Raw genomic sequence first — 144179 nt, forward strand, 5'->3', positions numbered from 1 at the left:
CCAATCTGAAGGAGGCTAAAGAAGCACTAGTGCAGGGCGATTCAGCAGATTCTGACAGCGAAACAGAAGATGGAAAGGCTATCAATTTCACAGCAGCGATGCTCCTTGAGGATGGTTAGTTCATAAGCTTGATTTGTTACGTGGAATAGTGTTTTTTTTTAATATATTTCTCTTTCAGATGAAGATGATGACGACGATCAGCAGATGATGCAAGAGCTTATGCAAAATCCAATCTTCCAGTGTGACATGGAGGAGTATTTGGTCGAATTTGTGAAGAGTTTCAGTCGAGATGAACATTTCCGTGTGTTTCTGGAGCAGCTGGAAGATTCGGAAAAACTTATCCTCAATGGTTTCGGAATCAACGTAGCTTGAATGCATGTTTTGAATGCAATGAGAAATTATCAAAATGGATTAATATTGCCCGACACATAGTGTGGGCTCATGTTATTATTATCCTGTATACTCCCTTACGTTATGTTTTTAAATCCAAATAAAATGAATCATCTTTAAACTAAAAAAATCAACATTTGGTATGACATTCCCTAACTTATAGTACGTTCAGACTACAGAGTTATAACATGTTATAGTGCTATCTTAATGGTGGTTTCTGTGTTGCAATTAGTTGACAACCGTTATAACCTGTTATAACTCTCCAGTCTGTACAGCGTTTAAAGCCCCTGCACCCAGAGACGATGTTATAACTGGGGGGACGTGCTGTCAAATTAGCCTACTGATCATTCGTGTATGAAACTGGTTCCAAACGTAAATAAACTTTTTTACTTCTAGTTTGACAGATAACATCAGGGGTGTGTGGATTCATGCAGAACATGCAGGGGTGAGTGAAATAACTTGGGACTGCTTGGGACCGTTGTTCTGGTACTGAGTGAGCCAAAAATAATAATGATTTTCTTCGGGACCCAGTGGTCTTAGAGTTACCTCATAGATATTACACTGAAGTCTTTTTTTACACGGTTTTTTTTCACGGTTTTTTGCGATTTACACGGTACGTTTTTAACGATTTCTCGATAACGATACGTCCTATCGACTTGATTCCAATCACATTTTCCGTTTCAAGCTATAGGTTATCGAATGGCATACTTTAAAAAAAAATCACAATTTGGTATAAATACAGAATTTTTTTAAATATGTCTATATGGACCATAGCATGCTATAATTACAAATGACATCAAAATCCGATTTTTTAAACATGTGACAAATCAAAATCTTGTAGGTTTTTTTTTTACACGGTACCTACGTATCCCCCGTGTAAAAAACGACCTGAGTGTATTTAAACTTATGGCAGCAAATTTTCTGTCCTCTTGTCGGAAATAATCTTTGTTACTGGAAGTAATTATTATTATGTCGTTTTCGTTTTTGCGGTGTAGCTACACCGGTGCTACACTGCCGTACACCGAAATATTTTAGGGTGTAGATATAGGATGCACCTTTGTTTACAAACAAATGATGTTGAGCTGTTAAAGACTCGCGCTTATTCGTGCTTACACTACACCAGTGCTACACCGCAAAAACAAAAACGACATTAGTTTGATCAAAAAACTTCTATTTGAAATGATGGTCTTGATCGTAACGAAAAAAATGATAGTCAAAAAAAATCAAAGTTTATTTTCATGAGCAGCTAAATATCGCAGTGGTACATGCTTGCTTGGATCAGATGTAATTATCTGATTTCTAATTTCAATTAATCACTTTTTAAAAGCATTACAGATTTTGAAATGTTTTTGATTTCCCAAGGAATTCCCCTTCTTGCGTAATTTTGAAAATGTTTACCAATCGAATCGCTTATACACTCCCGATCATAAATTTGGGGACACCCTTGAACAAACTTGTAAATGTTTTTTGCTCATATCTCTATCATTTTACAACTGATTTTCGATCTTTTTAGGTCAGTTGAAAAGTATTGACTGAAATTTAGTTCGTATGCAACTCGTTTAATATATTTTATAATATTTGTATGCTAAAAGTTTTCCTAAAGCTACATTTTCCAAAATTTACACTGACTGTTCATGACTGATTTTCTTAAAACTGGGTCGGTCAAATTTTTAAATGAAAGTGGTAGTAGAAACCTTGTTCTATACCCATCGAAATACGTTTGTGAAAGTTTGGTTGAAAAATTTAGAATATGCCCATAGTATGGTTTGTCGCTATTGTAAGTGTACTTGGAAATTAAGCATACATATGTGGAAAAATATAATGAGCAACATAGCAACAAAATAAGATCCATTCATTGCCTTTCAAATACTGCAAAGAGAACTTAAATTGGACAAAAAAAGGCAGAGATATATAGAAAACAACATTTCAGGATCTATTTTGAATGTGTCCCAAATTTTTACGATTACACCATCCTAAGGTTGACATTGATTGGTCGTTTTGTTCACATCTCTGCATTTTTTGTCCAATTTTTTTTTCTTTGCAGTATTTGAAAAGCTATGAATGTATTTTACCACGTTGGTATGTGGCTTATTTGTTCTAATTTTTGCATCCTAAAAATTCAATTAAACTTTCAATAGCGACAAACCACACTGTGGGAACCCAAACTTTTGAACAATGACTTTAATCACTATTGTATTGATTTAAAGCATATTCTAAAATTTTCAATCATACTTTCACAAACATATCTCGATGGGTATAGAACAAGGATTCTTTTAACACGTTCATTCCAAAATTCGACCGATTCAATTTTGAGAAAATCAGCGTAAATTTTGGAAAATTTTGTAACTTTAGGAGAATTTTTAGCATACAAATATAGAAAATATATATTGAAGCAGTTAAATACAAACTAAATTACATTCAATACCTTTCAAATGACCTTAAATGAACGAAATTGGTAGAGATATGAGCATTATACATTTGCATGTTTTTTCAAGGGTGACCCAAACTTATGATCGGGAGTGTATGTCCAAGCAAACGCCCCTTCCCTACAAAAACTACTCATGCTCCATATCCCCTACTGGCTCAGTCCTGATCCATTTCTTCTTTTCCACAACAAAGAACGAATGAGAACACCTACCTACAGAACTGCCGGTGGAAGCATAACTGTCCCATGTGACATTTCGACTTTTTTGGGATTATGATGCTTAACGGGACAAATCAATACAATGAAAATAATGTTATATTCCCCTCCCCTTGGCTAGTTTTTGCACCTTGCTGTTGGTGGGCGGGCTTAATTTCATGCTAGTGGAGTGTTGGAGACGGTGGGTTTGTGGCCGACGTTGCTGGCTCATGCCGCGATAGAATGGCGCCATGGGCGGGCAATGAGGATTACTGAGCTTCCCCTCTCTGATAAACCACTGCATGAGAGAACAAAAGATCTAGTCCAGCAGTGATAGTATCACACTTGTTACTCCTTTTATTGAGAGCCGCGTCGTGGTACGCTTACGTATAGGCACTGACGTTGGGTGTGATACTGGCGGGTTTTGCCGCAAATCACTCTTATTTTATTTATTTTTACGCAGATAGATTTATTTGGGTTTGCAAGGGAATTATACTATTGAAATATTTCAGAAAGTGCCCAACGGTACTCCTTCTACTTGCGTGACAAGCTTTCATTGTTGTTTTCATTGAAGTATTACTCAGGGAACAACTTTAAACATCATTTTTGTACATGGTATTGTAACTAATCTTATATGTGCTTCATTTTGATTTGGGATAAATGTTTGAACTATGGCTCGGGATTTCCACTGTTGCGTGCTTCTATTGTGATATATCCATACGTAATTTTGTGGGACGACATAGTGGAAACGTGTGAGCGTAGTTGGAGCATATACCCTATATAATTTAAAATCAGCTAGGAAACTAACTTCAAAATGAAGCATTTTAGTCACTTGAGGGTGTCACCTGGGTCGAACTAAGATATAATAAATAGGTATAGGTCAAAATCAAAAGTACTTGAAACACGTTTAATTTTAGATTACAAGCACAAGTGCAGGTACTTAATAAAGCATGGGTTATGATTGATTAGGTGACTTAGAGCTTTTAATAATTTATTAATTTAGACTAATGAGATATCATAACCATCAAATGAATTTAAATAATAAACTTCAGAAAGTTTAATGACATTAAGTAGATTAACAAAAGAATTAGGATGCGGGTGGTCCGCTTAGGGAGGCAACTAACCTTTATAGTTGTAGAATAAATCTTCTTATTTAGTATTGAATTTAAAAAAAAAGAAAACGCAGGCAGACCAATAGCATTTAGCAGATTAACAAGGAAAGGAATAGTTTAGGAAAAAAGTAAAAGTAGAGTTATGTGACAGTTATTAGCTTTTAAACTTTTGGAGGTATTGTATTCCCCTGAGTTTGTTGTACTCGATTACTATATAATTCTCTCAATACGCGAAATCTCTTATATATGCGATTAAAGCATTTGAGTTAACTTATTTCTTAGTGTTCAAGTACTTACATTTGTAAACAGCAATCAATGTTAATCTATGAACTAAACCATACGTAAAATCGATCTTTCCTTATGTGGTATTGATGCATGTTTAACTTTTCGCGGCTTTCGGAATCAACGCGCCTACGTCTACGGAGCTTACGCAGAAGTGATTTGCAATGCGGTAGAGCTCACCAAAAGTTTTTTTTTTTTTTTTTTTTTTTTTGAGCTTCTGTAGTATAGAATTTGTTCGGTACGGTCGCGAAATCTTGAAATGATTGATACGTGCGGTAAAATAACTAAATTGAAACAAAGCTCAACAGTAAAATAAGTAGAATATTTAGGGAGGAAACCAAAATTTATCAACTTGCCAACATAGGCTATCACATTTATTTTGGTGGCACTCTTTAAGTGATAATAAGTTGTTTTTTTTCTCTACGGTTGTTTCGCGTGGCGTTCACAATTTGCGCGATTTTCGTATCTTACGTAATTTAGATGTTTAACTATAAACGGTTTCACTGACTCGAGGTCGTTCCTTAAGCGGTGTTGGTACAGGTTAAACCTTTGCCGACTGTCGGATTCAACGCGCCTACGTCTACGGAGCTTACGCAGAAGTGATACGCAATTCGGTAGAGCTTGTCAAACGCTTTTGAGCTTATAGAATTTGTTCGGTGCGGTCGCGAAATCTTGAAATGATTGATACGTTCTTTAAATTAACTAATTTGATACAAAGCTCAGTAGTAAATAAGTAGAATATCTAAGGAGGAAACCAAAATTAATCAACTTGCCAACATAGGCTATCACATTTATTTTGGTGGCACTCTTTAAATGATAATAAGCCTTTTTTTTTTTCTCGCTTCGGTTGTCTCGCACGGCTTTCGGAATTCGCGCGGTTTTCGTAACTTACATAATTTAGATATTTCGTTCGAAACGGATTTACTTATTCAATCGGTTTACTACGCGGATGTATCTACGCGCACACGTCACAGCATTTTTTCTATAACTATCTTGAAACAATACATACGGAATCCAGTGTTCAAGCGGCCAACATAGGCTAGTCCTTCTGCTGTATTGTCAAAGATAGAAGCAAAATTTATTCAAATGGGTCAAGTCTTGAAAATTAAGCTGTCACGCAGCTCCAGCTTGATACCAATAAAAAAAAAAAAAAAAAAAAAAAAAAAAAAAAAAAAAAAAAATGAAAATAATGTTATATTCAAACATGCTGTTTATTCTAGAAATATTAAAAAAAAAAATGTGAGGTCGTTTTGTCCCATTGCAAAAATGGACGCATATCTGTCCCACTGCTCCAATTTTTAATACGTATAAGAAATTATTCAAAAATTATAGTCTGTTTTCCAAATAATACATCGTAAACATATTACAAGCTCCAAACTATTGCCCAAATGGTAAAATTAATCTTTTAATTAATTGGATGATACCTCGATAACGTCTTAAGCACATTAACACTTTTTTAAGAAAAATTTGAGCTATCATTCTCAGTTCTGTTACTATTTACAAACAAATAATTTAAAAAATGTACTAATCAACTTGCAACACCTTACCCTAATTGTACCTTTTCGTGACACATATGATTATTTGGTATTGAAAAACTATGGAGTAAAATGATGAGATTTATTTTAAAAATAAAGGAAATGCATACAACGGTCAACCTTAAATAACTATCATTCCGATGCATGTAAGCAACATGCATCGGAATGATAGTTATTTAAGGTTAACCGTTGTATGTATTTCTTTTATTTTCGTTGTTGGTCGGAAGACCAACTAAAAATGATGTTTTGTCTTCTCCAATAACAGGTACGACAACTGCCAACAGAGAGGCTTTCCTATCTACTTCAATTCCACAAGGAGACCTTTGCCAGAGTACGTTAGCTTTAGTAGAGAACGTATCCTTTTCGATCAGCTGGAGTTGTTTCTTGGAAAACAGTTTGTAGTATTTAAGGTCCTCACTGTTGATGTTGCTTGCGTATCCTAGCTCATAACTTCCTTTTTGAAAAACCAATTTTCTCATGATTCCCACGATGGCTTGAATAAGTTCAACGTGTACAACTGTGAGACATTAAACTTGGCTTGGAACGGCACGTTCGAGACGCATTTTTTTGCCCCTAAGAATGTCATTGGCAGTAAGACCACTGATCGACTCGGGCCTAATACATGCAGACACTGGAAATGATCGTGCGTATGCGCCAACAGGAGCAAATGTCTCGTCATCACTCTAATAGGCAGTCTTGCAATGAGCACTCATACGTCAAATTTTCACTGGAAATCATCTGAATGAATGTTGATACCAAGATATCCTATATTACATGATATCGTCTATAGTCTAAGCCGTTCGACACCCTATTTGCTTCTATTTCTGCTGGAAATTGTATTAAATTTTATACACGGTTACTTACCTTAAAGTTGTTGTTCACTTGTCATCTTTAAACCAGCATTGATAATTATGTGAGATGATGTTTATAATGTTCATAATTTTATTGTAAAAAAATCATTGTACGAAATGCAATAGGTATATAAAGTCATAAGAAGTAAACGTACCAATTTGACATAAAACGATGAAAAGGTTTTTTATGCTCATTTTACCAAACATGATTCAACTTACCATCTAAGGAACATAGGCAAACAAAAGGAATGGAATTAGCATAAATTTTAGGGGGAATGTAAAGGTTTGCTTAACAAATAGTTTCCTGTTTCGCATGGGAATTATTCAGGGCTTTAAGCTTAGGTACTTCAATAGAGATAAATATGATTGTACCACCACACACCGGATATGCAGAATAAATGATGCTTGTGAGCATCACCATTTACATTTTGAGAATATCATTGACGCCAGCGACGATACAGCGGGCTGAAATTCCAAACATATCGATGAGAACAGTCGGAGGTCCTGAGCGTGGCACTTTCTCGACGCCCAAATGTTTCACGACCACGTTGCGCTGGTCTGCGACGGCAGAAAGTACAGCTTCACCAATACCGCCTTGCCTGTAGGAAAAGTGAAAGAATTTGTTGATATTGTTTCATACAACTATAAGATGACTTAAATCGTACTTGTAGTGATCCTCGACGACAACGATGCGGCCACCACATTGAGTGGCATTCTGAACGATGGCTGCCTTGTCAATAGGCTTGACGGTGAACAGATCCAAAACTCTGGCATGTACGCCGGATTTCTCAAGCTCAGTCGCCGCATTCAGAGCTTCGTACAAGGTTATTCCAGCACCGATCAGTAAAACGGTATCATTAGCAGATTGCTTTACAACCTTAGCCTTGCCAACCTGTAACAATAGTTGTATTTTATTGACAGAGAACATCTCGAGTTATGTGAGTAGAAGCATGTACCTGGAATGGTTCGTTGTTATCGTAAATAACAGCGGTATTCGGTCTGGAGGTACGGATAAAGCAGACTCCCTTAGTATTGGCAGCTAGTTCAACGGCGCGTTCCGTACTGACGGCATCCGATGGGTAGAATACCGTACTACCGGGGATGGCTCTGAACATAGCAATATCCTCCAAACCCATCTGGCTAGGTCCGTCCTCACCGATGCTAACACCGCAGTGCGAGCCAACAAAATTGACATTCGTTTGAGAGATGGCTCCCATACGGATTTGATCGAAGGCACGAGAGAAGAAAGTTGCAAAAGTAGACACAAATGCAATTGTGCGGTCACGGCATGCGGCTCCAATGGCCACACCAACCAAGTTTTGTTCGGCAATGAAGCACTCGATGAATCTTTCGGGGAAAGCCTTGCGCAACTTGTCCGAATATGTTGAATTCTTGGTATCACCATCCAACGCAATGACACGATCGTTGTTCATAGCTATCTTCGCTAGGGCAGTACCATAAGCCAGACGAGTTGCCACAGATTCTCCGAGTTTATAAGCCGGAGGAGTAGCAAGCTGAACATTGCTAATATTCACCTTTTTGGCACTTTCTTTCTGTGGTGATGGAGGAGTGATTTGTAATGGTCCAGCATTGCGAATCATTGACTGCAAATGTTCAATCACACTGTTGGCATTTTCACCAAGAGGCTTTCCATGCCAATTGTCCAGATCTTCAATGTTGGGGAAGTGTTTTCCCTTGAACGTCTTGGCCACAATAGCCGTAGGGCGATCCTTGGTGACCGAAGCCTCAAATAGTGCCTTGCACAGTTCTTCGACATCGTGACCGTCAACGACGATCGCGTTGAAACCGAATGCATCCAAACGCTTGCGGTACACTTCCACCTGATGTTGAAGGGATGTCGGTTCCGACTGCCCAAGTCGGTTAACATCGAAAATCACACAAAGGTTGTCCAGCTTGTAATGACCTGCAAAGTGCAGCGATTCCCAAATTGAACCTTCGGCTGATTCACCATCTCCAACCAACACGTAGGTCCTGTAGTCGGCCTTATCGATGTTCTTGCCAATATAGGACATTCCACAAGCAACTGCCACACCTTGGCCGAGAGAACCGGTTCCAACATCAATGAAGTTCAATCTGGGTGTTGGGTGACCCTCAAGATCGGAGTCAATCTTTCGCAGGTTCATCAAGTCGCTGATTGGGAAAAGACCCGCCTCAGCCCATGCGGCATACAGAATCGGCGCGGCATGACCCTTGGACAGGATGAAACGATCCGACGAAGCGTCTCGCGGAGCGGAGATCTTGTAGCGCATCGTGTTGAAAAACAACACTGACATGATTTCGGCAATCGACGCACATGACGTAGGATGGCTGAAAAGAAAATTGGTAAAATATTTATAGACTGATAAGTTTTTTGACCATTAGCTGATGAATTGCGAGGATGTCTAGACCTATAAATAAATGATAAGCATTGATTGCGTATTGCAGACAAATTGATGAACGCTACGCTACGTGAGCAGATTTTTGGAGAAACCTGATAGCTGCCTAGTGTTTCTAAGTGAGTTTATAACATTGTATAATATCATTATATCTACAATACCGTACAAAAGTATTATAATAATATAACCTCGTATTTTTTTTTCTTCAAATAAATTCAATGAGCTTGAACTTTTCCGGGTGTTTATGAAATTTACTAAAATCTTGGCTGTTGGTTGGTCAAGCATTCACGACCAATCGGTATAATTTTATGGTTGATTGACAATTGAATGAATTTAGTTCAATTTTTGAACTGCAATTTGTTGAAGTTTAGTGAACCAACTGAGCTTGAATTATGCTCAATTGTAGTCAAAACATGGATCTTTTATGCGTTTGGTTTAATAAAGTTCACTAAAAAAGTTACATACGTTTTATGTTTTCGCCAACTGGAAGAAATGACAAGGGGATACACTTCTGGCAACATACAAAAGATTCCTATGTTGACTACAGTTGAGCAAAAATTTAGCTCATTTGTTTATTATGCTTCAAGAAATTGCAGTTTTGAAAAAGTTATACCAAAAAGTGGTGTTTTACACTCAACTCAACCGGCAGCAAGGATTTTAGGAAATTTCAAGTAAATCCGAAAAGTTACAGCTCTGAACTTTAATGGAGAAAAAAAAAATTGCGTTGTTATATACTTTTGTCCGGCACTGTATCATGGTTTTCCTTGGGATTGTGGCTACAAGCTACCTTTGCCGTTCACTGTATAGTTATTATCATTAGAATTTTGCCCGCTGTGTTATTTACTACACACTTTTGTCACTAATTTAGCAACAGTTGCACATTGAAGCAAATTTGAAAAATACATTTTTTTGTTTTGTTACATTGACATCGTAAAGCTAGCGGGGCAAAATCGACACCCTACGGGAAATTATGGAGACCTTCAGTCTACCCCAACGGGAGAAGATATTTTATCGTTAGTTTTTGATATGTGGGAACAACAAAAACAATTTAATATTCCATAACATAATTGTAACGGGTGTTCAATAAAAAATGAATTTTTTTTCAGTCATATAGCTAGTAAAAAAAATTTTTTTCAACGAATTCAGTATTTTTTATTAAAAACATAATGTTTATTCTTCAAAAAAAACGTCCATGAATATTGGAGAAGGGGCCCTGGTCAGCCGTACGACGCAATTAAGTCGCGATGCTCTCACAAGAGCGCTGGACGGCACTGAAATCATTCTCATTTTTTATTGAACACCCGTTAGTCTAATTACCGTCATCTGCTCGCTACACCTTATTTGATGATACGTGAGATTTATAATTTTTCAGCACACAACAAGCCTGTGCGTTTTTTCGAGAATTTACGGTGATTAGGAGCATATTGAAATTAGTTTACTCGTTAAATTACTTATTCAGAAGAGGAATGAAATATCAGTTGCATCTAAATTGAAAAAAATGTTGATATTTTGAAAAATATATATTGTGATATTCTATCTCCACTGAAACAATATTGTTGTAGTAATAATTTGTGTGTTTTTCCTCCCCTTGGCTAGTTTTTTCACCTTGACGTTGGTGGAAGGGCTTAATCTCATGTCATAATGGAGCGTTGGAGACGGTGGGTTTATACAGAGACGTTAAGTAGAGACACGCATAGACTGAAGCAAGAAGAACCAAACGAACCGTCAAACGCTGAACCAAACGAGCAAAGTAAATAAACATTACTGTTCGCTCAATTCACCAGAAAGGAGTATTGTTCTCAATGATGATAAAGATGTTCAATAATTTTCACGAAATATTTGATATCTGTTATTTCAAGCGTAACTATTCAAAGACGTGTCTGCTTTTGTAAATAATCACTTCAATAAACGATGTGTCTTAACTGCTAACTCACCCACGCAAACAAACACCATCTTTTCCCTACTAGCTGATGTTGTTAGTTTCTGTGAGTGAGCTAGCAGTTGCCTCAAATCGTCGATTGAAGTGATTGTTTACAAAATCAGATACGACGATTTGAATAGTTACGCTTGATTTATTTATTTATTGTTAGTTCAATCAAATACAACATTAAATAGTGATAAAAAAAATCGAATCGGAACGTTTTATTTAGTTTTGTGGTAATAAAAATGATTGCGCTGCAAGCAAAACAGATATGACAACAATTATACTGTCAATGAGCGACTGTCATCTCTCGCCTTCGCTTTATTTGTGCAAAATGTTGCCGCGCACTTCATTTTTATTCAGTTCCGGTCGAACGTTGAAATTTTCTCAACAGCATTGCGGCACTGTATGAAAGTCATTTGAAGCCACTCGAAGAAACATGGTTGCCAGTGACATTGTCAAAAGATCCCTCAAAAATCGTGCTGCGGTTTCGACAGAAATTTTCATTGCGCGTCTCTATCAACGTCTCTGGGTTTATAGCCAGCATGTCTAGCTCATGTTGTGGCAGTGTGCCGACATCAGCGGGCGTTGTGGATTAGTGAGCCTTCCGTCTCTGATGAATCATGGCTTGAGAGAACCATAGTTCTAGCCGCTAGTGACAGTATATATTTTATTCGATAGCCGTGTATATATAGCCGCTGTATATATTTTATTCGATAGCCATTCGATGTCGAAGCACGTTTATTTAAAGGCACTGACTTTGGGTTTGGGTGTGGGATTGGCCGCAAGTCACTCTTATTTTATTTTGACACATTTAGTTTTGAAAGGGAAATATACTCTTCGAAACTAATCAAGAGAAGGCTTTTTTATCTTAAATGAATAATTTGGAGAGGAAAGTTAATCTTGCTGAAATTCTATATTAACATATCGGTTCAATTTAAATTTTTATGTGGCTCCTTTAGTAGGTTTGAGTTTTTTTTTATTCTATTTTTTCAAGTACATTTTGAACTTTTCGCGGATGTCGGGACTCAACGTGACCTACGGTCCTTTAGTAATGTGTAATTCGATAGAGCTTACCGAACGCATTCTGGACTTAAAGGGTGATACGATCAAAATTTGGTCAAGGGAAAACGCGTGTAAATCGGTGAAATCGTTTATTTAAAAAATCAAATTAAATTTCTTTTTCAAGTTCAATTAGTATAAAATTCAGGAAAAATATTCAGTTAGGCTTCCGCTTTTCCAAATCCGAATTGCCGGGCCTTACGCTTGACCCCTGCCATCAGATTTTGTACAGCCACCTTGTCCACCTTCTTCGCCGCAGAAAGCCAGTTTGCCTTGAACTGCTGCTCGCCCTTAGCAGTTTTTTTGGTCTTCTTTAGGTTCCGCTTGACAATAGCCCAGTATTTCTCAATTGGGCGGAGCTCTGGCGTGTTGGGAGGGTTCTTGTCCTTGGGAACCACCTGCACGTTGTTGGCGGCGTACCACTCCATGGCCTTTTTACCGTAATGGCAAGATGCCAAATCCGGCCAAAACAGTACGGAACAACCGTGTTTCTTCAGGAAAGGCAGCAGACGTTTATTCAAACACTCTTTCACGTAAATTTCTTGGTTGACAGTCCCGGAAGCTATGAAAATGCTGCTTTTCAAGCCACAGGTACAGATGGCTTGCCAAACCAGATATTTCTTTGCGAACTTTGACAGTTTCATGTGCTTGAAAACATCTGCTACCTTTCCCCTTCCTTTTGCCGTATAAAACTCCTGTCCCGGAAGCTGCTTGTAGTCGGCTTTGACGTAGGTTTCGTCGTCCATTACCACGCAGTCAAACTTCGTCAGCATCGTCGTGTACAGCCTCCGGGATCGCGCTTTGGCCGTCGTATTTTGTTTATCATCGCGATTTGGAGTCACTACCTTCTTGTAAGTCGATAGTCCGGCTCGTTTTTTGGCTCGATGCACGGTTGTAGACGATACACCCAGCTTATTTGCGGCATCTCGGAGAGAGAGGTTAGGGTTTCGCTTGAAACTACCGGCAACTCTCTTTGTCGTCTCAGCGGCTTCCGGTTTTCGATTTCCCCCCGATCCAGACTTCCTGGCTGTCGACAAACGTTCCCCAAACACTTTAATTACATTTGTAACGGTTGATTTGGCAACTTTTAGCGATTTTGCCAACTTTGCGTGCGAGTAGCTCGGATTTTCGCGATGCGCGAGCAAAATTTTGATACGCTGCTCTTCTTGCTTGGACGGCATTTTGACAACTGAAGAGTGAATTCCAAAATCAAAATAGGAGCAACATTCTACACACACACACCTTCAAAATGAGGGGTGTTCAGGTTTTTTAAATGCAAAATTGAAAGAAATACGTCAAGTTGATATTGACCAAATTTTGACCGTATCACCCTTTATGTAGTTTTTGGAATTTAGTCGGTACGGACGCGAAATCTTAGAATCTCTATAGTAGTCAACTTGCCCACATTAATCAACTTGCCCACATAAGCTATCACTTTTGTTTTGGTGGCACTCTGCTAGTAAGCTGTTTCTCGTGGCGTTCGAAACTCGCTCGGTTTACGGAACTCACTTAGTTTTGATATTTTATACTTAGACAGATTTACTGATTCAATTGGAGTATTCTTTGACTCGTTAATACGTTTATTCTATTTTGTCAAGTATATTTTCAACTCTTCGCGGTTGTCGGATTTAATGTGGTCTACGGAGCTAACGGAATTCACAATTCAATACTGATTCAATCGGATCACTACGCAGATGTATTTTTTGCCTCGTTAATACGCACTCACGTCACAGCATTTTTTTCAAAAAACTATCTTGAAACATTATACAAGAAGCAGTGTTCAAACTGCCAACATAGGCTAGTCTTTCTGTAGTATTGTCGAAAGATAGAAGCAAAATTTACTCACATGGTCAAGTTTTGCTAAGCTGTAACGCAGCTCCAGCTTGATATCATAAACAATAATAATAATAATAATTTGTGTGTTTTGATCAGTGTTGGAAAAGTTCGCAAAAAATCACTATGACTCGCGAACTTTTCCCTTGGAGAACTTCTGATTGAGCGGTGAATTTGGAATGGGGTTAGAATTTTTCTCGACTTCCCTGGCCATAGGATATCATTAGACATAAATTGCCCTCCACTAATAACTGTGGAAATGCTTCAATGTTGAGAACAGGCGTAAGAGCGTGAAATCCTCTTTGAGAAAAATCTATGTTTTAGAACATCCAAGGTGATAAGAGGTCTAAAAATTTCTTACAGTTGCGTAGAATTTGACTTGGAGTTTACATAAGAAAACAATTTGATATTTACCGCTTTTGTACCAAAACAAAACTAAACATCCATCAGCATGAGCATTTAAAAAAAATGTACATAAATGTGCTCCCAACTAAATATTCAACGTTTTTAACGTCTAATAATTACTCAACAATTGTAATATAATTTGAGGACATACCTCACCTGTCTTAATAGTGCAACTATTGAATAACATCCAAACTTGTATCTAAAAACAAGTAAAGGAACAAATTGTGTACAATGACTTTTTTCAAACCGCATTTTTGCATTAAAACAGCTAAAACCCTTCTGAGAAGAAAAAATTAAGCGAATTAATCACCATTTTGATAAATCAATTAATACATTCGATATTAAACAGTAAAGCCTATACCGACAGCATAATCGATCGCACACCGTAAACCTCACCAACGCAACAGGTTTTCCTCGGTCACCTCCACCATTTATTTAGTTGCTCGTGTTTGATGGATTCGACTTGACCTTTACATGATTTCGATCGCGTTACGTACTTTGTTATTGTGTCTAATTTTGCCTTTCTATTTCATTGGTCTGTCGTGGATTCTATAAGATCAGGAACACGTGATAAAATGGATCAAGTCGTTGCATAGTGCCTCTATACAAAGTTGGACAGAACCTCAAACATTGCCGTAAATTGTAGAAATTCATAGGTTAAGGTAATTTTGAACTTATTTTTGATAATATAATTTACTTAAATTTCGTATTATCACTTCTAGGGTGGTTCTATAATAAAATATTGATGAAATTATTTGGTTTAGGTGCTATGTTTTGAATCCCTTATTGATAATAAAATTCACCTAAATTGTGTATTTTCACCTGCAGCTTAGTTCTAAAAGTATAAAATCTACAAATAAAAAAAGCAATCCAAATTAAATTTATTTAATTTTTTATCATTGCAAGTACAATTAAATGTTTTCATAACAGCGAATGGAAATTTTTTGAATGAAACTAATTTAGTAATCATTTATCACTCTGGATTATTCATTTTTTATTTGTTCCTACATGCACCTTTTTTCGGAACGCACAGCCTAGAATGTAGAAGTGTTATTGTTTCTTTGGCCAATCATTGTTGCGTGTCCTAACGAGTTTTAATAGCCTTCAAAATAATTTTTTTAATTGTGCAATTTTTTTTTTCAAAGTTTTAAACTGTGCTCAGTGACTTTTGAAAATGTGTTCTTATCATTTTTTATTTTACTTTATGTATATTTTTTTCCAAACTATAAGTTTTCTTGAAAAGAGACACATTCTACCAGAATGTATACCCGTTTCGTCTGATTTTTTACAGTTGTTGTACTGTAACTGAAAAAAATAAATAAATAAATAAAAGTAACATTCAAATATTATTACAGATTTCGATATGCTAAATTTGCAAGAATTCAATTCAATAAAAATTGATCAAGAGTTTATGGTTTGACTAGCTCAAAATAATTTGGTGAGCGACTATGTAGTATAACGGTACTAATCAACAACTACTCACCAAAAGGTTTTAAGCTACTCAAATCAGAAACTCTTGATAAATTCTTATAGGAAATTTAACGCACTATCCAGCTCTGGAATAATATTTAGGGGTTACTTTTCATTTTATTCAGTTACAGTACAAAACATTAATAAAAAACAGATAAACATCGCTGTAACGTCCCGTATAATGTGTCAAGAAACGATAAATTTCATTCAAAGCACCAATGTCGTCGCTAACACGGAGCAAAATCATTGAAAATATGTTCACTCATGTCTCTTCTGAAATTCTCAGTTAGAATACTTTCAAGAATAATGCTGCGGAGTAAACATTGGTTCCAATCTAAACAAGAGTAACAGAAGCATGACTGTCGCTATTCCCCGCCCCGCCCATCTTTACCATAACTAGTTGACGTAGTACTTAGTGACACCCTCATAAGTGTTACGGAGTTGGAGGGTTGAGTAATGTATTCGTTTAGGATTCACCTCAAGTTGGCGATGCAACCAAAAGTACGTATTGGTTATTTGTTGTTTATTTAATCTCTCGATAGCCGGCTATCGAAAGAACATATTCATTTTGTTTAGTGATCATGAATTTTATGAGTCATGACGGAGAGCTTTGGATTAAACGCATGATTTTCTGCTCAGTAAGCAAAAACGATCCCTCCAGGGTCGTCGAGCATCACAGAACCATAACGCTTCGCGACAATACAGGACTACGTTTTTGCTTGATATGCAAATAAGTTCCGAAGTTAATGTTCAATATCAAATATACAAATAATGGTGGCGTTTTTTTGTGCTGTGGAAGAGCTTGGGGTTAAATCAATGATTTTCTGTTTAGTAAGCAAAATCGATCCCTCCAGTGTCATCGAGCATCTCCTAATCCACAGCGCTTCGCGTCAAAGTACGAATATATGGATGAACTATCTATTATTGAATAACTATTATTTACGATAATTACATGAAAGAAATAAAATATAAACTACAAACTAAACGTGACTACTAAAATCTCAAAAAGATATTCTCACAAATCTCACTGGTTGCGAATCTCAATACCATTAGATGCTATAATGATACTCTGCACATGTTAGACACAAGAAGAGGCCAAAAAGTAAGCGTCCGACACACAAAACCCGCCAATTCCATTGGAGTCACAATCAATGATTCTACGAATCGCGAGCGCTCACGAATCGTAAAACCGCTGACTGCGACACTCTGAAAGCGAAATTGACAGGCTCTATGCGTCAAACACCCGCCCTCCAATCTCCTCCCGCATCCAACAACACCAATCTCCATTACAACATCTAACGAATTCAAAACTCCGAAAATCACTCATCTATAGCAAGGGAGTGGAAGCAACCCTGCATGCAACCATTCTTCATGATATACTTTATCTGCCTATCTCAGCTGGGTGCCCGGATAAAAATAACCATAAAATAACAATAAAATATTAATTCAATACAATAGATTCTATGGTTGACAATTAATCTTATTGTAATTCTATTGTATTGGTCAAATAATCAAATAGTCACCACGATAGGTTTACATCAAATTCTATGAAATCAAAAATTTTCATAATAAAAAAAAACAATGAAATTTATTGTAATGAGATCAAATTTGTTCGAGAAAAAATTGATCTTTTTATGGTTACGGTAACTAACAACCCCTCTTTTCTATTGTAAATGTCTTATTAACAATAGAATATATTGTACATAACAAAAAGTTCTATTGTATTTTTATTGTTTTTGACAATAACATGTATTGTTGCTACAATAGGTTTTGTTGTATTGTAACAATAGGTTCTATTGTTTTCCTATGGTAAATTTTTATTCGGGTGATATCCCGCCATGTTATTGAAACCAACATCTGAAACGTCACAATTCAAGTGTGAACTGCAAAAATGGCATGACTGAATTGTCTTATTTTTATCAAATGAAATTATTTTCCCTTTTATGCCATATAAATGGTTGACTTCGATGTAGAAAATCAGAAAATAATATTTTATGAGTTCTAAGTTTATTTTTCACAAAAATAAGCAAAAATATTAAGAATATCTAAAATATCAGTCACGCCTTTTTTGAAATTCTGGCTTGAATCTTCTATGTGTTTACAAATTATGAGCTGTCAGTGGGGCCCACGATTTGCGGGCCCGCAGCGATGTTAGCTCTTTTCAAGGCAAGGCAAACAAGATAGGGCTGCCACCTAGCTGGCCTATCTTTCTATTAGGCCTGTGGACATGCGTTAGCTTCGAAACTTCTAACCAAATTGATAAAATTTTCAGATAACAAAAAAAAAATTGTAAAAACTTGTGTCGATTCATAGATAGCTGTAACTTAAGGTGGTTAATTCGAATATAGGTAAAATTAGTAAGATATTACCTGATTGTTTATGATGCCTGACTTTACCGTGATGTTGGTGTTGGCGCTCTTGATGACGCCGCCCTCTATAGGTCTGACGAAGAGTCCGATGAAAATCCCAGCATGGCGTTTATTTTCTCATCAGGGAATCTCTCGAATTTCGTTGGATAAAGCTCATTGCTGCTGCTATCGTATGATATTGTTCTAGCGCTCGTTTCGTACACAGATTAAACCATTGTAGTGGTGTTGTAAGTGGCATTTTGAAAATGTTTTCTGATATTTGCCAGCTCTTTCCAGAAATTGAAGGAATGGCCCGATCTCTTGATTTCCTGTTTCACACTGGTTTTCCAGGTGTTGTTGGTAATACGGCGACCAAGTTTTTTCTTCCCTGTGATTTATCTTCTTCAAAACTTCATCGTCTTGATCTAAAGAAAAAAAAAATCTTACTCTATCAAGCCAAATTCAAAGGTAGTAATTGTGTGATGTCGCATTCCAAAAGTGTTGTATGTATTAAATTAATAATAAATAAAAATATTTTTATTTTTGCAACCATCAGACTCAATTATTTAGAAAAAAAACAATTTATTGTTAAAATCATAATTCTAAACTACACAATTATTTAATTTTAGTTTGTAGTTAAATTCCAACAAACTTTTGGTCCGCTACATCACAACTGGCATCACTAGTGTGCATCTTTCAAAATGTAAAGATACAGATAAGCCATGGGACCTGGTTGCAGTTAAGCAATCCTTAAGGTTATGTCAATGCCCAGGGGGAAATTATTGTATGTTACTATGGGAGAATTTGGTTCTTGGTTTTTTCTTGGTTTCGTTCCCGATATTTTTTGTAACCGACTCCTGTGGCAAGAATTCAATCTACAATAACAATTAAAATTATAATAATAAATTTCCATTGCTCGTTTGGCTTCAGAAACTATTCTTTTTTCAGGAAAAACTCCGTATCGCTCTCATTCCAAAGGTTAACCGTGCAAGGAGATTGTTCTAAAATTTGAGAGGTGTCTTCCCATATCACTGGGATCGATCTTAACTTCATCATCCGATCTTGGATGTTATGTCATCTGAAGAATCCGTTGATGGGATGTTATACTTGAGGAGATGAGCACGAACTTAACCCCAATGTGTCTTAGGGCCTTTCTTTTGATTTCGTTGATCTGTCTAGTGCACCGGAGTTCGATCACCGACGAAGTTCGATCTCGAGGCCAGCTGCACCCGTGCGAACAAGAACTCTTTCTTCTCTTCTAGACGAGAATTGACAGCGACGTGGCGCCGTAATAAAAATGTTATCTATTGAAAAGAGATTATCATTATCTATTACGAGAGTTCCGTGAAAGAGTCTCTGCACCCCTCCGTTTTTATTCCACCATACAGCTGTGAATTGTTGAAATCTATATTGATCTACTATGAGGAACCGCGCGTCACTCCGGGTCTTGCACTGATGGTTGCTTTTTATCACCACATCAAAACACAACTAATATTTTTTTTGACTAGGCCTATTAAATACTTTGTGATTTTGCAAGAAATGCTCACTTAACGTAGAAATTTGCTGTTGTGTCATTGTCGTCATCGTTGGCAGTACCATTCGCATATATAAAATTGACAATTATCACGTATCTCTGTCGTTCGTTACATACCAAGCGAAGACTTCATCGTATTTTGTCGTGAAGCGTTGTGGTTTTGAGATGCTCGAGAGAACCGGAGGAATTGTTTTTGCTTACGGAGTAGAAAATCATGGGTTTATTTTCAAGAATAAATCGCCATCGCCGGGTTTCGAGAGCATACACACTAATCGAGTCAGTACGGTTTTACTGAGTTTTTGAATTGCGGAACTGTTCGGTAAAAGTTTGAAAATCTATGAATAATTTATTAATGAGAAAATTTGTTCTGAACTTGTACATACTTAGTTCTGTTAACCCCATTTAATGATAGAAAATATAATTGGTCGATTTCATTGATTCCTTACGGATAACGGTCATTTGAATTTTTACCGACTTTTTCAGCAATTTAAAAATCCAGTAAAAAAGTACTGACTCCTGTAAAAAAATCTTAGTGTGTATATCTATTACTGATTCTTAACTCTCGGTAAACCATGAACCTTAAAATACATAAACACTAAATAAAATGAATATATTCTTTCGAAAGTTGGCTGTCTTGCGATTAATTCAGCAACACATAAACAACTTCGCAACACATGGTCGTATCGCCAGCTTGAGGCGAATAAAAGCGAACCTAATACTCTACCCAATTATCCAACTCCGTAACGCTCATGTCGTAAGGCCGTGGGCTCTTGTTAGGTAAGTACTACATCAACATTTCCTTCCCTATCCTAGTTACGACAAAGATATTCTTGTTTAAATTGTTTACTTCCCAGCATTATTCCTGAAAGCAGTCTGACTAGTATCACAAACGAAGTGACAGACGACTAACTGACGAAGAAATCAATTAAAATAATGTTGTTCGCTGTAATAGAATTTTCTTAGAAGCTTGTGCCATCATCACCCAGATGGGATAGTATTTTTGTTTTGGTTTTGCACAAAGTTGATTTTGTGTACAATGATTCTTTGACAGTGTGCAAAGAGTGTATGATTTTTTTATGCATTTCAGTTTTGAGTAGAGTGAAAGAGATAGAGCCAAAACATTCTAGTACATTTGGTGAAAATGCTAGTTCAATCCAGTAGTAGTGTTGTCATGTGGTACAATCCAGTAGTAGTGGTGTTGCCATGTGGTACACTGAAAAATTGCAATAGCAGGTTAGTCACCAAAGTTTTCGAGCCGCTCCGTCTGTCACTTCGTTTGTGCTAGTATCCAATCTACGGAGTATACCGTAACAACCCTAACGCTAATAAAAATTGATCACCTGCCACTCATTCTAACAACTTTAAAAAATTCCTCAACGGTCAATTATTCATTCAATTGACTTGCAAATTTGGGAAACTATTAGTTAAAATATATGTAATATGAAAAAAAAACCTCAAATCTCAATTTTTGAGGTTTTGTCCGGCTTCTGACACTGCTTCCGGTCACTGTGCGTTGAGTTTGTTTTTACTATTTGGAAGATAAAAAAGAAAATAAACTTTATTTCCTGTGTTGGCTTATTTCCTTTAAATTCCGTTATAATTGCTTATCTTTTGACAGATACGCGTATTTTGTCTACTACTTGCAGACTTCATCAGTGCCAAGTACTCAACACCACTGAAAAATCCATCTTTTATCTACGAGTTATATACTAATCAATAGGTACTAAAAATCAACAGTTATCCACTGCCATGTCACAATTTACCTAACGTACCTAAATACAGTCTTCAACAGGTAGATGCTACGATGTGTGGTTTTAGGTAGCATGCTAAAGAGTTTCGAGTATCCGTTTCCTGCAATGTTGATGGATTATGTTTAAATATTTCTAAACTTTCAGCTACGTCTAGTTTCCAAGGCGAAGATACACTCCGCAGGATATTAATGTTATCCTTTGTCAAATTGTGTCCCTTTGTAATGATATGTTCTGCAAACTTGGATTTAAATTCATAATGAAGTCCTTTATCCATCTCTTTGTTAGCCTTTTTTACCTCTGCGATGTGTTCCTTAAACCTCACTTTAGTTTTAAGTGTAACGAAATTAACGACGAGATAGAGACCAACAAACCAACGGCTGAAAGTCTCTATAAAGTAAAACAAATAAAAACGACGACAACTACGTAATGCATCATTTTTAACAGTTGCCTCGCTTAACTCACTTTTACCTCTTCTTTGACTTTGGAAACGTGAACAAATAAAAAAAAAGGTTTAAATAGATACAAATTAGTGAAACCATGTAGGCTTTGGCCAAAGATATCTAATTAACAAGGCAATGGATACACCACCCTTATTTGATCGCAGTGCCATCTATACTGTTGGGAGTCCCCCGCCAACTTCACCACCAGGGCTCAATAACTGACAGATGTCAGCATGACAGATGCCAGAGCGGACGTTGGTGATCAGCCGAGGGAAGAAGACGATATCATACTCGATGTCATCATCATTATACCATAGAGGTAAGACCAGAAGGTCCCGAAGAAACGTGCTCAACTTTTTGGCTCAGCTCAGGTACTATCCCCGGTCCCAAACTAATCGATGCAACCCTCGAAACATAGAAAAATCCACGAGCCCCTCATTTTATCTGTCAAACATTCATAGCGAATCAAAACAAACATAATGTAGTACTAGAATTACGACAAGAACGGGCTACGGTAATCGATTTGCTTGGTACCAATAGGCTAGTCAAGGAGTGAGCCAATTTAAAATCGTTAGATTCCAACCGGTGATTATACCAACCGATTCATTTGCCAATGCAGCACGCATGATATTCAAAAATTACGTTGGAATAATCATTACTTTCCTATTTTATAACATAGGAAGGTATTTGTCAACTCCGGCGAATGCAAACCCAAACGAAAGCTGCCGAAGCTGAATGATGATGATAAGTGGACATCGATTCGTGTTTTGATTTGCGCTGTGCCATCCGCTTAATGGTGTGGGTTCGTACATGCATAGAGGTTGGTGTGCGTGTTTTCTTCCAACGCTGCAGTTTAACGTTGTCTCGTCACAAACCGTTTGGCGCTGTTATCTGTCTCTATAAACTCCAAAGAGTGAAAAGGGTCTTATGTGTGGTTTTAAATTACGTTTTAAAAGTCGGAGAACAGGTATTGTCGTTACAACAGAAACCTGGAAAACCCCACTAGCGAAAATCGATTTAACTCTCGTTCTATACTTTATACATAGCGTCGGAAGTAGTGCGCTGTAATCGCACAATGAACGTTATGATGTAGAGGAGCCATATCAAACAACTATAACTCTCGTTTCTGATAATCATACACGCTATTTCAAAACTACCCAAATTTGGGTAGAATCCACCCAGATCGATCAAAACTGAACCTACCCAAAAATTGGTAAACTATGTTGGGAGTGACAAGTCAACAAATGGACAAAGTCGGCATGAATCCGATCGACTTTGTTCATTTGTCAACTTGTCACTCTGAACATAGTTTACCCATTTTTGGGTAGGTTCAGTTTTGATCGATCTGGGTGGATTCTACCCAAATTTGAGTAGTTTTGAAATAGCATGTAGCACACCGAAAACAGAGAAGACTTCTCGCGTAACTTTTCAAAAGATCCCAAGTAACAAATGTAAACAAACCGAATTACTCGATACAAACTATTGCTCTTCTATTATTGTATGTGATACAAAAACACCCATTCAAATTTACTTTCATTTATTTAAGATAATCATAGGTAAAAAATTGTCCAATGTACAGATTGAAATGATGGGTATGTGATTGAGAAATCCTACTTAAACTCGTGCGCGACTGATGGCAGGAATAAGCACTAACCGGCGGTGATAAGTCTGTGACAGCCCTTCAAAATTTCATTGAACGTTTGCAAAACTGTTTTATTTCAATGTAATTTCATGCACATTTCTTGTTAGAATGGATGAATCTTGTACAAAATGCATACTACTATTTTGTAATGCATTGTTCCTAAATAAAAAGCTACTTCAAGACTTATACATTACAGAAAACATGTTAAGGTTTAAAATCATTTGCCGATTAAACAGCAGACAAAGCCGGCCGACTAAATCACCCTAATAGCTCAGCATTACTGAACCATCACGACAAAACGGTTCTTTTTCAGTATTTTTTGGACATTTGGAATTAAATTCTCAACATTTTTCAAAATGTCACTATTGAAATTGCACGAATATGCAACTGTTGCTATGATAATTAAAATTATCACCGATTGCCTGCGAAAAGCGCTTTCCCTAAAACAGATTTTAAAATTGAATTCCATCCGGTCTCACCGAACGGTGTTTATTCAATCACCGCGTGTGGTGAGTGGTGGTGTTCTCCAGTACACAACGAAAGGCTCCCCGCAAGCAGCTCTCAAGGCTGCCCTCAACCGCTGATCGGATTCAGTTGCTCGTCGTGGTGAGCCGGTGTGGGTCAAGCGCGTCACCCTCGTCCCAAACAACATACAGCTCGCCAACCTCATCCGTGCTGCACACCCTAATAGCACAGCATTACTCAACCATCACGACAAAAGAGTTCTGTTCAGGACCCCCATAAATTATTGTTGTTTGAGCGTTAATTTTCATTGAACGTTCGCTAGCCTTGCCCCACATCACCCCAAAGCTCTTTGATAATGTACCCAGCAATAAAACGTTTGTGGTCAAATGCGTAACAGTATTGAAGTGGTACATACAAATTCTCGCACTGACCGAATATCACATGACCATGAAAGTTAACCAGAAACACTTCGAATTAAGCTAATGTTTTCTCCAGGATGCTAGAAAAAAGCAAACAAATCTCGCATTTATATGATTGATCGAGAATATCTCGCGATTGGAAAATTTAAGAAAAAAATCCTCCAATCATTTTTTGCTTTTTTTATCTGTTGAATAAACCATACGTTTTGTGCACGAAAATGCGTAATTTTGTCATCAGAAAACGGGGTGTTTCCGTGATGGGAAAGGTGGTTTCCCTAACACAGTCGCGGAATATTGATACCGAGCCCTGACCATGCCAGACGGTACCTACCTTTATCACGGAAACGAATTTTAATCATTTAAATCAAAAATATAAATGTACATTCTATAAACAAATAAATCATTCAAAGTAAATTAAAAACATGTTTGCATCAAAAATATGTATTTTTTAATTAAATTCAAAAGCTTTCAACAATATATAATTTGAGTATACTATTTTTAGCGTGTTATGCCTTCACATTTTCTTTTTATTTACATTCGGCAGAATTCAACTACAGCTATTTCTCGGAACTCAACCGAAAACGACCCGCAAGCGGCGGAACCGAAATCATAGATCTGGAAACCCATATCTAGGCAAGCATCCAAATAATGTTCCAGCCGAGGGGCACGCAATAACCTTTAACTCCTACGCAAGCCTTTTTTAAGTACAATAATTACAGTTAACTACATGATTAATTACTTTAATTACGAGCGTCGGAAATGTTTTGATTTAATTACTTTTAAGTACAAATTTCAGTTTTAATTACAAGTCGCATAAATTAAGTACATTAACTCCATTAATGTACAACGAGAAATGTACTTAAATTTCCCCCAGCGTACCGTTAGACCCTTTCGTTATTGGCCCGTGAAACAAAAATTCACAGGCCCTTTTGCTACGTTAAGGATAATGTCAGCTCTGATAAATTGTATCGCTACCGCTGTTATGACTTCAGAATAGACCCTATAAACATACATCTCCTGGGACCTACGAGGAAATCTACGTTGGTGATTGGAGCCAATTCACATGCAACGATCGGTTCGTGATTGGAAATGTAGTCGGATTTCAATACTGCCGAGGTGTAGGCAGGGTAATTAACTATATCCTGGATCACGCCCCTGTCACAGCACCGGAGAATGCGACAATGAAAGGAATGTTTGTGTGTGCTGCCTGGTTCAACCTAAGAAATAACGAATTTAATTTGGTGGATGCGAACGAATACAGAATTACAAGAACCCCTCGTGTGACATATCAAACTTCATTATTTTACGTAAATCCGTCGGTAATGACCATATTAAGAGTTCAAATTTGCTATCCCAGACAGCTGAACGGACACTGGAGCTGGTGAATACTTTGGACATTCACACGCTGTGCTATTTCCGGGAAAAAATCGCAGCTGGTATGCAATTGTCTTCCCAGCACGGATAACTTGAGTGTGTCAAGTTGATCGGTAACGATCAATTCGTGTCCTGTGCACATGGGACTCATCGTTTCCTATCGGTTTGGAGTTCTGCCCATAGTATTGTTTAGTTGACCCATGGAAAGATGAACAATGGGGAGGCGAATTTCATAAGTGCTATCGCGTCAATTCTGAATACGGATGTGATCATATGTTGGCGATAATACAAATAAAAGCACACAATTGGTTTGAATCATCTTAGTGTCTGCAACCAAAACCTGATTATATTTTTTTTGTCAACGAACTCTGCCTTAAATCTGTTAATTATTATTAGTATAATAATATTAAGTTTGAAAGAAATATTGAAATAATCGAAGAATTCAGGCGTAACATCAGAAAATTAATGCAAATGCAAATACATCTTCCATTGAATCTGTTAATTCAGGCATCATCATAATATCATCATCTGTCGAACTGTGCTGCGAGCATGGCTTAAAATTCGAACATTTTTTAATCGGGAGGAAATTGCTCGAGGAATTGCTTGAATTTGAGGAAATGTAAAATTTGAAGACTTGTCGTCACAACTAAGTGATTCCCATTTCATTTGTATGGCAATCACGGCCCTCATTATGAGTATCACTTCCTTTTCACTGTATATTGTCGCTAGAGTTGTAAACCGATATAACCCACTCGTGACAATCGATTTTATTCTAGTTCTGCATTAAAGCGCATTATTCAACGAATACAGTGCACTAGATACGACATTATGTTGAACGTACAAAACGAAAGTGAAATCGATTGTCGCGAGTGGATTATTTCAGTTTCCAACTCTAGCATGGTGCTCCAAGAAATTTAGTATAAGTATTCGCAGAATTGGTCATGTTTGTAGTCTAGTAAAACATTGATATGCGTATTTCAGGGTGTAAGAAGAGTTTTTGAATAAATTAATTCATTCGAGTATGTGTTAAGGGTTTTCTTCAATTTTTTTAAATAGTTCAAGAATAAGGATTTGGGTACGTTTTTAATTACATTTGTGTAGCTTTAAAATTAAAGCTAAAGAAAGAAAATTAATTTTTAATTACATTAATTACGTAATCAAATTGAAGTACATGTTTTAATTACAGTAATTACACTGGCACTGCTTTGATTACGCGAAATTAATTTTAATTACATGACATACTTAATTTTCATTTTTAATTACTTAATTACATAGTTAAACACCTTGTACTTTAAATCCAACGCAGTCAAAAAGGCTATTGCGTGCCCCTCGGTTCCAGCTCGACAAAACCAGCGAAACCCCACAATTCAACGTCACTCTGTCGTTTCGCCGATCGCCATATCACCCTCCCCCAATTGCATATTTTTTTGCAATTTTTTTGACGTAGGACTACGTCTTTGATTTCTATATGGGGGTACACTTTGTGAAAACCGAAAATGGAACATGTAACAAATTAAGAAAGATTTTGAACGTTAATAGCTCAGCTGCCCCTGGTCCAATTTCAATAATTTTATCACCAATCGATCACCAATATGGCTACGCATCGATAACAATGCTTCCGAATGTTGATTTTCAACAAGAAACTATTGAAAAACTGGTAAATGTACAGTATTGTCCAAAAGCGTCGAATTAACTAAAAAATCCACCGATTACCTACATGCATATGCTGCTTCCCCAGCACAGTCGTCAGAGAGTAGTAAGTAGACGAAACAAGTCGAAGTGGCATTCACCTCCGATCCTCGGGCGCGTGCGAATAGGGAGGATGGAATTGCGTAATATTTGCACACTCATCGCCATATTCAGAACCAAACGCAAATTCTTCAAGATAACCACCATCCGTTGTCTGGCTCGCCGTAGCGGTGTCTGACGTATCTCCGGTTTGATTTGCGAGGTGTGCTTAAGGTGTTCCTGAAAAATGAGATCCGTGATGCTGTCACCTACACTAAACACGCCAAGCGTAAGCGGCCATGGATGTCATCTACGTTTTGAAGTGACAGATACGCACTCTGTTTGGTTTCGGAGGTTAAATCATCACCAACTTTGGAAACAAAACGGCTCTTTTCAGGGCCACCAAGCTTATTACAGTAAAGAGTAGGAATAGAATTCATCTGCCTGTTTGTCCATATTCAGAACCAACGATCACACAAAATGCTCGTGTAATCAAACTGGAAGCAGGGGTACAAATTATTTTGATCCACCTTGATCAACTTTGAATCACCACGACCGGATATTTTCGATGGAAGAAGGAACAATCTAGCATCTAATTCGACGAAGACGGCAGGAAACATTTCAGAATCAACAATAGCAAAAGGCCCATCAGCATTTGTAAACAAACCGTTCCAAAGCCCATTCCTCACAAATCGAAGGCCGCTCACACAAACCAACACCATCATCGTGTAGGTAGAAGTTTCCCCTATCCGATGATGGTGTTGGTTTGTGTGGGTGGCCTTCGCTTTGTGAGTAAAGGGCTTTGGAACGGTTTGTTTACAAATGCTGATGGGCCCTTTTCTATTGTTGATCCAGATTTGTGAAGTCGAGTTATTTACGAAAGAGAGTGTCGATGAAGATAATCGATCAATGGAGATAGGACCTATTGAAAAGTGAAGCGAGATTTATTTTTCGTACTGAGCTCCAATGCTACCGACGCCAGGGAGGCAGCTCCCAGAGATTTTATGCCTTAGAACACTGATCCACTCCTCTCTTTAGTGGGAATGACACTGATGAAGACTGCACATTGTAGTCGAAATACGTATCTGTCATGGATACCAAAATTTATTAAGTGGAATTAAATGGAAGATAACCTTTTGTGCTGTTTTATTTATAAAGTTTAAGGAAATTTTCAAGATTGAACACTCACGAATAACATCTCAAAAGGGTGAACATTGCTCAAATTATGCGATAAGTGAATTTTAACCTACGAGTATCTCGAAAATAACAACTTTAGGCAATTTAAGCACTAAGAGCTTTTTTGTTGTAAATTTAATGTGTTTTAATAGTCAATCTAATACATGGCATACTTTTCTGGGGAATGGTACATTCTGGGGAATGGTTTTCGGGGGAATGGTTTTCTGGGGAATGTTATAGAACCTGTTTTAATAATAACACCATTTCAAAGGTATTCGATAACTGTAGGTAGTATTTTGGAAAATAGTACTTTTTTAAATAAATCATAACTTTTTTATTTATGAATTGCCCAGCAAATACACATTGTCAGTGAGTAGCACTTTAACTAAACTACAATATAAATATAAAAAAAACAACAATCAAAAAAATGCAATTTGAATATTTTTTTTTATAATTTTGATTTTTTTTTGTAAATAATAAAATAATTTTTAGTGTATATTTTTTCTTGAAAGGCAGAATACTTGTCCGCAACTTCAGCGAACCATCTCGATCAAACAAATCGTTCGCGAGATACATGTTTTTTTCTATTGATGCATATCATTTTTCAAGTGTTAGTCGTGTAAAAACTAGGGAACCAAATATGTAAAATTACATGTTGGACAATAATAAACAACTGTGTAAAATCCCTGATAAAAATAACCATAAAAGAGAGCTTAACGACGTGTTTGGGGTATCATCCAAACTATTTGTGGGATAGTTTACCCATCCAGAATACAGTTCGTTTATGGTATTTGTTTATTAGGGATAACAAGTAATTCTAAAACATCGATCCTAAACGATTTGCGAATCTGTGTGGAACTACTCAAGATTGTTCAAAACGAACATAAAGAAACCACAGATGTCCAGATATTGTCAAAACTTGACGAACAACGTAATCCCCTCGTAAAAAATGATTCTCCACAATTAATGCAATAGGATCAACCGGTCCGCACTCGTGTTTATTTCAGTTACTATGGGGACGTAATTTGTGATTAGCCCCGGTCCCTTTCATTTTTTTTGTAGTGATCCAGTGGCAGCACTTGCTTAAACTCTACACTGGACCCCTTTTATTGATAAATTTTGCTTCTATGAGCCTCTATTTTAAATCAACACACAGACGTTCCTAGGCTATGGTGCCCGTTTGGTCACTGTTGTTTTTGTGCTGATCCAAATAGTTTTGATAATATAATTGCGCATTCTTTTTTTTTTAAAGGTTGATTTTTGTCCCAGTCTTGTCTTCTGTCGTCACTTATTTTGTCATTTTGTCTTGTGTATTAACCCCCAACTTGTCTTGTTTATTGTGTCAACTTGTGTCTATTCTCCTACCCCATTTGTTTTTAAACTCGTTCTGTTACTCTGTCATGACTAATTTCATTGATATTTAAAAATAGTAATATCAATTACAGGATAATATGGTTATTTCTCGATTACTTCTTCAAAGGGAAGCACCAGCTCCTGCAAACAATGCATCCGATCGTCGATCCGGCGCAACCGGCAGCTCGCACACGCCTAACAACACCACTAGGTAGAGGAAAATCTCCCTATCTGATGATAGTGCTAGCATGCGTGGGCGAACCATCAGTTACGCCAAACCGACGACCAAACGCACCGCCTACAAAAGCCGATACGCTCCCTTGAAAAAGTTATCGAGATTTCTACTAATTAATGAATTATAGACAATTACCACTCATGATCCTAGGCTCCACTATGATTTTAACTTACCACTTTTAGATTATTTATCAAATACCTCTCCGAGTATATAACGCCCCGATGCCTTGTTGATTTCTGGTCTCATTTGGATTGGTCCTGAATTTGTTTGATATCCTGTTCGAAGTTATTCTTTTCCTTCTCCTTAGTCAATTGAAATCCCCGTGTTTCACGTCATATGATTCGCCATTCATAAAGATAATGGGTTAAAAGGGAGTAATAACATAAATAACATAAAGGTAGATTAGTATTAGTTGTACTTGATACAAACACTAGAAAGAAGCATAGATAACTTAGTAGAAAAATAAAACTAATATATAACTAGTGCAATGGATGAGTGTTAGTTCCGGGATCATTTTAGTGTTAGTAGTTATTTTAGTTTTGATCCGTATTCAGTCCTGCTGGCCCCTCCAGCACTATTTGCAGTAATTGTGATAAGATTATGCGACACTGCTACTATGTTAGATGTATGACTTGTCAATTTTCGCAACGCAATGCCTTTCAATAAATCACTCAATCACTTTGATGTCTGAAAATTTGCTCAAAAGGGTTTTGTTGACACATCATACCTTACCTAAAGCACAACAATCCTAATTCTTATTTCAAACCTATCAACATATTTAACACATCTTTCCTAAAACTTTACTAGTTCGTAAGCGTCTGGTTGAAGATATGACTTTCGCTATTAACATTGCCTGTAATTAACAAATACACTAAATAGGAAGATTTATTATACAACTTCAAAGGCTAGTCGCCTCCCTATCTCTTATGTTAATTAACTTTCTGAATTCTCTAATTGAAGTTTATTTAATAAATAACTGAAATCTCTAATCTACCTACACAATCATAACCCATGCTTTTAAACTTAAATTTAACGTGTTTTAAGTACTTCTGGCTTTGACATATATTAATTATACCTTTGTTCATCCCAGGTGACACCTTCAAGTGACTAAAATGCTTTGAAGTAAGTTTCCAAGCTAATTTTAAATTGTATATTGTATAGGGTAAATGTTCCAATTACGCTCTCACGCTTCCACTATGTCGCACCACAAAAATACATATGGGTATGTCACAATAGAAGCACACTACAGTGGAAATCCCGAGTCATAGTTCAAACACTTATCCCAAATCAAAATGAAGCACATATACCATGTACAAAAATGGTGTTTAACATTGTTTCCTGAATAATACTTCAATGAAAACAACAATGAAAGCTTGTCACGCAAATAGAAGGAGCACCGTTCGGCACTTTCTGAAATATTTAAATAGTATAATTCCCTTGCAAACCCAAATAAATCTATCTGCTTGAAAATAAATAAATTAAGAGTGATTTGCGGCAAAACCCGCCAGTATCACACCCAACGTCAGTGCCTATACGTAAGCGTACTACGACGCGGCTCTCAATCGAAGGAGTAACAAGTGTGATACTATCACTGCTAGACTAGATCTTTGGTTCTCTCATGCAGTGGTTTATCAGAGAGGGGAAGCTTAGTAATCCCCATTCTATCGCGGCATGAGCCAGCAACGCCGGCCATAAACCTACCGTCTCCAACACTCCACTAAAAAGCATGAAATTAAGCCCGCCCACCAGCATCAAGGTGCAAAAACTAGCCAAGGGGAGGGATTAGCCCCGGTCCCTTTCAAATTGTATCATTATTTATGTACGACCTTAAATTTGAAATGACGTTTCACATTCATTTAGTGATGGCCGATTTTCATTCTAATTATCGATTAATCGATTAACGAACCGAAAATTAAGATATTTGTATTCGGTTATATCATGCTGATATAAGCATTAACCTCACCAGAGGATCATCACCCATCGTTTCAAACATATGCTGCACTCTCATTTGTGGAAAAATGGCAGCACAGCGAACAAAAAATAATCGATTAGATGTTAATCGAATAATTCCAGAGTGATTTGAGATTTGGGCGTAATTGCTTTTGTAAACAAACACGTCAATCGCCGATTTCTCGTCAATAAAAACTCAATCTCGTAAACTAACTATACCAAATGATAGAGGAATCCATTCTCTACCTCATAGTGTTGTTAGCTTTCGAAATTGAGATTTTATTCGCGAGAAATCGACGATTGACGTGTTTGTTTACAAATGCAATTACGCCCAAATCTCAAATCACTCCGGAATTTAAAAAATGGGACATCTCTGATTTTGGTGTGATTGTTTTGATAAAAAAGAGCGCAAAATTTCATCTTTACCGAGTACGGTGTTTCGTGAAAACCCATTTATCGGTAAAAAAAATACCCATTTTCAAACCATGTATGCAGCTGTCAAAAAATGGGGAAATTTGGAAATCATAAAATGGGTGAAAAAATACCCATTTAAAGAATCAGTTCACGAATGCATAATGGGTATATTTTTTACCCACTAATGGGTGAAAAAACACTTGGAAATTTTATCGTATCATTCCGTCACCGACCATTGGGAATGCAATCAGTTTCTGCCCGCTTTTATTTTTAGCAAAAATGGACGATCTCTGGAAAAGGTTAGATTCCGAAACATTGGAGAGACTTACGGATAAGTCTATACAGTTTTATCCAATATGATATTATACTTTCTCGTGTAATAATTTTTTTCGTTACACCTGCATTTATTTTCAATGTAAATATTAGAGTCGGTGTATAATGAAGCCAAGTCTACCTATTGAGCTGTCAAACCGGCTACCTATCGTGCAGAGTCAGGGTGGCCAGACCTACCGATTTATCGGTAGTCCTACCGATTTTCGGGGTGCCTACCGATTCACAGACGAAAGGTTCAAACCTACCGATTTTTCACTTTTCCTACCGAGAATCACAGATTTTTAGATTATAATTAGAAAAATTGATTTCGACACGTTTAAAGCAGAAAAACTGAAGGACAGTGTAGTGTTCTGGAGCAGAGTCACCCCCCCCCCCCCCCGCTCACAAAAGTTTCAAGTATCGGGAAAGCCTTCTTAAGTCGACCTACCGATAACTACCGATAAAAGTTTTGAGAAGCTACCGATAATGAAAAAAATAATCTGGCCACTCTGTGCAGAGTAAACAAACATTACGATGCTATGAAAAGTCCACGAAAGGTATTGCAATAAAATATAAAATATAATCGAAGAAATGATCATAAACTCGTAGTGAGCAATAAATTGTCATGGGATACGTTTGGTAATGATCACTTATGAGAATTTCTACTATTTTTGGTTGAGATAATTTGACTAAATCACTGATATAATGATTTACTACAGCCGCTATATTTTTTCTCGCTAGAAGTCATTTGAAGTTGATGTAGAAGTCCTCTGTTGCCAAGTGAAAAGAAAGGGAATCTTTCGAAAACCGTGATGCGAGTTCAACTGTTTTTCTCTTGGCGTGACTCATTATACACCGACTCTAGTAAATATTAGTAAGTTTTTTATACCAGCACGGTGTTTTGTGAAAACCCATTTATGGGTAAAAAAAAATACCCATTTAAAGAATCAGTTCACGATTGCATAATGGGTATATTTTTTACCCACTAATGGGTGAAAAATCACTTGGAAATTTTTTCGTCTCATTCCGTCACCGACCATTGCGACCATGGAAATGCAAACAGTTTCCGTCCGCTTTTTTTTAAGCAAAAATGGACGGATAAGTCTATACAGTGCTATGCAATATGATATTATAATATCTCGTGTAATATTTTTTTCACTACACCTGCATTTATTTTCAATGTAAATATTAGAAAGTTTTTTATATCAACGAGGACAAATAACCCAGCATCAGCATCCTCCATTTTAAGAAATGGGTATTTTTTTTACGCATTTTACGAAAAACACAATTTAAGAATATGGGTAAAAAAACACCCATTTATTGACAGATACCCCATTTACCCATTAATGAGTAAACCATAGTTTACCCATTAAATAAGGAGGGGCACTTTTAGCGGAAATGGGTGTTTTTATACCCATTAATCGGTTTTTGCGAAACACCGTGAGGGGGAAACAAAACCACAAAATTACCTTGCATACGGGGGATATTCATTGGATGAAAGGGACCGTGAAAGAGGACACTAAAATAGAAAGTTTTTCTTCCGACTGTTTCATCTTAGTATTCATCTTTGATAGGATCGCAATTTATTGAGGCTTTTGTCACATTATGCACCATTTATGATTAATTAGAGTAAGTAAATGCGTTTTAGACATTTGGCGAAGTTGCGGACAAGTATTGACGAGTGCACGGATGGATTTGAGTTCACTCACTCGACAAAAAGTGACACAACAGCGGGGCCCTGTTTACTAAAAATGAACACATATATGTTCATTTTTAGTAAACAGGGCCCCGCTGTTGTGTCACTTTTTGTCGAGTGAGTGAACTCAAATCCATCCGTGCACTCGTCAATTCTGATGCCTTTCAAGAAAAAATTTACACTGTAAAAAATTATTTTATTAATTACAAAAAAAAATCAAAATTATAAAAAAATGCTCAAATTGCATTTTTTTTTTAATTTTTTTTTTATATTTATATTGTAGTTTAGATAAAGTGCTACTCACTGACAATGTGTATTTGCTGGGCAATTCATAAACAAAAAAGTTATGATTTATTTTAAAAAAGTACTATTTTCCAAAATACTACCTACGGTTATCGAATATAAATATTTTTATATTGGCAATGTCATAAACTTGCAGTTCGATGTACTAGCTCCTATACAAAATCCACGATATAGAATACATAGAACGTACTATCGTTAGGGTGGTATACTTGACTCTGGATCCCCCAGTACATATCACTTTGGAATTGTATTAAACTTCGCGAAATATTAACAAAATTGGGAAACTTTTTGTAATTATATCCAAGTTATCCCAAGCACAGTTAGTTATCGATTATTAAAGAGATTATCAGCCATAGACTAAAAAAACCCGAATAAAAAATAAGACCAAAAATATTATGTTTCGAACACGAGAAAACTTGTTTTGCCTTATTTTTTTCAGACCCACTTAAAAAATTATCATTACAAAGTGACGGTCATTTCATAAAGTAATTCCTGATTTGAATTTATAATTCATTTTACCACCCCATCGTAGGGGGGGTCCAGCAACATCGAATCAGACAAATCGATGCAAACCGAAATTAAATTATAACATTTTTATAAACTGTTCAACGGTTGCTCGGCCGGTACTAACACTTATCTCAGCGTTCGGCATCAGTTACGCAAAAGTAAAAGTAAACGACTTTCGATTGCATAATGCAAAGCAGTGATTGTGACTCCAATCGCGTCCTGTAAATAAGTGAATATACGTCCATTCGACCTCTTTCTGACCTCTACTACCTATAACAGAAGTCGCGCTACGGCGAGGAATGAGACACTGTTTCTTGCTCATACGTTACTAACCTTTTGGAGGCCATGTAAAAATTGCACTGATAGGAGAGGCACTCTCGGTCAACATCTTTACATGGATTGGTGAGTACCGACCGACGTATGTACATTTTATATCTGCCAAATCATTGTGGCAAACAATTATTATCGAAATAAAACACTTTCCAGAATCGTCTCTGTTCCTGTCTCTTCTTTTCCTTGTATTTTTTTTCTATTTTAATCGGAAGTGCTTATATTGGAATTCCATGCGGTCTCATTTTCAGGCACCACAGTCATTACTATCAAGTCCTTGGACAAACGGAGGAATTTAACACGGTCGGCCACTTACCCAGATTTCGATGCTTGAGTCGATGTAATCGAGTGGATACGCAGCTTGTGAGCGATATCCTTAAGCTCCTGGATAGTTTTCGATTCCGGCTTGTGATAGGTAGGCATTTTGGAAAGTGACGTCTTCTACTTCTTTAACACAGGACACAAAATGAAAAACAAGACTTTCTATTCAAACCGAACCGCTTCCAATTAGAGATCGCCACACGTGTGATTTTCGCGAAGGTTGACTGCAGACTGACTACGGCTTTGTGTTGTTCGTTCGCTTCTTTCGATGACGTTGCCTGTTTGCCGGTACTTTTCAATGCAAGGGAATGCATTTTCTGGAGTCCGTTCACGGTGTATTCTTACTGGAATGACATGCAGTGCTGCCAAGAGAACCGATGTTAATGCATCGGATTGTACCGAAACTTCAACTTTTCATGGTTGAAGACATAAATGTCATATGGTGTAAACATTATGATGTGTCATTTTCTTCTGTTTTCCGATATTGGAAAAGAAAAATTAGAACAGTAATGCAAAAAAGCTGATTTTAAAATTTAGTAATTCTTTCTAAATAGACAATCGTGCTTTGAAAATGGATATCACATCCTTATTCAAAGCTTCAGTGAAAACAGTGCGCCTGAAATCTTCGGGAAATACGTTCCCGATGCCGAATAAATCGAGGATCCTCTCTAAAAAGCCGAACAATGAATTTTCGGAAAAATCCAAGAAGATTCGTTTCCAAATTACCCAGTTGAAAAATCTGCTTGTAGAGAACCGTGCTGCCTACATGCAATTTGCATACCACTTGAAAAACTCCGCACAAATGACAGACGAAGAGCGTGATATTATAGACCGAGAATCAGAAAACATTATCCGGATGTGCACGGAAATGTTGAACGACTTCAAAGCCGACTGCCGGAAAATGAAGCGTAGTAAACAAATGACCGAATTTATGGAACTGGTGTTAGAAGCCTTGTCCGGGTACATGAACGCTGTCCATCACATTGCAAACGAGCAGCGGCAGTTCCGGATACAGCGGGAACTGGAGACATACAAGTTTCTTAAGCTCAACTCGGATAGAAAATCACTTTCCGTTATTCCTCCTAAGTTGCTAAGCGTTCCAGCGAATGGCCTTAAAAAGCATCGCAAAACGGACAACAACCGGTCGTCAACGGTAGACGATGATGAAATGGACGGCTACGCCGACCATTTGGGAGCATCAAAGGCTAAAATGATTTCACAGGACGAAGAGCTAGATAACACAAGTTCTTTCCTGGAGGAAGAAGAGGAACTAAGTCCTGAAGATATACAGGTAATCCTGCCCAATTGTTGCACATTGAGGAACCGCCTTACTTTTATTTGATTTCAGATTTTCGAGTCGGAAAATGTGCAACTTTATAATGAACTGAAAGGCCTATCGGAAGAGGTGGAACAGATAGAGAAGAACGTAGTTGACATTGCTCATCTCCAGGAAATCTTCACGGAAAAGGTATTATGCACTGCGATAGAGTTACTGAAAAATGCCCTCTGAACGAACCAACCTCTATTTCAGATTTCCCTGCAGAAAACTGACATTGAACGAATCGCCAATACTGTGGTGGGTGCTACCGAAAACGTGAAAGATGCCAACGAGCAAATTAAACAAGCAATCCAGCGGAACGCCGGCCTTCGAGTGTGGGTACTCTTTTTCCTTATCGTGATGTCTTTGACCTTGTTGTTTCTCGATTGGTATAACGATTGAAGCTATTGCAACAACAACGACGGCCCCAAGCAGTTGCCTTGTGATATCTCGAGAATAACAACTCTGACTGGTCTGTAACATTATCTATTCCTTGTTAGGGGTCTTGTTTATACTTGTGGGTATCAGGTATTCCGGTGTGTAGGTCGGTTGACATAAGCTGCATTTAAATCCTCCTTTTTGACATCTGCAAAAGCGTAATATGGTTAATCTATATAGTGTTCACGTAGAACCAAAAGAACTCCTTTCGTGTACGTTTCCACACACAAAATTTCTTAAATCTCGTTCGGTACTTTTTTTGCTGGATTTGTTCGGTGAAATATCATTTTTACCGAATGCTTTGTAAACAATATTATATTACCAATTTTCCGCAATCATAACTGCTGAATTTCCGTAATTTGCAGAAATTGACCGAAAACTGTAAATCAAATTTGCTGATTGAAACTGTAAATGGCTGCGATTCCGCAATTCTGTAAAAAAAAAAAATGTAACGAATGTACTGTAAACATAATCTTTTATAAAAAAAACAACAATAAAGTACAGCATTTCCGTAAAACTTACTGATCAGATTTGTAAACTTTGTACTGTCAAACTCAACCTTTGTTGCCTTTTCGATGTTGAGTGTTCTTCGGTTCTGTTGTGAAACTTAAGTACTTTACTTTTTTGCTAGATTCTGTTCAATTACACCGAAAATTTAATTAGTTTTCATTTCTGGGTCAATTTATTCCAGACGCCATGGACGTTAGGCAACTCAATGTCCTCCTCAAAAGTGAATTTTAGTACGGTTTGCTGAGTCCGGCTTCACTACTGATTTTTTTTATGATGTTTGTACGAACGTAATATGGTTGCAAATCGTATCCGAATACAATCCTATCGTATTAAACCAACAACCAGCATCGAGTGCCTGCATTGGAATACATTTTACAAAGGGGCTCTTCTATTTTTATTTAATTTGGTTGGTCACGCCCTAATTAAAAAACTACCATAAACGAACGATAACCCAAATCATTGAACTATTCCACAAATGGTTTGGATGATACCTTGAACACGTCGTTAAGCAAATTACCCATAACATAGGGCGGCTTCATATCAACATTAATCGATGTGGTATCAAAGATGAATACTAATAGTACGTTCAGACTACAGAGTTATAACATGTTATAGCGCTATCTTGATGGTGGTATCTGTGTTGCAATTATTTGACAACCGTTATAACATGTTATAACTCTCCAGTCTGGACAGCGTTGAAGATGAAACCAAAGATGAATTTATTTATTTTAGTGTCCTCTTTCACGGTTCCTTTCATCCAATGAATACCCCCGTATTCAAGGTAATTTTGTGGTTTTGAGATGAAATTTTGCGCTCATTTTGATCAAAACAATCACACCAAAATCAGAGATGTCCCATCTTTTAATTACTCGATTAACAACTAATCGATTTTTTTTTGTTCGCTGTGCTGATCCTCTGGAGATGTTAATGCTTATAACCGACATGATATAACCGATTACAAATATTTTACTTTTCGGTTCGTTAATCGATATTTTTTTATTCAAAAAAAAACTTTACATACTACATCCTTTCCAAATTACAATAAGTTAATCCAATGTTTAAACTCGTTCTTTAATAGAGCTATATTATTCCATCTCTTCTCTCGCAACATTTTAGTAAAATCATGTACTGAACGTTTTTCACTATTTGACAAATTATAGTTTATGCCTTGAGCAACAAGCCATAAAGCTGTTTTACTTTGGTATTGTTTTGATTCGATAGTTCTGTTTAATATTTCTTCAGGATCATTCACTGTAATTTTAAGCTTTTTTACAATTGTTTCCTTTATCCAAAACCAAATTTCTTAATTACTTTTGCAATTTTTTATACGATGTTCTACTGTGTCTACCTTACCGCATAACTTACATAAATTATTATCAGTCCCCCTAACTTTATAAAACAACAACTTAGCTTTTGTGGGAACGATGTCATTGAAAACTAAAAATAAACTTTGCTTCTCATTAGTGGAATAAAGTTTTTTCCTATGTTTGTCCAACGGGCTTCCCATTGTAAATTAGAATATTTTTCAGCAATTTCAGGTTTAATATTTTGTATACTAATTAAATAATTGTAAATTCTATTGCTTGAGACCATATCAGTGAAATTATCGTATGCTATGGCACAGTTTATCCACTCACGTGCATCTCGAGTGAGGCAACGGTTATCTTTTTGAGAAATCAAAAAGTTATCTTTTCCAGAGTTTTGACTTCCAAATAGTATGTTTTTAATGAATAAGGATTTCATTTTGCTTTCAACGTCAATGAGAAATATTCCTCCTTTGTCTACATCGAGATACAATTGAGTTAAGCTAACTTTAAATAGTCCAATACCTTTAAAAATAAAATTTCTGCTAATAGTCTTTAGTTCCGCTACATGAGCATTGTGTGGAAATTTGTGACAAGTACCATAATTTTGAAAAAATCAAATAATTTAAAACCCATGCTTTTTGGAAAATATTTAATAGTCTCCTAAGATGTATTGATATCAAATATTTAATGTTACTAATTATTTTAGAATAGATATGCATTATAGTGTCCTGAAAGGAGTGAAAAAATTCGACTCCGAGGATTTTCACTGAATCAACTTCATTTAATAAATGAGGGCCGCTAGTGCAGTTGTTTAATCTCATAAAAAGAGACTTTTTAATGTTCAATTTTATTTTGCTGTAAATACTAAAATAGTTTATCAATTCCAGCATGTTATCAAATTCATGGTTGTTGCGAATGAAAATAGTGATATCATCTGCATATGCTAAAATTTTTATGAATTCTTCATCAATGTAACATCCCATTACGTTATCATACAACATCCTTATAAGGGGCTCAATGTACAAAATGAATAGCGCCATACTTAAAGGACAACCTTGACGCACAGATGAACGAACTGCTATACTATTCGTTAAAAACCCATTAAAAATAATTCTAGAACGAATTTTAAGTTTTAAATTATTTACCCGGTTTTGTTCAATGTCCATCATTTTTGTTTTAACGAAACCTAATTCTTTCGTCATATCTACTCCTAAATTTTGCTTTTCAGATATTTCCTTCAAACAGCCGTATAAAAAGCTTTTGGATTCAGAGAATCTCTTGTTAATTTCATAAGATTTTGACTTAAAGAAACTACGTGCTTTAGTTTTAAAATGATCATTCCACCATCGGCAAAAATATTCACTGTAAACTACTCTTCGTCTAACCGCAAGAATCTCCTTTTTAAAGCTACCACAAATGTCCTCATCGTTTAAGAGAGAAGGATTAATCTTCCAAAACCCCCTTCCGTATGAGATGACGTCTTCATTTTTTTTTCCTTTGGTTTGTTTTTTCCGTCGATCTTGTTTTCCGTGCTGAGCACCAATGCTACCGACGTGCCAGGAAGGCAGCTCCCACACCTGGACCCTACCTATCGACCCATCAACTCATTAACCGGGGACCAACGGTTTTAGTTCTCATCCGAAGGAAGGCGTGATCAGAGATGTTATGCCTCAGAACATCCCGGCGGCGCCGACTGGGATTGAACCCAAGCCTGCTGGGGTGAGAGGTAATCACGGACGTCTTCATTTGAATCTACTTGAAATTTCAAAATTAACGAATGATGATCAGAGAAACTTGTAGCTGTGGTTTCGAATTTTAGTACTCTGTCAAGAAAGTTTCTCGGAACATAAATCCTATCCAACCTTGACATGGATTCACCTCTGAAAAATGTATATATTGTTTTTCTATCCCTAACCCTCCCGACGTCTTGCAAATCAAAAGATGAAATTAGCTGGCTCAATTCTTGACACAAATTTTTGACGGCTCCGTTCGAATCACGCTTTAGCAGAATGCAGTTAAAGTCTCCTAAAATCACATTTGGGGCATCAGTAGACAAATGAGGAAGGATATCTTCCGAAAACAATCGATCACGTTCTTTTCGAAACTTTGATCCTGAGTGAGCATACACATTGATAAAGTTTACGCCACCAATACATACCGAAATTATTCGTCCATTGGGATTCATCAAAACGCTGGAAAATTGTATATTTTTTCTTATCAATACAGCAGTGCCTTTACGATCCTCACTGATATTGACCAAAGCAATATGACTTGGAATAAAACTAAAATCTTCGAAAGAAACTTCTTGTAGAAAAACAAAATCAATGTAATAGTTCCACACAAAATCTTTGAGCATTTTAATCTTGATTCTTGAGCTGATGGCATTAATGTTTAAAGTAGCTAAAATTCTAGAAAACATTTTTGATTCATTAAGCCACCTCCAGAGTGGTTCGGTTTACCTCCACCTCCTGAAGGTATCGCCACCAGCTTGGGGCAATCCAACTTCATATGTCCTTCTGCTTTGCAGAAAAAACATCGACCTTTCAAACCTTCATAAAAAACTCGAGCACGAAAATGCCCGATGTAGATGTTGGCAGGAATTTCCTTCGAAACCTCCATATGGACGCCTCGAATTCCAGTGAAAATGTTCACTTTCATTTCACTTGGGAACCTCTCTCGCACGTGCTGTCGGATTGTTCCGTATTGACCCAGTACATACTGGATCTCCCGATCATCGATTTCTGGTGGTAAGTTGAAAATGCGAACGTACCTGAAAATCCGTGATGCTTGGTCCACTTGGACCCTTGCTGTTCCTCCATCTTCGTACTGAAAGTTGTACGATTCATGTGCTTCGGAAATGAACGCAGAGAACGTGTGATCGTCGATTAGTTTGATGTAGAATTGTTCGCCATTTTCATCTTTGTAGATTGTGTGAATGTCAGCCGCCGAAAGTTTCAAAACGTCCATAGAAAACTTGAGTACATCCAGGTACGATGGTATTTTGCTGTCCGGTCCAAAAATCAACTTTACTGTGTTCTTTCTAACGCTGTTTGCCATTTTTACTCTTCCTATACAGAAAGATTCCGCTTATACAAAAGACAAAAAAAAAAGTGAAAACAATAGCCACAGAGGACTATTGTTTTAAAACACTCTATACTTCACGATCAACTCTAGTATACGTCTGAGCAGAACGAGCTCTTGTCCGCGAATTATCTATTATTCGAATGAAAATCGGCCATCACTAGATGAATGTGAAACGTCATTTCAAATATAAGGACTGTACATAAATAATGATACAATTTGAAAGGGATCGGGGCTAATCACAAATTACGTCCCCACGGTAACTGAAATAAACACGAGTGTTCACCGGATGGTGGTATGGCTGTTAACATAACCATCTCCTTAGCAGGTTTTTTTAAATTTTATTTGAAAACTTTTAATTTTTATTTCAGGATAGACACATATTACAATAGTTTTTTTTTACATTCAAAGTGTTTTTATGTTACTTCATACGCGAAATTAACGATTTTCAGAGTTGGTTGGAAATGCTAACATGAAGCTTTAGTGTGATGATTTATTAGCTAGAGAATGATCTTTAGAAGAGGGTAGGTGGATAGTTCCGTTAGAGTACGGCAGTATGAAAATTGAATAGAAGTTGAAAATGAGCGAAGGGCCATTAATGCGACAGTTTTGAAAGATAGACGCACATTTTTGCCTAACCCGTACGATGTACGCGGGGACTTGAAGTATGTCTCCAAGTCCACAGGCAAAAATGTGCGTCCCTCTTTTTGCTCATAAACTGACTGCGGCTGTGGAATAGTTCTAGCGACGTTTTCATCACTACCTAAAGCCCCACGTTTTTTTTAGGTTTTGTACAAGATTCATTCATTTTAATAGCATATTTACACGAACTAGCACCGTAATTTAACAAATTTCCATAAATTCCATGAAATTTACAAGGGCTGTCACTATCTGATCACTTTCGGATAGTGCTTATTCCTGTCACCAGGCGCGAATTAGTTTAAGCTCTTAGTAACCTACACTCTTATACCTCGCGAGGGGGGCGACACATCTAAATCTCAATTTTAGATGCTCAAAAAATCTCACACTAGCGAATCAATCTTCGACAAATCTTCTTGCATTTCTCGCATCTACATGCATAGCGCATCATCTTTTTCCAGGAAATCTTCAGAATCGTCATCAATCTTCTTTCTATCTACTCAGCGTGCGAGCAGCCAGCCACAGCACAACACAATCTTTACTGCAGCGTAGATAGAGTCGTCCCCCTCGATACCTCGTTCACATTACAACGTATATCACGTGATATACGCTGTCTTGCAATGAGCACTCGATTACCCACTTACGAAAGCAGTTGTCAACTTATCGACCTAAATAGAACTTCTCCGGACTAGAAGAGACACAAGCAGAGCCCTCCGTGGCCGATATCCTGCAAGGAAGGACAGATTGCGAGGCTATCGAGGCAAATTGACCTGAATGTTCAACCCCGACTGCTTCGTAATAACCTTATGCTAAGACTGCCTCTATGTCGCACAAATTATGGAGCGTACGGTGCGATTTGCGGACTGCAGAGAACATTCAACAGAGTTGCATCTGTTTTCGACTTTCATCTCTCCCGTGATGCGCTTCGTCGAAAGTTTTCTTCTGTTTTTCGCCGGCAGGAGTAACTGACTATAAGATATGTTTTTTAATGTTTTTTTGTGTTATGACCATGCTTGAATGTATTTTTTTACCATAGTTGATGTAAAACAACAATAAAACAATAAAACAATCTAGTTTTCACTGGAAATCCTATGTATGAGTGCTCATTGCAAGACAGCAAAGACATCATATCAATTCAATATTGATACGTTGTCTTTGAAGATTACACCTATATTACGTGATATTATATAGTCGTTATATTCATAGTCTGGCGGATAGAATCTCGGGAACCAATTGAGCTGTCAAATAGCGGAACCAATCGAGCAAATCACGATCAACAACAGAAAAGAGCACATCAGTTATTGCGAACAAAACTTCGGAACCCCTTTTCTCGTGACTCAAGACTCACCTACGCAAATTAATACCATCTTTGGGTTGGGGAAAGCTTCTCCTATCCGATGATGCTGGTAATTTGCGTTCGATTGGCGAGGAAAGAATAATCAACGTTTTGTTTATAAAAGTTGATAGAACCTTTTCAGTTGTTGGTCTACAATATATTGAATTGGTTCTGCTTTTTGATAAATCGAAATTCTATTCGCCAGACTATGAATTTAGCGACTATACGTGATATAGGCTGTAATGTGAATGGGGTATTAGCTACGGTTACCTAAAATTATCGGTAAAAAGCTATCGGTATTTTTTACCGATAAACATCGTTACTTTTTACTTTAAATAGGCTATTTTTTACTACGAATTAGGTTATTTTTTAATACCCCGTTCACATTACAGCGTATATCACGTGATATACGCTGTCTTGCAATGAACACTCATAGTGACTCATACATCTACACACTTAAATTTTTTCGCCGAAATTCCAACAGCCGAGTAGTTCTGCAATTTATATTGCTGAGACTAAGTAAAGCAATTGCCGAGACTCAGCTAACAAATAACATTTTGCTGAGATATCAGCTAGCAAACAGATATTTTGCAGAGATATCAGCAAAATTAAATGCCGAGGTAATCGGCTGTTGGAGATTTTACCGAGCTGGTTTGGAGATTAAGTTGTAGGTTTCACTGGAAGTCCTATGTATGAGTGCTCATTGCAAGACAGCCTATATTACGTGATATAGGTTGTAATATGAACGAAGTATTATTATTGGTTATTGGTAATCCATGATTACCGATAATTTAGGGATGTGCACTTTCTTCGATTATCGGTAATTTCTTCCGATATTTAGGTATTCTTTACCGACTTTAAGGTATGTGCATCTTAGCGTGTATACGCGTTAAGAAATTGCTCCATATGAATGAGTAAATGTGATCCAATCTCTGAGGGAGCTTCGTTTTCAGTGCATATGAACGTGACGCACTCTCTGAGGAAGATTCGTTTTCAGTGAATATACTCGCCCCACTGTGCCCTGACTTGGTGTTGCTAATTAACCACTCATAGGTGTCGCTTTTAAAAATGAGAACAAAATTTGTAACAAATTCACGGCGTTGACGGCGACTCTGTAGCTATGAGAAAATCCATAAGCAAACGTCAGACTGTGCGTGAAACATGGCACTCCACCGAAAATTCCCATAAGAAACTATCTAAATTTGCTGGAAGAGCAAATAATTTATATTAAAAAAATTATTTCTCGACGGTGCCGTCAACGCCAATTGGCGTTGACGAGAGCTCTGTAAAAATCTCAGGAGAAATCTGTCAGTCTATTGTCGTTTTCGTTTTTGCGGTGTAGCTACTCCGGTGCTACACTGCCGTACACCGAAATAAATTAGCGGGTGGATATAGAGATTGCTAAAGCATGATTGTGTCAGTGATTTGTTTTCATCGGGAAAATTTTCTGCTATGAAGTTTTTTTTCCCGATGAAAACATTTTGCGTATACGTATACGTGACGTAGTGTGCGTACGATAAACGTCAGCAATCTCTATAGGATGCACCTTTGTTTACAAACAAATATTCCTGCTTACACTACACCGGTGCTACACCGCAAAAACGAAAACGACATAATATGTATGGCGGACTTTTTCTTATTCTCTCACTCCAACGCAAAACCCCAAAATGTGTGTGAAGAAACGTCACTTCAGGACTGGTGTCAAGGCGAATTCCGAGGTTCATTCGGTTCTTATGTCATTTTTAATCAACAACGTTGTAATTTTTTTTATTCTTTTCAAGCCCTTATATTTTGATTCTACGTAACGCAGATGTTTCTCCATAACCACAATTCGATCGGCGGTGCGATAAGAAACACTGTATTGCAGGACTTCCAGTTCTTCCATAAAAGCAGAACGTTTACCAGTGCCGGCAACAGTGTCCATCGGAACCACCGTCATCAGCAACATCGAACAATGTCTACGACTAATGAAACCTACAACAAGTTTGACCTTCCGAAGCGCTATCAGGGCAGTACCAAAAGCGTTTGGTGAGTACTTGCGTACAAATTCGCAGCCGTTTTGCTGCAATTATAAGTGTTATTTATTACCTAATCGTACGATAGTCTGTTATATTAGATCATATATAAGGCCAGAAAATTAAGTTTATTATTTTACTTTTTTCTTTCGCCTATTTCATTTGGCAGGGTTGAATACATTCAGTTAGCGGCCCAGTACAAACCCTTGAATCTTGGCCAAGGCTTCCCTGATTATCACGCGCCAAAGTATGCCACTGATGCCCTGGCAGCAGTTGCGAATAGTACTGATCCATTGGCCAATCAGTACACTAGAGGGTTCGGCCATCCGCGATTGGTACAAGCTCTGAGTAATCTCTACTCTCAGCTTATAGGCCGGACTATTAACCCAATGACGGAAGTTTTGGTTACAGTCGGGGCTTATGAAGCTTTGTACGCGACCATTCAAGGTCATGTGGATGAAGGCGATGAAGTGATAATCATCGAGCCATTTTTCGACTGCTACGAACCAATGGTAAAAGCTGCTGGCGGAATTCCCAGGTTTATCCCATTGAAGCCGGTGAGTTGCTTTTTAAGTATCTACGTAGGTACTTGTTAATAAGTTCTTCTAACGAGAAATTTTTGATCAACAGAAAATAAGTGGAGGAGCTATATCTTCTGCCGATTGGGTACTCGAAAATAATGAACTTGAGGCCTTATTCAATGAACGCACGAAGATGATTATCATCAACAGCCCACATAACCCACTGGGGAAGGTAATGGATCGTAAGGAGCTGGAAGTGGTGGCCAATCTCTGCAAGAAATGGAACGTCCTGTGCGTTTCTGATGAAGTGTACGAACATATGGTCTATGAACCGTATGAACATATCCGGATCTGTACTTTACCTGGCATGTGGGAACGAACAATCACGATCGGTTCTGCTGGTAAGTTAACTACAATTTCGCAAAACTTGAATCTCCATTGTTCTATTTCGGGAATTTCGAATCCCTTTGGAATTTATTTGACGAAAATGTATTCTTATGGCACCTAGGCACGTTATTATTGGAGTATATTTTTGTTTGCCACACAATATACAACTTCATGCATTGGTATGTTGGAAGTGAAAGTACGTCAAAAAACACGTGAGAGGAGGAGGAGGAAGGAAGAAGATGTTATAATACTTAGCATTTTTTTATTGTAGTTACTTTTTACACTCTTGGGTCATTCGTTACTTGTCCGAGGATAAGATTTAAACTGAATTTAATCGCATATCAGTCCTATATGGATTTTGATAAATTTTTAGATTAAAACGCTATCTATTATCTATATCTATTTTCCGACAATAATATTCGAAGTTTTAGTTCTACGGGTTCAAACGGGTTTAACCACGATGTTTTCTATTTTGATAGAATAAACCAAGTAGATGTCATAAATACCATGTACTCCATCAAATCAAATGCTCTTGGAGTCGACATGCTACCAATGAAATTCTTAAAGGCTATTTGTCCTGCTCAGGTATACTTTGACTGTGCAAGTAATTCTGTTGCTGAAATTTCTCAGAAAATTAATGAAGACTTGAAGAGGATCCTAGATTGGTCTGTAAAGAATATGCGTAGCTTGAACTCCAAGAAAACAAACGCAATTTTTTAATTACTTTTTAAAATATATTAAAACCTTCATTGCTTTTAGACAATGAAACAATTGAATACGTCGATAATGCTACCAGCTTGGGTATCCGTATTCAATCCAATTTTGGATGGGATAAATATGTGTTGTCACAATGTGGAGAAATTTATGCTTGTTTACGTTCACTTCACATAACATCATCATTTCTTAGAACTGATGTTAAAATTAAACTATTCAAAAGCCTCCTTCTTCCTTATTTTTTGGCATGTGATTTTCTCCTCGATGATGTATCTGCTGGTACGTTCAATAAACTTAAGGTGGCTCTTAATTCATGTGTTCGATATGTTTTTAAATTAAGTAGATATTCTAGCGTTTCTCACCTGCAACATCATCTAATAGGATGCCCTTTGGTAAACTTTGGCAAGCTACGCTGTTGTTTATTTTTGCATAGTCTGTCGAGAACAAAACAACCCGGTTATCTACACAGAAAATTGCAAACTTCACAAAGCAATCGGTCCATTAAATAAATTTTGCCAAGACATCGCACGTCAAAGTACGGGAACTCATTTTTCGTGCGAGGTGTAGTTCACTGGAATTCTTTACCCAATAGTCTAACTAATGTAAATTCGTTAACAGCATTTAAGAGAGGATGTATTGAGCATTTTAGTTGAGTAGTAAATGTAGTTCAGTTTGTGTTACGTATCATTTTTGTTTTGTTTTGTAATATACTTGTGGCGCTTGTTATACTTTGCTATAATCGATGTAACAGAAGAAAGACATACGTCTTAAGTTACAAAATATAAGTCAATAAATAAATAAATAAATAAATATTATCAATGGGCATCTGAATACTTTTATATTACGATAAAATTACGGACTTTGATAATGACAAATGTGAAAACTACACCAAGTCAGTTTATCCCATCAAGCAAATAATCGCATATCAGTCCCATCATGAAATTCAATCCTCCTGAGATCAGGTTACCGTTCAGCTGTTTGAATTGCCATATTTTTCGCTAATATAACAAAATATGCAAGTTTTTGCAACTTATTCTAACTTGAAAAAAAAATATCAATAAATTTACTGCTGTGGAGTTGGATCTAAATCGACTGACAACTACTCCAAGTCATCTGATTTAAAAATAATTGACTCTGACTCCTTTCATACAAAATTCAGTAATAATTTACATATAGGACCCTCTGTAATACCCAAATGTCCCAAATAGACCAGTGACCAGAAGTGACGCTCGACTCGAGTTTCATAATAGGATTTCAGGTTTATTTGATGAATCATTGTTCCAATAATTTATCCAGCATTTTCTGTGCTGCATTTAACAAGAATATTCCACGGAAAATGGTTTGAGATATATTGCTTGATTTTCAGTATTTCCAATTTGGGGATTATTATCTTTAATTATCGGACAAATTGGGCCGAAGGGTCTTCGATTTCTATGAAACTTCGCCCATAGGTAGAGTTCATAAATTTATTGCAAAGGTAAATTTCAAAAAAATCAGGGTTGCCAATTTTTCCGGAAAACCCCTAGTTAAAGTTTTCTAATTTTCTCGGACACCACCAACTTAAAAAAATCATAACTTTTGACCAAGCATCGCACAGTCAAAGTCATTCAACAAAAAAAATATTTGAAATTTTGTCAGCTATTGATAAAAGATACAATTGAAAATAAATTTCGAATGAATCTTTTCTCCATTAAAGGAAATCCAAAAGAAAAACTGTGGAAATTATCGTCTGTATCATGGATTTTTATCAAAAACATGTTTGCATGTTTGGAAATGTATAAGCTCGGTGAACATTTCAAGATAGTATCTTATACCATTAAACTGATGACCGGTCTAACAGTCTTCTTTAAAAAAAAATCAAATTGTTATAATATGACCTGGATGAAGTCCCTTGCGCTGAACTGGCCCGCTTGACGTGCCGCAAGGGCTCATTAAGGGTTCCTACTTGTAGAGACCTGAAGCTAAGTGCTAGTTCCACAGTGACAATACCACATCATTAAGTTTTCCCAAATTGTTGTACTAACCCTTCATTTCGATGACTGTATGATTGCCGAAATTATACGGAAATGGGTTAGTGATGTGATATTGTTTATACAAGCTGAGCGTGGGGTCCTAGGTGACATTGATCGAGTCTCTTTATCGATTTGCTCCTTTGCTAATAGCTGCACACATCGAAATGTATGCTGCAATGGCTAAAAATGTCTTTTCATGCCTGTGGGTTGCAGGAAGAGGATCGATGAAGAGAGTCTGTCGGTGTCGCTTGGTACCTTGTGCAGTGTTCCGCTTGTATTATTTTCTTTGTTTTATTGCTAATACGGTTTTCTCTTTTTGTTGTTTTCTATGTCACATTATGCCTTGTTCAGACTATAGAGTTATAACATGCGTTATAACTGGCAAAACGTGCTGATCTGTATCTACTGTCTCCGAAAAAGCGGTCACTAAATCCTCACGCTTGTTGTTGTGTGACAGCTTTAGCCGACAAGATGTACACAGTTTCATTTTATCCGTTATCATTGCATGCCTTTCGAATGTAACTCAAACATATTGTTTTGAGTAACACACCGCAAAGATTTCCTCACTTCTTTGTGGCCATCTATTTCGAAAGGATTACAGCAATATTCTTGAACGTTGTAGTACGCTACCTTATCAATGAGTAGTCCTGTGGAAGTTTAAAATTTGTTTTCGTGTTAAAGGTCTTGGAAGTGATCAATAATTAAGAACTCAGTAATCAGTAATCAGTAATTAAGAACTTACGTAAATTTGGCTTCCTTCAGAATAAACAAGGTGAATACACTTGCTTCCGATTTTTAACACACTATTTGATGAATTCCTATAACCAACAGTTACTGACTGATACTTCAACGAGCTTTAGCAACTCTCTTTATTCAAATCAGTTATAATATCTTCAACACATATCTATCTATACCTAAAAACGGGTTTTAACGGTGTTATAGATAGTGACAACGGTTCTATAACATTCCCCAGAAAACCATTCCCCCGAAAATCATTCCCCAGAATGCACCATTCCCCAGAATGTACCATTCCCCAGAAAAGTATAACATGTATTAGATTTACTATTTTTGTTTATTATAGTCACTCCTGAAATCTTCTTTCGTGTATATAAATAGAAGAAAGAAAAAAACTTCTTAATGGGTCAAGGGGTTTTAGGAGACCTTAACACTCCGAATACGGTGGGTAAAAAACTTTACGCCGACTACGATGCCTCCGAAAAACGTGTAACGGCAAGTTTGCAATGGCACCACTTAGCCATTTCTTAATTAATTTCAAAAATTGTGGTACCTTTAGAATTCCTAGGGTTTCTAGATGATTTTGATTGCAAAAAACTTAAAAATAGAGTCGTCTACTTTTTTAAAAAGCGAAAAGAGTTGTTACACGTTTTTTTGAAAAGTGTGTTTGTAGGGTTTTGCAAGTGGCGCAAGATCTGTAATATAGATTAATGGGCACAAATGTTCACAATTAGCCAGAATACAGTCATGGTTCCTATATATGGATCCTGGACACAACGGAACGGTCCTGGAAAAATCCGGAACATCCGTAAAAATGGTCAATCCATGATCCTGATCCTAGACCTCTGCGGTTTTTTTTGAAAACATTAGGAACTGTGATATAAACAAATATTTGGGGTCGTGACATAAAATGTACCTGGATGGCCATGGGACCGTCCTCCGGAAGATCCGGAACATCCGTAAAAATGGACAATCCATGAAACTGATCCTAGAGCTCCGTGTTTTTTTTTAACATTAGGATCTGTGATATAAGAATGAATTTGGACCATGGACCCATATGGCCATGGGACCGTCCTCCGGAAGATCCGAAACATCCGTAAAAGTGGACAATCCATGAAACTGATCCTAGAGCTCCGTGTTTTTTTAACATTAGGATCTGTGATATAAGAATGAATTTGGGCCATGGACCCAGATAGCCATGGGACCGTCCTCCGGAAGATCCGGAACATCCGTAAAAGTAGTAAATCCACGATCCTGATCCTAGAGCTCCGTTGTTTTCTTGAAAACATTAGGAACTGTGATGATAGAAAGAATTTGAGCTTGTGACATAAACTTGAACCTGGATGTCCATAGTACCGTCCTCCGGAAGATCCGGAACATCCGTAAAAGTGATCAATCCATGAAACTGATCCTAGAGCTCCGCAGTTTTTGAAAAAAAACACTAAGAACTGAGATGATAGAATGAATTTGGGGTCGTGACATAAACATGGACCTTGATGGGTATAGGACCGTCCTCCGAAAGATCCGGAACATCCGTGAAAGTGGAAAATTCACGAAACTGTTCCGAGAGCTCCGTGATTTTCGTGAAAACGTTAGGAACTGCGATATTAGAATGAATTTGGGATCGTGACATAAACATGGACCCAGATGGCCATCGGACCGTCCTCCGCAAGATCCGAAATTTCCGTAAAAGTGGTCATTGTATGAAACTGACCCCAGAGCTCCACTGGTTTTTTTTTCGAAATCACTTGGAACTGTCATATATAAATTAATTTGCGGTCTAGTCTAGTCTAGTCTACACATACACAGCCAGTACTTGAAAGAATCCTGGAAAATGATAGAAATACATCTATCATTTTTCTTGTCATTATTAATGCCTGCTGCACATCAAGGATGTGAAACAAACAATAAAGCGGCCAGGCCTACTGTGTAGCGTTTAGTTAATTTTTGTGGAAGTGAATGTTTACCATGTCTACTTAATAAGTATAGACAGTGGTTAACATTTAATCCACAGGTAATCAAAGAGCGGGGACATACCGTACCAACCGCTCCGTATGCAGGATTTGAAAATAGGCTATATAAATCGTTGGGAGTGACAGAGCTAAGAAAGTTAATGTACACTTCTTGGTTGTCCGATCTCCTGGGATGGAACACAGGTATTTACCCCTTGTGTTCGAGCGTACAGTCCTCCCTCCGTACAAGCGTGGACGGCACCGCCCACCCACTGCCATCCCTCAATCGATCCAACCGACCTCAGTCGAAGGACAACAGAGAGCGGTGTGCGGACGTAACCTATACGGAGGGAATGCTGCATTCGCCTAGGTTATAGCGCCCTTGCTCGCTATTCGATATTCGCTGTCTACAATGAGAAGAAACAATGCATGAACTTACAACACGCCCCGCATACACGTAGTACCGATATAAAATGTATATTGGTACTGCGTGTACACTTCCATCATCAAAGCAATTCCTGCTTTGTAGATGGCACGTATTTAGTAGGATGTCTCCTAAAAAAAATAGGATGTCTAAAATCCATAGGATGAAAGTTAAGTCTCATCCGAATCAAATGATTCCAAATGCTACGGATTCATAGAAATTAAGTTTAAATAGATAAAAGTAAAAAAAGGAACAATCTCACCAAATCAGTCCAAGTGAATCCTTTGCAAGCAGCTCTGTCACGTTTGGTGTAGTAGTTCCGATCATAGACCCGCCTTACGGGGATCAATCCTCAGGTTTAATAGAGTCAATTGCTCCTTGACGCAAACACGAAGCGACCGCTCATAAAATCATACAACGCTTAAATAAACTGAACTTAACAACTATCACTTGCGATGCCACAAATTTCTGGAGCGGGAGCATAAGCGAAATCTAATTACAACTTCACAAAATTGGAGAATAAACGGAGCAAAAATTGACGGCTGAAAATTTTCCATGTCTTTTTTCGAGCACAGCACACTACGATTCTCATATATAAATTAATTTAATTTTAATTTGCGGTCGTGACATAAACATGTACCTAAAAGGCCATGGAACCATCCTCCGCAAGATCTAGAACATCTTTAAAAATGTTCAATCCTTGAAACTGATCCTAGAGTTCTACGGTTTTTTCGAAAGCATGTGGAACTGCGATATAAGAAAGAATTCGGGGTCATGACATAAACACGTACCGGAGACGAACCAGCCCAGGGCTGAAAGTCTCCTTAATAAAGATAAAACAAAACACGGACCTGGATGTCCATAGGACCGTCCTCCGGAAGATACGGAACATCCGTCAAAGTGATCCAGAGGTTTCTTATATCACAGTGTTTAAAAAAAAACTGCAGAGCTCTAGGATTAGTTTCACAGTATGATAAATTTATGGATGTTCTGGATCTTTTGGAGGACAGTCTCATGGCCATTCGGATCCATGTTTATGTCACGACCCTAAATTCTATCTTAAATCGCAGTTCCAAGAGTTTTAGAAAAAAAAACCACGGTTTTTTCACAGTTTTATCGATGATCCACTTTTACGGATGATCAGGATCTTCTGGAGGACGTTCCAATGGCCATCCAGGTTCATTTTTACGGATCTTCCGGAGGACTGTCCCATGGTCATTCGGTTCCATGTTTATGTTAAGACTCCAAATTCATTCTAATATCACAGTTCCACGACTTTTCGTTCTTGGATCAATTTTATGGCTTGCAATCGGGCTAAGGCCTTGTTGTCCTTTGCTGTCCGAAGAAGTCGTCTCCACTGTACTAGATCCATGGCCAGACTTTGCCAGCCTTGTAGTCTGTGAAGGGTCCGCAGGTCACCTTCTACTTGGTCGACCCAGCTTGCCCGCTGCGCGCCTCTTCTTCTTGTTCCTGTTCGGGCGCTTTCGAGAACCATTTTCACTGCGTCGTCGTGCGACATTCTTACGACATGCCCAGCCTACCGTAGTCGCCCAATTTTTGCAATGTGAACGATGGATGCTTCTCCCAACAGCTGGTGCAATTCTTGGTTCATTCGCTTCCTCCACGTTCCGTCATCCAAGGACGCGTTTGTCCTCCACGAGCATAGTCACGGTCTCGTGGCAGTAGACGACCACCGGTCTAATCAGCGTCTTTTAGATAGTCAACTTCGTGGCGAATTTTATTCGACCGGAGCGACCTCCAGAGTCCAAAGTAGACACGATTCTCTGCCATAATGCGTCTTTGAAATTCTCTGCTGGTATCATTTTCGACGGTCACCAGTGAGCCCAAATACACGAACTCATCGACCACCTCGATTTCGTCACCGTCCATCTGAACTCGGGGTGGGAGGCTAACATTGTCTGCCCTAGAACCTTTTCCTTTCATGTATTTTGTGTTTAATGCGTTGATGGCAAGTCCAATCCACCTAGCTTCAGCCTTCAGTCTGATGTACGTTTCCGCTTTTGTCTCAAAGTTCCATGCCATGATGTCGATGTCATCGGTAAAGCCAAGAAGCTGTCTTGATACTCGTGTCTATCCCAACTCTTCTGATCACACCTTCTAACGCGATGTTGAACAGCAGACACGAAAGTCCATCACTTTGCCGTAACCCCCTTCGAGATTCAAAGGGACTCGAGAGTGTCCCCGATACTCGAACAACGCACATCACTCGATCCATCGTTGCCTTGACCAATCGCGTCAGTTTATCTGGAAATCCGTACTCGTGCATAATCTACCATAGCTGATCTCGATCGATTGTGTCGTATGCGGATTTGAAATCGATGAACAAATGATGTGTAAGCAAGTTGTGTTTGTGGCATTTCTGCAGAACCTGCCGAATCGCGAAAATGAACCCATGAATTCCTGCTGGTATTGCCCAAGAAATCTCTTGCAAATGGTGACAGGCGGCGGCGTATAATTTGGGAGAGTACCTTGTAAGCGGTGCTCAGCAGTGTGATCGCGCGGTAGTTGCAGCAATTCAACTTGTCGCCCTTTTTGTAGATTGGGCATACAACACCTTGCTTCACTCCTCCGGTAATATCCCCTCCTCCCAAATATTGGCAATTACCCAGTGCAGCGCTCTAGCCAGTGCTTCACCACCGTATTTTAATAGCTCACTTGGTTGTTGATCTACACCAGTTGCTTTGTTGTTATTCAGTCGACCGATCTCGTCCTCAACTTCTTGAAGATCAGGGGCCGGTAGCCTGTCGTCTTCTGCACGTGCTCCAAGGTCTGTTGCCGTGCCACCGTCGTTTTCTGCTGCATCACCATTGAGGTGCTCGTCATAGTAATGCTTCCACCTCTCAATTTTATAGACTGACTATTTTACGGATGTTGTTGATCTTCCGGACCACGGTCCCATGACTATCTAGGTACATGTTAAAGTCACGATCACAAATTCATTCTTATATCACAGTTCCTAATATTTTTGGAAAAAAACTGCGGAGCTCTAGGATCAGTTTCATTGATTAACCTCTTTTACGGATGTTCTGGACTTACCAGAGGATAGCCCCATGGCCATTAGGGTCCATGTTTATGTCATGACCCCAAAATATTTCTTATATCGCAGTTCCACATGCTTTCGAAAAAACCGTAGAACTCTAGGATCAGTTTCGAGGGTTGACCATTTTTAAAGATGTTCTAGATCTTGCGAAGTACGGTCCCATGGCCTTCTGGGTACATATTTATGTCACGACTGCAAATTAATTTATATATGACAGTTCCAAGTGCTTTCGAAAAAAAACCGTGGAGCTCTAGGATCAGTTCCATACATTGACCACTTTTACGGATTTTTCTGATCTTCCGGAGGACGTTCCGATGGCCATCTGGGTCCATGTTTATGTCACGATCCCAAAATCATTCTAATATCACAGTTCCTAACGTTTTCGAGAAAACCACGGAGCTCTCGGATCAGTTTCGAGAATTTTCCACTTTCACGGATGTTCCGGATCTTCCAGAGGACGGTCTCATGGCCATCAAGGTCCATGTTTAGGTCACGACCCCAAATTCATTCTATCATCTCAGTTCTTAGTGTTTTTTTTCAAAAACTGTGGAATTTTTCGGATCTTCCGGAGGACGTTCCGATGGCCATCTGGGTCCATGTTTATGTCACGATCCCAAAATCATTCTAATATCACAGTTCCTAACGTTTTCAAGAAAACCACGGAGCTCTAGGATCAGTTTCGTGAATTTTCCACTTTCACGAATGTTCCGGATCTTTCGGAGGACGGTCCCATGGACATCCAGGTTCATGTTTATGTCACAAGCCTAAATTCTTTCTAACATCACAGTTCTTAATGTTTTCAAGAAAACCACGGAGCTCTAGGATCAAGATCGTGGATTTACCACTTTTACGGATGTTCCGGATCTTCCGGAGGACGGTCCTATGGACATCCAGGATCATGTTTATGTCACAAGCTCAAATTCTTTCTATCATCACAGTTCCTAATGTTTATAAAAAAAACGCGGAGCTCTAGGATCAGGATCGTGGATCTAACACTTTCACGGATGTTCCGGATCTTCCGCTGGGCTTAGCTAATATGGCCATCTTGGTCCATGACCCAAATTCATTCTTATATCACAGATCCTAATTTAAAAAACAACACGGAGCTCTAGGATCAGTTTCATGGATTGTCCACTTTTACGAATGTTCCGGATCTTCCGGAGGACGGTCCCATGGCCATCCAGGTACATTTTATGTCACGACCCCAAATATTTGATTATATCACAGTTCCTAATGTTTTCAAAAAAAACCGCAGAGCTCTAGGATCAGGATCACCATTTTTACGGATGTTCCGGATTTTTCCAGGACCGTTCCGTTGTGTCCAGGATCCATATATAGGAACCATGACTGTATTCTGGCTAATTGTGAACATTTGTGCCCATTAATCTAAATTACAGATCTTGCACCACTTGCAAAACCCTACAAACACACTTTTCAAAAAAACGTGTAACAACTCTTTTCGCTTTTTAAAAAAGTAGACGACTCTATTATTAAGTTTTTTGCGATCAAAATCATTTAGAAACCCTAGGAATTCTAAAGGTACCACAATTTTTGAAATTCATTAAGAAATGGCTAAGTTGTGCCATTGCAAACTTACCGTTACACGTTTTTCGGAGGCATCGTATTCGGAGTGTTAATGGATCAATGGGTTTTCCCTTCTTTGAAAATATCAGAAAAGGAAATAATTTATTCTTTGGATAAACGATAAAGAAGGGAATATTCCCTTCTTTGAATATATAAAAGAGGAAATAATTAATTCTTTGGATGTATTATAAATAAGGGAATATTCCCTTCTTTTCATATATAAGGAAAATATATAATCAATAGCTTTTCGAGGGATTGGGGGTAATGCCCATTCGGGATAATAACGTGTGGAACAATGTTATAAATTTGTAATCGGTAGTTCAACGTTCCATGCACCGATTTTTTAATCCATCACGAGAAATTCTTCAACTTCGAACAATTCTTCGATTAGGTTTAAAAGTTTCCGACTGGTTGAATTGGATTGCATAATAGACCCTTTGACTTTTTAAATGATGAACGAAGTGCTCGAAAACTTGAAGGTTGTCATTTTCTAAAGAGCTATAAAATGGTTTGGAATTGATAAATACACAGTTCCATAAAGTAAACGTAGTGTATCATCAATAGTAAAGTGAAACTAATCAGAGAGTTTTATCATGAAAAATATATTAAATCAAATGTGTACAATTTATCGAGAATCTCCTCATCTGTCGTATAAAAATTACCACTTTAGTCTGTCTGTCTTTCTGGGGTATGGTACATTCTGGGGAATGCTTTTCTAGGGAATGGTGCATTCTGGGGAATGGTTTGCTGGGGAATGGTTTTCTTGGGAATTTTATAGAATCGTGGCAACGATCACCCGAACGATCTGTTTCATAATGTCGACCCCTTGATTTTAATATAATTTAATTTGATTTTATTATAATATAGATGGGTAGGTAGGTATTTATGCTGCTACGCGTATAGAAGGTGTGCGAGGAGAAAGAACAATTTGATTTTTTAAAAGTAGAGCGCTAGACCGGTCATCAGTTTTTCGGGCATATCTCAAAAACGGTATAAGATACCATCTTGAAATGTTGAAATGTCCTCCGAAAAAAAGTTTAACATTTCCAAACATGAACACATGTGTTTGATTAAAATCCATGATACAGGCGATAATTTCCACAGCTTATCTTTTTGTTTTTCACTAATGGTGAAAACCTCATTGTACGAATTATGTTTTCAATTGTTTTTCTTTATGAATAGTTAACAAGATTACAAGTAATTTTTGTTAATTGACTTTGACTATGCGATGCTTGGTTCAAAAGTTATGATTTTTTGAAGCTGGTGGTGTCCGAGAAAATCGGAAAACTTTAACTAAGGTTTTTCGAAAAAATTGGCAACCCTAATTTTTTTGAAATTTAGTTTTGTGAATATATCCATGAACTCTACCAATGGGCGAAGTTTCATAGAAATCGAAGGCCCTTCGACCCAAACATGTTCGGTAATTTATAAAAAAAAATCCGCTATTAAAACAATCATAGTAAATTAATTGTTAATTTTGTCAAGTTAAAATCAGTGGTAAGAAAGCTTGCATAATTTTTTATATTGTAACCCTCGTCTAGGGTGACAATTAATAACCCACCCTTTTAACGTGTTTGCCACGAACGTGTGCCTTGTCTGTTATGAATTGTTTTTGTTTTGGTCGCACGCTCGGCAACATACTCACCACTGCTTCATTTGTAAATATTTTAATTTGTTATTTTCATAGTAGATTTTATTCGTGTAGGCATGTTTTTAGGATTAGAATATAGTGTAAAAATTATCGTTTTAAATTGTCTCCCGTCTAGAATAAAGTTAGGTCCCGTTTCTCCTCCCGCTGCAAAAGAAGGCGAAAAACATAAGCAGCAGAACATTCGAGCGCGGTTGCAGGAGAACGATGGCGGTTATTGTATATAGTATATAGTACGGAAAAAGGAGAAAGTTACGAGACACGGTAGGAAATCGACGCGTTTTTGGCCCCGTCCGTTTAAGTAAAAACGAGAGTTGGAGTTCCGTTTTCGTGGCGTGTGTCCGCTGGAGGGATAATTCCCAGCATCGTCGCGTGGAAGTGACGTCGTTTCCTCGAAAAGTGCCGTGGTTCGTGAGCTGCATTAGTGAAGGGTGTCGGATCGCCGCCAAGGGAAGCTAAGCGTAAAGGATTTTTTCGCTTCCCGGCTAACCACCAAGGATCCCGAACACCCACCGTCCTCACTGCGGTGGCTCAGCCAGTAGAGCCAGTCTCGCCACCGCAGTTAAAATCCAAGGAGGAACGAAGCAGGCTGAACCGAAGGAGCGTTCGCCTGGGTAGTGCACTGCGGTGACTACCGGGACCATCTACGGCGAGTAGTTGGTCCGGTGATTCGTCACCATCGTCGGCGGGGGGGTTTCGATAAAGGAGCCTCGCTCATCCCCCCGCTAAACGCCAAGGACCGCTGCTAGACAGCTAAAAGTGAAGGAAAAAACGCTCGACACAGACCGTGTCTGGAGCCGACGTGAACAAACAGCAACCGCCGCCGCTATCGTCGAAGGGCCCCACCGAGTGACACCGAGGACAACGAGGAGAAAAGGGAAATCTTAAATTGCAAAATTTCTTTCTCTTTTTTATCGTTAACGCCCAAAATCCGAACGTCTTTGGAGGAAGTACTAAGACTAGTAGCACAAACGAAGTGACAGACGGAGCGGCTCGAAAACTTTGGTGACTAACCTGCTATTTCAATTTTTTAGTGTACCACATGGCAACACCACTACTACTGGATTGTACCACATGGCAACACTACTACATAGAATGTTTTGGTTCTATCTCTTTCACTCTACTCAAAACTGAAATGCATAAAAAAAATGACAAAATGATACACTCTTTGCACACTGTCAAAGAATCATTGTACACAAAATCAACTTTGAGCTAAACCAAAACAAAAATACTATCCCATCTGGTGGATGATGGCACAAGCTTCTAAGAATATTTTATTTCAGTGAACCACATTATTTTAATTGATTTATTCGCCAGTTAGTCGTCTGTCATTTCGTTTGTGGCTATAGGCTGGCAAGTAAGCCGCAACTTTCAATATCAGCGAAAAATATGGCGATTCAAAAAGCAGAACTGCAACTTGACCTCTGCACGATTGAATTTCAAGATGGGACTGATATGCGATTACTTTACTTAATGGGACAAACTTACTTGGTGTAGTTTTCAAATGTTTCATTATCAAAGTCCGTCGTTTTATCACATAATTTGAAAGCATTTAGAAGCCAATTGATAGTAGATAGCGTTTTTATCTAAAAACTGTCGCATACTGATGAAGTTATTTCCGAAAAAAATAACGGTTAACTTTTCACTAAGATTTCAATATCTCCTACTTTATCTATTTACTTAATAAAATAACAGACCTAGCTCATAAGTCATAAAATGATGATTTTGATGAAATTAGAACTTTGTTCGAAAACAATATTTGGTAGGTAGGTACAGTGGTTTTTATTTGACAAAACTAGTTAACCAAATTTGTTTTCTGTTCTAAACCCGAGTAATTTGAAAAAAATCAAATAACTTCTGTTCCAATTTTATTATGAAAAAAAAAACATTAATCGTAATAATCGCTCTATCATGTTCTTTTATGCCATACAAAATTATTATTCATAAGCAGAAAGCTTCTGTTGATTTTAATAACTGAACTGTCCTGTCCTTGCAGGTAAAACGTTTTCCCTAACCGGTTGGAAGATTGGATGGGCATACGGACCTGAGTCGCTACTTAAGAACCTCCAAATGGTGCATCAAAATTGTGTCTACACGTGTGCCACACCGGTGCAGGAAGCGATAGCAGTTGGATTCGAAATTGAACTGAAACGACTTAACAGTCCAGAATGTTACTTCAATAGTATTTCTGGCGAGCTGATGGCCAAGCGAGACTACATGGCCAAGTTCTTGACAGAAGTTGGAATGAACCCAACTGTACCACAGGGTGGCTATTTCATGGTGGCAGATTGGTCGTCGCTATCCTCCAAGGTGGACCTATCGCAGGAGACGGATGCACGAAAGGACTATCGCTTTACCAAGTGGATGACCAAGACAATCGGATTGCAAGGAATTCCTCCATCGGCCTTCTACAGCGAACAAAACAAGCATTTAGGCGAAGACTTTGTCCGTTACTGTTTCTTCAAGAAAGACGAAAATCTACAGAAAGCCGCGGAAATTTTGCACAAATGGAAACGCACTACTTGAAGAAAAGGGAATGAATATTGATATTTTTGCATTTTGATTTTAAAGTTGCCATGCATTTTCTCACGCCTTGGGAAGTAAAACTTAGTATGGGGTTTTTTCTCCTAAAATCCAAAATAAAGCTATTTGTTTAATGTAGTACATTTTCAAAGATGAAGAAGCATTTGGAGGCGAACCAGCCCAAGGCTGAAAGCCTCCTTAATAAAGCTAAATAATAATAGATGAAGAAGCATACATTATTGAGTAGGTACTGTTGATTCGGATTATCCGAAAGGTAATGGGGCTTATTACGGATGTCACTTCAGGGTGAAAACTTGTCACTTGTCATCACGGTGAAGTGGTTCCCATTTGATTTGTACGGCAATCACGTCTCTTATTCTGAGTATCACTTCCTTATCACCGTGTAGTGACACCCATAATAAGGCCCAATTTTTTACGTTTTATTTAATTTGGTTCATTGCGGTTGTAGGGTTTGGGTGCACTGCAGAGACAAGACGAAATGATGGATTTATCAACACTTGACATACGGGCGAGTTCGAGAAGAGGAAGGGGAACGGGATGAGGGGGAGAGGGAGATGTGATACGGAAAGATTGGTCGATAGACGCGAATAAACGCTTCTCGGTAAATGAAATAGCAATTACGTGGTATTTAGTGAGAAATAAGAAATAACCTTTCAGCTCTACAACTTACTTGGCGACGAGGGAGAACACAGGGTAGGTATTGAAACCTGGATTCTGTGAAATAGTCGGGAAATTTGTTAAAATAGTTTTAATGTATCGGCTTGCTTTCAACGTAAAAAAAATTAAAGGGTTGTGTCCTAGACACGACCGCAGTATGACCACAAACGAAGTGACAGACGACTAACTGGTGAATAAATCAATTAAAATAATGTGGTTCACTGTAATAGAATTTTCTTAGAAGCTTGTGCCATCATCCACCAGATGGGATAGTATTTTTGTTTTGGTTTAGCTCAAAGTTGATTTTGTGTACAATGATTCTTTGACAGTGTGCAAAGAGTGTATCATTTTGTCATTTTTTTATGCATTTCAGTTTTGAGTAGAGTGAAAGAGATAGAACCAAAACATTCTAGTACATTTGGTGAAAATGCTAGTTCAAACCAGTAGTAGTGTTGCCATGTGGTACAATCCAGTAGTAGTGGTGTTGCCATGTGGTACACTAAAAAATTGAAATAGCAGGTTAGTCACCAAAGTTTCGGAGCCGCTCCGTCTGTCACTTCGTTTGTGCTACTACCATAGAGGTAACTCTAAGACCACTGGGTCCCGAAGAAAATCATTATTATTTTTGGCTCACTCAGTACCAGAACAACGGTCCCAAGCAGTCCCAAGCTATTTCACTCACCCCTGCATGTTCTGCATGAATCCACACACCCCTGATGTTATCTGTCAAACTTTCATAGCGAATCAAAACAAACATAGTGTAGTAATAGAATTTCAACTAGAATAGGGTACGTTAATCGTTTGCTTGGGACCAATAGGCTACTAAAGTGGTGAGCCAATTTAAAATCGTTAGTTTCGTATTGATTGTTGCTACTACTAGATTGAACTAGCATTTTCACCAAATGTACTAGAATGTTTTGGTTCTATCTCTTTCACTCTACTCAAAACTGAAATGCATAAAAAAATGACAAAATGATACGCACTCTTTGCACACTGTCAAAGAATCATTGTACACAAAATCAACTTTGTTCAAATCAAAACAAAAAAACTAACCCATCTGGTGGATGATGGCATAAGCTTCCAAGAAAATTCTATTACAGTGAACCACATTATTTAAATGGATTTCTTCACCAGTTAGTCGTCTGTCACTTCGTTTGTGGTTGTAGTATACAAAAGTGTAGTGAGCATCGCGGAATTGCATTTGCCGCACAACCGTTCGAGAAAGGAAGCAGTCATTTCCGGCCGAGACCGGCAGATGAGCTTTAGCCAACAAATTTCATCACACCACGCAACTGCAACATCAAGGTCATCGAGTTCACCAGCCGGCGAGCCAGCCGGTGCTTTGTTGCAAACACTCGAGGGCAACAATAGAACGATCATCACCATCATCCTCACATCAGTAGATCATCGTCATCAGCCACACTCCGTGCGCTTGTGTGGAGAGCTAAGTAAAGGCCGGCGCGCAATAGATACGTTTTCGGGTTTTTTGACAGATGGGCTAACTGTCAAAAAACCTGAAAACGTATCTATTGTGCGCCGGCCTTAACAAACGGTTATCTTCCGTTCTCCGCAACCTGATTAATCTCCATACAGCGTTGATTAACTTTGCTGACACCTTTTTGTTTTTTTTTTCCTGAAAAAGTTTTCATTTTTTTCTTTTTCTTTTTCCCTTGCGATTTTTTTTTTTGCAATCTGATTAATCTCCTTATAGTGTTGATTAACTTTTCTGACACCTTTTTGTTTTTTCCTGAAAAAGTTTTCATTTTTTTTTCTTTTTTTTTCACTTACTGTTTTTTTTTTGCTGTCTGATTAATCTTCCTATAGTGTTGATTAACTTTCCTGGCACATTTTTTTTGCTTTGTTGGATTAAGTATTATTTTTACAGTTATATTTTCTGGATAAGTTTTTTTTCGCAAACTTTTTTTTTCTTTTTTGTTAATTATTATTATTTTATTTTTTATTTTTTTGTTTTCTTAACGCATATTTTTTTTTCTTGTTTATGTCGAAGTCTGTTGCGGATTTACTTAAGGCCCCGCAATGGATGAAACTAGAGTCGGTGTATAATGAGTCACGCCAAGAGTGAAGCCAAGTCTACCTATTGAACTGTCAAACCGGCTACCTATCGTGCAAAGTAAACAAGCATTACGATGCTATGAGAGCTCCACGAAAGGTATTGCAATTAAATATTAAATATAACCGAAGAAATGATCATATACACGCAGTGAGCATTACATTTGTCATGTGATACGTTTTGTAATGATCAGTAATGACAATTTCTACTATTTTTTCCTTAAGATAATTCCACAAAATCACTGATAATTATAATAATATACTACAGCCGTTATTTTTTTTTCTTGCCAGAAGTCATTTGAAGTTGATGCAGAAGTCCTCTGTTGCCAAGTTAAAAGAAAGGGAATCTTTCGAAAAACGTGATGCGAGTTCAACTGTTTTTCTCTTGGCGTGACTCATTATACACCGACTCTAGATGAAACCAATGATGGCGGGGGTATTTCGCTACCAGATATCTCCGACGATGAGTCTGTTAAATCTCCATCATTCGAAAATCTGCTTCTCACTGAAGAGAAAATGGATACCTCAGGGGACTCTACTTCGGACCCCAAAACGAGCACTGGAGCTTACCGAAAGGTGATGTCTAAACAACAACCTCCTTCATCCCCTGCCCCCCCCCCTTCTCCACCATCGCCCCCTCGTCCACCTGTTCCCCCTACTCCAACCGCTCCCTTAAAAATTGCTGCGACCCCCGCCATAAAGCTTACCCAAGCGACTCAAAAGGTCCGTGGGTTTTTTTTTCCGGCCCAAACAAAAACCTTTGAATATTTCTCGGATTTCGAAGGATCTGACAAAACATTTTTCGGCCGTAACCGATATCTTTAAGGTGACGCCAAACAAACTGCGCGTTACCGTTGATGACCCGAACCAGGCAAACCGGATTGTTGCCTATGAGCTTTTTACGATGGAATATCGAGTCTACATCCCCAGTTGCGACGTAGAAATCGAAGGAGGGGTCACCGAAGCGAGTCTAACTTGCGAAGATTTCCTTCATGCTGAATCCTTCGGTATTGATAAAAACCGTGCCCTTCCGAAAGTGAAGATTCTGGATTGCATTCAAATGCAATCAGTGTCTCTCATTGGCACGAAAAAAACGTACTCTCTGTCAGACTCGTTCCGTGTGACCTTTTCAGGATCGGCTCTACCTGACTACGTTGTAATTGGGAAGGTTCGACTGCCTGTACGCTTGTTTGTACCGCGGGTAATGAACTGCTCAACATGTAAGCAACTTGGTCACACCGCTGACTTCTGCTCCAACAAACCGAGCTGCGATCAATGTGGCGAGCTGCATGCAGATGGTCCTTGCCGGGCTACTGCAAAATGTGTTTACTGCAAGGATACTCTGCATGCTTTGGTTGATTGTTCGAAGTACAAACCGCAGGGAGAAAAACTTAAGCGGTCTTTGCAAGCTCGCTCCAAGAACTCTTAAAAAACACCGCTTCATCTTCCCAAACCACCCCAAAAACCAAAAATACATACTCCATTTTGCCAGATGATGATCAGGGCTCTGACTCAGAGGTTGGTGAAGGTAGTCCCTTTGTCTTTAAAGGCAACACGAGAAAGCGATTAAGAAAAAGCGTCACTCAAAATCCCCGTAAGACCTCTCGTATGGACTCCCAACCTACCTTGACAAATTTAAGAGGTAGCGGAAATGTACCGAAACCTCCACCACTGGGATTTAAATCTTGTAATTTTAACAAGGACTTTCCGCCACTTCCGGGATCATCTAAAACCCCAGATATCCCAGTTTTTCAGCCAGAAAAACAGCTGAATAATCAGCAAGAACATGATGCCATGTTCACGTTTTCTGGAATTGTGGAGAGCATCTTCAATATATTCAACGTCTCTGACTCAACTCGGAACATTATTAATTTAGTGCTTCCATTTGTGAAAACTCTTTTAAAGCAACTAGCTTCTAGGTGGTCCTTCCTTGCATCGATCATATCCTTTGATGGATAATTTTCCGAATGAGGTCGGGGATATGATCTCTGGTCTTCAGTGGAACTGTAGAAGTATTATACCGAAACTTGACACATTCAAATTTTTAGTTCACAACTCACTTTGTGATGCATTTGCTCTTTGTGAAACATGGCTTTCTTCAGACAACGATCTCCCTTTCCACGATTTTAACATTATTCGCCTTGATCGAGCAGATTCGTATGGATTAATAAGCTCCATTCCTTTCATAGAATCGATCTGCCTTCCGTGACAGGCATTGAAGTTGTCGCATGTCAGGTATTCGAGGTAAAAGCCTCAGTATTGCCTCAGTATATCTTCCTCCAAGAACTGCGATTTCTCTCTCTCCAAGGTTTCTCTGACATCTGCTCAGCTTTATCTGAGCCTCGGTTGATCTTAGGAGATTTTAACTCCCTGGGGGGCTGAGAGGAACTGTACGATGACAACCGCTCAACTCTGATATACGACCTTTGCGATAACTTCAATATGACAATTCTAAACACTGGGAAAGTAACACGAGTGGCCAAACCTCCAGCAAGAGAAAGTAGATTAGACCTCTCCCTCAGTTCGAGTTCACTATCGTTGGATTGCTCGTGGAAAGTAATTCAAGATCCCTACGGTAGTGACCACTTGCCAATCAAAATTTCTATTACCAATGGTTCATCTTCCACTCGCTCGGTTGACATCGCGTACGACCTCACGAAAAACATCGACTGGCAAAAATTTGCGTCCGCGGTTCTCGGTGGTACTGATTCGGTTGAGATACTCACTCCGCTGGACGAGTACTCCTTTTTATCCGAAGGGGACGACTCTATCTACGATGCAGGAAATATTGTGTTTTGCTGTGGCTAGCTGCGCGTACGCTGAGTAGATAGAAAGAAGATTTATCACGATTTTGAAGATTTCCTGCAAAAAGATGATGCGCGATGCAAGTAGATGCGAGAAATGAAAGAAGATTTTTCAAAGATGTATTGGCTAGTGTGAGATTTTTTGAGCATCTAGAATTGAGATTTAGATGTGTCGCCCCCCTCGTTTTTATCGCGACTTATCGTTGACTGCGCTCTTCAAGCACAGACGAAACGCGTTCCGGGTGGTTCTGTTCGCAAACGACCTCTAAGGATTGCACTGACGCAAACAGCGAGAAGTCCGCCGCGTTTAAACGCTTCCGCAAACACGGTAAGGTCCGGGAATTCGAGCGGTACACCGACCTCGAGAAAACTTTTAAGAGCTTGATTAAAGCCAAAAACGCGGTTACTGGCGTCGGTTCGTCGATGGTTTGTCACGAGAGACTTCCATGAGAACGCTCTGGAATGTCGGCAGGAGAATGCGAAACGCGTCATCACCGGTCAACGAAGACAAGGAGTACTCAGACAGTTGGATATTCAGCTTCGCGCGGAAAGTATGCCCGGATTCGGTGTCGGTTCAAACCAACGTTCGTGATAGTCCGTCGGATAGTAACGAAATATCTCCGTTTTCGATGGTGGAATTCTCACTTGCTCTCCTTTCATGTAACAACTCAGCTCCAGGAATGGATAGAATCAAGTTCAACTTACTCAAAAATCTCCCAGACGTCGCGAAGAGACGCTTGTTGAACTCATTCAATCAATTTCTGGAGCACAACATTGTTCCGGATGTACACCAAATGTACTAGAATATTTTGGTTCTATCTCTTTCACTCTACTCAAAACTGAAATGCATAAAAAAATGACAAAATGATACGCACTCTTTGCACACTGTCAAAGAATCATTGTACACAAAATCAACTTTGTTCAAATCAAAACAAAAAAAACTAACCCATCTGGTGCATGATGGCATAAGCTTCCAAGAAAATTCTATTACAGTGAACCACATTATTTAAATGGATTTCTTCGCCAGTTAGTCGTCTGTCACTTCGTTTGTGCTATTACATTTGGTGAAAATGCTAGAACAATCCAGTAGTAGTATTGCCATGTGGTACAATCTAGTAGTAGTGGTGTTGCCATGTGGTACACTGAAAAATTGAAATAGCAGGTTAGTCACCAAAGTTTTCGAGCCGCTCCGTCTGTCACTTCGTTTGTGGTTGTACCCAGTCCGGACGTAAAAAAAATGGGTGAAAGCATCCCTCCGAGACGCCTGGGCCCGGGAGTGGTTCGCAAAAAGGGGACCGTTCCTGAGAAAAATAAAGAGCAACACCTCCAAATGGAATGACATTACCTCGGACATTACGGGCCAATGGGAACAACAAGTCTTATCCCGGCTTCGATGCGGACACACCCGAGCGACCCACAACATGGGTAGCGCTACCTCTTTTCGAAAGTTTTGCGTTTTTATATAAAATATATATATGCAACCAAAATTATGTATTGTTTATTTAATCCCTCGATAGCCGGCTATCGAAAGAACATATTCATTTTGTTTAGTGATCATGAATTTTAAGAGTCATGACCAGAGAACTTGGGACTAAACCCATGATTTTCTGCTCAGTAAGTAAACACGATCCCTCCAGGGTCATCGAGCATCTCAGAACCATAACGCTTCGCTACAATACAGGGCTACGTTTTCGCTTGATATGCAAATAGTAAGCGAGGTTAATATTCATTATCAAATATACAAATGATGGTGGCGATTTATTGTGCTGTAGAAGAGCTTGGGGTTAAATCCATGATTTTCTGCTCAGTAAGCAAAATCGATCCCTCCAGGGTCATCGAGCATCTCATAATCCACAGCGCTTCGCGTCAAAGTACGAATATATGGATGAACTATCTATTATTGAATAACTATTATTTACGATAATTACATGAAAGAAATAAAATATAAACTACAAACAAAACGTGTCTACTAAAATCTCAAAAAGATATTCTCACAAATATATTTCACGCGACCAGGAATTTTAAAACCATTCGACGCTATAATGATACTCTGCACATGTTAGACGCAAGAAGAGGCCAAAAAGCAAGCATCCGACACACAAAACCCGCCAAATCCACTTGCAGTCACAATCAGCGATTCTACGAATCGCGAGCGCTCACGAATCATAAAACCGCCGACTGTGGCACTCTGAAATTCAAATTGACAGGCTCTATGCGTCAAACACCTGCCCTCCAATCTCCTCCCGCATCCAACTACACAAATCTCCATTACAACATCTAACGAATTCAAAACTCCGAAAATCACTCATCTATAGCAAGTGAGTGGAAGCAACCCTGCATGCAACCATTCTTCATGATACACTTTTTCTGCCTATCTTTCTATTGGGCCTGTGGACATGGGTTAGCTTCGAAACTTCTAACCAAACTGGAAAAATTTTCAGATCACAAAAAAAAAACTTGAAAAAAACTTTCAAAGGTAATTACAAGTAAAATAAATATTGATTATTTAACGCAAAAACGAGCAAGTAATATTAAATCTCTTGTATCGTGTGCTAATGCGAATTGACTGTAACAAAAATAATATGCTTAAATAAAATAAAATATTAATAAAATGATATGCAAAATTTACTAGAAGATCATAACTTTATTGGTGTTCGGTTTCTAATAAGCCCTCCCAGTTCCTCTGTATACAGAACAAATCTGATTCTATAATCAGAATTGCTCAGTCTGCATGAAGCAGCCGATTTCATCAAGGAAGTTCTATTAACAACCAAGAATTAATCGTTTGAGGCATACTGAAGCATTAAGAAGGTGATATGTGTCACTATAGGAAATCATCATCGTTGCAAATATAAAGAAATTAAACATAACCCTTTGCTTCAGTACTGTCAACCTCCATGTCCATGCATGTATGCAATTTCAGCCTCAGTGTGCTCAACAGAAACTCTTCAGACCCACCATGATCACAGAAAAGGGAACTTGAAAGTACAAAAACATCACTGAAGACATCAAACGTCTAAAACCAGAAACAAAAGCACTTTGATGACTCTCTTGCCGTTCCTACTCGATCTCAACGTGTGAAAATTGTACGCTCGACAAATTACAGCATGAACGTGGCTCTTCGAAAAGATGTCCAAGACAAAATTGTAGAAAACTGATAGATGGTATCGAAACAAGTAAACAAATAAACTGGAACGAACTCACCAAATGAACGATGGTTTGCACGTGCAACCAATACTTGAAAGACTGTTGCATCTCTTAATTCTAGCTAAATATTTCATAACATTCCGTCGGATCTTCAAAGAAGCTCTTGCACCTGCTTCCAATCAGAATCATCGGGCCAGACTGCCAATCGTCTGATAACAGTTCTGATGAAAAGGATTATGATAAACGAAAACACTTTGGAATGCATTTCCAACTGATCGCTTTCACTTTCTTGCACTCACTTTTTAAATGATGAACGAAGTGCTCGAAAACTTGAAGGTTGTCATTTTATAAAGAGCTATAAAATGGTTTGGAATTGATAAATACATAGTTCCATAAAAGTAAATATAGTGTATTATCAATACTAAAAAAAAAGAAAAGTGAAAATTACTAATTTCATCATCTTTTCTGGGGAATGGTACATTCTGGGGAATTCTTTTCTGGGGAATGTTATAGAATCATATTATATATATATGAGAAAAATCTCATGAGCTTCGCTTCGATCTCTATACAGGCCTTTACAGTTCCAAGCGAAGTGAAATTTTTGTCAATTATTGCGCGTTTCACACCAAATTGGACTAATAAGCGCGTTTTCACTTATTAAAAAGTGTGATAAAACTGCAAGTTTACGTCTAATCGTCTTGGTGCACTTATTCCTTATGATGCAAGCAATAAGTGCTCTGAAGACATCAAAACGATTTGACGGAAACGTGCACTTTTATCACACTTTTTTTGCATTTTCGGGACAGTCCAGTTTCAGATGCAATCAGCAATATACATTTTTCATGCTGGTGAAAATCGAGTATTTTATAAGGGAATTTCACTTCGTTTCGATCGCTATACAGACCTTAAGCAGAAAATTTAGCTTATAGGACTTTGAAAAAGCAATAGTTTATATATTTAAATTTTGATTTTTCATTTTAAAGGTTAATTGATGCTTTGCAAATTTCACGCGGTTTAAGACCAAGTCCTAATAAACAACGTAGCACCTTTAACAAACTCGTATAAACTTTTTTTATTGAAATAACTCCAATATTCATTCACATCTTTTTTCAGCATTTTTCCTTGATCCCAAAATGGTAGATTGGCGTTCCGTTAGTAAAATTATAATAAAAATGGGATGTACCTTAGATAATTATTACCACTTTATTACGTATTTCTTTCACTGTGGCGATTCATCGCTAATGATTACATAACCATTTTGAAACGTTTTTTTCTCATTTCGGAATTATTCCGCCCATTTTATTCTTAACTCAACTAATGCTTCAAACAGGACCCTTAAAGGCTAGCACAATTGGTCACCGCTATTTAGTGCATATCGTACACCGACTTCAGAGCAAGTTCCGGCTGATCATAGCCCAGCTCCTCAGGGGTCTCGATACCCAGTTCGGTCAATGTTGGGCGAATCTCTTGCAGCAGGTATGGGTAAATTTCATTGACCTTGTTTCCACACTTGTCCTTGCAACCCTCCAGGAATCGAATGGCCAAGGCATAATCGTTCAAACGTCGGCAAGCTTTCAATGCGGCAGCAATAATCTTAGGCTCCGGAATCAAATCCATACCGAGCAGGTCGTTCATACCCTTACGGGCTTCCCAGTGGTCGATATCCGAACGGTTGAAGTAGGCTTCATATCGGGCATCGAATTCCTCAGCACTTTCATTGCTGTGCGAGTGACGGACAACTCCAGCGGCTCCCAAGCGGGACGTGGTTAAACCGACAGTTCCGCGCAGGACACCAAAGAGCTGACCAGCTGCAGAGCGAAGCATGTTTGTTTCCTAAAAATAAATGCAAGTTGTCAATTTTCGATCAGACCAAGGCCATGGATAGAATTTTCCGGATAATTTGGAAACTATTAAGTAACAATACCTTTTTGCACTTGCGAAACACTCACGATGGAAAATGTGTGACAGACAGCAGTAGACAGTGAAAGACAGTAAGCACCATTTGTTATTGACATTGGGGGCTGCCAGGTAAACAAAAATTTCCCTTTTCCTAGATACACGCTATTTCAAAACTCCCCAGATTTGGGTAGAATCCACCCAGATCGATCAAAACTGAACCTACCCAAAAATGGGTAAACTGTGTTGGGAGTGACAAGTTGACAAAACGAACATAGATTAAGTTTTATCCAGCTTTCCATGCTCGGTAATGGCGGCCTGTTTGTATGAATAAATGTATCCTTCACTGTGCTTTTTGACACTATCTGGATGTTCGAATTTCAACCCCTTCCCTTTCCCTCTCCCAGGAACAGAAGAAAATGGAACAACATACGCCCTCCAGTTTGTGTCAAAAAGCACAGTGAAGGATACATTTATTCATACAAAGGGGCCGCCATTACCGAGCATGGAAAGCTGGATAGTACGTTCAGACTACAGAGTTATTACATGTTATAGCGCTATCTTGATGGTGGTTTCTGTGTTGCAATTATTTGACAACCGTTATAACATGTTATAACTCTCCAGTCTGGACAGCGTTTTATGCATTTTATGGTTTTTCAAAATGTATACATTGGTTCGATTAAAATTTTCGTCAAAATTATACTAAGTCCGAATAACTGAGTGGAATTCGATCAGTGTTTACTAAAATGACAGGAATAAGAACATCTGGATTCCCTTCGGAGCTTCGTGCTGGTGAAGGGCTTTGTCCCAGCGGATTCCTACTGCGCCTGTAATCTGCTGGGCAGCATCGAAATTGTAAGTATTTTTAAATATTATTAATAAAAAATAAACTAATGAAAAAAGCTGAGACAATTTTTATTTTCATTTGAAAACAATAATATTTACCATAAATGAAATAAAGAAGCGAAAAATACATTCTCTTGAATAAACCGTATCTATGCATTGTGAGTATGTTTCGATTTTATACTGGCACGCATAAACCATTTTTATACTAAGTTTGCATTCTCTCCCTTTATACCGACCTTTGCGTCGGTACGGAGAGTTGCTATTTAGCGTAACTTTTATACTATTTAGATTTCAATATTTTTTGGGTGAACAACGTTAATCGGATTCATGTCGATGTTGTTAATTTCTGGATCAACAATAGAAAAGGGCCCAACCGCATTTGTAAAGAAACCGTTCCAAAGCCCTTTACTCACAAAGCGAAGGCTGACCACGCAAACCAACACCATCATCGGATAGGGGAAACTTCTACCTACACGATGATGGTGTTGGTTTGTGTGAGCGTCCTTCGATTTGTGAGGAATAGGCTTTGGAACGGTTTGTTTACAAATGCTGATGGGCCCTTTTCTATTGTTGATCCAGATTTGTCAACTTGTCACTCCCAACCAGCTGGTTGATATGCCGCCATGTTATTGAAACCAACATCTGAATGAAACGTCACAATTTAAGTGTGAACTGCAAAAATGGCGTGACTGAATTGTCTTATTTTTATCAAATGAAATTATTTTCCCTTTTATGCCATATAAATGGTTGACTTCGTGGTAGAAAATCAGAAAATAATATTTTATGAGTTCTAAGTTTATTTTTCATAAAATGTATGCAAAAATATTAAGAATATCTAAAATATCAGTCACGCCTTTTTTGAAATTCTGGCTTGAATCTTCTATTCCCTAATAAAAAATAACCATAAACGAACGATAACCCAAATCATTGAACTATTCCGCAAATGGTTTGGATGATACCCAGAACACGTCGTTAAGCAAATTAACCATACAATTTTTATTAGGGTTTGTTTACAAATTATGAGCTGTCAGTGGGGTCCACGATTCGAGGACCCGCAGCGATGTTAGCTCTTTTCAAGGCAAGGCAAACAAGATAGGGCTGCCACCTAGCTGCTCCCAACACAGTTTACCTAAAGAGCCTGAATTTATAAAGAGACGACATCTTATCCATTTGACAGGTCTTCTGCTCGATTGGAATGACTTTTCCTATGACATGTCGCCTCTTTATAAATTTAGGCTCTTTAAGTTTACCCATTTTTAGATAGGTTCAGTTTTGACCGATCTGGGTGGATTCTGCCCAAATTTGGGGAGTTTTGAAATAGCGTGTACACGTTTAGAAAAAAGTTCTCAAAATTAAGTTATTTTCACACATCTCGGCACTATATAGTGCAGGAACGCAAAGTAGGTAAAGCGAGTCAAAGTAATTTTCATTTACTTGTGTGCAGTTCGTATGGAATTTTCCACTGGCTTTTTAACTAAAAGTATGTTAGTTGTACCCAACAGTAGGTAAATACGGTTATACTCAACGTTGGGTTCCCACCGAGGTTCCCACACTTTACTACCCCTGTTGGGTGGTTTTGCTCCTCCGTTTTTGACAACATTAGAATGTGAAAAGGAGACAAACTAGCCGATAGTAGGTAAAAGTGAACTGGCCGTTTGGGTACTTTTTTCTTACCGTGTAGATCACGGTAAGAAAAAACAATAAAAACAAATTAAGCTTATTTCACACAGCTAAAAAAAATTCTTTATAATATTGCTTGCACTCAGAGATAAATTAAATCAAAAAAGCTTAAAATATATGCAGATTCCCGCTTCACCTTATTCAGTCCGAGCCATGATTACTTTGGCAGTAGTCATGCATCATTAAATTCGAAATAATCTTTCCAGTATTAAATTTTATTCTTTTTCAATACTGATATATAATCAAAATAGATAATCTTCAATTTAATCAACCATGATTAAACTGGGATTAATATCAGATATTTTTTAGAAAGAGAGTATTAATTTTTAATCATTCGATATGATTGAACTAAGTTCAATGCCAAATTGATTAAATTTCAAGCAAAATGGTAATAGTTTATTTTATCAGTGTGCATTGCATCTGAAACTACACGGTAACCCCAAAATACCCAGTAATGATTACAAAATAAGTATTTTTGAGGGAAACTGGGACTATCCATTAAATGAGTAAAATTTAACCCATTAATGAGTAATTACTACTTCAAAAATGAGTAGTAAGTATTGATTTATGAGTAACTAATAATTTATAATAATAAACTAATAAATGGATATTTTTTTTACTCATTTAATGAGCAGTCCCAGTTTCCCTCAAAAGTCAATATTGAGTCTTTTATAGTCATTATTGGGTACACTCAGGTCTTTTTTTACACGGGGGATACGGACCGTGTAAAAAAAAACCGTGTAAAAAAAAACCTACGAGATTTTGATTTTTCGCATGCTTAAATGTTTTTAAAAAATCGGATTTTTAAGCCATTTGTAATTAAAGCATGATATGATCCATATAGACATATTTTAAAAATTTCTGTATTTACACAAAAAAAGTAGAAGGGTCTGTGCCTAGGGGCACGAACGGAAGCTTGACGTAGGACCGCTAGTGGACGGAATAAATGTGAAAAGCATTTAGTTCTTTTCATTGATCAATTATCTATTATCTCACCTCTTTCCGTTTTTGAATTGTAGGCCTACCAAATTTGTAGTAATCTTTTCAAAGAGAAAGTTGATTAAGAGAATCAATCAAAATCACTTGCACCCCTGCTTCCAAGTTTGGTTACAAGATTACAACTCTGGAGAGCATTTTGTGTGGTCGTTGGGGGCTTGTGGTTCTGAATATGGACAGACAAGCAAAGATAAATTCTATTCCAAATCTCTACTGATGTAAGCTTGATGGCCCTGAAAAGGGCCGTTTTATTAAAGAGGACATCCATGGCCACTTACGGACCTCATTTTCCAGGAACAGTTTCAGCATATCTCGTAGATCAGACCGGAGATACGTTTGACACCACCACGGCGAGCCAGACGACCGATGGCGGTTATCTCGAAGAACTTTGCTGTTCACCACGCCGTCCGAAGCAAAAATGTTAGCTCATACAGCAGCACTCTTTTATATCTTTGCATGTTAAAGCAGAATGATGTGCAACCAAGAGGTATAAAAGCAACAAAGACTCCTCCCATTATGAGTAGTTTGCTATCAAGTAGCGACACTGGCTCTATTCCTTTTGCGTACACGGCAAATGAGAACGACCCAAATTTGAGTTTAGTTCACTCATAATCGCCAAAAGTGCAGGAACTCAGCGATGAGTACATTTGTCTCATGGTTTCCTGTGAACAACCTAAAAAATCTGCCAGAAAATGAGGAAATTGATGAAAATTTTATTCAGTCTCGGAGTAGTACCAATAGACTGAGTGAATCCAATCTTTACTTTTCGAAAATTCAGGATTTTTTCCCTGGAAAATCCTGGAAAAACCTGGGAAAACATGAGGCAAATTTACTCATCGCTGAGTTCCTGCATTTTATTTCTTATTTCTGAGATACCTAAACTCAAATTTGGGTCGATCTGATATCACCTTGAAAGATATCGGCGCCGGTGGTTAGCGTGATTACCTCTCACCCCAGCAGGCCTGGGTCCAATCTCAGTCGACGCCACCGGCATGTTCTAAGGCATAACATCTCTGATCACGCCTTCCTTCGGGAAGTAAAGCCGTTGGTCCCCGGTTGAGTTGATGGGTCGATTGGTAGGGTCCAGGTGTGGGAGCTGCCTTCCTGGCGTCGGTAGCATTGGTGCTCAGCACGGAAAACAAATCTCGCGTCACTTTTCAATAAGTTATATCTAAATTGATCGATTCTCTTCATCGACTCTCACTCTTTCGTTAATAACTTGGCTTCACAAATGTTTCCTGCCGTCTTCGTCGAATTAGAAGCTTGATTGTTGCTTCTTCCATGGACAATATCCGGCCGTGGCGATTCAAAGTTGATCAGGGTTGATCAAAATAATTTGCACCCCTGCTTTCAGTTTGATTACATGAGCATTTTGTGTGGTCGTTGGTTCTGAATACGGACAAACAGGCAGATGAATTCTATTCCTACTCTTTACTGTAATAAGCTTGGTGGCCCTGAAAAGAGCCGTTTTGTTGCCAAAGTTGGTGATGATTTAACCTACCAAACCAAACAGAGTGCGTCTATGTCACTTCAAAACGTAGATGACATCCATGGCCGCTTACGCTTGGCGTGTTTAGTGTAGGTGACAGCATCACGGATCCCATTTTTCAGGAACACCTTCAGCACACCTCGTAAATCAGACCGGAGATACGTCAGACACCGCCACGGCGAGTCAGACGACGGATGGTGGTTATCTCGAAGAATTTGCGTTTGGTTCTGAATATGGCGATGAGTGTGCAAAATATTACGCAATTCCATCCTCCCTATTTGCACACGCCCGAGGATCGGAGGAGGATGCCACTTCGACTTGTTTCGTCTACTTACTACTCTAGGACGACTGTGTTGGGGAAGCAGTATATGCATTTAGGTAATTGGTGGATTTGTTAGTTAATTCGACGCTTTTGGATAATGCTGGACATTTCAATAGTTACTTGTTGAAAATCAACATTCGGAAGTATTGTTATCGATGCGTACCCATATCTCTGATCGATTGGTGATAAAATTGTTGAAATTGAACCAGGGGCAGCTAAGTTATTAACGTTCAAAATCTTTCTTAATTTGTTACATGTTCCATTTTCGGTTTTCACAAAGTGTACCCCCATATAGAAATCAAAGACGTAGTCCTACGTCAAAATTTGATTTTTTTTTTTAAGTATGCCATTCGATTACAAATATCTTGAAATGGATAATGTGATTGGAATCAAGTCGATAGGTTGTATCGTTGTCGAGAAATCGTTAAAAACGTATCGTGGAAAACCGTGTAAAAAAACCGTGTAAAAAAAAACCGCGTAAAAAAAACCGTGTAAAAAAAGACTTCAGTGTATTTTGCGGTTACCGTGTAGACTGCCCCAAAAATGCAAAAAGTGTGATCAAAGCGGAAGTTTCTGTCAAATAATGTCAAAAAAGCTTAAAAAGTATGTAGATTCTCGCTTCACCTTATTGAGTCCGAGCCATGAAATAATCTTTTCAGTATTAAATTTTATTCTTTTTCAATACTGATATACACTGAGAAAAAGTCAATGATTGTTACACACATAGATTTTTACAATTATATTTATGATATAGTTTCTATAAGCCAGACACATAAATCTCACTTGCACATATCATCATGCGATCACACATACTGTTTATATGAGATATAATCTGTATGTGTATTGTTTCATGATATCTAATTATGTGTAGCCAAATGAATATTATGCTTAATCTTTTATAGAAATTTTCTATTAGTTATGTGTGGATTTTTACTAGTGTAGAGGGAAACGCTCCTACACAGAAACAAAATCCATTGGCAAAAATACTATATTGATGGTTTAAATTAAACACTCCCACCAATTGATTTGTGCAGAAACGAAATTCATTTAATTTTACTATTTTTTCTATCAAAACTACTATACCGTTTGAGTAAGCATAGTAGTTTTGAAAGAATGGTAGTAAATTTGATTATATTTATAGTCAACTATACTGAAATCATGGTAGATTTAACGGTATTAAGCGTAGTTATATTGAAAATAAGTGTTTTCTGCAAAATAGTATTCCTAACTATTCTCTTTGTTTCAGTGTATAGTTGTGGTACGTTAGAAGCGTCAGGTTCCTATAGTTGTGCATGGAGACTCAATGCACTACTATAGGAACCTAACGCTTCTAACGTACCGCAACTATAGGAGCGTTTATCCTATAATCAAAAAAGATTAAAATTCAATTAAAAATTATTAAAAATAGAATCAAAAATGATTAAAATTTATTCAAAAAAAGATAGCCCTGATTAAAAGAGACGAACCAGCCTAAAACCATAGAGGTAACTCTAAGACCACTGGGTCCAGAAGAAAATCATTATTATTTTTGGCTCACTCAGTACCAGAACAACGGTCCCAAGCAGTCCCAAGCTATTTCACTCACCCCTACATGTTCTGCATGAATCCACACACCCCTGATGTTATCTGTCAAACTTTCATAGCGAATCAAAACAAACATAGTGTAGTAATAGAATTTCAACTAGAATAGGGTACGTTAATCGTTTGATTGGGACCAATAGGCTACTAAAGTGGTGAGCCAATTTAAAATCGTTAGTTTCGTATTGATTGTTGCTGGTACTATCTTCGGTCCCAAGCTAATCGATTCACCCCTCGAAACATAGGAAATTCCACTAACCCCTCATTTTATCTGTCAAACTTTCATAGCGAATCAAAACAAACATAGTGTAGTACTAGAATTTTGACTAGAATGGGGTAAGTTAATCGATTTGCTTGGTACCAATAGGCTAGTCAAGTAGTGAGCCAATGTCAAATCGATAGTTTCGTATTGATTGTTGCTTATACCCCGTACAGACTATGGCTTATATCATGTAATATAGACTGTCTTGCAATGAGCACTCACTTATAGGATTTCCAGTGAAAACTAGATGTATGAGTGCTCATTGCAAGAGTCGGTGTATAATGAGTCACGCCAAGAGAAAAACAGACAACGGCGCCGGTGGTGTAGTGGTAAGCGTGATTACCTCTCACCCCAGAAGGCCTGGGTTCAATCCCAGTCGGCGCCGCCGGGATGTTCTGAGGCATAACATCTCTGATCACGCCTTCCTTCGGATGGGAAGTAAAGCCGTTGGTCGCCGGTTCATGAGTTGATGGGTCGATAGGTAGGGTCCAGGTGTAGGAGCTGCCTTCCTGGCACGTCGGTAGCATTGGTGCTCAGCACGGAAAACAAGATCGACGGAAAAAAACAAACCAAAGGAAAAAAAAAAAGAGAAAAACAGTTGCACGGAAAATTTTCCCGATGAAAACAAATAACTGACACAATCAGAGTCATAATTTAAGTTACCCGAGGGTAACGAAACTCCTATATTTATTCAAGTTTTATGAAAAGATAATCTTAATTTGGTGAATCGACTCATATCTGAATAAATCCACTTTATCCGATATAATCTCCAAAATTAATAGTTTCTTTTTATCGATCACATCTCTATAATATCGTTTAATGTTTACTTACATACTATACATCAATTCTAATCTGTTTTAGCTTAATTTTTATTAGCTGCTTGGATATAGTGATGTCAATAGTTCCGCAATGCAAATTATATAGGCGCATCATTCGATTGATTGGGCTATTTTTTGCATAGTTTGTTCTGTACGATTTTTCTGAAAATAAATTCCGTGTTCTAAGATATCGACAAGGTGTGTAAAAGTTTAATTGTGCGAGAATTTCTGCCGAATCTATGCGCATTGAAATAATGTCGTTGATGAAGAAAAGCATTTGGTGGCGCTCCTTAAGTGTTTGTATATTGATGAGCATGCAGCGCGCTTCATAAGATGGTAATGGAAATGCAGTCCAATTCAATAATATAAAAGGAATTGTTTTTGGACAGATTCTATGCGTTCTTCGTGTATGGAAATGTATGGATTCCATACTAGGTGGCAGTATTCCAGAATTGGCCTTACATATGTGGTATATAATAGCTTAATAGTGTATGGGTCTTCGAAATTATGACTGAACCTTTTGATGAAGCCTAGCATTCTGTTTGCTTGACTAATGATAGTATTATAATGTTCTATAAAAGTTAGTTTGGAGTCTAGGATTACTCCTAGATCTCTTACAATTTTGCTTTGTTCTACTATTTGGTTGCCTAATGATATTTCAATATGCGGTGTTTCAATTTTTCTGCTAAATGCTATTGCAGTACATTTTTTTACGTTCAGATGAAGTAGACTTTTACTACACCAGGTGTGGAATATATTGATTTCATTCTGGAATTCTTCTGCATCGCTAGAATTACTTATTTCCATAAAGAGCTTCATGTCGTCTGCATATACAAGCAATTTTATTTTTTTTTAGTATGTAGGAAATGTCGTTTATGTACAAAATAAAAAGAAGTGGGCCTAAAGGAGAACCCTGGGGTACCCCAGAGGTGACTGAAATTGGTTCTGAAAGTTTATTTTGGAAGCGGACTATTTGTTTACGATGTGTTAGGTATGATTGAAGCCAATTCAAAAGTCCAGGCCCCATTCCTATTTTATGCAATTTGAGGATTAATAATGGTATGGCGATGCGGTCAAATGCTTTACTGAAGTCGGTGTATAGCGCTTCAACGTGCTTGCCACTGTCCAACGCTTTAATAATGAAAGATACATATTCTAGAAGATTAGAGGTAGTTGAGCGACCTTTAAAAAAGCCGTGCTGTTTAGATTTTTCACCTGCTGAAAAATATTGCCGTTTACGATTGATTCAAAAAGTTTTGGAATGCAAGAAATAATAGCAATTCCACGATAATTTCGAATGTCTGATTTTGCACCTGATTTGAAAATAGGTACCAAATATCGAGCCAAATAAGATGATTTCCAAATTTCAGGGAATTTTCCATTTTTCAGAGACATGTTGAAAAGACGCTCTAGAGGAAATGTGAGTTCTTCAGAAAGGTTTTTCAAAAATATGGGTGCGATGCCGTCAGGTCCAGACCCTTTCGACGCGTTTAAGTTTTTTAGTGCATTGAGGACTTCATGTTGAGAAAATTGGTTGACAGAGATGTTTTTAGAAATTTCAGGAATGAATGCAAAGAAATCGCTGTCACGATCTTCTTCGGAAAATGTGGTGTATACTTCTTGGAAGAAATTTGCAAAGAGATTGCAAATTACAGAAGAATTCTCACCTCATTTGCATCCAAATTCATTCGCGAAGGAAAATTGCTGCTTTTTAATTTCGTGTTTACATAATTAAAAAAGTTCTTAGGACATGATTTGACTTCATTTTCGACTTTGCGGTTATAGTCCTCATATGCAGAGTTGATGGCTGTATTTAACTGGTTACATAAGTTGTGATAGTTTCGCAAAATGGTTTCAGTTTTTTCTTTTTTGTATAGTTTATGAGCTTTCTGTTTTTTATTCTTTAAATTTTTCAGTTGTGGATCAAGTTGTGGATTGAACCGTGCGGGTAGTTTATTTTTTTGTGTTCGTCTTCTTTTTTTTATGGTACAGTTTCTAAAATTAGGCTTCGGCACATTTTAGTGTAGATTTAGTTTCAAAGTAACTGGACAGCAATTGAATTAAACTGCATAAATTTTACCGAAAAGTTCAGCCACAGACAAACAGACATAACTCTTGGAAGAAAATTCTTCACAAAATATCGTCAAGCGTATTTTACATGTGCACTAGCACCATCTATCATCCACATTCCCAAGCATTGTTTTGCAACCGGAGCATCCCTCTTTCATGCAATTTTTTCACTAGTTGCTTTTCCCTCGTTCTGTCAACGCGTCAGCTGTGTTGAATAAAAACAAAACAGATTGAAGTCAGTGATGTCGGTTCTACGAAATTTTCCGTAGATCTATAGAATTGATTGAATTCTGCAGAAATACGGATCCGTAGGAAAAATTCACAGAAGCTAAGACTTTTTTTAAGGATTTGTTTTGTTTGTTTAGTGTGCTTTTTCTTTTAATGGACAAGTTTATAAACGAGGTAATGCATCACTTATTAGCACCGACAAACCGACATGAATGACCATACAATGTATCAAAGTATCAAAGCACAAAACTGACATCTGTCGCCGTGTTTGCGAAAAATGTTTATCCTAGCCATGAACACGCATACAAAATGTATGAGCTGGTTCGTGTCTAATCTATTCCGGGCATATTATTTTTATCTAAATAAAAATTTCTATGGTTCTGACAGATGGGCTCGCTCGCTGCACATTTGAATCCGCCGTTATGGATTTTCGATCAAGATTTAAGGTTAAGTTTCATGTCGGTTTGTCGGTGTTATTAGTGCCCTTTATACCACCGCTCATCACTTTAATGTACACAGAAAAAAAATATGTATCAATCAATGATATTCATGGTGAAGTATTGAACATCAATAACTGGTTGTTGATAGAATATTACAGTCATCAACATGATTTGTTCTCGAATTCTGTGTGCCTCGTACAAAGTAATATAACGGAATGACTAATGTGCAGCAGTTTTGATGTAATATTCAACAACTTTTGTTTCTGTATTCGTCAGATGTGGTACGTGTCTCCAGTGGGATGACTTGACCACTTATCATTTTCAAGAGCTGACATCTACTAACTAGACGTGAAAAAGAACTGGCGTCACTGATAAGTTTGAAATGTGGGGGCTTGCTCAATGCTTCAGTGGCGCCACCATGACAAATGCAAGCACATTCCCAACTAAAACATTATTTGCGATTACCGTTTACCGATTTACACTCGAAACCTCGGTCGAAACAAACATATTTGAGGTAAATTTAAATGTAAACTCAGTTTGTTCTGGCCACAAACATAAACAAGTTATTTTAAACGTATTCCATGTTTGAATTCATTGTCAATAATGTTTAAAAAAAAATATTGTTACGTTTATTTTAAATATATTCGTGTTGAAAATAACGTGAATATTTTTGGTTGATTTGACAACAATATCCGGAGAACTTCGAGATTAGGGCGTAATTGCTTTTGTAAACAAACACGTCCTTTGGCGATTTCTCGCGAATTAAAGCTCAATCTAAAAAACTAATAACACAAACAGGTAGAGGAGTGGTTCCTCTACCATTTGGTATAGTTTTTTCGCGCGAAATTGGTGATTGACGTGTTTGTTTACAAAAGCAATTACGCCCAAATCTCGAAGTTATCCGGATATGTGATCCAAAATAAATATGTTTATTTTAAACATGCTTTTCATGTTTAAAATAAAATAAAAACATATTTTGAAATTATTTAAGCATTTTAATGCGGGATAAAACAAAATATTTAAAATGGATAGCAAATAAATGGAAATCGGCAGACAGGACATCTATATGCCTGCTATTTTTCGGTGCGATTAAGGGTGGTCTATGGGTGTTGGGATCCAGGTTCGAGATCCGGGGGGCCGTCGGAGTGGGTGTCCGGGGGTTCCAGTTCAGTAAACCCGGTGAAACTTTGTGATAATCGCCTCGGTGTGTCGTTTCTGACGCTGGTCCTTATACCGGCCTCTTTCTACCTTTGGTGTTGGGGGATTATCTGTTTTTTCTTTTTCTTTTGACGTCGGGTGGGGGTGAGGATGATATGGGGATTGGCATCAGAAACGACGGAGTGACGTTCATATTGCGGGGTTCCACCGGTTTTGTCGAGTAAGTGTTCCATTACTTGTGTGGGTTTCCGAAGCATCTACGCATCGGTTTCGCCGCTTGCAGCCCGTTTTCGGTTGAGTTTGCCGAATGTAAACAAGGAAAAAAAGACACGCTGAAAATTGTTTACCCAGATTATGTATTGTTGATATAAACATGCTTTTGAAGTTAATTCAAACATACATATTATTTAAGTTGAAAACGTGTTTTCAATTTACTTTGAGCTATTTATATTTTTATATAATAAACATATATATTTTTGGAGTTGGTTGGAAATGCTAACATGAAGCTTTTAGTGTGATAATTTATTAGCTAGAGAATGATTTCTAGAAGAGGGTAGGTGGATAGTTCCGTTAGAGTACGGCAGTATGAAAATTGAATAGAAGTTGAAAATGAGCGAAGGGCCATTAATGCCGAGGGGGACGACTCTATCTACGATGCAGAAAATATTGTGTTTTGCTGTGGCTAGCTGTGCGTACGCTGAGTAGATAGCAAGAAGATTTATCACAATTTTGAAGATTTCCTGCAAAAAAATGATGCGCGAGCGAAAAATGAAAGAAGATTTTTCGAAGATTTATTCGCTAGTGTGAGATTTTTTGAGCATCTAGAATCGAGATTTAGATGTGTCACCCCCCTCGATTAATGCGACAGTTTTTAAAGATAGACGCACATCTTTTGCCTAACCTGTACGATGTACGCGGAGACTTGAAGTATGTCTCCAAGTCTACAGGCAAAAGATGTGCGTCCTCCTTCTGCTCATAACTGACTGCGGCTGTGGAATAGTTCTAGCACAAACGAAGTGACAGACGGAGCGGCTCGAAAACTTTGGTGACTAACCTGCTATTGCAATTTTTCAGTGTACCACATGGCAACACCACTACTACTGGATTTTACCACATGGCAACACTACTACTAGATTGAACTAGCATTTTCACCAAATGTACTAGAATGTTTTGGTTCTATCTCTTTCACTCTACTCAAAACTGAAAAGCATAAAAAAATGACAAAATGATAAGCACTCTTTGCACACTGTCAAAGAATCATTGTACACAAAATCAACTTTGTTCAAATTAAAACAAAAAAACTAACCCATCTGGTGGATGATGGCACAAGCTTCCAAGAAAATTCTATTACAGTGAACCACATTATTTAAATGGATTTCTTCGCCAGTTAGTCGTCTGTCACTTCGTTTGTGGTTCTAGCGTTCAATTTTCATACTGCCGTACTCTAACGGAACTATCCACATACCCTCTTCTAAAAATCATTCTCTAGCTAATAAATTATCACACTAAAAGCTTCATGTTAGTGTAAAATCCTCTCCCGGTCCGTGATATTCCTCCAAAATATTTCTAATTTACTCCACCAATCTCACGCTTCAACTTTACTTTTATTCGTCCGATACTGATCACCATTCACATTCAACTGCCTCTTCCTACCCTGTGCCCCACTCACCTATCCTGTCGGTGTCCTCCTTTGCTCTGTTTTCCTCTTTCTCTCTCTCTCTCTTTCTCTCTATCATCACCAAGGGGTGTGACACTTAGTTTAAGAAACAACTGGTAATCATGGACTCTACATCCCTTTTCTACTCCATTAATAAAAAAAATTATACGAGAAAAAAAAACACTTGCAATACTTTTATTCATCAAACCGAGTGGATCGCTTAGTGCTTCTCTTGGCACGTTTGGCCACTGGAACTTCTTCACTTTCAGCATCCTGAACATCCATGTCATTCGACTCCTGCGATGTGTGATCCGTCGTAGTTGGTAATTGCTGCAACTCAACGCCTTGTGAGGGATTGCAATCAGCTCCTTCACATTGTTGAGTGGGCCATTTCCTCAAATGGGCAACAGGACGCCGATAACGAACACCATATTCACTCACCACGATTACATCCGAACCATTTTTCTGTACAACTTTGTACTTTTCCGGACGAAAACAAGGCTCCAGTTTCCCCATTTCATAATTCCGTAGCATTACGTCATCTCCCACACCGATTTCAGCCGGTCTTGCATGCCGCCGCTTGTCCGCGTAAAGCTTTCCTTGCATCTTCTTGATTGCATCTCTGTCGCGTGTTTCGTCGTCCCGTTTCCAATAAGGTTCTGTCCTCAATGATGGTAGAAGGTCCTTCACTGGTCGCCCATTCAGAAGCTCCATCGGTGACTTTCCCGTAACAGAATGCGGTGTCGTATTATACGCGTACACATAATTCTGTACTGATTTCCGCCAATCTTCCTTCAACACCCTGGCAATCCTTAAAGCTCGCAAGACACCCTGGTTTTGCCGCTCAACCAAGCCGTTCATTTGCGGCCAGTATGAAATGGAATGTACAACCCGAATATTTTTACTGATGCAGTAGCTTGCAAACTCCTCGCTGGCGAATGGAGGCCCATTATCAGCTCTAATGGTTTCCGGATAGGTATGTTCGTTGAAAAGCTTTTCGATAGCTTCAATGGTCTTTCCAGCATTGGTTCCCTTCATTTCAGTAACTGTTAGAAATCGACTGTAGTAGTCGATTACTACTAAAAACGTCGCACATTCCTTCGCAGTAAAAAAATCTATTGCCAAATCCTGCCACGCGCGGTCTGGCATTTCTTTTCGCAGCATTGGTTCTGGTGGGGCTTGGGAACTCACTGCCGTGCATGCTACACACTCTCGGACTCGGTTAGCAACATCGCGATCCATGTACGGCCACCAAACTTTTTCTCTTAGATTTCGTTTCATTGTGACTACTCCCGGATGTCCTCTGTGTGCGATATCTAGGGCTCTCTGGCGTAGAGCTGATGGGAGAATAATTCTATCATCCCTCACTACAACACCATCAATGACTCCGAGTTCCTTCGAGAACGCCTGGTATGAAAATAGATTCGGAGGCCAAACTTGGGTTTCAATAGCTTTGACCACCGTGATGAGAACTTCGTCACATTCGGTTCCTTTTTTAATTTCTTCCAGCGTAATGGCTGATGGTCCCTCGCCAATTCCACATACGTAATGCTCAGAATCTTCATCGAAAGATGTTTCGGACTGCGGGCATAGTCTTGAGAAGATGTCGGAGATATTGTCAGCTCCAGGGATATATTTTACGCAGAAATCATAGGGCTGTAGACGTAAAGCCCATGCTTCAGCTCGCGAACAAGCACGCTTTCCTTCCTGATGCTTTCCTTGGAATATGTACTCAAGGCTTTTGTGATCGGTGTACACCGTAAACCGAATTCCAAACAAATACGGATAAAACTTTTCCACAGCCCACACGACAGCTAATGCTTCACGCTGAGTCTGTGGATATACTCTCTCCGTCTTTGTCAACCCCTTTGACGCAAAGCTTATGATCCTTGGCATATTCAAATTGTCTCTCTGAGTTAACACCGCCCCGAGACCCACCGGAGACGCATCAACATACAACTCTGTTGTGTCCTTCGGATCGAAAAATCCCAGCCGGTGAACAGTTTTAGTCAGTTCATCACGCAGATCGTCAAATGCTCGACGCTGGTTTTCACCGAAGGATTCTGCCTCACCCCTGATGAATTGTCGCAAGGCCTCAGTCCTTGTTGATAAGTGCGGGATGAACTGACCGACGAAATTGATTAAACCGAGAAAACTCCGAACTTCCTCTTTTGTTTCCGGCTCTCTGAAGTTTCGAATCGCAGCAATTTTGTTGTCGGTTGGACTGATCCCAGCGCCACTAACCTTAAAGCCCAGAATTTCAAGCTCGCCAACTCCTATCAAACATTTATCCTGATTCAACAACGCATGATTCCTATCAAGAACAGCCAACACCTTCGCTAGACGCTCGTCATGTTCCTCTTGAGATTTTCCCCACAAAACGACGTCATCAATATACACCACTACTCCATCAATACCAGCCAACATCTCACACATTATCCGTTGAAATATTTCCGGTGCGCAATTGATGCCGAAAGAAAGTCGCTTAAACCTCATCAGACCCCTATTCGTCATGAATGTTGTGATTCCGCGTGATTCTGGGTGTAGCTCAACGTGGTGAAAGGCAGAAGTAATATCCAACTTAGAGAAAACCTTCGCTTCTTTAAGCTTGTTCAACAAGGTGTCGATCAATGGCAGCGGATAGTGTTCCCTTTGTATCGCTTGATTGGGATATCGCATATTGATACACAAACGGATGTCATCCGTTCCCTTGGGAACAACCACCATGGGTGATATCCATTCCGCAGGACCCACGACTTGTTCGATAACATCTGTATCCAACATTTGCTGAATCTTTTGGTCAACCTTATCTTCCATTGCTGCGGGGATTCTAAGGTATGCAATTTTTCTTGGAGGGACACTATGATCAATGGACAATTTAACTTGAATGTTCGGGAATTTGGGGAAAGCTGCTTTGTTTTGTTCAACATTTTGCACTGCCAACCCCACCTTCAAGGCTTTAAGACTTTCGGCTGTCTCTTTGCAAAGCAACGACTTGCGTGCGCCTCGGATCACGAAAAACTCAGCATACGACTTGGGCTTATTTTCGTTAATCGAAATCCATGCTTCAAACACAACTAGTACCTGTAGCGGCTCTTGGCAAGCGTATGCTGTAAATTGCCGATTGCTCTGAAACTTCCTTATGAAAATTTTAGTGTTACTTCTCGAAAGGCGTTCCCAAACCTGCTCGGTAATTGTGTTTATTACCGCACCCGAGTCTATCAAGAACTCCACGGGAAGTTGGTCAATGATACACGTGACAGTACCATCGTTTGCCGTATCAACCTGTTAAAACAAATTGTTATATTACAACATTATTAGCATTGTTTATTAAAGACTCATCGTTTCAGTATAGTAATGTAACATTGTAACCATAGCTCTCTCAACTGTTTAGTTAACAAATACCAATAGGTATCCATCCATAGCAATAAAAAAAAAAAAACAAAATCAAAAGTAAATACATTTGAAATAGACAAAATCATTCTACCTTCGAAAGCGTCTCGTTCTTCAAATTACGGAATTCCTCCCGTCCCGATCCTGCCTCATATGGATCCTCATCGCGAAGAGTATTGGCTGCATCAGATTTCTTCCAGGCATAGCGAGTCTTCGATGACGAATTTCTTCCAGCCATGCACTTTCTGGCAAAGTGGCCATAGCGTCCGCATTTGTGGCAGTTGGCATTCCTTGCAAGACAATCTCTTGAATCTCGATGGTGGTTCCAAGATCCGCATCGGTTGCATTCAATACCAGTTCGACCAAAATTCTCCCACTTCCGTTCACGCTTTACAGATTGACCATAATTTCCACCTCTTGATCCTGATTTCCTGTCCGAATCCATCTTAACCAATGCTACTACGCCAGCTTCAGAACGAAGCGGTTGAGATCTCTCCTTCTGCTTTATCAATATTTCTCGATTCATAGCGTAATTAATTAGCTCATCCAGGTTCATAATACTTTCAAGGCCCTTATCACGGATTCTTTCATCAAAAGCTCCAACCGTTATTTGCTGCAACAGCTCTTTCTCCTCGCGATCCCGGAAGTCACAACGTGCTGATTGTGTACGTAATCTCAGAATGTAACAGTTGAATGATTCTCCGGCTTTCTGTTTGAGCGATCTGAATACTTCCAGCTCGACCCTCTCATTTCGTTTTCCTACAAAAAACGCATTCAAACGCTTCACGCCGTTGTCGTATTCCGGAACTTCCTGCGGAGCGAGTGGTACTTTGACCGGACCTGGATGAATTTCCCCAACCACCGGTGCTAAATTATAAAATATTCGCTGTAGACCTCTTCCGCCTCGAGCCAACATAAAGAGAAGTTTCTCATGCTGCGATTTGACATTCATCAGTTCTAGAATGAGCTCACACGCTCTGTGCCATTCTTCCCACTCCTGCCGCAAATTGGAAGCATCCACCGAATCATTGAAGCCGTCCAAGTGAAAGTACTTTTCAGAATCCATCTGTGAAATAGATAGTAAGTTTTTCAATCTCTCATACCTGCCGAACGTTAACGCTCTTCATTTATTTGAAAACAAAATATATAAATCTCACTTTTCATTTCACTTCTCACCGATAAATGTCGAAGAATCAGAAAAAAAAAACAAATAAAAAACATTCAACCTGACACCTTTTTATTTTGTGCTATAAAAATTTGCTTTTGCTATGCACTAACACCCGTTCGTCCGTATATCTTATCCAGGGTTGCTTCCACTCACTTGCTATAAAAAAAATATTATTCGGAATTATGCAATCGTTAGATGCAATAATGCTATTTTGTACTTGTAAGTAACAAGAATAAGTAGTAAAGTATGTGTTTGACTCATAAAACCTGTCAATTTCGCTTTGAGAGCGTCACAATTACCGATCTTATGATTCGTGAGCGTTCACTCAGAGTGAGCGCTCACGAGTCGTTAAATCGCTGATTGTGACGCACTGAAAGCAATTTTGACAGGTTTTATGTGTCTTACATATACTTCATGACGTCTTCTTGTAACTTACAAGCACTAATTACCATTATACTATTTCATGATTTCATAATTCCGAAAAACATTTTTTTATAGCAAGTGAGTGGAAGTAATCCTGATCTTATCCTCTGGACGATGTTTGCATACATGTCTCAGATATAAATTGGTGTGACAACTGTGCTCACACTCACACTTTCAAAATTTTCTACATGTATACATCTTATTGCGTACCCTTAGCAGGTTGCCTCTCTTTTCTTACGCAGTCGAGCTTTAATACAATTGTTCGTTTTTTCATTCCATTGTATGTGTGCACTTCGGTCGTCAACCGGTCTCGCATCGTTTTATCTCTCATTGTTTTTTTTTTCTTCGTGCTCTTTGCCCAGCGCTACGGTCATCAACCGGACCCGCATATTTTTCCATCGTGAACAATAATCTTTTTTTCAAATTTTATTATTTTTTTTTGTTTACTGTGAACTCTAAGTTAGCTTTATTAATCTTCCTTTGCAAACACCGTGGCTATTAACCAGCATCACATTCACATCCTCATATCAATTCAGCCTTCTCAATTTAACGTTCAAAACCTCTATGGTTGCCTCGATTTGATCCTCACATCACTACAACTCTTCACTCTCAGCCTCCATTTCCCACTCCCATACCAAAAAAAAAAAAAAATTGATTGATCTAGATGTTGAACGGATTATAAATCCAAGCCCTTCGCACTTTCACCTACTCACTTCAAAATCGTACCGGCTGCGCCAATTTGTAAAATCCTCTCCCGGTCCGTGATATTCCTCCAAAATATTTCTAATTTACTCCACCAATCTCACGCTTCAACTTTACTTTTATTCGTCCGATACTGATCACCATTCACATTCAACTGCCTCTTCCTACCCTGTGCCCCACTCACCTATCCTGTCGGTGTCCTCCTTTGCTCTGTTTTCCTCTTTCTCTCTATCATCACCAAGGGGTGTGACACTTAGTTTAAGAAACAACTGGTAATCATGGACTCTACAGTTAGCATTTCCAACCAACTCTGAAAACGCTAACTTCGCGTATGAAGTAACATAAAAACACTTTGAATATATATTTTTGATTTAAATGAACAAAATTTGGTTCCGTGTATAATAGGTGTTAAACGCTGTCCAGACTGGAGAGTTATAACATGTTATAACGGTTGTCAACTAATTGCAACACATAAACCACCATAAAGATAGCGCTATAACATGTTATAACTGTTGTTATAACTCTGTAAACTGAACAAGGCATCAGACTGCAGAGTTATAACATGTTATAAGGCTATCTACATGACATATTTCTTCTAATTACTATAAAGATTAGTGGCGTTTAATGCACGCACACTAGCGGGTGCCTCGCCGTGTAATGTTTTTTTTTTAATTATTTGTTCTCTTTATTTGTTCCAAATTCAAAATAAATTACATTTCATTATAACCTAGGTGGTCCAGTTACTACAGTAACTTACCAGTCTGTACAGCGTTTAAGATGCACATACCTTGAAGTCGGTAAAGAATACCTAAATATCGGTAGAAATTACACTGATAAATTAAACTATTCTCATTTTGCTTGAAAATTAATCACTTTGACATATTTGACAGTGTAATCATATCGAATGATTAAACATTTATATTCTCTTTCTAAAAAATAAGCATCTGATATTTATCCCAGTTTAATCCTCGGTTTAATCATGGTTGATTAGATTGAAGATTATCTTTTTTGAATAAATTTTAATCATTTTTGATGCTATTTTAATATTTTTTGATTGAATTTTAATCTTTTTGATTATATATTGGTATTGAAAATGAATAAAATTTAATACTGGGAAGATTATTTCGAATTTAATCATGCCGAAGTAATCATGTCTCGAACTCAATAAAGTGAAGCAGGAATCTGTATACTTTTTAAACATTTTTGTTTTAATTTATCTTTGAGTGTACCGATAATCGAAAAAATTAAAGGGTTGTGTCCTAGACACGACCGCAGTATGACGTAGAACCTATCTGTCTAGCTCTATCTATGATGCAGGATACACTGAACGAATTTGACATATTCCTGTTATGTGGAAGTCTAATAAATTTGCGCTATAAGATAATCCATTGAAAATGATATGATTGAAAATGTGTCAGATAAATTCTATATGAATATCTGATACATTTACGATGCTGATAATTTAGTAACTTTTATGTGATCGTCATATGATAAATGAAAATCGATCAAATTATAATAATTAACTGAAATGGATTTGATACCCATAAGCATAAGCTATACTTTTCACCACAATATAATATATGTGTCATAAATCAATCGAAGTAAAGTTTATGTGAAAATAACATGAAATTTACTTCTTCTTTTGACACATATATTTAATCGATTTCTAAAAATAAATTCGAAAAATAAACATCAGGCAGTGGGAGCTTTCACAGTTGTGCCTTTTTTTATTGTAGCTGATTTGGGATTCGATCAAGATCTGTTGAGGTGTGATGCTTTCGGTGTCTGTGCTCGATTCCACTGGGCCACGGCTGACTTCAAGATTGAGCTCGTTCAAATAGCATGAAGAAGAACAGCTCTCCCGACATGGAATGTAATGCAACTTTATGCTCGATTTGCTAGAGTGAAGACAAATAGCACTGACAAATTTATGTTCCGTTTCGGTGGTGTGGTTTGTTCAAATCTTTCTTAATGCACCTGTGTGCAATAAATCAACGACTAAATTATATGATTTGATAGAACTGGCTCCTGAAGTTCGAATACTACTTAGGGCTGGAATCTGAATTAGCCGTGTAGAAGGCTTACAATTAGAATCATAGCAAAGTAAATATTACAGTAGAATCATTTTTTTTTTCAATCTCAATACATTCTTTTCTGGAACCAATTATCATATGAAACAATAACAAACAAAGATTATTCAATACAGTATCATTGTTGTTAGCAGGGTGCCTTCCATTCATTTTGACTAAAAAAATGTTTTTAGAAATTATGGAATAATAAGACACTATGAAAATATTTTTATTATGTAAACAACAAGAAAAGATTGTTAAGTTTGTGTTTAACACATAATACCTGCCAATTTTGCTACATGATAGTCGCAATAAGCGATTTTGTAATTTATCTCACCCACTCTTCGCTCTTCACTCTTCGCGAAGAGGCGATCAGAAAAACGCTTATTGTGACTCTGTCAAAGCTAAATTTGCAGGTTTGATGTGTGAAACACAAACTTTACAATCTTTTCTTATTACTTACACATACAAAATATCATCATAATATCCTATTATTCTATAATTTCATAAAACATTTTTTTAGTCAAAATGAATGGAAGGCACCCTGGTTGTTAGTAGTATTTAGTTCAACTAATCATTTTAATGAGTGTACGTTAACATCGTTGAAAATTGTTTCAATAATTTATAAAGAACAATCATGTAAGATGTATTTTATTGGGAGCGATATTCATCCCAGAAAAAACATGCAAAAACAAATGCTTGCTGTTGGATTTCTTAAAAGGCATTTCTATATGACTATTTAATGATTGGGATTGATCTGTTTACAATCTTTAAACGTCAAAAATCAAAGCAAGCTATTACAATGAGATATACATGTTTTCCTATACTGCAAAGTTAAATGACAGTCCAATAGTTTCTACATGTCTATTTACACGCGACATATCAACAAACGTCAAAAATCAGTAAAAGCAACTCCAATAAAATATACATGATTATCTTATAAGATATGTATTTTAGTGAGCAATGTTCATCATGAAAACAGGTATATTTTAATGAATTTTCTCATAGTGCAAACTTATATGATTTTCCATTAGTTTCTATATGTCTGTTCCCACCCATGACATATCAACAGTTTTTCACCATGAAATATATCAGACAATATTCATATACTTCTTACCTTCGCTAACCACGTTCGAAGCAAAGTATTATCAAGTACTAAGTATGTGAAATTACGATAGAAATCATTCCATATCGCAGTCATAGTTTTTAAGTGATAATCCAATGGAATCTATCAATCATCACATAGAATGAATAAATCTGCTGACATTGCTATGTTATAAGATGGATCCAATAAACGGTACATGTCGATTTGTTTCAGTGTATATGCATTTAGCACAGATAAACAGACATAACTCTCGCAAGTAGTTTTTTTTTTTTTTTTCCGTCGGTCTTGTTTTCCGTGCTGAGCACCAATGCTACCGACGTGCCAGGAAGGTAGCTCCCACACCTGGACCCTACCTATCGACCCATCAACTCATGAACCGGGGACCAACGGCTTTACTTCCCATCCGAAGGAAGGCGTGATCAGAGATGTTATGCCTCAGAACATCCCGGCGGCGCCGACTGGGATTGAACCCAGGCCTGCTGGGGTGAGAGGTAATCACGCTTACCACTACACCACCGGCGCCGTTAGCTCTCGCAAGTAGTTCATCGAACAAGCATGTAACGGTCAATTTAAACGTATCGTGGTTGGTAGTACCGCCACTTGTGGCGCGCATAGTCAGTTCCCTTGCGTTTGACGTTTACACACTACCGCCATCTGTTCAGCGTACTACCCACCACAGTGTACTCAACAGATGGCGGTAATGTTTTAGCGACGTTGTTTTAAAGTGAGGAATATTCAATGTGTTATGTCTGTTTGTCTGTGCATTTAGGTTAACATCCGTTCATATTCTGCACAAAACATACTTTCTAAGCACCACAACTGACAGGATTTCTCGCCATTTTATTATGAATGGGGGCGGGGCAGAACGTTTCTTTTGTGCAGAATATGTAAAAAAGGATGGACTTTGGATGTTAATATAATTGCATATATAGAGGTACCAGTTATGTTTTACCGTCAGTTGTGTGTAATTCACCAACTTAATATAATTGAATATGTCTTTCAAGCAATTTTTGTTAAAGTTTGAAAGTTTTGGTGTGGGAAGAAATTAAGGGAAAAAGTTCTGTTTTTACTAATGATTGTGATTTGTTTAAAATATATTTCCCGGAAAAAAGAGATCGTCATAGTCTATGTCTTTTTCGGGTTATTGTTGAGGGGGGTGGTAGGAGAGGTTGTTGATGGGGGGAGGGGTAGGAAAGGTTGATGAATGGGGGGGGGGGTAGGAGAGATTGTTGTGAAGGGGGGAGGGGGAGGGGTTAATGTGAAAGGCGGAGGGGGTTTACATATATTACTTTTCCTCATTGTGGTCACGCCGCGATCCACCTTTAGCCGCTGATTTGGTCCTGCTTACTGCAGGACCAAGTGCCACGCCGTCCGAAGCGACAATGAGCAAAAGCAATTCAATTCAATTTTTTTTTTCAATTCAAATGATCTTTATTTCTTGTGTTTGTTTGGTTTACATGTATGGATTATCAAGTGACACAGATGCGTCTTTTCAACTTTAGTACATTTGAAATTTTTAATTATTATTTACAGTTCCTAGTCCTATCAGGCCTGTTATTAGAGTATGACCACCTTGGTGGGATTGGTTTGTTTTGAATTTGAAAGAGGAGACTACTTATAACTACTATTTACAACAACAATTAACCTGTAACTACTATATACACCTAACCTACTATATACAAATTGCTTATCAAAGCATCCCAAGTAACAATTTCCAGTTGAAGAAACGCTTTCGTTTTGATTTTGTTCAGCTGCATGTTGAATAATAATTGCACAATGTGTTCACCACAACTTTTATAAAACCCTTGTTTACACTGGTTTGGAGAACCTATACAACTGCAACACAAAGGTGTTGTCTAACGTATTCAGTAAAACGTTTATCCAAAATCAATTTCTTGTTGAAGAAACGCTTCCATTGTGATTTTATTCAACTGCATGCTGAATAATAACTGTACAATTTGTTTATTACAACTTCTGTAAAACTCTTGTTTACACTGGTTTGGAGAACCTGTTCAACTACAGCATTATATGTATACGCGGTATAGGAGTAGAAGCAACTTTTATACAACGTTTATAGATACATATTTAAACTCAAGCTTTATTATTTTGGTGAAAGCTCTTATACAACGTTTGTAGACACTTATTGACAGCTGCTTTGAAATTTAGTAGAGAGTAAACCTGAGAGGCGTTTGTTGCACTCTTTTATGACTCCTAAATAATCATTGTACAGCAAGCGGTGAAAAGCGTTTATAACACTTTTCAATGACTCCTTAACAACCGGATAGAAGCAACTTTTATACAACGTTTATAGATACATATTTAAACTCAAGCTTTATTGTTTTGGTGAAAGCTCTTATACAACGTTTGTAGACACTTCCTGACAGCTACTTTGAAATTTAGTAGAGAGGAAACCTGAGAGGCGTTTGTTACACTCTTTTATGACTCCTAAATAATCATTGTACAACAAGCGGTGAAAAGCGTTTATAACACTTTTCAATGACTCCTTAACAACCGGATAGAAGCAACTTTTATACAACGTTTATAGATACATATTTAAACTCAAGCTTTATTGTTTTGGTGAAAGCTCTTATACAACGTTTGTAGACACTTCCTGACAGCTACTTTGAAATTTAGTAGAGAGGAAACCTGAGAGGCGTTTGTTACACTCTTTTATGACTCCTAAATAATCATTGTACAGCAAGCGGTGAAAAGCGTTTATAACACTTTTCAATGACTCCTTAACAACCGGATAGAAGCAACTTTTATACAACGTTTATAGATACATATTTAAACTCAAGCTTTATTATTTTGGTGAAAGCTCTTATACAACGTTTGTAGACACTTCTTGACAGCTGCTTTGAAATTTAGTAGATAGTAAACCTGAGAGGCGTTTGTTGCACTCTTTTATGACTCCTAAATAATCATTGTACAGCAAGCGGTGAAAAGCGTTTATAGCACTTTTCAATGACTCCTTAACAACCGGATAGAAGCAACTTTTATACAACGTTTATAGATACATATTTAAACTCAAGCTTTATTGTTGCATTACTTGAACATCCCTACAGAGTATGTGCACCCCTTCTGGGTTGTCATTCATTCTCTTGCCTCTCACTTCATTCATGCTTTTGTTGATTCATTCATAACTCTACTGCGTATCGAAGAGTACAGTTCGCTAGTGAATAAAGAGACTATTGGAGTGTTACTAAACTAAATCTAGTGTGTTTTAATAAAAAAGAACATGGTGTCAGAAGTTACCGTGTGCTTCAAGTGAAAATTCGCGTCATTATCGAAATCGCGAATCGGAAATCGGTCCGGGGAAAATCGTTCTCAAGTCGCGTCGTGTCAGCGGCCATTTTGTATTTTTCGGTCGGGATCGGGAGTGAAGAGTGATTCGCTTAAAAATGGATGCAAATCAAATGAAAATGTTGTTGGAGCAACAAATGCAGATGTTTACGAAGATGATGGAGGGAATGCAAGCGACGCAGAATCAGGCTCAAGCGATGCAGCGGCCAAGTGCGTCGAATGTGCAGGTTCCGCAACCATCGCCGCTAGCAGTGGAAGGCGACATGCAGGAAAACATGGATTTTTTTGAGAAAAGCTGGAAAGACTACGCTAAGGCCATTGGTATGGATCGGTGGCCGCCAGAAGAAAACCCACAGAAGGTAAGCTTCTTGCTGTCGGTCATAGGAGAGCCGGCAAGGAAAAAATACTTCAACTTCGAGTTGACAGCAGCGGAAGGTGCAGATCCGGAGGCCACATTGGCCGCCATACGAGAGAAGGTTGTTGCGAAGAGGAATGTCATAGTGGACCGGCTCGACTTTTTCTCTACGACACAGCAGACTCGAGAATCAATCGACGATTATGCCTCTCGTCTCAAGACTCTGGCAAAAATGGCTAAACTCGGAGTGCTAGAGACGGACCTTATCGCATATAAGGTGGTCACGTCCAACAAGTGGCCAAGTATGCGATCAAAAATGTTAAGCATTGCAGACATAACATTGACGAAAGCGATAGACATGTGTCGAGCGGAGGAGATCACGACTAAGCGGTCCCAGGAACTTTCAGTTTTCTATCCGGAAGTAGAGGTGAACAAAGTCGCGAAAGCTAAGTTCCGTTCCAAGCCTCAATCACAGCGGTGCAAGTTCTGCGGAGACCGTCATGACTTCTCTAAAGGTTCCTGTCCCGCTCTTGGTAAGCGGTGCCATAGGTGCAACGGAAGGAACCATTTCGGAAAGGTATGCAAGGCCAGCAACAGATTCCAGAACAGGAAGTCTCGTAAGGTGAAGGAGGTGAAGGACGAAAGCACTGATTCGGAGGAGCAAGCACTTTCTTGCAATGAAGGTTCATCGGAAGCAAGCGAGGACGAATACGAAATCGGCAAGATTTTCGATAATTCATCGAAAGGAGGTGGCGTGATGGCTGAGTTGGATCTCAACTTTGATAACAAGTGGAAGTCAGTGATTTGCGAAGTGGACACCGGAGCTAATACCAGCCTGATTGGCCATAATTGGTTGGTCAAACTCACAGGAGAGGAAACCCCGCAGATGATGCCGTCGACGTACAAGCTCCAAAGCTTCGGTGGGAATCCCATCAAAGTGCTTGGGGAAGTGAAGATACCGTGCCGTCGGATGAAGCGTCGATACCGATTGGTTCTGCAAGTTGTGGACGTGGACCATTGCCCCCTACTGTCGGCAAAGGCATCACGTGTTCTGGGCTTCGTCAAGTTCTGCAAATCGGTCACATTCGGTAAGTCTGATGAAGCAAATTCGCCAAACTTGTTGAATGTTCACAGGATCGAAGCGGAGAAGATTATCCAAGGCCACAAAGGAATCTTTTCTGGTTACGGAAAATTTGAAGGTCAAGTATCGTTGGAGGTAGACCATTCTGTTACACCTTCAATCCAACCTCCTCGTCGTGTTCCGATCGCCCTGAGAAGCAAGTTGAAGAACGAATTGGAATCATTGGAGAAGGAGGGAATGATCGTGAAGGAAGCCAGGCATACCGATTGGGTCAGCAACATTGTGATTGTGCAACGGGGTGACCCGGAATCTTCAAGCATCAGAATCTGTCTTGATCCTATTCCACTCAACAAGGCGCTGAAGAGACCGAACCTACAGTTTGCTACACTGGATGAAATTCTTCCTGAGCTGGGCAAGGCGAAGGTGTTTTCTACTGCGGACGCCAAGAAAGGGTTTTGGCACGTAGAGCTCGACGAACCCAGCAGCAAGCTTACAACATTTTGGACTCCTTTCGGTCGGTATCGTTGGACTAGGCTGCCTTTTGGTATCGCATCAGCTCCTGAAATCTTCCAGACGAAGCTGCAGGAGGTTATCCAGGGTCTCGAAGGAGTCGAATGTTTGGCAGACGATTTGCTGATATTTGGAGTTGGGGAAACTTTGCAAGAAGCGCTCATTAACCACAACAGATGCTTGAAGAATCTTCTAATTCGCCTGGAAGAGCACAACGTAAAACTGAACAAAACGAAGCTCAAGCTCTGCCAAACGTCTGTGAAATTCTTCGGACATGTCCTGTCAAGCAAAGGTCTTCTACCAGATGAGTCGAAGGTTGCTACGATCCAAAATTTTCCTACACCTCTCAACCGGAAGGAAATACACCGTTTTATTGGAATGGTGAACTATTTGGGCAGATTTATTCCAAATCTTAGCAGCAACCTGACAAACCTTCGTAAGCTGATTTCAGATGAAGTTCCCTGGCGCTGGACGAATATTGAGGTGGAAGAGTTCAACCGAGTAAAGGGCTTGGTTGCAGACGTTGGAACCTTGCAGTACTATAACCCAAGAAAACCATTGACCATTGAATGCGATGCAAGTTGCTTTGGATTGGGAGTTGCTGTCTACCAGGATGAAGGAATAATAGGCTATGCCTCAAGGACGTTGACTGCGACTGAACGAAACTACGCGCAGATTGAGAAGGAGCTGTTGGCGATTCTGTTTGCGTGTGTTCGTTTCGACCAACTTGTGGTTGGAAATCCGAAAACGATTGTGAAGACCGATCATAAGCCCTTGATCAGCATTTTCCGGAAGCCTTTGTTGTCTGCTCCAAGAAGATTGCAACATATGCTGCTCAACCTACAACGTTACAATTTGGTAATTGAGTTCGTCACAGGAAAGGAAAATGTTGTGGCTGATGCGCTATCCCGTGCACCGTTCGATGACAAGGCAGTGAAAGACGAATATAACAAGATGCACATTTACAAAGTGTTTGATGATGTCGAAGGGTTGGAGCTTACGAAGTTTCTTAACATATCGGACAGTTGCCTGAACGAGATCATGGATGAAACGGTGAGGGATCCTTGTATGCAGAGCATCATCACTTTTGTTCAGCAAGGTTGGCCTGGAACGGCTGATAAAGTACCAGATGGACTCCGTGTGTATTTCGGGTATCGGGATGAGATATCAGTACAGGATGGAATCGTTTTTCGACATGATCGCATTCTTGTTCCACATGCTTTGCGAAGAGAGATGATCGAAAAGTGTCACGTTAGTCACAATGGGAGTGAAGCGACTCTCAAGTTGGCTAGAGCAAACCTGTTTTGGCCAGGCATGAGCAGTCAAATCAAGGATGTCGTGAAAGGTTGTCCGGTTTGCGCAAAATTTGCTTCGTCGCAGCCGAATCCACCCATGATGAGTCATCAAATTCCCCTGTATCCGTTCCAGTTGATCTCGATGGATGTTTTCTTCAGTGAGTTCCGTGGTCGCAATCAGAAGTTCCTGGTCACCGTCGACCACTATTCAGATTTCTTTGAGGTGGATATCCTAAAGGATCTGACACCGGAATCGGTTATAGCAGCTTGCAGTAGAAATTTCGCTCGACATGGAAAACCACAAACCTTGTTGACCGACAATGGAACGAACTTCCTCAACCAGAAAATGAGGAAGTTTGCAACGGAATGGGACATCAAACACATCACTTCGGCTCCTCATCATCAGCAGGCTAACGGGAAATCGGAGGCAGCCGTGAAGATTGCAAAGCGCTTACTGAAGAAATCGGAGGAAACCGGAACGGACTTCTGGTATGCACTTTTGCATTGGAGGAACATCCCGAATAAGATTGGCTCTAGTCCTGCTGCTCGTTTGTTTTCTCGTTCTACACGTTGTGGAATACCAACATCCGGGGCGAATCTTATGCCGAAAGTTGTCGAACATGTTCCTGAAGCAATCGAGGAGAACAGAAGGAAGATTAAATTGAATTACGACAGAAAAACAAGAAACCTACCTGACCTACAGACTGGATCACCCGTTTATGTGCAGATGAATCCGGAAATTTCAAAACAGTGGACGCCGGGAACCGTTGCCAATCGCCTCAGTGATCGGTCTTACACCGTGAATGTGAATGGCAGCAACTATCGTCGGAGTTTGATTCACTTGAAGCCGCGTAAGGAACCCGAATCGTCGGCAGAAAATTTAACAACAAACACAGTTCCAAAGCCATCGGAGGGAGAAAACGAAGAAGAAAATTGCAGTTATCCAGTTGACAGTTCTCAATCAGTTCTCACCCAGAATTCTCACAACAAGTCACCAGCTCAGGCAGTGGTGCCAGTTTCGACTTCGCCGATTCTACCGATCGCAGCGCCTCGTATGTGTCAGTCACCGAAGCCTAAGGAGAATTTGAATTCAGCATCCAGTTCCATCAACAGTCGTCCGAAACGGGTGTCTCGTATTCCAGAGAAGCTGATGGACTATGTTATTGAGTACAAGTGATGTTTTGTTGAAACAGGGAGGATGTTGCATTACTTGAACATCCCTACAGAGTATGTGCACCCCTTCTCTTGCCTCTCACTTCATTCATGCTTTTGTTGATTAATTCATAACTCTACTGCGTATCGAAGAGTACAGTTCGCTAGTGAATAAAGAGACTATTGGAGTGTTACTAAACTAAATCTAGTGTGTTTTAATAAAAAAGAACATTTATTGTTTTGGTGAAAGCTCTTATACAACGTTTGTAGACACTTCCTGACAGCTACTTTGAAATTTAGTAGAGAGGAAACCTGAGAGGCGTTTGTTAAGGGCTGAACACAATAACAGCGGCACAGCGGCATAGCGGTACAGCGGTAAACGCGCATTGTACTAAAATCGCCGGTACCGCTGTGCCGCTGCCGCTTTGCCGCATTTCTACCCACAATGCATGCACGTTTTTCTTCTGTTCCGCTGTTTTGTTGATTTCTGTAGGTAAACAAACCAGTGTGCTGTTTTCGTTTTGCTGTCAGTGGTGCAAAATTAAAAACTGATTTCTCTCGTCCACGCTCATTTTATCGTGAAAAAAAGTCCCAAATAATGGAAGCTATTGGGAATATTATTAAAATCGTGCAAGCTGTAAAAGAACTGCGGGATCTGCAAACAAATATATCCACGCAAAAGCGTCGGTGGTGGGTGAGACCCTCCAACCAGATGCGACAAAGTGAAGGTAACCTTTTTCTCCATTCATTCCATTAATATTTCCTCTTGTTTAAACTGTGTTTATTTTAAAGGATTTTACGAAACAGCATTCAAATTGATGAAAAATGAGGATCCCGAATACTTTCTCCGGACTGTTCGCATGAATTCTCAAATATTTGATATGCTGTTGAGCATTGTTAAACCACATTTGGAGAAGTTTTCAATTAGAAAACCGATAAATCCGGAGTGTCGACTATTTTTAACATTAATGTAAGTTATTTCATTATTTTAATATTGTGAATATGAATATGTTTACGGTCGGTGCTAAAGTTCTGAAACAATTCCGGTGTGGTAGGGCCCCGGATAGTACTTTTTTCAATTTAAAACCTTTCATTTAATCAGTGATCACATTGACCGTTCACAAACTAGAACAACAGGGAAGTTTTGCGGAGAACGTCCGGGAACCCGATCTTTTTTTAAAATATCAAACTCGAAACCGAAATTGACGGGTTTGGAACGGGTTTCAGTTTTGAAAAACCAAAACCTGATCATCACTTATTCGAATTTCTGGGAAAATCTGCAGGGAAGCTCTGCGGGGAATTTAAGGGAAGTTCTGCAGGGAACTTCAGGGAACTTTTTCGCAGAACTTCAGGTAGGTTCTGTTGGCAAATTCAGGGAAGTTACACGGAGAACTTCTGAGAACCTGATCTTTTTCAAACTATCCGACCCGAAACCGAAATTCAGCAAACTTCTGAGAAGTTTCAGCAAACTTCAGAGAAGTTTTAGCAAACCTTAGAGAAGTTTCAGCATTACCTGTATCAGAGAAGTTTCCTGGGGGGAGGGGGGAGGGGGGGGGGGGGTCGGGGATGAAGTGGGTCGTGACATAAACATGTAGCTTGATGGCGTAAGAATGGTCAATTCATTAAACTGATTATAGAGAACCACGTTTTTTTTTAAACATTAGGAACTGTGATGATAGAATGCATTTGGGGTCGTGATATAAAAATTTACCCTGATGGCCATGGGACCGTCTTCTGGAAGATCCGGAACATCCGGAAAGTGGACAATCCACGAAACTGATTCTAGAGCTCCGCGGTTTTTTTTTTAATATTAGGAACTGCGATGATATAATGAATTTGGGGACATAAAAATGGACCCATATGGCCATCGGACCCGGATGGAAGACCTGGAACATCCGAAAAATCGTCAATCTATGAAACTGATCCTAGAGCTCCACGGTTTTTTCGAAAGCATTTGGAACTGTGATATAAGAAATAATTTGGAGTCATGACATAAACATGGACCTGGATTCTCTGGTAGTTCCTGAACATCCTTAAAAAAGGTCAATTCATGAAACTGATCCACGTTTTTTTTTCAAAAACATTACGAACTGTGATATAAGAATGAATCACAAGGGTCGTGACATAACAATAAACCTGGATGACAATTGGACTGTCCTCCAGAAGATTCGGAACATCCGTAAAAGTGGTTTATCCATGAAACTGTAAAAAAACGCGTATTTTTTCGCAAGCTCTTGGAACTGTGATATAAGATAGAATTTAGGGGCGTGACATAAACATGGACCATGGATGGCTATGGGACTATCCTTCGAAAGATCCGAAACATCCGTAAATTGAAACTGTGATATGATACAGAATGTTAGGTCGTCACGTAAAAATGAATTCAGATGGCCATGGGACCATTAAGGTCCATGTTTATGTCAAACCCCAAATTCATTCTTATATCAAAGTTCCTAATATTTTTGAAAAGAAAAACTGCAGAGCTCATGGATCAGTTTCATGGATTTACCACTTTTACAGTTGTTCCAGATCTTCCTGAAGACGGTCCCATGGCCATCCAGGTCCATGTTTTCGTCACGAACTTATTTGTTATTACTTCACAGTTCCAAGTGTTTAAAAATAAAACGCTGAGCTCTACACTAATAAAATAATGTTTTTATGTGTTCCATACATGAATTTTTGTAATGTGATCAACAAATGATCTCTATGTGTCGGACACATACTTGATATGTGTACACATAAAAGCCATGTGTGACCACACATACTATTAATTTGACTCGTAAATTGCATGTGTACTTCTGAGTGGATTCTGTTTATGTGTGGTAACATAAAAATCATGTGGAGTTTCTCATGGAAATTCGCCAATAAAAATGTGTGGAATTTTGTGAGTGTAGGATCAGTTTCATGGATTGACCATTTTTCGGAAGTTTCGGATCTTCAGGAGGATGGTCCCTTGGCATCCGGGTCCATGTTAATGTCACTACCCTAAATTCTGGCTTATATCTCAGTTCCAAGTGTTAAAAAAAAACTGTGGACGGTTCCATAGTCATCCGTGTCCATGTTTCTTTTTTATATTACAGTACCACGTGTTTTCGAAAAAACTGCGCAGCTCTAGGATCAGTTTCATGGATGAACTACTTTTATGGATGTTCCGGAGAACCGTTCCGTTCCATATATAGGAACCATGAATGTATTCTCGCTAATTATGAACATTTGTGCCCATTAATCTAGATTATAGATCTTAAGCCACTTGCAAAACCCAACACACATTTAAAAAAACGTGTACGACTCTTTTAGCTTTTAAAAAAAGTACTAGACCCTATTTTCAATTTTTTTTACATTCAAAATAATCTACAGACCCTAGGAACTCTAGAGGTACTACAATTTTAGAAATTCATCAAGAAATGGCTAAGGTATGCCATTGCAAACCTGCCGTTATACGTTTTTCGGAGGCATCGTATTCGGAGTGTTAACACGGGTTTGGGTTGGGTTTCGGTTCTGAAAAACCAAAACCTGATCATCATTAATTAGGAATTCTGAGAAGTTCTGAGGCGAACTTAAGGAAACTTTTGCGGGGAACTTCAGGGAAGTTTTGCGAAGATCTTTGGGGAAGTTTTGAGAGGAACTTCAGGGAAGTTCTGCGAACTTCAAAGAGATTCTGCGAGCTTTAAAGCTGTTGTGCGAGCTTCAGAGCAATTCTGCAAACTTCAGAGCAGTTCTGTGAACTTCAGAGCAGTTCTGTTGCTTCCATTCACTAAAAAAATGTTTTTGGGGATTATGAAATCATTAGATGTTATAATGTTATGCTGTAAGATACAATAAAACGTTGTAAAGCATGTGTTTAACTAATAAAACCTGTCAATTTCGCTATCAAAGTATCACAATAAGCGATTTTACGATTTGTGACCGTTTACTCAGAGTGATTGTGATACTCTGAAAGCAAAATTGACATATTTTATGTGTCAAACATATACCGTGGACCCCCAGTAATATGACCGGTTTTAATCTGAACACTTTTTAATTTGAACCCCGCTTATCTGCACGGCGTGCAAACTAAAAATTGCCTAAACGTCATTTTGCACATGGAACGGAGTAAAGGGAAATGGAACATTGGAAAACGGAACGCAGAATCTAAACAAAACAGCAAAAAAGGCAACCAGAAACACGCTGATAGGGTTACTAGAAGTTCAAATTAAAAATGAACCCCGTTAATATGAATGAGGTGTCGTTCAGATTAGCGGGGATCCACGGTACTTTACAACCTCTTCTTGTGATTTACAACTACAGATTATCATTATAGCATCTAATGATTTCATAATTCCGAAAAACATTTTTTTAAAGCAAGTGAGTGGAAGGTTCTATGAACTTCAGAGCAGTTTTGTGAACTTCAGAGCAGGTCTGCGAACTACAGAGCAGGTCTGTAAATATCAGAGCAGGTGTGCAAAGCATGTCTGCGAATTTCAGTGTGAACCTCCTTGAAGGCCTAGAATTTTCCTGAAGCTTTCCAGAAACTTTGCATGATTTTCCTGAAATTCGTAGATTCCGCAGAAAGCCGCAGATTTTTCAGGAAGTTTACAGAATTATCCTGAAGTACGTAGAATATTTCAAATATTCACAAAACTTTTCTGACGTTCGTAGAATGTTCCTAAAGTTTGCAGACTTTCCCGAAGTTTTCAGATGTTTCCTGAAGTTCGCAGATTGTTTCAGGAGTTCCAAGAATTTTCGGGAAGTTCGTAGATGCCCTTGAAGTTCCCAGAATTTTCCTAAAATAAGCAGACTTTACTGAAATTTGCATAATTTGTATGATGTTCATAGAATTTTCCTGAACTTCGTAAAAATTTTTAAAGCTTCCTAAAAGTTTGCAGAACATTCCAGAAGTTCACAAAATTTTCTTAAAGATAGCCAAATTTTCCTTAAGTTGGGGTTTCGGATGCTCAACAATTTTTCTTAATTCAGCAAAACTTTCTAAAAATGCACAGAATTATCCAGAAATTTGCTAATATCCTTGAAGTTCCCAAAATTCTTGAAGCTCACAAACCTTTCCGAAAGTTCGCAGAATTTTCTTGAAGTACGCAGACTTTCCTGAAAGCCGCAGAATATACCTGAAGCTTGTATATTTTTTCTGAAACTCGCTGAGTTTTTTGTAGTTTTGTAGTTTTGAAGTTTGTAGAAGTTCCTTAAGTTCGCAGAATTTTACTGAAGTTTGCAGACTTTTCTGAAGTTTGAAGAATTTTTGTAATGTTCACAAATTTTCCTGAAGACCGCAGAATTTTCCTGAAGGTCATAGAATTTTTCTGAAGCTCGCAAAACTTTCCAGAAGTTCACAGAAGTTTCCTGAAGCTGGCAGAAATTTCGTAATGTTCGCCGACCTCCCTGGAGTTCAAAGAATGTTCCTAAAGTTTTCAAAATCTTCGTGAAGTTCGCAGAATTTTATTAAAATTTGCAACATCCTGCAGAGTTTTGCTGAAGTTCGAAGAATTATGCTGAAGTTCACTGAATTCCCTGAAGTTTGCAAAACTTTGCAAAGTTTTCAGAATTTTCGCAGAATTTTCCTTAAGTTGGCTGATTTTTCAGATCCTCAATATTTTTTCCTCGATTTTTTTCCTTAATTCAGCAATACATTCTAGAAGTGCACAGAATTATCCTGAAATTCACAAACTTCCTTGAAGTTCCCAAAATTCATCAAGCCTGAAGTACACAAACTTCCCTGAAAGCCGCAAAATTTTCCTGAAGTTCGTAATTTTTTTCTTGTACGTAGTACGTTGAATTTTCTTGTAGTTTGCTTGATGTTATCCTGAAGTTCATAGACTTTGTGTAAATTTTGCAGATTTATTTTAATATCTTAAAGCTTTCCAGAAGAACGCAGAAATTTTCTCAAAGTCGCAAAATTTTCAGAAGTTCCAAGAATATTTCTGAAGTTCTCAAAATCTCGATGAAGTACGTAGATTTTTTTGTAGTTTGCTCTAAGTTATCCTGAAGTTCGTAGAGTTTGTTCGATTTCCGAAGATTTTTTTAAGCTTTCAAAACTTTCCAGATGTACGCAGAAGTTTTCGCAAAGTCGAAAAATTTCCTGAAGTTTGCAGACATTTATGATGTTTGTGTTATGATGTTATAATTTCTTAAATTTGCAGAATTTTTCAAAAGTTCATAGATTTTTTTGAAGTTTGTATAATTTTTCTTCAAAGCATTGCAGAAGTTCTCAGATTTGGCCTGAGGTTGACAGATTTTGTCTGAAGTTTGTAGACCTAGGAAGCTCTTTAATTTTCCTGAAATGCTCAGAATTTTCCTGAAGTACGAAGAATTTTGCTGAAGTTCGCAGACTTTATTCCTATTAATTTGATTGGCTTGTTGGTTTTGTTTATGTAATCGTTTAAATAAACGTATATCATTCGTTACTTTTTCATTGATTCGACTTTATTATTATTTCTGTTTCAACCGTTTTCAGGTATTTAGGTCATGGAATGAGTCACTTTGCTCTGTCTCGTTTATTCCGAATGGGCGTTTCAACCGTACGGGAAATCACCCAGGAAGTCACGAGAGTGATATGGGAGGTAATGTCTGGTACATATTTACCAATGCTGAGTGAAGCCTCTTGGAAGGAATGCAGCGATGATTTTTTTGATCGCTGGAATTTTCCGAATTGCTGTGGCGCCGTCGACGGGAAGCATGTGGTTATTCAATGCCCACAGAACGCTGGTTCACTATTTTACAACTATAAAAAACAGCATTCAATCGTTTTGTTGGCAATTTGTGACGCCAATTACAACTACTTGGCAGTTGACATAGGTGCGTACGGTGGAAACTCTGATAGCAGTATATTTGCGTCAAGTGAGTTTGGAAAACTTTTGTTATCAGGCAGACTGGGATTTCCTCCGCCAACTAACTTGCCAAACAGCACCATAGAGCTGCCTTATTTCATTGTTGGAGATGCAGCTTTCCCTCTCAGATCAAACATCATGAGACCCTTCCCAGGAAGAAATCTACAGGAAATACAAGAAAATTTCAACCATAGACTTTCTGTTGCACGCCGCACGATAGAAAATACATTTGGCATCACCGTCGCTAGATGGAGGATTTTGAAGTCACCATTGTGTATGTTACCAGAGTCAGCGGAAAATATTGTTAAGGCAGTAGTGGTGTTGCACAATTTTCTGAAAAAACACGGTGAGCAACAGTACACTCCACCAGGATTCACGGATACGATCGACACTGTTGGAAACTTGGTCCAGGGCGAATGGCGCACGCTTACTGATCCTCTACAAAGTGTTCCAGCTGATTCTATTAGTCGAGGACATAATGCTTCTCGAAATGCATTTCAAATACGTAATATTCTAGCACAGTATGTGTTGGATAATCCTCGTTACGGACTCAATGGTTGATCAAATCAAGCTACACTAACTGAAAGGGACTTTTTCTTTTTTTTTTAATAATAACAATAATCAGTAACACTTTTTTGACAATTCTAAAATAAGTTGCCGTATATACAATTTTTGCCAGTGGTCAATATTTGGCAGCAGTAAGTTGGAATTTATTAACCAATCATCTTCCCTTTCAGTTACCGAACGTTTTAGATTAGTGTATAAGTAATTTTGTAAGAGAAAGGAATTCTGTAAATTTCACCAGAAATAAAAATAATAACCGTCAATAAATTTAAAAATATGTATATACATTTAGCTTCGTAAACTTATTATACTTTGTTATGGACTCAATAAAAGATCAAATCAAACAAAGTAATTTTGTAAAAGAGAAAGAAAATAGATAAAAATTTCAAAAGTAATAAGCATAGGTCATTCTATTGGTATATAAAGCAAAAACAAATTGAAAATTGAGCAACGTTTTTCATGTTGAGATATCAAATATTGATTAAATTGTAAAAAACATGCAATATTATGTGTATTATATGTATATTAAGGTAGGTCAACTTTATAACCCACTGATCCCCACTGCTCATTCGATTTGTATTGAGGTCCCCAACAACTATGCCAAATTAGAATGAATTATTTTATGATCTATAAATGTGTGAGAATTTTAAATTATGTGTGCAAAAATGTAAAGGAAATGGAACATCATTGTTTGAGCATTGAATCGGTAAAAAACGAATTAAATTTTTCTCCCGTACAACAATTTAGCAATAAATTTTAATTTTCTCGAAATTCAACAGTAAAACTTATTGAAATTCCGTGGTTTTATTACAATTATTTTTTTTTTGACAGAGATTTAGAAAAAAAAATATGCAGTACAACTTTGTCGAAGATTGCAAATCGATTCGACTTCTGTTGAAAAGGTTATTAAGGTGATTCGCGGTGCATCCTTATTCTCGTAACCACTTTAAGTGCACAAAACTCGAAACTTTAAGTGCACAAATATAAGATTCTACGACACGTGCAATATTCAAATTGTTACTCCACGTTTGCTGCACTGCAGCATACATGAAGTAACAATTTCAGGTGAAATGGAGCATCGATTTCCGAGATTTGTGTTATTGAAAACTCGAAGTGGTAGTGCATGTATAGCCACATGGTGGCCATTTGTGGGCTCTACAAGAAATCACCTTAAACATTTACCAACTAGGTATGAGCTCTAGGCCTATAGTAAAAAAATAACAACTTTTTGCCCAGAAGTCGAATCAATTTGCGGTTTTGGACAATGTTGTTTTGCATAGTTTTTCCAATCTAAGTCTCAAATGTGGTAAAAATTGAGCAATTTTTGAATTTTTGACAAGTGCACGGCCACTCAAAGAGAGAGAGAGTCACTTGTACTCAGAGGCATGGAGAAGTTTCTAAAAATTGGCCACGTAAATTCCACAGCGATACACTTTAAAGTCTGTCTATGTAAGCCACCAATGCTATCGGATAGAAAAACTTTCACCCTACTCGTCGTGGTGGGTTGATTGAACAAGTTTTATTCGGGAGACATTTTTGTTTAGGTTTACTTAGAATATCTTATGTACCTACATGAAAATGAATCAAATCGATCTCATGAATCTATTGAGACGTGCTTTGTTAATGATGACTCTATCCTAAGTGAGGTTTAACAGAAGATCAGAACTCAAAGACGAGATACATGGAGATACATAAAAACGAATCAGCTGCAATCAGCATAAGATCCATGAATTTGTCGGGATTTATATGTGGTATTTTGTTTGGCTTTCATTTCCAAGTTGTGAATAATTTTATTACACTGATAACCATCGTTTAATGTATTGCCACAGACAAACAGACGTAACTCTTCATTGTTTATCTTCGTTCACGCATTTAACGGTTGATTTGAATATTATCAGTTTCGCGAACTACTCGCCGCAGAGCTAGCATCGGATCACTTTGACGTTTCTATACATTCTATAGAACTTTCATGCAATATTGTTTGCGAGTTAGGGAGCAAGCTTGTTTTCCGCGAGAAGCCTGAGAGATGTCGTTACTGAGGTCCTATGTTTTGAGATACTATGTTTTCAAGAAAAACTTTTTCAAAGAGTTACGTCTGTTTGTCTGTGGTATTGCTTTATTCATTGGAATAAACATCAAGCACTTCGTTTACTCGTGCAGTAAACTCAACTTCCAATTCACGTGCCACTTTCATTGGCAACGAGGACATGCGTTGCCCAAGATAATTACAGAAATCTTTGTGCCTGTTTGTTTGGTCCACTTGCATGGACGTGGCAACGTCTCCAACGATGTTCAATATACCATGGATTTTTTCATCCAGGTCGTCCGATCTCTTCTTCCTCTTCGCTGGTGTCGATGATACCATTGTTGGAGTGCTGTTCTCAACATCGTCTAACTCCTCAACGTCAATATATTCCGGGGCAGTCATGTTTTGCTCTTGGGTGTCTGGCTCGGAATCTCCTTCTGTTGGCTGGGGATCAACCCTGTAGTTGCTGGTAGTGCTGAAATATTGAAATCATGTTAAATTACTTTTATATATTTTGAAATTTGTTTTCGCTACCTTCTGCGTTTGCAGTGGCTGGATAGAAATGATAGCTCGTTGTATAAGCACCATTTTGGTTGATGCACCTGCGAGCTGCCTGCTCCGGAAGTCGCTGTCTGCTCAACCTTCCGCAACTCCTTGAGGTACCGGTCACGCAAATTTTTCCATTTTTTTTTGGCTTCATCGACTGAAAGGTAAGAAAAACAAATTATAACCGGGAATGACAAAAACAAATTGTCGATCAGTTATTAAAAAGTTATTACACAAGTTAAAAAAAGTTATTCAACAGGTTGATTTAATCAGCCTAGCAACTTACTCGGTATTTTAACTTCGTTGCTGACAGCCATCCAAAGATTCTCCTTTTTTCCAGCATTCTGGTACGCCTTGTCACTTTTCGCATATAGGGCCGGGTATTTCTTAACTACTCCGATAAAAAAATAGTTAACATATTCCTCTTCCGTAATCTCATGGATAGAATCCATTTTCTGAAATTCCGATTCGATTCAAACACACAATTGTTTTGGTTTGCGCTTTGCCGTGCCGCGTTTTATCAAAATTTTGAAAAAAAACGCGTTTTAGTACAATGCCGCTTTTGCCGCAACGCGCTCATTGTGGGTTGTCAAACGGATTTCAGTGTATTGGAAAATTTGCGCTTGCCGCTATGCCGCTATGCCGCTATCATTGTGTTCAGCCCTTTACACTCTTTTATGACTCCTAAATAATCATTGTACAGCAAGCGGTGAAAAGCGTTTATAACACTTTTCAATGACTCCTTAACAACCGGATAGAAGCAACTTTTATACAACGTTTATAGATACATATTTAAACTCAAGCTTTATTGTTTTGGTGAAAGCTCTTATACAACGTTTGTAGACACTTCCTGACAGCTACTTTGAAATTTAGTAGAGAGGAAACCTGAGAGGCGTTTGTTACACTCTTTTATGACTCCTAAGTAATCATTGTACAGCAAGCGGTGAAAAGCGTTTATAACACTTTTCAATGACTCCTTAACAACCGGATAGAAGCAACTTTTATACAACGTTTATAGATACATATTTAAACTCAAGCTTTATTATTTTGGTGAAAGCTCGTATACAACGTTTGTAGACACTTCTTGACAGCTGCTTTGAAATTTAGTAGAGAGTAAACCTGAGAGGCGTTTGTTGCACTCTTTTATGACTCCTAAATAATCATTGTACAGCAAGCGGTGAAAAGCGTTTATAGCACTTTTCAATGACTCCTTAACAACCGGATAGAAGCAACTTTTATACAACGTTTATAGACACATATTTAAACTCAAGCTTTATTATTTTGGTGAAAGCTCTTATACAACGTTTGTAGACACTTCTTGACAGCTGCTTTGAAATTTAGTAGATAGTAAACCTGAGAGGCGTTTGTTGCACTCTTTTATGACTCCTAAATAATCATTGTACAGCAAGCGGTGAAAAGCGTTTATAACACTTTTCAATGACTCTTTAACAACCGGATAGAAGCAACTTTTATACAACGTTTATAGATACATATTTAAACTCAAGCTTTATTATTTTGGTGAAAGCTCTTATACAACGTTTGTAGACACTTCTTGACAGCTGCTTTGAAATTTAGTAGATAGTAAACCTGAGAGGCGTTTGTTGCACTCTTTTATGACTCCTAAATAATCATTGTACAGCAAGCGGTGAAAAGCGTTTATAGCACTTTTCAATGACTCCTTAACAACCGGATAGAAGCAACTTTTATACAACGTTTATAGATACATATTTAAACTCAAGCTTTATTGTTTTGGTGAAAGCTCTTATACAACGTTTGTAGACACTTCCTGACAGCTACTTTGAAATTTAGTAGAGAGGAAACCTGAGAGGCGTTTGTTACACTCTTTTATGACTCCTAAATAATCATTGTACAGCAAGCGGTGAAAAGCGTTTATAACACTTTTCAATGACTCCTTAACAACCGGATAGAAGCAACTTTTATACAACGTTTATAGATACATATTTAAACTCAAGCTTTATTGTTTTGGTGAAAGCTCTTATACAACGTTTGTAGACACTTCCTGACAGCTACTTTGAAATTTAGTAGAGAGGAAACCTGAGAGGCGTTTGTTACACTCTTTTATGACTCCTAAATAATCATTGTACAGCAAGCGGTGAAAAGCGTTTATAACACTTTTCAATGACTCCTTAACAACCGGATAGAAGCAACTTTTATACAACGTTTATAGATACATATTTAAACTCAAACTTTATTATTTTGGTGAAAGCTCGTATACAACGTTTGTAGACACTTCTTGACAGCTGCTTTGAAATTTAGTAGATAGTAAACCTGAGAGGCGTTTGTTGCACTCTTTTATGACTCCTAAATAATCATTGTACAGCAAGCGGTGAAAAGCGTTTATAGCACTTTTCAATGACTCCTTAACAACCGGATAGAAGCAACTTTTATACAACGTTTATAGATACATATTTAAACTCAAGCTTTATTGTTTTGGTGAAAGCTCTTATACAACGTTTGTAGACACTTCCTGACAGCTACTTTGAAATTTAGTAGAGAGGAAACCTGAGAGGCGTTTGTTACACTCTTTTATGACTCCTAAATAATCATTGTACAGCAAGCGGTGAAAAGCGTTTATAACACTTTTCAATGACTCCTTAACAACCGGATAGAAGCAACTTTTATACAACGTTTATAGATACATATTTAAACTCAAGCTTTATTGTTTTGGTGAAAGCTCTAATACAACGTTTGTAGACACCTCCTAACAGCTGCTTCGAAATGTATTAGAGATTGAACCTGAGAGGCGTTTGTTACACTCTGTTATGACTCCTAAATAATCACTATACAGCAAGCGGTGAAAAGCGTTTATAGCACTTTTTAATGACTCCTTAATAACCGTTGTGTAAGTACTCACAATATTCACAGATTAAAATTAGTTTAACAATTGTCGTGGTGCGCCAAAATAATTGCTTGTACAGTTTTTATTAATTTAAATTATTTGTGCACATTGAAAAAATATGTAATTATGCCATCATTCACATTCTGTGATCATGGAGGAAGTAGTAACAAGTATCTGTTTAATCTTTGATTGATATTCTTTCAATTAATCTCTCTAATCATTAATTGAGAGAATTTATCTAGAAATGTTATCGTTGATTATATGATATATGTCTTAAATTAATGTTTGCATTTATTAATAACACCTATATATAATTTACCTCTACTCCACCAAAGGTTTCTCGAAGCAAGATTCGAACTCATAATCCCGGATTGCCAGCCGCTTCTGTTTCCATCTGCTCTATTCTTGAATACATATTTTGATCATATGAGAGAAGTATATCAAGCTCATCTTGAGTGACTTCTCTTGCAGTCGAATAATCATTGTCTTATGGTCATATAAACATGCCTATCACTTGTGCTATTTTTAGCAACAAAATTGTGGTTGGTCGAACGTAAACAATCATTTAAGAGTGCTCCAAGCAGTTTTTGAAGCTTTTAACCAAATGGCAATACAACTACATTCTTGTTCAACTCTGGAAGCTATTATTCAACGTTTGATCAACTCAGGTGTTTTATAAGAGCTCCCAATTGTTTGTTTTGATGCGTTTATTCCACGTTCTGTATAACTCTTGTGAATCAGTTTAACTAAGGTGCTATAAAAGTTATCGTAGGTCTTATAAAGCATATAGTTAAACCGAACGTAAACAATCATTTAAGAGTGCTCCAAGCTGCTTTTGAAGCTTCTAACCAAAAATGCAATACAACTACATTCTTGTTCAACTCTGGAAGCTATTATTCAACGTTTGATCAACTCAGGTGTTTTATAAGAGCTCCCAATTGTTTGTTTTGATGCGTTTATTCCACGTTCTGTATAACTCTTGTGAATCAGTTTAACTAAGGTGCTATAAAAGTTATCGTAGGTCTTATAAAGCATATAGTTAAACCGAACGTAAACAATCATTTAAGAGTGCTCCAAGCTGCTTTTGAAGCTTCTAACCAAAAATGCAATACAACTACATTCTTGTTCAACTCTGGAAGCTATTATTCAACGTTTGATCAACTCAGGTGTTGTAAAAGAGCTCCCAATGGTTTGTTTTGATGCGTTTATTCCACATCCTATATGGCTCCTGTCAAACAGTTTAACCGAACGTAAACAATCATTTAAGAGTGCTCCAAGCAGTTTTTGAAGCTTTTAACCAAATGGCAATACAACTACATTCTTGTACAACTCTGGAAGCTATTATTCAACGTTTGATCAACTCAGGTGTTGTATAAGAGCTCCCAATGGTTTGTTTTGATGCGTTTATTTCTCGTTCTATATAGCTCTTGTCAATCAGTTTAACAAAGGTGCTATAAAAGTTATCGTAGGTCTTATAAAGCATATAGTTAAACCGAACGTAAACAATCATTTAAGAGTGCTCCAAGCTGCTTTTGAAGCTTCTAACCAAAAATGCAATACAACTACATTCTTGTTCAACTCTGGAAGCTATTATTCAACGTTTGATCAACTCAGGTGTTTTATAAGAGCTCCCAATTGTTTGTTTTGATGCGTTTATTCCACGTTCTGTATAACTCTTGTGAATCAGTTTAACTAAGGTGCTATAAAAGTTATCGTAGGTCTTATAAAGCATATAGTTAAACCGAACGTAAACAATCATTTAAGAGTGCTCCAAGCTGCTTTTGAAGCTTCTAACCAAAAATGCAATACAACTACATTCTTGTTCAACTCTGGAAGCTATTATTCAACGTTTGATCAACTCAGGTGTTGTAAAAGAGCTCCCAATGGTTTGTTTTGATGCGTTTATTCCACATCCTATATGGCTCCTGTCAAACAGTTTAACCGAACGTAAACAATCATTTAAGAGTGCTCCAAGCAGTTTTTGAAGCTTTTAACCAAATGACAATACAACTACATTCTTGTACAACTCTGGAAGCTATTATTCAACGTTTGATCAACTCAGGTGTTGTAAAAGAGCTCCCAATGGTTTGTTTTGATGCGTTTATTCCACATCCTATATGGCTCCTGTCAAACAGTTTAACCGAACGTAAACAATCATTTAAGAGTGCTCCAAGCAGTTTTTGAAGGTTTTAACCAAATGGCAATACAACTACATTCTTGTACAACTCTGGAAGCTATTATTCAACGTTTGATCCACTCAGGTGTTTTATAAGAGCTCCCAATTGTTTGTTTTGATGCGTTTATTTCTCGTTCTATATAGCTCTTGTCAATCAGTTTAACAAAGGTGCTATAAAAGTTATCGTAGGTCTTATAAAGCATATAGTTAAACCGAACGTAAACAATCATTTAAGAGTGCTCCAAGCTGCTTTTGAAGCTTCTAACCAAAAATGCAATACAACTACATTCTTGTTCAACTCTGGAAGCTATTATTCAACGTTTGATCAACTCAGGTGTTGTAAATGAGCTCCCAATTGTTTGTTTTGATGCGTTTATTCCACATCCTATATGGCTCCTGTCAAACAGTTTAACCGAACGTAAACAATCATTTAAGAGTGCTCCAAGCAGTTTTTGAAGCTTTTAACCAAATGGCAATACAACTACATTCTTGTACAACTCTGGAAGCTATTATTCAACGTTTGATCAACTCAGGTGTTGTATAAGAGCTCCCAATGGTTTGTTTTGATGCGTTTATTCCACATCCTATATGGCTCCTGTCAAACAGTTTAACCGAACGTAAACAATCATTTAAGAGTGCTCCAAGCAGTTTTTGAAGGTTTTAACCAAATGGCAATACAACTACATTCTTGTTCAACTCTGGAAGCTATTATTCAACGTTTGATCAACTCAGGTGTTTTATAAGAGCTCCCAATTGTTTGTTTTGATGCGTTTATTCCACGTTCTGTATAACTCTTGTGAATCAGTTTAACTAAGGTGCTATAAAAGTTATCGTAGGTCTTATAAAGCATATAGTTAAACCGAACGTAAACAATCATTTAAGAGTGCTCCAACAGCTTTGAAAACTTTTAATCAAATGGCAATACAACTTCATTCTTGTTCAACTCTGGAAGCTATTATTCAACGTTTGATCAACTCAGGTGTTTTATAAGAGCTCTCAATTGTTTGTTTTGATGCGTTTATTCCACGTTCTGTATAACTCTTGTGAATCAGTTTAACTAAGGTGCTATAAAAGTTATCGTAGGTCTTATAAAGCATATAGTTAAACCGAACGTAAACAATCATTTAAGAGTGCTCCAAGCTGCTTTTGAAGCTTCTAACCAAAAATGCAATACAACTACATTCTTGTTCAACTCTGGAAGCTATTATTCAACGTTTGATCAACTCAGGTGTTGTAAAAGAGCTCCCAATGGTTTGTTTTGATGCGTTTATTCCACATCCTATATGGCTCCTGTCAAACAGTTTAACCGAACGTAAACAATCATTTAAGAGTGCTCCAAGCAGTTTTTGAAGCTTTTAACCAAATGGCAATACAACTACATTCTTGTACAACTCTGGAAGCTATTATTCAACGTTTGATCAACTCAGGTGTTGTATAAGAGCTCCCAATGGTTTGTTTTGATGCGTTTATTTCTCGTTCTATATAGCTCTTGTCAATCAGTTTAACAAAGGTGCTATAAAAGTTATCGTAGGTCTTATAAAGCATATAGTTAAACCGAACGTAAACAATCATTTAAGAGTGCTCCAAGCTGCTTTTGAAGCTTCTAACCAAAAATGCAATACAACTACATTCTTGTTCAACTCTGGAAGCTATTATTCAACGTTTGATCAACTCAGGTGTTTTATAAGAGCTCTCAATTGTTTGTTTTGATGCGTTTATTCCACGTTCTGTATAACTCTTGTGAATCAGTTTAACTAAGGTGCTATAAAAGTTATCGTAGGTCTTATAAAGCATATAGTTAAACCGAACGTAAACAATCATTTAAGAGTGCTCCAAGCTGCTTTTGAAGCTTCTAACCAAAAATGCAATACAACTACATTCTTGTTCAACTCTGGAAGCTATTATTCAACGTTTGATCAACTCAGGTGTTGTAAAAGAGCTCCCAATGGTTTGTTTTGATGCGTTTATTCCACATCCTATATGGCTCCTGTCAAACAGTTTAACCGAACGTAAACAATCATTTAAGAGTGCTCCAAGCAGTTTTTGAAGCTTTTAACCAAATGGCAATACAACTACATTCTTGTACAACTCTGGAAGCTATTATTCAACGTTTGATCAACTCAGGTGTTGTATAAGAGCTCCCAATGGTTTGTTTTGATGCGTTTATTTCTCGTTCTATATAGCTCTTGTCAATCAGTTTAACAAAGGTGCTATAAAAGTTATCGTAGGTCTTATAAAGCATATAGTTAAACCGAACGTAAACAATCATTTAAGAGTGCTCCAAGCTGCTTTTGAAGCTTCTAACCAAAAATGCAATACAACTACATTCTTGTTCAACTCTGGAAGCTATTATTCAACGTTTGATCAACTCAGGTGTTGTAAATGAGCTCCCAATTGTTTGTTTTGATGCGTTTATTCCACATCCTATATGGCTCCTGTCAAACAGTTTAACCGAACGTAAACAATCATTTAAGAGTGCTCCAAGCAGTTTTTGAAGCTTTTAACCAAATGGCAATACAACTACATTCTTGTACAACTCTGGAAGCTATTATTCAACGTTTGATCAACTCAGGTGTTGTATAAGAGCTCCCAATGGTTTGTTTTGATGCGTTTATTCCACATCCTATATGGCTCCTGTCAAACAGTTTAACCGAACGTAAACAATCATTTAAGAGTGCTCCAAGCAGTTTTTGAAGGTTTTAACCAAATGGCAATACAACTACATTCTTGTTCAACTCTGGAAGCTATTATTCAACGTTTGATCAACTCAGGTGTTTTATAAGAGCTCCCAATTGTTTGTTTTGATGCGTTTATTCCACGTTCTGTATAACTCTTGTGAATCAGTTTAACTAAGGTGCTATAAAAGTTATCGTAGGTCTTATAAAGCATATAGTTAAACCGAACGTAAACAATCATTTAAGAGTGCTCCAACAGCTTTGAAAACTTTTAATCAAATGGCAATACAACTTCATTCTTGTTCAACTCTGGAAGCTATTATTCAACGTTTGATCAACTCAGGTGTTTTATAAGAGCTCTCAATTGTTTGTTTTGATGCGTTTATTCCACGTTCTGTATAACTCTTGTGAATCAGTTTAACTAAGGTGCTATAAAAGTTATCGTAGGTCTTATAAAGCATATAGTTAAACCGAACGTAAACAATCATTTAAGAGTGCTCCAAGCTGCTTTTGAAGCTTCTAACCAAAAATGCAATACAACTACATTCTTGTTCAACTCTGGAAGCTATTATTCAACGTTTGATCAACTCAGGTGTTGTAAATGAGCTCCCAATTGTTTGTTTTGATGCGTTTATTCCACATCCTATATGGCTCCTGTCAAACAGTTTAACCGAACGTAAACAATCATTTTAGAGTGCTCCAAGCAGTTTTTGAAGCTTTTAACCAAATGGCAATACAACTACATTCTTGTACAACTCTGGAAGCTATTATTCAACGTTTGATCAACTCAGGTGTTGTATAAGAGCTCCCAATGGTTTGTTTTGATGCGTTTATTCCACATCCTATATGGCTCCTGTCAAACAGTTTAACCGAACGTAAACAATCATTTAAGAGTGCTCCAAGCAGTTTTTGAAGGTTTTAACCAAATGGCAATACAACTACATTCTTGTTCAACTCTGGAAGCTATTATTCAACGTTTGATCAACTCAGGTGTTTTATAAGAGCTCCCAATTGTTTGTTTTGATGCGTTTATTCCACGTTCTGTATAACTCTTGTGAATCAGTTTAACTAAGGTGCTATAAAAGTTATCGTAGGTCTTATAAAGCATATAGTTAAACCGAACATAAACAATCATTTAAGAGTGCTCCAACAGCTTTGAAAACTTTTAATCAAATGGCAATACAACTTCATTCTTGTTCAACTCTGGAAGCTATTATTCAACGTTTGATCAACTCAGGTGTTTTATAAGAGCTCTCAATTGTTTGTTGGGATGTTCTGATGTAATGCATTTCTGCATAAACCTAGTCTTAATGTCATCAATTTTGAAATCTAATTTTGGAATGTTCGCCTCTTGGTGGAGGTCTGAAATTCTTGTGTCAAAGGGACGATCAAGGATCATCCTAAGCACTCTGTTCTGAGCAACCTGGATTTTGTTCCTGTGAGTCTGAGCACATGATTCCCACACCGGAGCTGCGTAGAGGATCGCAGGTGCTATGATTTGTTTGTAGACAGCCAGTTTGTTCACCCTTGAGAGGCGGGATCTACGACAAATCAGCGGATACAGAGACCTAACCAAGGTGGAACACTTGATTACGGTTTTCTCCACATGCGAGCGGAATAGGAGCTTTTCGTCAAACAACATCCCGAGATAGGTTACTTCGGCGGACCACTCAACCCTTGTGCCATCCATGATTACAGTACAAGAGGGAGCTGGTTTTAGTTTGGAAGATTGCCGATGGAGGAACATTATTGTTTGGGTTTTGGAAGCATTGATTTTGATTTTCCACGTGGTGGCATAATCAGCAAAGGCGTCAAGGCATCGTTGAAGCTTGTTTGTTATTTCACGAGGCATCCTTCCCTTGACGGTAAAAGCAGTATCATCTGCGAACAGAAATAACACGCAACCGTTACCCAAGGGAGGAATGTCGGAAGTGTAGATGCTGTATAGCAAAGGGCCCAACAGACTTCCTTGCGGAACACCTGCTGGGATGGAAAATGTGCTTGAATTGCAACCATTCAACGATACCCTGAACGACCTTTGCTGAAGGTAGTTACGGGTGATTTTAACAAGATGCAAAGGAAAGTTGAAGTTACAAAGCTTGTATACAAGCCAATTGTGCCAGACATTATCAAACGCTTTCTCAACGTCTAGCTGATCGCATGCGCTGTTTTATATCTTTTCAGGTTCAGAACCTGATAGGGTTTCTCACAGTTTTTTTTATGAATGGGGCGGAGCAGAAAGTTTCTTTTGTGCAGAATATGTCAAATAGGATGGACTTTGGATGTTAATATAATTGCATATATAGAGGCACCAGATATGTATGTTTCACCGTCAGTTGTGTGTAATTCACCAACTGGATGTCATCGAACATGTCTTTCAAGCAATTTTTTGTTCAAATTTGAAAGTTTCAGCGTGGGAAGAAATTAAGGGGAAAACTTGTTTTTACTAATAATTGTGGTTTGTTTAAAATTTATTTCCCGGAAAAAATGATCGTCCTATGTCTTTTTCGGGTTTGTGTTGAGTGGTTGGGGGGGGGGGGTCGTTTAGGAGAGGTATTTGAGAGGTGGGGGGTTACGAGAGGTTGATGATCGGGGAGGATAGAAGTTGTTGGTGAGTGGGGGGGGGGGTCAGGAGACGTTGTTGAGGGGGGGGGGGGAGAGATTGTTGTGAAGGGGGGAGGGAGTTTACATACATTAATTTTCCTCAATGTGGTCACGCCGTGATCCACCTTTAGCCGCTGATTTGGTCCTGCTTGTTACAGGACCAAGTGCCACGCCGTCCGAAGCGACAATGAGTAAAAGCATGACAGCAGCGCTGTTTTATATCTTTTCAGGTTCAGAACCTGATAGGATTTCCCGCCGTTTTTTATGAATGGGGCGGAGTAAAAAGTTTCTTTTGTGCAGAATCTGTAAAAAAGGATGGACTTTGGATGTTATTATAATTGCATATATAGAGGTACCAGATATGTTTTACAGTCAGTTGTTGGTTATTCATCGAGTGTATGTCTCCTATTAAGCAATATTTTTTTGAAAATGTTAGCTCTGCATGTAAAAAATTAATTGTTCATACATTATTGGGGTTTGCTTAAAATTTATTTCCCGAAAAAAAATGATCGTCAAAGGCCATGTCTTTTTCGGGTTATTGTTATGTGGGAGGGGGAGGGGGTTGTTAAGCGGGAGGGGGTTTTAAATGCACGTTTTTTCAAGTCTCATTCCTCATTGTGGTGGATACGCTGTGATGCACCTTTAGCCGCTAACCTAGTCCTGCTTGATGCAGGACCTAGTGCCACGCCGTCCGAAGCGGTAATGAGCAGTGGCATGAGAGCAGCGCTGATTTATATCTTTTCAGGTTCAAGCAGAATGATGTGCAACCAAGTGGTATTCGTTTATGATGACTGGGTTTGGGAAAAAGGCTTATTTCATGAAATCAGTAATAAAATTATCATTTGTACATTTTCAAAAGTTTAATTACACAAAAATTGGAAAAATATTTATTTCAACAGGTTCGTAATGTAATATCCTATCGATTGGCGTATTTGGATTTTAATTTCATCTATAAATGACAAAGTTACAAGCGTTCAAAACCTAACACTCCTTCACCACATATATTTTTTGATTTGCACCCCAGTATAGTCGACAAAGACGTAGTTCTACGTCAAAAAAAGTGCACATACCTAAATTATCGGTAATCATGGATTACCAGTAATTAACGGTAAAAATTACCTTATTTATTGTAAATAATAGCCAATTTTAAGTAAAAAGTAACGATTTTCATCGGTAAAAAATTCCGATAACTTTTTACCGATAATTTTAGGCAATCGTAGCTAAGAGTGTACCCTATTTTCTGAGGGCTTTTGCACCGGGAGAAAAAAAAATCCTTTTTGCAGTAGTTCCAGTTTTTTCCGCAGGGATAAATTTCCCCTATTCAAAATGTGGTTGTCGGTCTGAAAACAGAACACACGAGAGAAGCAAAAAAGACGCAGTGAAGAAGCGATTTTTCGTTACGCCTTTCGTTCACCCGCTGGAGAAGAAATCTAAGAAAATCTAGTTGCTGTTTTACTAATTTATTGAAAAATTGAGTAACAAAATGTCGACAGAAGTTACGTAAGTATCAGTTTAGTTTAGTTTTTATTATGCACAGGAAATATTGCCATCTTTGGACAGTTTACCGCAAAAGAAATTCGCGTGTTTTCCGGCGTCCATTTTTATCGATCTATGTCGGTGATTAAGCTGTTTTTTACTTTTTCTGGACTCGGATAAGTGCTCTCATAGAGTTTTACACGAAATTTCATTAGAAAATGTTGCGCATAACAGTTGTCTGTAAAATACGAGGATTTAAATTGTAAGGGGAAAGGTTACGGACCTTTGAAGAAAGAACCGACGGCCGACTTCCCCCTTCTCGTATCCATGACATTGTTCATAACCTTTATTTACATCAAGACAATCTAGAACGATCTCGAAAGTAATATTAGACCTCAATTCGAGGGAGAACTTACTACATACTTGTTTTAAGTTGTGTTTATCTAATTAAATTGAGTTTTAAAATATTATCATTTTCCTTCAGTGTTCCACCACCCGCACTTTGGGCCCAGCGAAATGATGTCCTGTATTTGACGTTGAACGTGGAATGTCCGGATCCTACTTTTAAGTAAGTTTCATTATAACCACCCGTTTGTTGGATTTCTTCTTATAAAAAGCATTTGTCCGTAGATTTACAGAAGATACGATGTATTTCAAAGGTGTTGGCTTACCGGAGAAGAAAAACTACGAAGTAACCATCAACTTTTATGGCAAAATCAATCCGGATAAAGTTGTCAGTAAAAACACCAGCCGCTGTATCGAGTTTGTGATCACTAAAGCCGACATGAAGGCATCCTACTGGCCAAAATTGACGAACGATAAGAACAAACCACATTGGTTAAAAGTGGACTTCAACCGGTGGAAGGATGAGGGTTCGGATGACGAAATGAGTAAGTAGCCTTTACGTTGTACGGTCGCTGAAGGAATTTATTTCCTATACCTACTGCTTTCTGAGACCTATTTGTTGTTTTGCAAGCGTGTTCTGCTTCCCGGACTAGGCACTACGTTTCGAACGATTTTTGTTTTCAAATCTTCCTTGATACTCAAAAGTGATATACCTTCTTCACGCCAGGCGCCCATTGATGTGGCATCATAAAACATGTCGGAAGTCGTGTGGCGAACGTCGACATGCTAGAAGATACCACACATCCGCCACATCTGTTGACACCTTGACTAAAGTGTTTACATGGTGGTGGTATCACTTTTCAGGAATTCCATTTCATTTTAACACTGCCAAATGGACTTTGGGACTAAACTTGTGAATTTAGGATTTAAAAGATTTTTTTTTTATAATGCGTTTATTTTTCTAGGCTCATTTGTTGTAGCTTTGCGGAGCCAATATTCATTGATTAGATTACAAAATTACTTCAAACAAACGTTAGTAAAGTGGGGGCCGATTACTCGCGGCTATCTCGAGGTTAGGGGTAACAAATTGTAACAAATGGATGGCAGGATAGGGATTGTGAACACAAGGAGAGCAATGTGTTCTTGATCTCGAACTAAGCGACACTCTGGTGAAAAAGACAAACATTGGGGGTACACCGATGGGTAGCTAACAACTTGGGAGAACACAAGATGACACTAACTACTAAATCCTCAGATCTATCCGTTTTAAAAACACATAAATTAAATTCAAATAGTCGAGATATCGGCTCGCCAAGACATCTCTAACGGGTATCGTTGGTTGTTTTCCTCGGGCCCTGAAGGATGTGGATAACTCAGATCTGGCAACACGGTGTAAAGTACATGACCAAACAACATGCTCGATATCGTGATAATCACTACCACACGCACATCATGTAAAATCTCACAATCAACATTATCATTATTTCAATACCAGCAATGCTGATTTACCGTTCAAATACTCCAAATGTGGATGTTTACACACCCGGTTAAAAACATTGAAGCGGCACATCATTATGAACCATCCTCCGGAAATGGAACAGGAACAAGAGGGTTATCTAGAAAATGTGATTGGATGATACATTGGACGTCGTGGATATAATTGAAATGCAGATTATTTTATCTTTTAATAAACTTGTTTGTTCTATTGTTTTGATTTTTCATATTTTATCAATATCAAAACAATTTATTACTCATTTTGAAAAACGTTTACAATTCAATTTTACATGAACTGAGTAACAATTACTCAGATATGCTGCTTTACCGCATATCAGAACTGAGTGCAAGTTACACTGATTTTGACAAATGCTAGCATTTCACAAAAGTGTGTAACTATAGGTTTACTCACTTTAGAGTAGTTCCACATTTTTACCGAAAGAGAGTAGATTTTTACTCACTTTTGAGTAACATTGAAGGAGCGTGTTCGGTAATCTAAACTTTGCGTATATACTTCGATGAACGTACCCCTTTCTAGTCGAAATTCTAGTACTACACTATGTTTGTAGCTTGGGACCGAAGATTTTTTTTAATCTTAATTTTAGAGATTTTTAGCCTTAGGCTAGTTCATCTCTTGTTGGGACCGAAGAGAGTATCAGAGCTGAGCCAAAAAGTTGAGCACGTTTCTTCGGCACCTTGTGGTCTTAGAGTTACCTCTATGGTATTAGCTTTCTCATGCATTCTTACACGGTTATACCAACAATCAATACGAAACTAACGATTTTAAATTGGCTCACTACTTGACTAGCCTATTGGTCCCAAGCAAATCGATTAACGTATCCCATTCTACTATAAATTCCAGTACTACACTATGTTTGTTTTGATTCGCTATGAAAGTTTGACAGATAAAATGAGGGGTGATTTGATTTTCCTATGTTTCGAGGGGTGAATCGATTAGCTTGAGACCGAAGATAGTACCAGAGCTGAGCCAAAAAGTTGAGCACGTTTCTTCTGGACCTACTAGTCTTAGAGTTACCTCTATGGTTATACCAACCGGTGAGAACTAACGATTTTAAATTGGCTCACTTCTTGACTAGCCTATTGATCCCAAGCAAATCGATTAACGTACCCCATTCTAGTCGAAATTCTAGTACTACACTATGTTTGTTTTGATTCGCTATGAAAGTTTGACAGATAAAATGAGGGGTTCGCAGATGTTTCGAGGTGTGCATCGATTAGCTTGGGACCGAAGAGAGTACCAGAGCTGAGCCAAAAAGTTCAGCACGTTTTTTCAGGTCCTTCTCTGCCCATAATCGCAAGTCAGTCCCATCTGTAAACACTAGAAATGAGGAAACGGCGTTCAAAGATTTTTCAAGTTTTCTAATTTGACATTTATTTTGAAGGGATAAATTTAAAAATAAACGTACAATGTGATAGAATGCATCTATGTTTACCCAAAAATATTAGAAAAATATCGTGAAATTTTTATTTTATGGCCAAAATCTGAGTGGGACTGACTTGCGATTACATTTAACGTCAATGAGAAAAATAACCGCAAGTCAGTCACAATTCCATGACGATGCTGCATAAGTTTAGCACAGTATTGAACAGTAGAAAGATACCATGGTCCCATAGAACGTTATTGAACGTTTCTGGATTTGTTCCGCTGGTTCCAGAGCAATGGCCGGAACATATTCCGATGAGTATGGGTCTTCATCATTCTCCCTGACTACATAGGTTCCTTCAATATCGAGTTAGGGAGAGACGCATTTCGCGCCAAATCGTATTCGGAGCTGGCAGCACCCTCTCAGATTTCAATGAAACTTTCTAGATGTGTGGACCTTGACTAAATATGCCACTTTGCATACTTAGTTTTTCCAAAATTTATCTAGACTAACATTTGAGAAGGGCCAAACTTTTTCTGCCGATTTTTTTCAAAAAAATATTATGGAAAAATGACAACTCCTACAAAAATGTGTTGTATGGATGACTTTTAGGAAATGTTCCAAGTTATCGAAAAAAAAATACTGAAAAAAATTTCGTTTGAGACCTACACTGAAAAAAATCGATTTTTAAAATTTCAAGTCGATTTAAAAAAAATGGCCATGTTTGATTTGGATGAAACTTTGCCTCAAGATAGGTAATTATGTTTACTACCAATCGTCCATACATTGCGAGATGGGCACTTTTAAGGAAAAAAAGTTTTTCTTACAAAAACTTTTTCATGTCTGAACTGATTTTTTAACGTACCATTTTTACACAAAACTAAACCAGTGAAGCTCAAAATCATCTCAGAATCCAATGAAGCTCAATTTGCGATTCAATTTTGTCTAATCAGCACTTAAGTTCACTTTGATTAATCGAGAATTTCATATGAAAAGGGCTCATGATGCATTTCTCGCCAAATCGTATTTGGAATTGGCAGCACCCTCTCAGAGTTCAATAAAATTATTTGGACATATAGACCTTGTCAAAAAAAAATATCATTCCCTTATTCTGTTGTCTACTACTGATGTAAAATTTGATAATATGTGAGAGAAAAAAGACAAGATTTTTCATATATCATTTATTTATATATTTTCAATGTTTTAAACCTATTTTCATAGGTACATGCTATTTTTTCCTTTTTCCAATCAGGTTAAATATTTTTGGTTCATCTTCTGAATTAGAATACCTTTTTGCCGCTACTTTGTCACCAGTTATAGGTACAAAACTGTGGAATTTCTGTGTGCCAGATATTGTCTTTGTGCTGTTATATAGTTCTTCGAGTTCTTCTGACATTTCGATGTACTGTACAGTGAATATGTACTCGAAACGTAGTTTTGTGATATTATTATCTGTTTGTTCAACTGCCCAGTTATATAATTCTCGTGGAGTTGTTATGGTGTTTCCATAATCTCGAGCAAGACTATCTCTCTTTGCCATTCGCTTGAGAGTGCCACCAATGGCATCACAGGGACCTTTTCCATGACACGTTGCAAAAAAATGCCATTCTGCTTCTAATCCATGCTTTGACTGAAATCTACACAGACTAGCAAAGTTTATTTTTTTATTTTTGTATTGTGATGCAGCCCCATCTGACATAAAAGTAATTTTAGAAAAATCTATCGATTGTTTAATAAAATCTATCATTTTTGAGATGAACAACTGAACTGCAACTGTATCGTAAGTCATTACTTCTGATATGATAATGAAGCTAACATTTTCAAGTTTATTGTCTTTCCTATAATAAACTTCAAATGGATGTATTGTTGCTTGAGAATTATCCAAAATCCAAAAATCACAAATTACTAGAATTTCGCCTTCTTTTTCATTTCTTAGAAAAGATGACAGTTGTTTGTAAATAAAGTCATGAGTTATTTATGAATAAGATACGGAACAAATTCATCAACAGGCTTGATAATCGTTTCCAAATTACAACGATCAGTATTCAGCCACTGTTGAATCACAACATCTTGTTTGTCATTTGATTCTAATAGCAAAGTAAGTTCCTCTTCAATATGTTCATTGGAAGCACACTTTTTGCAAGTACGGAAAAAGCAATCAGTTGTTCTAGTAGAAATATTACAAAGCATTTTTTCTATTATTGCATCTTGTGACATAATTCTTAAACTGTTGATCATTAATTTTACATTTTCATGAATTGTACAAATACATACATTATGTATACCAGTAGAATCAAGCAAAATGCAATGTTTTGGTCGCAATTGGGTAAATACAGTGAAACCAATATTAATATCTTTATATTCATCAACATGTACGCTTCTTTGAGGGACATAATTAACAGGCGTTTTTGAACGTGTTCTTTTCGTCCATTTCTAAACTCGGAAACAAAATCATTTGTTCCGGGCATAGGTCTACTACCCTGCTCATTAACAGTGTTAGGTATATAATGTTAATGGTTTAGGTATAAATAACAGAAGGGCATATAGAATTATGATGCGATACGTTGACTTCCCAAATCGTTGTTGATTCGAAAGAAGATCTCAATTTAAATTTTATTCATACCTAATTCTTTATGGATAATTTTAGCTAAGAATGTTAAATTGCTATAGAAGTATCGGATTTTGCCTCAGTAGTAGACAATATAATCAATTATATTATTTTCTAATGACATAAGCCCTTTTCATATGGAATTCTCGATTAATCCAAGTGATTAGTTGCTGATTAGACAAAATTGAATCACACATGGAGCTTCATTGGGTTCTGGGATGATGTTGAGCTTCACTGGTTTAGTTTTGTGTAAAAATGGTACGTTAAAAAAATCAGTTCAGACATGAAAAAGTTTTTGTAAGAAAAACTTTTTTTCCTTAAAAGTGCCCATCTCGCGATGTATGGACGGATGGTAGTAAACATAATTACCTATCTTGAGACAAAGTTTCATCCAAATCAAACATGGCCATTTTTTTTAAATCGACTTGAAATTTTAAAAATCGATTTTTTTCAGTGTAGATCTCAAATGAAATTTATTTCAGTATTTTTTCTATAATTTGGTCAATTTCCTAAAAGTCATCAATACAACATATTTTTGTTGGAGTTGTCATTTTTCCATAATATTTTTTTGAAAAAAATCGGCAGAAAAAGTTTGGCCCTTCTCAAATGTTAGTCTAGATAAATTTTGGAAAAATTGAGTATGCAAAAGTGCTTATTTAGTCAAAGTCTACACATCCAGAAAATTTTATTGAAATCTGAGAGGCTGCTGCCAGCTTCGATTCGATTTGGCGCGAAATGCGTCGAGAGTTGACTGCAGTATACAGGTCGGACTAGATTATTGGTATTTTTTTTCCATTTCGATCATTCTGTTGTGTGTGTGTGTGTGTTTTTTTTTTTTTTTTTTTTTTTATATAGTAAGGTTTACGAAAGTTTCAAGAAGCCTGGCCTGTAGTGAAGTTGGCACGGTGTGGTATCCACTAGTTTCCTAGTGCAGCTCCACTAAAACCCATTCCTTACTCTCTCCTCTGCCTGGATCCCCCCGGGACCACTGTGAAGCGACTACTTCGGGGGGTGGCTGTTCTCATGCACTTGTCGTACTCTCAGCGCTAGCTGACGTTGCTAGATCGCTGCTCTTCTCTCCATTTACGCTGCAGCTCCGACATAATCTGCGTGACTGCCCTGCTGACGGCATTCCAAGTGCCATCCTCTCGACACATTTCAACGACGACATTCTCCACGTTAAGGACGGGCATCTCCGTTCGCACTGCCTTGAACCTTGGACAGTCGAAGACCACATGCCCCGGCGTTTCATCGACGTTGCCACACTCCGGACAGAGGGGTGACGCTGCGTGTCCGAACCGATGCAGGTATTTCCTGAAGCTTAAATGCTTTTTCCGATTGAAAGTTGTTGGGTTTTCATGCTTGAATCGAAAGTACCTGATGACGGCAAACGGTTTCTGGGCAAATGCTTCCTCGCAATACCGGTGATGAGATCCGACTTGAGCTTGGTTTTTGGTGACATGATTTTCTTTTTTGGTTCTGCTTGCTACGGCAATCAAATGGAAACTAATAAATTGTGTGATCCCTCTCCGCTCATATATCCTCCTATTGAATTCTAGAATCTTCGAAACAAATGTTATCAAGTGATTTGCAACAAAGTATGTGATTTGTATTTATAGATTTCAATGATAGTTTGATTTGCTGGTGGGGACATACTGCAAGTATTGAAATTCTGAACTTTTCTTTCCACAGTAAATCACAAATAACTTTTTAACGGTTAAAAATGAGGTTAAAGTGCGATAGCTCTACTGCGGATTCAGCAACCCATTTCAGAATGCCTGTTAATTCACGTCCATTCCGAGGTAACTTTCACACACAATAAGCCCCGCATGTAAACACTACCGTTATCATATGAATAATGGTAATGCAAACACACTTCCAGATTTCGAAATGTGATGTTTCGAAATCTGGCGCGTATTTACTAACATATGGAAATATGCATTTATGATTGATTATAATTCAGGTGGATCTCACCAAATTCTGCCTCCGAAAAAGCACCGGCTTGTTCACTCGCGGTAATCGAAAAAAAATTTCCGCGTTGTTTTTACAACCTAACACGACATTTTGAATCACATGCGAAGTTTTTCATTTGCACCGAATTTTTGTCTGACACCTCATTCGCGTGCATCCTCCGGAAGGCAGAACGCCAGCACCAAGAAAAGAAAGAAAAAAAATACCCGGTCAAACTCTTCTTTGGCGGCAGGCAAGCACCAAAAATATGCGAAATAAAAAAGCGACCAACGCGACACAACAGCAACACAGCTACTCGAAACAAATTCTTGTCCCAGATTTTTCACGTTAATTACAATACTACTAAAAAAACTTCTTAAAACGTGATAGATCTTAATTTACATATATCCACACGTGAAAACCAATATTTTTTTGATTTGGTACAATTAAAAAAAGATGCGGAAAACAGATGAAATCAACGCCAGCGAAAACCTTCAATTTCGATCATTCTGTTGTACCGATAATGTAATTACACTTTTTGCACACACTTATACTCTTCAACAAGACAAAAATATCCGAAATTCGTTCGAAATTGCCGAAGGTACTGCAAAAATAGTAATAAATATGTTTTTGTGTTGGGATACAAATATTTAAAACAGTTAAACCTCTTGCGGTCGCTAAAGCAACATAACGGTTAATTAATTCTAAAAATACTCTATAAATATAAACATGTACTTTGTTTGCAGACGAGGGTGACAACCAGATGGCGCTGGAAGATATGCTCCGAATGAAGAGCGATAGCAAACTGTCCTTCGATGATCTCGATGACGATCAGGAGGATTCAGACGACGAAGCGATGCCTGGTTTGACCGAAGACAAGGACGAGAAGGAAGAGGAAGAGAAAAAGTAATGGGGAAATCCGTATTGAAAGCTTCCCTTTTGGTGTGAGCCTCTGTTCATAAAGCTCGAGACAGTTCGATAAGAAAAGGCCAAGCAGTCAGAAATAACCATTGAAGTGTGTAATTTTATTTAAGACATAAGGAGGGATAGTAATAAAAAAACAGAAAATAGCCCGTAAGAAATGTTTGAAGGCGTTGTTTCGTACAGCATTTGAAATTCATGATGAGGGTAAGACATTTCAAACTAAGTCTCTGAGAAAAAAAAACAACCGAGACAGTAGAAACGAGAGGTTCGTTTCGAATCCTACACTTATTTGTTCTCTCATTTGCATTGGTTTAATTTTCTGTTTTACTTGAAATAAGAAAATAAACATACATACATTACAATAGCAGCTGTGTTTTCTATTTTTATTGTGGTTGAGAAAAATTGTCTAAACAAATGAATTCGGGGCAGTGGTGTAAGCGGTCATAGTACTCTACTTATTTTCTGTGATAAACCGTTTCCTTTCCTTCCAGGCCAGTGACAAGGCCTATACCAACAGCAGCGTTTGACAGTAGGCAGCATGTCCCGGGCTAAAATAATTTATTTTGCTGTTCTGGGCCCGTTGTCACTGTATAACATGTTGCCTACGCGCCTGCCACTGGGCTGTTTCCTTCTGACTCGCACAACACACTGCCACTTCGGGGAGTTAATCACTGCGTTTTCTAGGGAGTTAATCTCGGGCACTATTGCGATTTGAGGCACTAAATTATCATCACAGTTTTGTTATTGTATGTTTTCCGGTAGCAGATAATGGCCTCCTGGAAAAAGCGAAGTGGAACCAGAGCCCGAGGTTCTGGATCGTATCACCTTAAAACAATTTCTATGTAAAGATCCCTTCAGACCGATCGCGTTGGTCATAGTGGTCTTTGGTTTTTTGTTCATGATTCCGTTATAAAAAATCTGGGACTTTGAACAGTTAACTAAAGTACTCGTAAAGTAATCCAAAAATCCTGTAAAAATACTAACTCCTGTAAAAAAATTAAAGGGTTGTGTCCTAGACACGACCGCAGTATGACGTAGAACCTATCTGTCTAGCTCTATCTATGATGCAGGATATATGCATTTAGCACAGATAAACAGACATAACTCTCGCAAGTAGTTTTTTTTTTTTTTTTTTTTCCGTCGGTCTTGTTTTCCGTGCTGAGCACCAATGCTACCGACGTGCCAGGAAGGTAGCTCCCACACCTGGACCCTACCTATCGACCCATCAACTCATGAACCGGGGACCAACGGCTTTACTTCCCATCCGAAGGAAGGCGTGATCAGAGATGTTATGCCTCAGAACATCCCGGCGGCGCCGACTGGGATTGAACCCAGGCCTGCTGGGGTGAGAGGTAATCACGCTTACCACTACACCACCGGCGCCGTTAGCTCTCGCAAGTAGTTCATCGAACAAGCATGTAACGGTCAATTTAAACGTATCGTGGTTGGTAGTACCGCCACTTGTGGCGCGCATAGTCAGTTCCCTTGCGTTTGACGTTTACACACTACCGCCATCTGTTCAGCGTACTACCCACCACAGTGTACTCAACAGATGGCGGTAATGTTTTAGCGACGTTGTTTTAAAGTGAGGAATATTCAATGTGTTATGTCTGTTTGTCTGTGCATTTAGGTTAACATCCGTTCATATTCTGCACAAAACATACTTTCTAAGCACCACAACTGACAGGATTTCTCGCCATTTTATTATGAATGGGGGCGGGGCAGAACGTTTCTTTTGTGCAGAATATGTAAAAAAGGATGGACTTTGGATGTTAATATAATTGCATATATAGAGGTACCAGTTATGTTTTACCGTCAGTTGTGTGTAATTCACCAACTTAATATAATTGAATATGTCTTTCAAGCAATTTTTGTTAAAGTTTGAAAGTTTTGGTGTGGGAAGAAATTAAGGGAAAAAGTTCTGTTTTTACTAATGATTGTGATTTGTTTAAAATATATTTCCCGGAAAAAAGAGATCGTCATAGTCTACGTCTTTTTCGGGTTATTGTTGAGGGGGGTGGTAGGAGAGGTTGTTGATGGGGGGAGGGGTAGGAAAGGTTGATGAATGGGGTGGGGGGGGGGGGTAGGAGAGATTGTTGTGAAGGGGGGAGGGGGAGGGGTTAATGTGAAAGGCGGAGGGGGTTTACATATATTACTTTTCCTCATTGTGGTCACGCCGCGATCCACCTTTAGCCGCTGATTTGGTCCTGCTTACTGCAGGACCAAGTGCCACGCCGTCCGAAGTGACAATGAGCAAAAGCAATTCAATTCAATTTTTTTTTTCAATTCAAATGATCTTTATTTCTTGTGTTTGTTTGGTTTACATGTATGGATTATCAAGTGACACAGATGCGTCTTTTCAACTTTAGTACATTTGAAATTTTTAATTATTATTTACAGTTCCTAGTCCTATCAGGCCTGTTATTAGAGTATGACCACCTTGGTGGGATTGGTTTGTTTTGAATTTGAAAGAGGAGACTACTTATAACTACTATTTACAACAACAATTAACCTGTAACTACTATATACACCTAACCTACTATATACAAATTGCTTATCAAAGCATGTTCTGATGTAATGCATTTCTGCATAAACCTAGTCTTAATGTCATCAATTTTGAAATCTAATTTTGGAATGTTCGCCTCTTGGTGGAGGTCTGAAATTCTTGTGTCAAAGGGACGATCAAGGATCATCCTAAGCACTCTGTTCTGAGCAACCTGGATTTTGTTCCTGTGAGTCTGAGCACATGATTCCCACACCGGAGCTGCGTAGAGGATCGCAGGTGCTATGATTTGTTTGTAGACAGCCAGTTTGTTCACCCTTGAGAGGCGGGATCTACGACAAATCAGCGGATACAGAGACCTAACCAAGGTGGAACACTTGATTACGGTTTTCTCCACATGCGAGCGGAATAGGAGCTTTTCGTCAAACAACATCCCGAGATAGGTTACTTCGGCGGACCACTCAACCCTTGTGCCATCCATGATTACAGTACAAGAGGGAGCTGGTTTTAGTTTGGAAGATTGCCGATGGAGGAACATTATTGTTTGGGTTTTGGAAGCATTGATTTTGATTTTCCACGTGGTGGCATAATCAGCAAAGGCGTCAAGGCATCGTTGAAGCTTGTTTGTTATTTCACGAGGCATCCTTCCCTTGACGGTAAAAGCAGTATCATCTGCGAACAGAAATAACACGCAACCGTTACCCAAGGGAGGAATGTCGGAAGTGTAGATGCTGTATAGCAAAGGGCCCAACAGACTTCCTTGCGGAACACCTGCTGGGATGGAAAATGTGCTTGAATTGCAACCATTCAACGATACCCTGAACGACCTTTGCTGAAGGTAGTTACGGGTGATTTTAACAAGATGCAAAGGAAAGTTGAAGTTACAAAGCTTGTATACAAGCCAATTGTGCCAGACATTATCAAACGCTTTCTCAACGTCTAGCTAGTTAGTTAGTTTAAATGATCTTTATTTTAGTTTAACTTGGACGATTACCATATAAATTTTTACTAAGTGATTTAATTGCTTTCTTCATCTTTAGGTATGGGCAAAATTCAAAATTTGTTTTACAGAATTAGTCCTAGACTTAGTACACGGTCGACCACCTTGGTGGGATTGGTTTGTTTTGTTTTTAGAATTTGAAGAGAAACTACTTAATACTACTATTTACAGCTTAAAACTAACCTACTCTACTATATACACTTAACCTACTATGTACAAATTGCTTATTAAAGCATGTTCAGAAAGATTGCATTTTTGAATAAATTTAGTTGTCATATCATCAATTTTGGAATCTACTTTGGGAATTTCTGCCTCTTGATGGAGGTCTGCTATTCTTGTGTCGAATGGACGATCTAGGATCATCCTCAACACTCTATTCTGTGCAACCTGGATTTTGTTCCTGTGGGTCTGAGCGCACGATTCCCACACCGGGGCGGCATAGAAGATCGCGGGGGCTATGATCTGTTTGTAAACAGCCAGTTTGTTTTGCCTTGAGAGGCGGGATCTGCGGCAAATGAGCGGATACAAACACCTAACCAAGGCGGAGCACTTAACTAGGGTTTTCTCTATGTGCGAGCGGAACAGGAGCTTCTCATCGAACAACATCCCGAGATAAGTAACATCAGTGGACCACTCGACCCTTGTACCATCCATTATTACGGTACAGGAGGGAGACGGTTTAAGTTTTAATGATTGTCTGTGAAGGAACATGATCGCTTGGGTTTTCGAGGCGTTGATTTTGATTTTCCACGTGGTGGCATAATCAGTAAAGGTGTCAAGGCATCGTTGGAGCTTGTTCGTAATTTCACGAGGCATCCTACCCTTGACGGCTATCGCGGTGTCATCTGCAAACAGAAAGAACACGCAACCGTCTCCTAGAGGAGGGATGTCCGACGTGTAGATGCTGTAAAGCAGTGGTCCCAGCAGACTCCCTTGCGGAACACCTGCTGGGATCGGAAATTGTCCCGAAAGGGAACTATTCAACGACACCCTGAACGACCTTTGCTGGAGATAGTTACGGGTGATTTTCACAAGGTATGGTGGAAAGTTGGAGTTACAAAGCTTGTATATAAGTCCGTCGTGCCAGACATTGTCAAACGCCTTTTCGACGTCTAACAAGGCCATGGCTGTGGACTTGGATACAGCTTTGTTACTCCGGATGTTATTCATCACCCGCACTAGCTGATGATTGGTGGAATGCCCCTTACGGAACCCGAACTGTTCCGGAAGAAGAATGTCATGTTCCTCCACAAACTTGTTTAGTCGGCTGAGGATCAATTTTTCGAACAGCTTGCTCAGCGCTGAGAGCAGGCTAATCGGTCTGTAGCTTGACGGTAGTGAAGGGTCTTTCCCAGGTTTGCGGATCGGGATGATTTTTGCCACCTTCCAGATGCTTGGAAAGTAGTGCAGCTCCAAGCATCTGTTGAGGATGGCAGCCAGCAGCGAGTGCACCCTCGCGCTGAGATTTTTCAACTCTAGGTTGAATATTCCGTCAAACCCGGGAGCCTTCATGTTCGTACTGTGTTTCAGCGCTGAGCAAATTTGTTCCTCTGTAATCCGTTCTTCTGGAGGGACGGCACAAGGGGAGGCATCTAACGTCTGGACGCACTGCACAACCTGGTTCTCGAGTGGACTTGGGATTGTAGAGCCAAGCAAATGCGACTGGGCAATGTGCTCCCCAATTGCATTGGCCTTCTCTTCGTTGGTGATAAGCCGTTCGTCATTGACTCTAAGTGGTGGAATGGGCTTGGGGTGAGACTTCAGCACCTTGGCAACCTTCCAGAATGGTCTGGAACGGTCGTCCAGGTTCTGAACGAGCCGCCCGAAACTCTCGTTCCGGATTGAGACCATTCTGGAAGCGATCTGCCGATTCAGATCGACCATTTCGTATTTACGCTGCAGATCCCCAGTCCGCTGAAACTGGCGTCTACGAACATTTCTGAGCCGAATCAAGAGTTTGGTGTGGGAATCAATTGCTTGAAACTTACCCCTCACAGGAACTCGTCGAACGCACTCTTCGTCAGCCACGGATATGGCTTGATGGAGACCCTCCAGGGCCCGGTCGATGTCATCCACTGTGTCGAGCGGTGGGTTGTCGTCGATGTGGCGGTCGACCACGCGTCGAAACTGGACCCAGTTGACTCGATGGTAGTCCTTCCGCTGGCACGGTGCAGGGGCCACGTTGTAGCCCAGCTCGGTCAGCACCGGTTGGTGGTCCGAACTCAGGTCGTTGACGGCAACCGGCTTGGCTAATCTGGTGTTTGCCAAGAACAGGTCCAGCGTCGATGGGTTGCCCGTCGGTGATGTGAAGGTTGGTTCGTCCGGAAACCAGACGGAATAGAGACCATGCTGGGAATGGTCGAATAGCAGGCGGCCGTTCTGGTTCTGCTGGTAGTTCCGCCAGGCCTCGTGCCGGGCGTTCAGGTCCCCTCCGATTACGAAGCGGGCATTGGTGCGGGTTATGATGGCAAGGTCGTTCTTGAACTGCTGTGCTGTACCATTGCTAACGGTACATTGCCGGGGGCAGTAGACAACGATGAACCGGACGTTTCCGGTCGATGTTTCCACCTCAACGCCGACGGCCTCGATGATGGAAGTGCGGTAGTGGGGTAGGGTGCAGTACTTGATGCCTTTCTTGATGATGACCGCGACACCGCCCCCCCTGGAGCTGGTGCGATCAAGCCGGACAATGCTGTGGTCGGGCAGCCAGAAGCTGTCACCGGTCTTGAGGTGGGTCTCGGTGAGAAGGCCCACGTCGATGTCGTGCTTGCGGAGGAAGTCTGCAAGCTCAATGTTTTTCGCCCCTACGGAGCGAGCGTTCCAGTTGGCGATCTTTATGGGTTCACGGTCCATAATTAGCGACGAAGGAGATGATAGCTTGGAGCTGTTGTGTTCTTGTTGCGCAGGTGCGCTTGATGATGATGGCCTGGGCCAACAGTGTGACGATCTCATCCGTTGACAGCGGAGAATCGTCTGTAGCTTCACCGGTTGTACCGGCCAATCCCGGAGCAGGGGGATCCGTCGATGGCCCGGAGGCTTGACCGGGTACTGCAGCGGCAGCCAACTGTTGGTTGAGCGGGAGCGGCGGCAACACTGGAATTGGCCGTGATTGGACCGGTGATAACGGAGGAAAGTTCTGCGCGTTGTTTTCTGGAACCTTCTTGCGACCGGGCTGGCTGTTGGACGAGGCCTTCTTCCGGATCTCGGCGTATTCGGCCCGCTTCGGACAGGTCTTACTCGTGGCCTTGTGGGCGGCACCGCAGTTGGCGCATGTGGGAGTGGCTTCCTCGATGCTGTCGCAGTTGTCGATCTTGTGGTTTTTGCCGCATTTGATGCAGCGGCTGGCCATGCGGCAATTCCTGGTGCCGTGCCCGAACAATAGGCAGTTCGAGCACTGAGTGACGCCACGGTGGGTGGGTTTATACCGCTCCCACTTCACTACGATGTGGAACAGTGTGCGTGTCGTCTGGAGATCCTTCACTCAACGTCTAGCTGATCGCATGCGCTGTTTTATATCTTTTCAGGTTCAGAACCTGATAGGATTTCTCACAGTTTTTTTTATGAATGGGGCGGAGCAGAAAGTTTCTTTTGTGCAGAATATGTCAAATAGGATGGACTTTGGATGTTAATATAATTGCATATATAGAGGCACCAGATATGTATGTTTCACCGTCAGTTGTGTGTAATTCACCAACTGGATGTCATCGAACATGTCTTTCAAGCAATTTTTTGTTCAAATTTGAAAGTTTCAGCGTGGGAAGAAATTAAGGGGAAAACTTGTTTTTACTAATAATTGTGGTTTGTTTAAAATTTATTTCCCGGAAAAAATGATCGTCCTATGTCTTTTTCGGGTTTGTGTTGAGTGGTTGGGGGGGGGGGGTCGTTTAGGAGAGGTATTTGAGAGGTGGGGGGTTACGAGAGGTTGATGATCGGGGAGGATAGAAGTTGTTGGTGAGTGGGGGGGGGGTCAGGAGACGTTGTTGAGGGGGGGGGGAGAGATTGTTGTGAAGGGGGGAGGGAGTTTACATACATTAATTTTCCTCAATGTGGTCACGCCGTGATCCACCTTTAGCCGCTGATTTGGTCCTGCTTGTTACAGGACCAAGTGCCACGCCGTCCGAAGCGACAATGAGTAAAAGCATGACAGCAGCGCTGTTTTATATCTTTTCAGGTTCAGAACCTGATAGGATTTCCCGCCGTTTTTTATGAATGGGGCGGAGTAAAAAGTTTCTTTTGTGCAGAATTTGTAAAAAAGGATGGACTTTGGATGTTATTATAATTGCATATATAGAGGTACCAGATATGTTTTACAGTCAGTTGTTGGTTATTCATCGAGTGTATGTCTCCTATTAAGCAATATTTTTTTGAAAATGTTAGCTCTGCATGTAAAAAATTAATTGTTCATACATTATTGGGGTTTGCTTAAAATTTATTTCCCGAAAAAAAATGATCGTCAAAGGCCATGTCTTTTTCGGGTTATTGTTATGTGGGAGGGGGAGGGGGTTGTTAAGCGGGAGGGGGTTTTAAATGCACGTTTTTTCAAGTCTCATTCCTCATTGTGGTGGATACGCTGTGATGCACCTTTAGCCGCTAACCTAGTCCTGCTTGATGCAGGACCTAGTGCCACGCCGTCCGAAGCGGTAATGAGCAGTGGCATGAGAGCAGCGCTGATTTATATCTTTTCAGGTTCAAGCAGAATGATGTGCAACCAAGTGGTATTCGTTTATGATGACTGGGTTTGGGAAAAAGGCTTATTTCATGAAATCAGTAATAAAATTATCATTTGTACATTTTCAAAAGTTTAATTACACAAAAATTGGAAAAATATTTATTTCAACAGGTTCGTAATGTAATATCCTATCGATTGGCGTATTTGGATTTTAATTTCATCTATAAATGACAAAGTTACAAGCGTTCAAAACCTAACACTCCTTCACCACATATATTTTTTGATTTGCACCCCAGTATAGTCGACAAAGACGTAGTTCTACGTCAAAAATCTAAGTGCGCAGCGAAGCTGAACACTCCTCCATCGAAACAGCACCGCAGCTGAGCTGCGAGTGCTATGAAATAAAAAGGACATCGACTTATTACCACTACCCACTTCTCTCCCTTCCGCTCTCAGAATTCGCCGATTCGGTGTCTCTCGTTGTGTTTTCTGCTGAGACTGAGCAATAGAGTGATGCAAAATTTGAAATTTTTGCTCCACAATACTTAAACGATTTCAAATGGGATCCTGACTAACCTCTCAAAATTTGAACCCATTTGGTGAGAAACTGAGACGGCACAAACCAATTGAAGTTTGCATGGGAATTACTATGGTAAAACCAAGATTTTTGTTCATGTCTATGTAATAATTCACCAAATCGGTCTGCTTCAAAAGCTTTCAACTGTACTCGTAGGAAATTTTCCCAGCTACAACTTTGCTCAAGACCACTTTTTGATTAAATGCAAGGATCGAAATGTATCAATGGTTCAATGCGCTGATGTCTTATGATCATGCTCAATCAACTGCTCAGCAGGCAACATTGGTGTTTCTGGGGCGTTGAATAGGACACAAAAGTCATGGCTACACTGATAAATTTAACTATTCCTATTTTGCTTGAAATTTAATCAATTTGACATTAAACTGAGTTTAATCATATCGAATGATTAAAAATTAATCCTCTCTTTCTAAAAATTAAGCATCTGATATTAATCCCAGTTTAATCATGGATGATTAGATTGTAGACTATCTTTTTTTGAATAAATTTTAATCATTTTTGATTCTATTTTAATAATTATTGATTGAATTTTAATCTTTTTTGATTATATATTAGTATTGAAAAAGAATAAAATTTAATATTGGAAAGATTATTTCGAATTTAATAATGCATGTTTACTGCCGAAGTAATCATGGCTCGGACTCAATAAGGTGAAGCGGGAATCTGCATACTTTTTAAGCTTTTTTGATTTAATTTATCTTTGAGTATACTATGTCACACTGCAAAATACAGTGTTGCCTACAGAGCAGCTGCTTGATCATGTCATAAGTTTACCAATCTCTTAAATAATTAATAACTTTTTCCTGTCTCGTTTTACATAGAAACGATCTTCAGCAAAGTTGTAGCTGAGAATTTTCTATAAGAATGGCTCTCAAACTGTTTCGCAGCTCATTATGAAAAATGATTAGAAGGCAATGAACAAAAAATTGAGATTTCCCATAGTAATTTACATGCAAACTTCAAATGGGTTGTGCGAAGTCTGTTTCTAACCAAATGAGTTGTAAGTTTGGGAGGCTAATCAGGACCCGATTTGAAACCATTTAAGCACTGTGGAGCGAAAAAGTCAAATTTTGCATCAGTCTACTGAGCAATATTCGATACCGCGAAACAGCTCCGCAGTTATGTTTTCTTTCGGCGCAGGAGATGTGCGGCAATCAAAAGTTAAGAATGTAGCTAAACATTTACAATAACTTTCTACCAAATTTTCATGTGCGTAGTCCACTGCAACAGCCGAACGTACGAATAGGGTGACTATAGCGCATTTTATGAAAACGTCACAAGTTTTTATGGCTGTTTTAAATCAATAATTACGAAGAAACCATAAAGCCTACAAGGTTACTATCAAAGGCACAAATCTAGGAACTGCATGGAAAATGTTTTGTAGAACAACTAAGTAAACAGAAATGAAAATTTTCAACTTAAAAACACTAAAATGTATGAAATTTCACCAGTTTTTTTGGTACTTTAAACATACTTTTCAATTTTATTGCGCATTTTGCACCTTCTTAGACAACTGTGCAGAAAATTTCTGCACAGTGAATATTTTCGCACACCCAGCGTACACCTATCTCTTACTCACACAAACGTAGCCTAAAGGGTGATACGGTCAAATTTGGTCAATATCAACTTGACGTATTTCTTTCAATTTTGCATTTAAAAAACCTGAACACCCCTCATTTTGAAGGTGTGTGTGTGTAGAATGTTGCTCCTATTTTGATTTTGGAATTCACTCTTCAGTTGTCAAAATGCCGTCCAAGCAAGAAGAGCAGCGTATCAAAATTTTGCTCGCGCATCGCGAAAATCCGAGCTACTCGCACGCAAAGTTGGCTAAAAGTTGCCAAATCAACCGTTACAAATGTAATTAAAGTGTTTGGGGAACGTTTGTC

The 144179-nt window shown here is 38.4% G+C and overlaps 9 protein-coding genes across 9 annotated transcripts in view; 6 read left to right on the top strand and 3 right to left on the bottom strand.

Annotated features, from left to right (window-relative positions):
• The window catches only part of Ipo9 (Importin 9), a 20098-nt gene extending 19606 nt beyond the window's left edge, over positions 1-492 (top strand). The window contains exons 8-9 of the mRNA XM_065234931.1: positions 1-114; positions 179-492. The exon at positions 1-114 is cut by the window's left edge and continues 985 nt beyond it. Of these exons, the coding sequence (XP_065091003.1) occupies positions 1-114; positions 179-372 (308 nt within the window). The 3' untranslated portion in view covers positions 373-492. The remainder of the gene's footprint in view (positions 115-178) is intronic.
• Positions 493-6863: 6371 nt separating this feature from the next.
• LOC135711960 (transketolase-like protein 2) lies at positions 6864-36426 on the bottom strand. Its single transcript, XM_065234932.1, has 4 exons — positions 36171-36426; positions 7747-9118; positions 7456-7682; positions 6864-7389 (listed from the first exon to the last, which is right to left on the bottom strand). The coding sequence occupies exons 1-4, from the start codon at positions 36275-36277 to the stop codon at positions 7212-7214; spliced, it is 1884 nt and encodes a 627-aa protein (XP_065091004.1). The 5' UTR covers positions 36278-36426; the 3' UTR covers positions 6864-7211.
• Positions 36427-36595: 169 nt separating this feature from the next.
• Syx18 (syntaxin 18) lies at positions 36596-39106 on the top strand. Its single transcript, XM_065234934.1, has 3 exons — positions 36596-37466; positions 37524-37643; positions 37707-39106. The coding sequence occupies exons 1-3, from the start codon at positions 36747-36749 to the stop codon at positions 37893-37895; spliced, it is 1029 nt and encodes a 342-aa protein (XP_065091006.1). The 5' UTR covers positions 36596-36746; the 3' UTR covers positions 37896-39106.
• Positions 39107-46583: 7477 nt separating this feature from the next.
• On the top strand, positions 46584-62520 carry Kyat (Kynurenine aminotransferase). The gene is made up of 4 exons (XM_065234933.1): positions 46584-46832; positions 46989-47376; positions 47450-47741; positions 61854-62520. The coding sequence occupies exons 1-4, from the start codon at positions 46615-46617 to the stop codon at positions 62381-62383; spliced, it is 1428 nt and encodes a 475-aa protein (XP_065091005.1). The 5' UTR covers positions 46584-46614; the 3' UTR covers positions 62384-62520.
• Positions 62521-72266: 9746 nt separating this feature from the next.
• On the bottom strand, positions 72267-73068 carry LOC135711967 (cytochrome c oxidase subunit 5A, mitochondrial). The gene is made up of 2 exons (XM_065234939.1): positions 73004-73068; positions 72267-72912 (listed from the first exon to the last, which is right to left on the bottom strand). Exon 2 carries the CDS (start codon positions 72901-72903, stop codon positions 72445-72447), a length of 459 nt encoding a protein of 152 aa, XP_065091011.1. The 5' UTR covers positions 72904-72912; positions 73004-73068; the 3' UTR covers positions 72267-72444.
• A 13646-nt stretch (positions 73069-86714) lies between these two features.
• Positions 86715-87557, bottom strand: LOC135711955 (uncharacterized). The gene has a single exon (XM_065234928.1). The coding sequence runs from the start codon at positions 87555-87557 to the stop codon at positions 86715-86717; it is 843 nt and encodes a 280-aa protein (XP_065091000.1).
• Positions 87558-98837: 11280 nt separating this feature from the next.
• Positions 98838-103100, top strand: LOC135711956 (uncharacterized protein K02A2.6-like). Its single transcript, XM_065234929.1, has one exon. It carries the CDS (start codon positions 98838-98840, stop codon positions 103098-103100), a length of 4263 nt encoding a protein of 1420 aa, XP_065091001.1.
• Positions 103101-109629: 6529 nt separating this feature from the next.
• LOC135711957 (uncharacterized) lies at positions 109630-110454 on the top strand. Its single transcript, XM_065234930.1, has one exon. It carries the CDS (start codon positions 109630-109632, stop codon positions 110452-110454), a length of 825 nt encoding a protein of 274 aa, XP_065091002.1.
• A 14240-nt stretch (positions 110455-124694) lies between these two features.
• Positions 124695-133879, top strand: p23. The gene is made up of 4 exons (XM_065234937.1): positions 124695-124844; positions 125305-125388; positions 125451-125710; positions 133349-133879. Exons 1-4 carry the CDS (start codon positions 124828-124830, stop codon positions 133510-133512), a joined length of 525 nt encoding a protein of 174 aa, XP_065091009.1. The 5' UTR covers positions 124695-124827; the 3' UTR covers positions 133513-133879.
• The last annotated feature ends 10300 nt before the right edge of the window (positions 133880-144179 follow it).

The sequence above is a fragment of the Ochlerotatus camptorhynchus genome, unplaced genomic scaffold (assembly GCF_037179485.1).
Source record: "Ochlerotatus camptorhynchus isolate MF236.1 unplaced genomic scaffold, CSIRO-AGI_Acam_v1.1 ptg000447l, whole genome shotgun sequence".
Taxonomy (NCBI): domain Eukaryota; kingdom Metazoa; phylum Arthropoda; class Insecta; order Diptera; family Culicidae; genus Ochlerotatus; species Ochlerotatus camptorhynchus.

Bases quoted from the DNA above. Each gene is read 5' to 3' on its own strand.
- LOC135711955 (XM_065234928.1), bottom strand. From the start codon at position 87,557: ATGAAGGGAACCAATGCTGGAAAGACCATTGAAGCTATCGAAAAGCTT.
- LOC135711956 (XM_065234929.1), top strand. From the start codon at position 98,838: ATGATGGAGGGAATGCAAGCGACGCAGAATCAGGCTCAAGCGATGCAG.
- LOC135711957 (XM_065234930.1), top strand. From the start codon at position 109,630: ATGTCTGGTACATATTTACCAATGCTGAGTGAAGCCTCTTGGAAGGAA.
- Kyat (XM_065234933.1), top strand. From the start codon at position 46,615: ATGTTTCTCCATAACCACAATTCGATCGGCGGTGCGATAAGAAACACT. The intron at 46,833-46,988 runs GTGAGTACTTGC...TTCATTTGGCAG, and splicing joins GGCAGTACCAAAAGCGTTTG to GGTTGAATACATTCAGTTAG. The intron at 47,742-61,853 runs GTAAGTTAACTA...CTGTCCTTGCAG, and splicing joins AATCACGATCGGTTCTGCTG to GTAAAACGTTTTCCCTAACC.
- Syx18 (XM_065234934.1), top strand. From the start codon at position 36,747: ATGGATATCACATCCTTATTCAAAGCTTCAGTGAAAACAGTGCGCCTG. The intron at 37,467-37,523 runs GTAATCCTGCCC...ATTTGATTTCAG, and splicing joins TAAGTCCTGAAGATATACAG to ATTTTCGAGTCGGAAAATGT. The intron at 37,644-37,706 runs GTATTATGCACT...CCTCTATTTCAG, and splicing joins AGGAAATCTTCACGGAAAAG to ATTTCCCTGCAGAAAACTGA.
- LOC135711967 (XM_065234939.1), bottom strand. From the start codon at position 72,903: ATGCTTCGCTCTGCAGCTGGTCAGCTCTTTGGTGTCCTGCGCGGAACT.
- p23 (XM_065234937.1), top strand. The intron at 125,389-125,450 runs GTAAGTTTCATT...ATTTGTCCGTAG, and splicing joins TGTCCGGATCCTACTTTTAA to ATTTACAGAAGATACGATGT. The intron at 125,711-133,348 runs GTAAGTAGCCTT...CTTTGTTTGCAG, and splicing joins GGGTTCGGATGACGAAATGA to ACGAGGGTGACAACCAGATG.
- LOC135711960 (XM_065234932.1), bottom strand. From the start codon at position 36,277: ATGCCTACCTATCACAAGCCGGAATCGAAAACTATCCAGGAGCTTAAG. The intron at 9,119-36,170 runs GTAAGTGGCCGA...TTTTCTTTTCAG, and splicing joins ACTCAAGCATCGAAATCTGG to CCATCCTACGTCATGTGCGT. The intron at 7,683-7,746 runs GTACATGCTTCT...CTATTGTTACAG, and splicing joins ATAACAACGAACCATTCCAG to GTTGGCAAGGCTAAGGTTGT.